The 144,179-nt window shown below is 44.8% G+C and overlaps 2 protein-coding genes across 7 annotated transcripts in view; both read left to right on the top strand.

Annotated features, from left to right (window-relative positions):
• The window catches only part of ATP5MC2 (ATP synthase membrane subunit c locus 2), a 14,761-nt gene extending 12,011 nt beyond the window's left edge, over positions 1–2,750 (top strand). For both annotated transcript variants that reach the window (XM_073546236.1, XM_073546237.1), the window contains exons 4-5: positions 1–25; positions 2,510–2,750. The exon at positions 1–25 is cut by the window's left edge and continues 136 nt beyond it. In XM_073546236.1, coding sequence (XP_073402337.1) covers positions 1–25; positions 2,510–2,624 — 140 coding nt within the window. In that variant the 3' untranslated portion in view covers positions 2,625–2,750. The remainder of the gene's footprint in view (positions 26–2,509) is intronic.
• A 25,617-nt stretch (positions 2,751–28,367) lies between these two features.
• Positions 28,368–138,806, top strand: LOC141049628 (cyclic AMP-dependent transcription factor ATF-7-like). Of its 5 annotated transcripts, XM_073546235.1 has the most exons (14): positions 28,582–31,456; positions 40,225–40,377; positions 89,282–89,337; positions 114,342–114,438; positions 115,501–115,622; positions 117,277–117,396; positions 119,083–119,237; positions 120,071–120,170; positions 121,534–121,650; positions 122,694–122,825; positions 126,438–126,635; positions 126,724–126,832; positions 126,976–127,002; positions 129,914–138,806. In XM_073546235.1, the coding sequence occupies exons 3-14, from the start codon at positions 89,290–89,292 to the stop codon at positions 130,129–130,131; spliced, it is 1,443 nt and encodes a 480-aa protein (XP_073402336.1). In that variant the 5' UTR covers positions 28,582–31,456; positions 40,225–40,377; positions 89,282–89,289; the 3' UTR covers positions 130,132–138,806. The 5 variants fall into 5 exon arrangements, with proteins under 5 accessions (XP_073402333.1, XP_073402332.1, XP_073402331.1 ...); XM_073546232.1 differs by lacking the exons at positions 28,582–31,456; positions 40,225–40,377 and adding an exon at positions 28,368–28,552; XM_073546230.1 differs by lacking the exon at positions 40,225–40,377 and having other exon boundaries at positions 28,579–31,456.
• Positions 138,807–144,179: the final 5,373 nt, after the last annotated feature.

The raw sequence follows: 144,179 nt of genomic DNA, 5'->3' as shown, positions 1-144,179 counted from the left end.
GCAGCCTCATTATTGGATATGCCAGGTAAAGGAATTTTAAGCCATTTCTTTTTGGATTATCTATACCATATCCTCACACACTAAATGCGTCACAGTAGTAGTAAAACTTCATCCTAAAGTCATAAGTTGAACTGTTTCCAGTTTCAGAAACTGCAGGTTTCAACCAAGTGTAACTGTCTGAAGGCCTCTAACGATGACAAAACCTATTGGGCCTTATTTAGACTGACATTGCACTGGAGGAAGATGCTCCAAATTCATTACAAGGTCTTTGATCAATGTGGCACATCTTACAACTGGTGTGCGCCTCCTCCAGAAATGTTACTCTAGTCATGGGCTGGCTTACATCTCTCGTATAGCTTAGGCCACTTTTGTAGCACAAAATTTGTATTTGATGGAGCGGCTTTTGCAAAACTTTTGGCGTTTCATGGAGTTCTGCTCAAGAATTCTGGCTAAGACTCCCTGAGCCTCTCTTATGACTCTGAAGCCTGAGCTGTCACTCAAAGAGGTGGGGGTGAAGATAGAGGGAAAACAAGCAGGTGGGAAGGTGTATCTAAATGATTGTCCCCTCCACGGAGCACCGAGCAGAGGAACCAAGTTTGAACAGTCATTTTGTGCTGTCAATCCCTTTTTAAAGGGAATCTGTTGTCTGATTTCATGCTGCCCAACCCACGAGCAGGATGAATTGGCTTTGTTCATGACGGCATCCAGCTGGAGATAAGACTAGTCTGGTGCCGCGCTCGGCCAACTTCTCTGTGTTGAAGCAGGTGACTGATGGGTCTCTTCCATAGCGTAAAGGGCATGTCACACTAAGAGATATCGCTAGCAATATCGCTATAACTTGTGACGTTATAGCGATATTGCTAGCGATATCGCTGTGTGTGATACTTACCTACAACCCGCTCCCCCGCTGCTGATCGCGTGAGAACAGGCTGGACTGTTTCTCGTCGTCAGCTTCCTGCGGTGCTTCCTGCTGTGACGAGGAGCGACGCGTGGAGTCGGGCGGGAGGACGCAGGATCGCCTGGTGTGAGAGGTAAGTAGCGACCCCCGTCCCCAGCGATGTCGCTGGTGAGATCTGCCTGTGTGGCAGCTCACTAGCGACCACTTAGCGATGTACCAGCGATCCTGACCGCATCATATCGCTGGTCGGGATCGCTGGTACATCGCTAAGTGTGACAGTACCTTAAGGCCTGACGATTATCTCTGCTCCAGCTACGGTCCCTGGTGCTTCAGAGAAACGCGGCTGTGATTCATGCTGCCTGCCATTTTGGACAGTGTGAATCAGATGACTGGTTCCCTTTAATGTCATGTTAGGCTTATAAGCTGGAGTCCTACTAGAGTCTCGCTTGCATAAGTCGTCTTGGCGTAATGGTGGCACTATCAAAAGAGACATTTTATGCCTAGTATCTAAAGGTTGATGCTTCCATTGCTTTCACAACTGGGATATTTAAACCCCCATCCCTCTGCTTTACTAGGCTAGTTGGACCCTTGGCTAGCTACTTCTTTTAGCCCATTATTTTAACATTTCCATTGTGCATGAACATAAATAAGAAAACTGCCAGTAATGTAAATTATATGTAGAATGGCAGCATGGTCAGCATCACCAGTTCACAAACATCAGTCTATAGCCGGCTTTGTAGTGTCTGAATAGATAAAGGCCTGTGGTTTTCAGATGAGCCCTAAGCAAAAACACAAAGGTCTCTGTTGATCAAGACTAATGAGAACAATACCTCTTAAAGAATTTAGTCCAGCTGTATAGTGGCGTTTGTGTTCATGCACCTCACCACAAATCTAAATCTTACTCCAGTCAGGTACGCCACAGCTCATCTTTAATTAGACCAGCTGCGATGTTGTGCCCCCATCCCGCCTCATTTTGGCAAAGTTGAGATTAGCATGAAACATCTAAAGTTACAAAATTTGCAATTACCCCAACCCCCCAAAAAAAAAAAAATATTTGGTAAGCTTATGTTTTGGAACGTGACCTAAAAGAGCCACAATAAAATCTTTTCTTTGCAGATTTCAGTCACTTTTTATAGGTTGATGTCAAGAATCTGTTGCTGACTTTAGACGTTGTGTAAAATCTCTGTATGGTGACATTGAACCATACTTTGCTGTGGCTTTCTGGTACATTTTCCAATGTTTAAATCCATATCTAGGCTCTAAAAGGTTTTCCCTCTACTGGATAATGCCAACCTAATTGATTCAGGACTCCAATTAAAATAAAAACTGTATTCACTTACCTCCTGCATCGGCGCCACTCCAGCACTGACGTGACCGGACTTTGTCACATGTCAGCTGCAGCCAGTGAACGACCGTAGAACGACACCACGGTAGGAAGTGAGCATACACCGAATTGCGATCCTGAATCAATGGGGTTCTCGAGTAGGTGACTTTTTTTTTTTTTTTTTCCTTCAGTCAGATTTCTTAAATAACTTTCTCTAGGATATTTGTTTTGCAATTTGTTTTTTGTTTTGTTTTTAAAAATCTATTTTTCTTCTCCCTCCTCTATAGGAACCCATCTCTTAAGCAGCAGTTGTTCTCCTACGCCATCTTGGGCTTTGCCCTGTCTGAAGCTATGGGGCTGTTCTGTCTCATGGTTGCTTTCCTCATCCTGTTTGCCATGTGAAGTATCTCCTGTTCTTCAGGTTCCTGTATATCTACCAGTGGCCGATGGCTCTGTTTTGGGGGGTGGTTCCCCTGGCGCACGACCTGCTGTTGAAGTCTGGGAAATAAATTTAACAAAAAAAAAAAGGTTCTGTGTTGGTTTTCATCTTTCTTCCGTTAATACTATAAGGAGCTGCAGATCTCCTACATACTGCCCAAGACCAGCCCCTCACAGTGAAGTAAATGACACCTGGCAGAGAGTCCAGGATTGTAATCTGCAGTTTTCATCCACTCGTAATGGAAAGATCGGAAATGGGTAGAGTTGATGGACTTTACACCACGTAATCTGCACAGTCTGAATATGGAGTTCTTATTGTCCCTTTATTCTTTTTCACCTTGCAGTATTGGGAATGGCCATCTGCAAAGTGAGCGGTGCCTAGAAATGCACCATTTACATCAGTGCAGTGTTAGGTGTCATGCCTGCAGTAAGGTGGGGAAACACTAGCTGCCCACGAAGTGTCTGTATGTCAGATCTGTGGGCTCTCTCTGATGCATGGTGCCACATTGAGGACCTGTGTGACAATATGTGGTGGAGTATGTCAGGGGAATCGGGGAGTATGTCTCATTTGGTAAAAAAAAAAAAAAAAATGCATAATATTTCTGTAATTGATTTTTTTTCTGAATATTTCTGATGCAGATGTCAAGAATGCTCCACAGGTCAATTCCCTCAGCATGTAAGAAACAGATTAACAAATGTCATCCACTTTACTGGAGCTGTAATACACAGGCTTACGCTCAATAAAATAGCCAACAACAAAAAAAAACAAACCAAATACTCCCAGTAAGGAGTTAAAAGGGTCCCCCTTAAATGCTTTGGTCACACATTTAAAATAATAAAGATAATTCCCACGCCAGCACCGTTTAAGCAATGGTGGTGCCGTTGTGACATTGGCTGCAGCGCTTATGTGGCATAATCGGCAGCCACTAATGGGCTGCAGCACTCCCTCATCCTGCGGAGATAACTCTGATGTCGGGAAGATGCAAGTGGCCCATGTGAGCGCTGGACTGCCCGGCACAGACATTGTAACTTTGCCAATGTTTTTTTTTATTTTTTCCCTATTAAAACGGTACTATAGCAATTAACCCTTACAACTGCCAATACGAACTTAAACTGAGTGCTAGGGAGCATTATTCCCTTATCGCCTTTTTAAAACTCAACTGGGAATAAGGGTATTGCGCCCTCCAGAGGCCGAAAATCTCTGGTGTCTCTGCTATCGTGTGTAAATGAGGCTCTGGAGAACACAAACAATCGGGGCCGGAGCTTACGGTTCCCAATCGTGATCACCATTATTCAATGATCATCATGTAAAACAAGTATGCCCACTATTAAAATAATTTTCTCTTTTGACATGATATACATGTCAGTGGAGAGAGAAATTGTCCCCAAGCTCCCCCGGTACCTCCCCCATCCCCTGGTCCCTCCTCTGCCTCCTCTTTATGAAATAAAAAATGGTGGGCATATGCGCATTGTGCCCGCTAAAATCAGCCGGTACCCGACAACAGCGAGTATTTTTCCTATTGGTTCTTTTGATCACCGTGATAAGACCCCCCCATCACAGTGAACATAAGCCAATAATTAAATCATCCCCTTAGATTTTATTTTTTTAATCATTTATTCTTTGGTAGGGTATGGGATAGTTTTCTCAAAAGTGAAAAAATGCCAATATGACTAGTGTTGAGCACAAGTGCTCGCTACTCGAGTTTGCATCGGGGTGATCAGGTATGCACAGATTATATTGCAGAGGCTCGAGTCTCCGGCCCTGGGCAAAAGTGGGGCCCCAAATGCTCACATATTGCACCATCACACAAACATTTCGGTTGTATTTACCATGTGCGGAGTTTTAAATGAGCAAGTGATCGACAATATTGAAGTCGTTCGATGCTTATTTCCAAGTTTCTTTACAGCGGCTGAAGAATGATAGGGACAGATAGTCCTCGATACAGTATAATGCAGGTCACATATAGTATAATGTATACACACAATACTCACCACCTTGTTCCCCGCTCTGCTCCGGTCTCATCGGCTCCACGGCTGGCACAGTGTGGCGCACGAAGTGATGTCATCGCGCACCTGCTGAGTCACAAGCAGAGGGGGAGTGATGGGAGAGGGAGTGTCATCTGACTCCTCTCTCCTCCATCATTGCTTTCAACTGTATTGGCATCTATGATGCTAAGTGGGATGGGGCGGCGCCGGGAACCTTTTACTCATTGGCACTATATCGGCCGTGTGGGGTGCTGCTAATAGTGGCACACCACAGACTGGGGGCCCCTGGAGGAGTGGGGTCCTAGGCAGCTGCCTGATCTGCCTGCCCCTAACGATGGCCCTGCTCCACCCCATACGTTTTGCAGCTGTTGGGCAAAAAACATGCACTTCCGATGCAAACTAGCGAGCACTTGCGCTCAACGCTAATGACATTCAATATGATGACCTAATATCAAATTCTGTGTGGTACCGTTGGGTTTAAAATCCTCGCTCTAACCCTGTATAAAATCCTTGAGGGGTGTAGTTTCCAAAATGGTGTCAGTTGTGGGGGCTTCTGCTGTTTGAGCACCTTGGGGGGGCCCTGCAATTGTGGCTGAAATCAATGTGGGTGACATGTCAATTTGTGTTCCAAAATTCAAATATCTCCTTCCATTCCAAGCCCGGCCGTTTATCCAAAACACCTTTTGACTGTGGGGTTATCTCTTGCAAAAGTGAGCAATTTGGGGCTTAAGCAAGATTTTAAAGTAAAATTTTTATTTTTTTTCATTTCACTTTGCATTAATTCCTGTGTAGCAACTAAAAGGTTAAATTTCCTGACAGCATGACCTTACATTTATCCATGTAACCAGACATTTTCATCCAATGAGAGGCAAAACGCCATGAGGCCCGACTCACATTGCTCAGTACCGGAAAAAAATTCCTTTCCAACTCCAAATGTGACAGTCATGCTAGTTCTCTGACTGAACTCCTGTCCAAAATTCATTGTCCTGGTCATAAGTAGCCAAATGTTGATTTCGAGTTACGTGATAGAAAAAGGACGCGCAAGCTCCTGCATCCTATGAAACGTCTTAGAAAAGGCCTTCCTCTTATCTTAACCAGAGTTCCTATGACCAATTCAGTTTCACTATATATATATTTTCTTATCTTTGAGAATATATCTCACACAGAACACATTTCAGTACAATTTTTGCATTGGTACTGTAAATTTAGTCATTAGTAATAATTAAGTACACACACACCTTGAATGATTTTATGTATGGAGAGATAGCTATAATAGTTATACTAAAATCTGATCCTTACAAGATCTTCAAATTAGGTAAATATAACGAGAGATGAACAAAAAACACTTGACAATTACACTTAACTCATTATTTAAGAAAGCCTAGGTCAAAATTCAAAAGCAATGTGAGAAATTAAGTACAGCTGACTGCTGCCAGAGGTATTAATAGGGTAAGTAGCAGCCAGACGTTCCAAATCAAATTACCTTAATTGTTCATCAGCAAGTATGACAACCTATATAAAAGCAGAGGTTTTCTCAGTTTGCTGGTTTGGTGTATTTAGACTTGTTAACTAAATTCCAAGGAGGAAAAACACAGGACCTTAGAGAAGCAATTGTTAAAGCCAATCAATCTGGGATGTGTCATAGGGCCATTTTCAAACAATTTAGAAGCCATTATTCTACAGTGAGAAAGATTCATAATGGGAAACCATTCAAGACAGTTGTCAATCTTCCCAGGAGTGGATTTCCCAGCAAATTCACCTGGAGGTCAGACCGTGCAGTTATCAGAAATTACAAAAACAAGAGCTACTGCTCAGATGCTCAAGGCCTCAATATGATAAATGCTCATGACAGTATAATTAGAAAAAGACTGAACAAGTTTGCAATGGTTGCCAGAATAAAGCCTTTTCTTTTAAGAATGACATAGCAGAATGGCTAAAGTTTTCAATGCTGCATCTGAAAGATCCACGAGACTTGAAACTGTGACCTTTTAGATGAAAGATGCCAAAGGGAAGATGTGGTGAAACATAAGCACAGCATAATGGCACAAACCCCTTATACACGTGTTTGCTGTGGGCTGGAACTGAGTTCTCGTTGCCCTGCAGCCCTTCTGCTAAACGGATGTCTGGGTGGAGTGTGTGTGGTGTGGTGGAATACGTTCTTTACTCACTTTTGCTTTGGGAGCCCTTGTTACCTCCCCGTCCATGGGACCAGTTCTGTCTAAAAACAAGACAGAAGACCTTGGCTCCAGGTTAACAGGTCTGACTGTACTGTGCAATTCATTTACAGATGGCTGAAACATGCAGATTAAGACAAAGTCTCTTTTTTTGTGATGTTCCTTTGGTTTTGTGCTCCATCAGTCCTTGTCCCAGTACTGTCCTGACACCCACTATCTTCACTTCACTCTGCAACCCAGTTGACATCTTCCTCATCAGGGAGACTAAGGCATAGCTCTATACCTTTTCTGGAACTTGGCCCAAGATTATGCCCTCATTCTTTTAGGAACTGATACTGACCTTGTTGTGAATTTTCTGGCTCGGACTTCTGAGCCGAAGTGCCCTCTGGTGGTTATTGAGAGTAGTGGAGCTGGCCAGGTTGATGGAAGTTCCAAACCTGACGACGATAATTGGGAACCTGGGATTACTGGCTGGGAGCATATAATTGAGCTGGCTGCTTTTGGTTGCTGATTTCCTCCCTGTGCATTTGGAGTTCTTTTGTCCCTTGCCTGATCTGCATGGTTCAGTTAAGTGATTCTTTTGCTAATCCTTTGCATCTAATCTGGTTGTGCCTTTTTTTTTTTTTTTGCTTTCTGCATTGTTGCTAGGGTTCAGCGTACTCCCTGCTGGGGGCAGCGCTGGGCCCTGCTCCATATGTTACAGCTTGTGTCAGTTTGTTCAGTCACCTGTTATGTTAGTACCTTTTGCTTTGCTTCCAGTTTATACCAGAGTGCTGATCTAGCGGGGGAGATGTCGTGTGGCCTCTGACTTTTTGTATATCAGAAGTGTTGGATTTTTTTAGGGTTTTGTGCGTGATTGCAGACAGTATCTTTTCTGTCCTGTCCTGTCTAGACAGCTTGGGCCCCACCGTTTGCTCAGTCTGTTTTCCGCCTGTGTTTGTGTCTCATCTTGCCTCACTGACAATATATGTTTGGGGCTGTCTTCCTTTGGGGATCTGCTCCATGGCAGTTTAGATTTCACCTTTCTGGCTTTAGGCTTAGTTAGTTCTCCGGCTGTGACGAAGCATCTAGGGCATCGTAGGAACGCTCCACGGCTACTGCTAGTTGTGTTGATAGGATCAGGGGTGTGCAATCCGCTTAGTTACCAACCTCTCTGGTTTTCTAGTGGCTTAGCCTGTTCCTGCCATCCTCCTCGGTGACCCATTCATAACACTTTCTTCTCTGCTTCACCTTTACTGCACTGCAGCCTACTAACTCTGTTAATCCTTGCTCTCTGCTCCACACAGAACTTGAACTTGTCTGAGTCCTGGACTCTGACTGCCTGTAACCCGGAAAACATTTTTGTAGTTGTCATTCAGAGGGTGTCAGGATAATATGAATATGCTCATATTCTAAGTACACTTTGAGAACTTTCTACTGCATTTACTGGGACACACACACACTTCCCTTCCCCCATTAGGTTTTTGTAAAGTCCACATGCTGCAGCAACGATACCCCTTACAGTCCCACCCCCCGCCCATGCTGCAGCCCACCTTCGCTATCTGCCTGCGTGTAATTCTATCTCCCTCTCTCCCCCCTCCCTCGGGAATGTGTGTGTGTGTGATTCCTCTCACCCCTCCCTCCTGCATACAGCTGGGAAACGAATTAAAAAGTAGGAGCACACTACTTCAGATCTCATTGTTCCTTTAAACTGGTATATGATCACACAGATTAGGCCTGGAAGTAGGACAAATACACTTTTGGCATGTGCATAATAATAATAATAATAATAATCTTTATATAGCGCCAACATATTCCGCAGCGCTTTACAGTTTAACAGTTTCAAAACACAAGTCATAAGTAACAACGCTAACAATACAATAATTAAAGCAAAATAAGATGAAATAAGACGACCCTGCTCGTGAGAGCGTACAATCTACAATGAGGTGAGGGAGATACAGAGTACAGGTGTGTATTTACAATGGTGTATTTACAATGAAGGTCCAGCCATCTTGCAGGAGTGAAGGATGGATGGAGATAGTGAATGGGCTACGCACGCACACTTACACAGAGAATGACTTTGATTAGTGAATGTGATAGGCCGCTCTGAACAGGTTTGTTTTGAGGGAGCGCCTAAAACTATGCAAATTGTGGATAGTCCTGATTTCTTGGGGGAGAGCATTCCAGAGGATAGGAGCAGCACGGGAGAAGTCTTGGAGTTGGGAGTGGGAGGTACGGATTAGTGCAGAGGTTAGTCGAAAGTCATTTGCAGAGCGCAGCGATCGGCTAGGCCGATAGACAGAAATGAGAGAAGAGATGTAAGGGGGTGCCGCACTGTGGAGAGCTTTGTGGGTGAGAACAAGTACTTTGAATTGGATCCTATAATGAATGGGCAGCCAATGTAAGGACTGGCGAAGAGCGGACGCGTCCGAGTACCGATTACCCAGATGGACGATCCTGGCTGCTGCATTAAGTATGGACTGGAGAGGGGATAGTCGAGTAACGGGGAGGCCAATTAATAGAGCGTTGCAGTAATCCAGGCGAGAGTGGATCAATGCAACAGTGAGGGTTTTTGTTGTTTCCATAGTGAGAAAAGGGCGGATTCTAGAGATGTTCTTTAGGTGTAAGCGGCAAGAGCGGGCAAGGGATTGTATATGGGATGTAAAGGAGAGATTGGTGTCAAACATAACACCCAGACACCGCACCTGCTGCCGGGGTGTTATTGTGGTACCACCCATGGAGAAGGAAATGTCAGATTTAGGGAGGTTAGTAGACGGCGGGAGCAGAAGAAGTTCAGTTTTGGAGAGGTTGAGTTTCAGATAGAGAGCGGACATGATATTGGAGACTGCGGACAGACAGTCACTGGCGTTCTGTAGTACAGCGGGGGTAAGGTCGGGGGAAGACGTGTATAGTTGTGTCATCAGCATAAAGATGGTACTGAAAGCCAAATCTGCTGATGGTCTGTCCAATTGGGGCCGTGTAGAGAGAGAAAAGAAGGGGGCCAAGGACTGAGCCCTGAGGTACCCCGACAGCAAGAGGAAGAGGAGATGACGTGGAGCCAGAGAACAAAACACTGAAGGAGCGGTCAGAGAGATAGGAAGAGAACCAGGAGAGTGCAGTGTCCTTAATGCCTAGTGACTGGAGCCTAGAGAGTAGGAGATGGTGGTCAACAGTATCGAAAGCTGCAGATAGGTCAAGAAGAATGAGCAGAGAGTGGTCACCGTTACGTTTTGCTGTCAGAAGATCATTGGTCACTTTGATGAGTGCAGTTTCAGTCGAATGTAGGGGGCGGAAGCCGGACTGTGAAGGGTCTAGAAGGGAGTGAATGGAGAGGTAACGGGTAAGGCGGGAGTAAACTAGGCGTTCCAAAAGTTTAGAGATGAAGGGGAGATTGGAGACTGGTCTGTAGTTGTTTGTGCAGGATGGGTCGAGAGCAGGTTTCTTTAGTAGTGGAGTAACGATGGCGTGTTTGAAGGAGGATGGGAAAATGCCCGAGGAGAGGGAGAGATTAAAGATTGTAGTTAGGTGGGTTGTGACGACTGGAGAGAGAGACTGGAGGAGATGTGAGGGAATGGGGTCGGTAGTGCATGTAGTCGGACGAGAAGAAGAGAGGAGTCTGGAGACTTCTTCTGTTATGGGATCAAATGTGGAGAGTGAGCCAGGGGAGGTGTAGGAAGGGATGGGAGTCACAGCACTTTGTGGTTGGGAGCAGATTTCTTGACGGATATTATCTATTTTTTCTGTAAAATGGGAGGCCAGGTCATCAGCACAAATGTCTGTGATAGGGGCTTGTGCTTTTGGCCTGAGGAGGGAGTGAAAAGTGTCAAAAAGTTTCTTGGGGTTGTTGGCTAGTGAGGAGATCAGGGTGGTGAAGTAGGTCTGTTTGGCAAGGTGAAGGGCAGCGTTATAGGTTCTTAACATAAATTTGAAGTGGATGAAGTCTTCTGGTGTGCGGGTTTTTCTCCATAGGCGTTCAGCACTCCTGGAGCATCGCTGGAGAAGTTGAGTTTGCGATGTGAGCCAGGGCTCTTTTACTCTGTGTTTGGAGGTTCTGAGGGTGAGGGGAGCTACTTGGTCAAGGGTGCTTCTAAGAGTGTCATTGTAGTGATGAACAGCCAGATTAGGACAGGAAAGAGAGGAGATCGGGGACAGAGATGAGTGTAGGGAATCTGAAAGTGTCTGAGGGTTAATAGCTTGTAGATTTCTGACTGTGTGGTAGGTAGGAATGAGCTGGGGTGGGCGAGGATTTGTGAGCGTGAAGGAGAGAATGTTGTGGTCAGAGAGTGGAAGCGGTGAGTTGTTTAGGTGGGAGATTGAACAGAGCCGGCAGAAGACCAGATCAAGGGTGTTACCGTCCTTATGTGTCTCAGAGGTTGAAAGCTGTGAGAGGCCTAGAGAGGTGGTTAGTGATAGAAGCTGGGATGCAGATGTGGAATTAGGGCTGTTAATGGGGATGTTGAAGTCTCCCAGGATGAGGGTTGGTAGTTCTGAGGACATGAAGTGTGGCAGCCAGGCTGAAAAGTGGTCAAGGGAGAGGGTGGGTGAGCCTGGGGGCCGGTATATGACCGCTACCCTGAGGGAGAGGGGACGGAAGAGCCTGATGGTGTGGACCTCAAAAGAAGGGAATAAGAGTGATGGGACTGGGGGGATGACCTGGAAAGTGCATTGTGGGGACAGGAGTATGCCAACTCCACCACCAGGTCTGTTTGTGGGTCTCGGGGAGTGAGAGAATTGTAAGCCACCGTAGGAAATGGCAGCAGGAGAGACAGTGTCAGAATCCTGAATCCAGGTTTCAGTGAGGGCCAACAGATTAAGAGAGTTGTTCAGAAAGTAGTTGTGTAGGAAAGGAAGCTTGTTACAAGCAGACCGTGGATTCCAGAGGGCACAATTAAAAGATTGAGATGAGGGAGTGCAAGTAATGTTAATCAGACTATTGTGGTTTCGATATGAGGTAGGGTAGGGGTTGAGGTTGGGGGATGGTGGACCAGGGTTGGGGGAGATGTCCCCTGAAATCAGTAGGAGAAGGAAGATAAAGAGCCAATAGTTGTTGGAATTGTAAGTAGTTTTTTTCTGCGATGTGTTTGGGCAAGATGGGCTGAGGTTTCTCAGGAAGGTGAGGAGTGTGTGGGAGCTGTACATGGGAGAGGGAAGTATAGAGGGGATGATGTGTATGAGTCGTGATGGAGGGGGATAGGGTGATGAATGTGGATGGCAAGGGAACACAGGAGGATAAAAATAAAGCACATGGTTAAAGGGGAAGGCAAGGTGTGGGTTACCTGACTCCTGCCCTGACTAACTGCCATGTATAACTGCCATTTTGCTGGATGCTTATCTTCTGTGATGCTTTGCTTATGGGATGCTTGCGTGCTGTACCCCACACTGCATGCTTCCCCTTAGCAACTACTACATATATAGGCCACACTACAGGGTCAGGAGAGAGGGATTGTGGGAGATGGTTGGGTATAATTTGGCAGCTGGGGCCAGCACACCAGGGGATGGTTAGATGATCAAAGGCACTAGACCAAGATGTGGAAAAATGCTATAGCACCTTCCACCTGATAAGATCTAGAAAGGCCCCAGTCACAGATCTAAAGCAGTAAGTATTACATATAGTGCAACAAATGAATTATACCAAAGCTTTAGCAAGCACATTTAAATATGCAGCAAAATGGTCAAGCAGCAGAAGTATGGAGTTGTACCATTTGGATATATTACAGCAGAGAAATAGAGGCAGCAGAGGTGGGAAGTTGTATCATTCAGGCTGCTTGCTGGCAGTGAATGGAGTAAATACATGCAGGGTGGCTCAGTTGATTACCATTTGGATATATTACAGCAGAGAAATAGAGGCAGCAGAGGTGGGAAGTTGTATCATTCAGGCTGCTTGCTGGCAGTGAATGGAGTAAATACATGCAGGGTGGCTCAGTTGATTACCATTTGGATATATTACAGCAGAGAAATAGAGGCAGCAGAGGTGGGAAGTTGTATCATTCAGGCTGCTTGCTGGCAGTGAATGGAGTAAATACATGCAGGGTGGCTCAGTTGATTACCATTTGGATATATTACAGCAGAGAAATAGAGGCAGCAGAGGTGGGAAGTTGTATCATTCAGGCTGCTTGCTGGCAGTGAATGGAGTAAATACATGCAGGGTGGCTCAGTTGATTACCATTTGGATATATTACAGCAGAGAAATAGAGGCAGCAGAGGTGGGAAGTTGTATCATTCAGGCTGCTTGCTGGCAGTGAATGGAGTAAATACATGCAGGGTGGCTCAGTTGATTACCATTTGGATATATTACAGCAGAGAAATAGAGGCAGCAGAGGTGGGAAGTTGTATCATTCAGGCTGCTTGCTGGCAGTGAATGGAGTAAATACATGCAGGGTGGCTCAGTTGATTACCATTTGGATATATTACAGCAGAGAAATAGAGGCAGCAGAGGTGGGAAGTTGTATCATTCAGGCTGCTTGCTGGCATTGAATGGAGTAAATACATGCAGGGTGGCTCAGTTGATTACCATTTGGATATATTACAGCAGAGAAATAGAGGCAGCAGAGGTGGGAAGTTGTATCATTCAGGCTGCTTGCTGGCATTGAATGGAGTAAATACATGCAGGGTGGCTCAGTTGATTACCATTTGGATATATTACAGCAGAGAAATAGAGGCAGCAGAGGTGGGAAGTTGTATCATTCAGGCTGCTTGCTGGCAGTGAATGGAGTAAATACATGCAGGGTGGCTCAGTGGTGTGCATCGGTAGAACCACACACCAGTGAGTTTTTTTAAGCTCCGGCACCACCATAATCCGAGAAATGGATTTCTACTTAACCATGTCATACAGCCCTTCATGTTTAGACTTAAAAGAATGCCAAATTCATACTCAGAAAAATTGATTCTGCCGCCACTCTACGAGCTTTGCAGCCCGAGTTATGACGGTTATGAGTTTTAATAACTGTTGGACAAGGGAAGTACATTCCATAGCTCCACCCACTCAGTGAGGTCATGAGCAGCGGGTGTAAGATTATGAAGCCCAATGAGGAGGGTGTCTTTTGCCTGGGGATCCAGCTATGAGAGGCTGTGCATTGTGACCTGATGAATTGGGATGGTTCCCCTCCCCCACCAACCATCTCCACATGGCGTGCCAGTAACTGAAACATGTAAGCTCATCTTTAATCCATCTTTGTTTTGTAATTGCCTGTACATACTGTAATTGTCTCGTTTGTAACATCTTTTATATAATTTTTGTAAACACTGCCTATTTCTTTTTAGAGTAAAAGCTATAATATTTACTAGTTTTGTTTTCCTTGCTCTAATAACTTATTGCTAAGTCCTCCGAACTAAATCATTGCTACTGATTGGGTTGGCTCCTGACCTGATATTAATCATAAGAACTAGGAGCTGGTGGCAGCAAAGTGTTCTGGGCTTTTGGGGAGACTGGCAGTGACGGACAGAAATTTATAAGTATATTTCCCGCCTGAGACTGGGAGTAACTATATCGCCCCCACTTCAGCAAGTACACAGCAAGGCAGCCTTCCTGGTGACTACTTATCCTAAGTGTAGCTCCCTGACTGACCTGAGGGTAAGTGGGCTCCAGAGAGCTGCAAGTTCCAAACCGGAACTGGAAAGTGGAATATAATACAACCCCTGACGAACTGGGGGCAACTAAACACTCCCAGTTCATTACAGAGGGCACCAATATAACTTGGCGGTCATGGATTATGCAAAATGGTACCTGGAGGCAGTACCACTGAGAAACTCCTCCGCCAGGAGTATAGCTGGAGAACTGATCCACATTTTTCTCAGATGAACCTGCCAAATCAGATTCTGATAGACCAAGGAACTCCTCTTTCATGTCCAGAGTGATTAGAGAGTTGTTTAAGGCCCTGCAGCTTATGCAACTTAGGACATCGGTGTACCATCTGTAGACAGATGGCCTGGTGGACAGGTTCAACAAAACCATGAAGTCAATGCTCAAGCAGGTCATGGAGAAGGAAGGCTGAAATTGGGATTGCCTACTCCCATATCTAAACTCAAAGAAGTGCGCCATGGGGAAGGAGGAGGCGAGACATGTAAGCTATATCATGGGGAGGGGCGAAATAAAGCTGCAAGTAAACAAAGTAGAGGCAATCCAAAATTGTACACAACCGATCTTGAAGAAACAGGTTAGGGCATTTCTCGGAATTGTGGGATACTATCGGCAGTTTATTCCGAATTTCGTCATGACAGCTGCACCCCTGACCTTAAGGGCACAAAGATGTCAATGGCCAAGTGGTCTTTTGAAGCGGAGATGGTATTCCAAGAGTTGAAACTTTCTCTGTGTAAACAGATGGTCTTCGTCCACCTGACTTCAGTAAGAAGTTCATGGTCCAGGCAGTTGCTTAAGACGTCGGGTTTGGTTGTACTGTTCCAGGAAATAAATGGAGAGGAACATCCAATCATATACCTATGTAGGAAACTTTTCTCCTGTGAAAAGAATTTTGCTACAAATACTTGGCCATCAAATGGGCAGTTTACACTCTGAGGTACTTTCTTGCTAGGCCGGAGGTTCAGGCTAGTGTCAGACCATGAGATGTATGAGGTAAAGGAAGGGGAAGAATGTCCGGGTTTCTAGGTGGTTTCTAGCACTCGAGGAATCAGCTTCCATGTGGAGCGTACTCCCGGGAAACTACAAGGTAACGCAGATGCCCTGTCAAGGCTTCCCTGTCTAGAGACTGATGGTGTGAAAATCCCGGCTTTGGGCAGAGGGGGTGATGTGTGAGAAGGTCACTGATAAAATACTGGAGGAGACATACGAGTGTGTGTCATTGAAGGGGGTTAGCCTCAGTTACAGTGGGGGAAAAAAATAGTCAGCCACCAATTGTGCAAGTTCTCCCACTTAAAAAGATGAGAGAGGCCTGTAGTTGACATCATAGGTAGACCACAACTATGAGCATCAAAATGAGAAAACAGATCCATTGTGTTGGTTGTTTCACTTTACGACGGGTAAAACAAGAGGGGGACGGCTACATGACTTGTTTCACACCATTGCAATGGTGACAAAACGTCTAATTCTGCAACACTGGCTAGCTAAAACACTCCCAGGGATAAAAGAGATCAAGGAAGGTTTAACATCAGTCTTATTTTTGGAAAAAAGAGAAACAGAAAGAAATAAAGATAAAATGACGAAAATTTTTTTTTAAAAAATGGAGAGTGTTTATAGAAATGTCACTGACCACCAGAGAAATTCAAGACTTAATGAGCGCCTTTGTGGATTCGGATTGGTATCTATTAGAGGATTTGAGTGGTAATCTGGGTAAACTGAAATGTGTTATATGAGCTACTAGATTATGGCCCGATGCTATCGCATCGGGAGGATGCGATAGCATCACACCTCTTGCCATGTTAACCCTCAACACACACACTCCTCAACACACACTCCTCTCACCTTTCACCATCTCCACTCACTCTTTCACTCCACATACGACCCCTTCTCTCACTCCGTCTCTCATACTCACGCCGTCATCGCCGCTGCTCCACGATCCCCGACATCATCTTCCACCGGTGCCATCCTGGATCCAGACGTTCTCCACGCCGGCGACATGTTCTTGCGGCGACGCCATCTTGAGTATCAGCATAGAAGAAAAAGTGGCCGACAGCAACTCCTTGATCAAAGAGAGGCACGTTCAAAGTCCAAAGACCCAGTTGGACACAGAATCCAAAAGATGAAGAAGAACAGCATCTCATCCGGGTGAAAGATATATAAACATTTATTGTGCCATGACAAAATGCGACGTTTCGACCATCACATGGTCTTTTTCAAGCATAACATACAGCAAGATATGGCGGTCTTAAATAGGCCAATATGGCCAATCAATAACAAGTATCCGCCCACTTTATATGAAATAGCATAAAAAATACAAATAAAACATATAAATTACATTATACATACATAGTAATATAGTGCAAATACAATCATATAACATTTAACAGAAATTGTACAACCTTGCTAGCACATGGTGATAATAAACAAACAAACGGCAGCCAAAGGGATGTTTGCATTCCTATATCGCCTAGCAACCCCCCACCAATGAACAACATTCATACATAAGGTGTCAACAACCAACCACCTCAGCCAATGATTATATTTTTTTATCAGGCGCCAAAAATCAATAACCTATCAGAATTATCAGCACAAACCTGAGTGCTGAACTTCCCTTCACTGGCGTTCCATACCATCACCCTCAGAGTAATCAGATGACGTCACCCGTTGTCGCACAGGAAATGATACAACTCTCTCTCGCGATATCGCAACAGGGGATCGCACATGCGCACTGGAGCTCCATATTATGGATCCCATATTGGCCTATTTAAGACCGCCATATCTTGCTGTATGTTATGCTTGAAAAAGACCATGTGATGGTCGAAACGTCGCATTTTGTCATGGCACAATAAATGTTTATATATCTTTCACCCGGATGAGATGCTGTTCTTCTTCATCTTTTGCCATCTTGAGTATCGTGAAATCCCGCGATAGTCAAGATGGCGTCGCCGGAAGAACATGTCGCCGGCGTGGACGATGTCGGTATCCAAAATGGCGTCGGCGAAATCTCGCGAGTTTTCGCCGACGCCATTTTGGATCCCGACGTCGTCCTCGCCGGCGACATGTTCTTGCGGCGACGCCATCTTGACTATCGCGGGATTTCGCCGATCCAAAATGGCGTCGCCGCAAGAACATGTCGCCGGCGTGGAGGACGTCTGGATCCAGGATGGCGCCGGCGGAAGAAGATGTCGGGGATCGTGGATCAGCGGCGATGACGGCGTGAGTATGAGAGACGGAGTGAGAGAAAGGGTCGTATGTGGAGTGAAAGAGTGAGTGGACGTGAGTGGATATGGTGAAAGGTGAGTGGAGTGTGTGTGTTGAGGGTTAACATGGAAAGAGGTGTGCGGTGACGTCACCGGTTACAACTGGACGGAAGTTGTTACAACCGGAAGTTGCTTAGGGCATTTATTATTATAGATATGGAGGATAAGGTGGAGCTGGAGATAAGGTGTCTGATTTCAGTCAATGTAATCTATGAAAATAGGGACGTATGGGGGTTTGATAATTTTGTATTTGTTACGTGTATTTTTGCTTCTATTCAGGCTTAGGTGATAAGCATGTTTAAATATGTTCTTTGTAACAATTCAATGCAACGTTTATAACTTGTAATATGCAACTTCATTACAAAATCAATAAAAATGATTTTTCAAAAAAAAAAAAAATGAGAAAACAAATCCAGAAAATCACCTTGTCTGATGTGGCAAGATTTTTTTTACAAATTATGGTGGAAAATAAGTATTTGGTCACCTAAAAACAAGCAAGATTTCTGGCTCAGACTTGTAACTTCTTTAAGAGGCTCCTCTGTCCTCCACTCATTACCTGTAATAATAACACTTATTTGAACTTGTCATCAGTATAAAAGACTCCTGTCCACAACCTCAAACAGTCACACTCCAAACTCCATTATGGTGAAGACCAAAGAGCTGTCAAAGGGCGCCAGAAACAAAATTGTAGCCCTGCACGAGGCTGGGAAGTCTGAATCTGCAATAGGCAAGCAGCTTGGTGTGATGAAATCAACTGTGGGAGCAATAATAAGAAAATGGAAGACATACAAGACCACTGATAACCTCCCTCGATCTGTGGCTCCACGCAAGATCTCACCCCGTGGGGTCAAAATGATCACAAGAACGGTGAGCAAAAATCCCAGAACCACACGGGGGTACCTAGTAAATGATCTGCATAGAGCTGGGACCTCCGTAACAAAGGCTACCATCAGTAACACACTGCACCACCAGGGACTAAGATCCTGCAGTGCCAGACGTGTCCCCCTGCTTAAGCCAGTACATGTCCCAGGCCTGTCTGAAGTTTGCTAGAGAGCATTTGGACTATCCAAAAGAGTATTGGGAGAATGTCATATGGTCTGATGAAACCAAAGTAGAACTGTTTGGTAGAAACAAAACTTGTCGTGTTTGGAGGAGAAAGAATGCTGAGTTGCATCCAAAGAACACCATACCTACTGTACTGTGAAGCATGGGGTGGCAACATCATGATTTGGGGCTGTTTCTCTGCAAAGGGACCAGGACGACTGATTTGTGTACATTAAAGAATTAATGGGGCCACGTATTGTGAGATTTTGAGTGCAAACTTCCTTCCATCAGCAAGGGCATTGAAGATGAAACGTGGATGGATCTTTCAGCATGATAATGATCCCAAGTACACCGCCAGGGCAATGGAGTGGCTTCCTAAGAAGCATATGAAGATCCTGAGTGGCATAGCCAGTCTCCAAATCTCAACCCCATAGAAAACCTTTGGAGGGATTTGAAAGTCTGTGTTGCCCAGCGACAGGTCCAAAACATCACTGCTCTAGAGGAGATGTGCATGGAGGAATGGGCCAACATACCACCAACAGTATGTACATCAACCAAGAAGACAGTGTTTAGACTGACTCCTAATGAAGAGAACCATAAATGGATAACAAATAATTTTATTTAGCCTATTAAAATACATAAAATGCTACCTGTATTTATTACAAACAAACATACCCCAGGGGAATGGCACAATACAGGAACACAAAAACCTCAAAAGATGTTCATAAAGTTCCCTTGAGCACACCATATATAAAATGGAATAATAAACAGGTCAATTTACATATGGAGAGAGGGCCCAAAAAGTCTTATTATTACTTGCCAACGGCATTAAATTACTAAAGTGCCCTTTGTTCCTATAATTGACCATATGTAATAAAGTTATACCGCAATAAATATATTGCAAATCGCATAAGTGCCAATGATTTAAGAGAGGTGTACTTACTAAAGGGAAAAGAGGTGATTGCAGCCCGCAGTGCTGACCCCGCGCCCCAACGCGCGTTTCGCCAGCTTGCTTCTTCCGGGGGCGTGTTGCCCAGCGACAGGTCCAAAACATCACTGCTCTAGAGGAGATGTGCATAGAGGAATGGGCCAACATACCACCAACAGTGTGTGCCAACCTTGTGAAGACTTACAGAAAACATGTGACCTCTGTCTTTGCCAACAAAGGATATACAACAAAATATTGAGATGAACTTTTGCTAATGACCAAATACTTATTTTCCACCTTAATTTGAAAAATTAAATCTTGCCCAATCAGACAAGGTGATTTTCTGGATTTGTTTTCTCATTTTGACTCTCATAGTTGTCATTGTTGAAAGTCCTAAAATGGACTATTAGGAGAAGCTTTATCCCATAAAACAGGGTTCCCCAACTCCAGTCCTCAAGGCCCACCAACAGGTCATGTTTTCAGGATTTCCTTAATATTGCACAGGTGATAATTGCATCACCTGTACAATACAAGGGAAATCCTGAAAACGTGACCTGTTGGTGGGCCTTGAGGATTGAAGTTGGGGAACCCAGTCATAAAGTATGGGTATGATCAGTGCCCTGAAAAGTACACTTGTTAAACTCGCCCTATGCAAGCTCATAGAGCCCTGTGTCCAGTCCTGGAATTTAGGGCTCGACCAGAACCATTAAATTTCCCAAAGTGTTTGATCCTGTTGGGATCATCAGGGGATGATGGTAGATAGTAAAGCTATCGCTGAGCATGCGGCACAGTAGAAAGACCCTGAAATGGTTCCCATTTTGACTGATGCACTTGAAAACATTCACAATTAATAATGGTATGTTTCGTACCATTTAAAATTGATAGGTTATTTTGTGATAAGTGTGCCTACCTATAAGGTCAGTAAGGGTTCCAATGGATTGTGATGAATAAGAAAATGCTCACACAAGAATTGAATTTACTAAATTGATTTACTTAATAAATAAGATTAAATAATAAACAGTATAAAACTATAAATACATATGCATTAATCAGAAACAAGCATTATTCATACGTTACATTATTCAGATAGACGTCGACCAGTCATCTTCCAAGAGCAAAGAGTGCCAGAGAACATGTGTCCTGGTTCTTTTTAAATGTCCAGCTAAAAAGTTGTGTCCAGCCCCACCATGTGGGGAATGATGTCACAAGTCTATTGTCCATTGGCTATAAACACATCCCCTCAATACCTGTTTTAACCAGTATATAATACAAGAAGCTGGAGGAGGGGGCATCCTGTGTGCCACATAGCAAAAATACAGCAAGCTGGAGGAGGGGCTTTGGAGCACAAGATAACCTAATTATGGCAATGAAGGTCCTTTGTTGGTAGATAAGTGTAAGCCAGTTATTTGCTCTGCTTGGACAATTTGACCATCTCGTTGAAACAAGTTTCAATGACCTTCTAGGAAGGTTCAAAGAGCTGATTATAACTGATTGAAACTATATCAATAGTTGGTATTAATTAATTGGAGTGTTGAAACCATATAAAAATAACTCATAGTATACAGGTGCCCATACAGGTAGAGTGCTTTTTGTTTTGTTTTTTTCTCATCAATTGCTGTGAATTTCAAGTACAGTTGTGGCCAAAAGTATTGACACCCCTGCAATTTTGTCAGATAATACTCAGTTTCTTCCTGAAAATGATTGCAATCACAAATTCTTTGGTATTATTATCTTCATTTAATTTGTCTTAAATGAAAAAACACAAAAGATAATGAAGCAAAAAGCAAAACATTGATCATTTCACACAAAACTCCAAAAATGGGCCAGACAAAAGTATTGGCACCCTCAGCCTAATACATGGTTGCACAACCTTTAGCCAAAATAACTGCGACCAACCGCTTCCGGCAACCATCAATGAGTTTCTTACAATGCTCTGCTGGAATTTTAGACCATTCTTGTTTGGCAAACTGCTCCAGGTCCCTGATATTAGAAGGGTGCCTTCTCCAAACTGCCATTTTTAGATCTCTCCACAGGTGTTCTATGCGATTCAGGTCTGGACTCATTGCTGGCCACCTTAGAAGTCTCCAGTGCTTTCTCTCAAACCATTTTCTAGTGCTTTTTGAAGTGTGATTTGGGTCATTGTCCTGCTGGAAGACCCATGACCTCTGAGGGAGACCCAGCTTTCTCACACTGGGCCCTACATTATGCTGCAAAATTTGTTGGTAGTCTTCAGACTTCATAATGCCATGCACACGGTCAAGCAGTCCAGTGCCAGAGGCAGCAAAGCAACCCCAAAACATCAGGGAACCTCCGCCATGTTTGACTGTAGGGACCGTGTTTTTTCTTTGAATGCCTCTTTTTTTCTCCTGTAAACTCTATGTTGATGCCTTTGCCCAAAAAGCTCTACTTTTGTCTCATCTGACCAGAGAATATTCTTCCAAAACGTTTTAGGCTTTTTCAGGTAAGTTTTGGCAAACTCCAGCCTGGCTTTTTTATGTCTCGGGGTAAGAAGTGGCGTCTTCCTGGGTCTCCTACCATACAGTCCCTTTTCATTCAGACGCCGATGGATAGTACAGGTTGACACTGTTGTACCCTCGGACTGCAGGGCAGCTTGAGCTTGTTTGGATGTTAGTCGAGGTTCTTTATCCAACATCCGCACAATCTTGCATTGAAATCTCTTGTCAATTTTTCTTTTCCGTCCACATCTAGGGAGGTTAGCCACAGTGCCATGGGCTTTAAACTTCTTGATGACACTGCGCACGGTAGACACAGGAACATTCTGGTCTTTGGAGATGGACTTGTAGCCTTGAGATTGCTCATGCTTCCTCACAATTTGGTTTCTCAAGTCCTCAGACAGTTCTTTGGTCTTCTTTCTTTTCTCCATGCTCAATGTGGTACACACAAGGACACAGGACAGAGGTTGCGTCAACTTTAATCCATGTCAACTGGCTGCAAGTGTGATTTAGTTATTGCCAACACCTGTTAGGTGCCACAGGTAAGTTACAGGTGCTGTTAATTACACAAATTAGAGAAGCATCACATGATTTTTCGAACAGTGCCAATACTTTTGTCTACCCTCTTTGTTATGTTTGGTGTGGAATTATATCCAATTTGGCTTTAGGACAATTCTTTTTGTGTTTTTTCATTTAAGACAAATTAAATGAAGATAATAATACCAAAGAATTTGTGTTTGCAATCATTTTCAGGAAGAAACTGAGTATTATCTGACAGAATTGCAGGGGTGTCAATACTTTCGGCCACAACTGTACATGGCTTTATCTTGTTCATCTGTACTTGCCATTGGGTCGAAAACTGTGCTGCACGTTGTAGAACTGTGGTAATTTGCTGTAGAACTACTAGCATGTTAAAAACAAATGCAGTTGCTGCAGATCTGTATAGCACGTTGCTGCTGTATCATGGTGTGCAATGGTTAATCCTCGCGCTGTGAGCGCTCCGTAACAGCTGCTGCCGCTTGCTGCCAAGTTGCCTTCTTGTTGTTGCCATGTTGTTGGCAGATGTGCTGTTTATTACAGTTGTTCCTGTGTTTTGGAAACGCTGCATTTTCTACGAGGCAGAGCGGACGCGTGGGAAATCGGTGTCGTGCACGATGGTTATTTTTAGGAACGATTCATTTTTAAATATCAATCGCTGCTGCCAGACTGGATGCCACAATGGCTGAAGTGCGGGCGGCAGACGACAGGAGTTTGATTTGCGCTGTCGTTAGAGAAGCAATGTTCACATTGTCATAACTCCTCTGATTTGGATGCAAACATTAGTAAAGTATGTCTGTGACGCGCACCCTCGATCTGGAGCGTTCATCGCGCAGCTTCTCCATTTCCACTATTGCAACCCCTAGAAATGCTCACACTGCCCCTGTGTGCCCAGGCAACGTGGGCGGCCACACGTCCACTGGAGTCTCAGCCACTTCTTTCAATGTAGTTTGCACATGGCCACAAGTTTGCAAATCACATATGTGGGGTCATTTGGATGCCCACTCGCTTTGCGGACACAGGGGATTCGTGACATTGCACACTGTCACAATTCAGCAGCCTGCAGTCACTGTACACTTTTCTATTCCCTTAAAATAGTAAGGAGTACCCCTCAAACAGGAAAAAAAAAGTTACCCTTAAAGCCTATGTACAACACCTTTGGCACAAATCTTTTTTTTTTTTAATGTTCATTTGCTTTCTAAAAGTAAAATAAACTTTCCAAATTGTTTTAATCCTAAGTTTTCTACAATTTTCTTGTTGTAACTGAGCTCCTGGTCTGCACTCTTTGCTCCCTTCCTTCAATAACTGTTAAGGCCCCGTCTCACTAAGCGATCTCGGTAGTGAGATCACTGCTGAGTCACAACTTTTGTGACATAACAGCGATCTCACCAGCGAGATCGCTGTGTGTGACAGCGATCAGCGAGCGGCCCCCCTGCCGGTATCGCTGATCGCTGGAAGAAACCTCTGGACATTTCTTTGGTCGCTGGTCTCCCGCTGGCCAGCACGCATCGCTGTGTGTGACAGGCGGGAGACCAGCGATCAGCTGTAAAAAATAATAAAAAAAATAAAAAATATTGTTATTCTCACCTTCCGACGTCCCATTCAGCCATCCCGCCTCTCTCCACGCTCCGGTCCCAGTGATCCTTTGCACGAATGACCACGAGACTTTGTTATCCCTCAAGACCGTGACATCTCGCCGTCATTCTCGCAAAGGCTCACTGGGACCGGAGCGTGGAGAGAGGCGGGATGGCTGAACGGGACGTCGGAAGGTGAGAATAACTATATTTTTTATTTTGATTCTATTTTTTACAGGGATGGCCAGCGATGCCGGGCGCTCGGCATCGCTGTGCTGATCGCTGGTGAAGCTGTCTGTGTGACAGCTCACCAGCGATCACATAGCGACTTACTAGCGATCCTGACACCTTGATATCGGTGTCGGGATCGCTGGTAAGTCACTTAGTGTGACGGGGCCTTTAGCGATAGGAGCAGCAGGGGGAAGGTTGTAAATAAATCTGCTGTGGAGAGGGGAGAAAGTGTCTACCATTTTATGGGCTCACTGAGATGTCTGTGTTTCATGTACGAGGTCTAGCTGCGGGGACATGTATGGACAATAAAGGCATTACAAAGTAGCACATAGTTCACCAGATGCAGACGTGTACAGGAGTGAGGACCCTACTCGCAATCTACAATCTATAAGGGAGTAGGGGGGACACAATAGGTAAGAAACGCTTGTCATGTATGGTCCAGCCATCATTACAATAAACGGGGCATTTCAAACAAGCTGCATGATCTAATCGCCAGCCTGTATCTGTCCGAGTGCAGTTACCAAGTGCTATTGGTTGCATGGAGGATGTGGAGACAGATGGATAGGAGGGAGCAGATTATGATTAACATTTAGAAGGACGGTGCAGGGGGGAGTTAGAATTATAGAATCGTAGCATTGGAAGGGACCTCCTGGGCCATCCGGTCCAACCCCCTGCTCAAAGCAGGATTCGCTAAATCATCCCAGTCAAATGTCTGTCCAGCCTCTGTTTGAAGACTTCCATTGAAGGAGAACTCACCACTTCTCGTGGCAGCCTGTTCCACTCATTGATCACTCTAACTGTCAAAAAGTTTTTTCGAATATCTAATCTGTGTCTCCTCCCATTCAGTTTCATCCCATTGCTTCTAGTCTTTCCTTGTGCAAATGAGAATAAAGTTGATCCTTCTACAATGTGACAGCCCTTTAGATATTTGTAGACAGCTATTAAGTCTCCTCTCAGTCTTCTCTTCTGCAAGCTAAACATTCCCAAATCCTGCAACCTTTCCTCATAAGACAGGGTTTGCAGACCGGTCACCATTCTGGTTGCTCTTTTCTGAACTTGCTCCAGTTTGTTGATGTCTTTTTTAAAATGTGGTGCCCAAAACAGGACACAGTATTCCAGATGAGGTCTGACCAAAGAGGAGTAGAGGGAAATAATGACTTCACGTGATCTAGACTGTATGCTTCTGTTAATACATCCTAGAATTGCATTTGCCTTTTTTGCTGCTGCATCACACTGTTGACTCATATTCAGTCTGTGATCTATTAGTATACCCAAGTCTTTTTCACATGTGCTGTCGCTTAGCCCTATTCCTCCCATTCTGTATATGCTTTTTTCATTTTTATTGCCCAGATGTAGTACTTTGCATTTTTCCCTTTTAAAAAACATTTTTAGTTGCTGCCCACTGCTCTAGTTTATTTATATCTTTTTGAATCCTCTCTCTCTCTTCTCTAGTATTAGCTATCCCTCCTAGCTTTGTGTCATCAGCAAATTTAATCAGTTTACTCTCAATTCCTTCATCTAAATCGTTGATAAAGATGTTGAACAATACAGGGCCCAGGACAGAGCCCTGTGGTACCCCACTTGAGACATTCTTCCAACTGGATGTGCAGCCATTTACGACCATTCTTTGGGTCCGATCACACAGTTATGAATCCACCTAACAGTTGCCTTGTCCATTCCATACTTAGTCATTTTTTCAATAAGGATTGTGTGAGATACTTTGTCAAATGCTTTGCTGAAGTCAAGATATACTATATCTACAGCATTTCCCTGATCCATCCAGACAGATAGTCCTGTCTAAAGAAACGTGTTTTTAAAATATACTTAAAAATGGGTGGACTAGGCATTAATTTCATCATCTGGGGAAGTGCATTTCAGAAAACTGGTGCAGCACGAGAGAAGTCTGGAAGCATAAATTAACCAAATACTGATAAAAATCTTATCCAAAACACTGATGGAAAATTGAAAGAAATGTCCAGCTAGAGGAGCTCCATAGAAAATAAAACTTCACATTTATTGGATGCAATTAAAACTCCAAGGGATTGATGAATGGAACATGTTTCGGCGTCTAGCTTTATTCATGGTAATACCATACTGAAACATGTAGGTCCCCTTTGCTGCCCCGCTATTAATACCAGGCACAGTAAGGGGAGGTTTCTATTCTGTGACAACCTGTGAATTCTGCTGATTTCTTAAAGGACAACGGTGATGAGCCAGCATTTCCTGCTGCCTCCCCATTGCCCCAGTGTATTACGTTCATATCCTGCCTTATTTCCCTCTCCCACAGTACAACACAGTTGTCAATTATCTGCTGACTCTGACCCAGTCTACACTGCAAAGCTGATAAATAATCTGCAGAGAAGAGGTGAACACAAGCATCGGCATACTCTGGCTGCACGGTGGGCCTGTGTGGACTGTGTGTGGCCCACTGTGGGCTGTGTGTGGTCTGTGTGGGGTCTGTGTGTGGGCCACTGTGGTCTGTGTGTGGGATGTGTGTGGGCCACTGTGGGCTGTGTGTGGGCCTCTGTGGGCTGTGTAGGCCAATGTGGTCTGTGTGTTGTCTGTGTGTGGGTTACTGTGGTCTGTGTGTGGGCCAATGTGGTCTGTGTGTGGGTCATTGTGTGGGCTGTGTGTGGGCCATTGTGGGGCCTGTGTGTGGTCCAGTGTGGTCTGTGTGTGGTCTGTGTGTGGGCCACTGTAGTCTGTGTGTGGGCCCGTGTGGGCCACTGTGGGCTGTGTGGGGGCCAGTGTGAGCTGTGGGTGGGCTGTGTGGGGGCCAGTGTGAGCTGTGGGTGGGCTATGTGTGGGTCAGTGTGGACTGTGGGTGGTCTGTGTGTGGGCCACTGTGGGCTGTGTGTGGGCCACTGTAGGCGGGCCAGTGTGAGCTGTGTGTGGGCCACTGTGGGCTATGTGTGGACCAGTGTGGGCTGTGGGTGGGCCACTGTGGGCTGTATGGGGGCCAGTGTGAGCTGTGGGTGGGCTGTGTGTGGGTGGTCTGTGTGTGGGCCACTGTGGGCGGGCCAGTGTGAGCTGTGGGTGGTCTGTGTGTGGGCCAGTTTGGTCTGTGTGTGGGCCAGTTTGGTCTGTGTGTGGGCCAATGTGGGCTGTGTGTGGGCCTGTGTGGACCAGTGTGGGCTGTGTGGGGTCTGTGTGTGGGCCACTGTGGTCTGTGTGTGGGCTGTGTGGGGGCCAGTGTGGGCTGTGTGGGGGCCAGTGTGGGCTGTGTGGGGGCCAGTGTGAGCTGTGGGTGGGCTGTGTGTGGGCCACTGTGGGCGGGCCAGTGTGAGCTGTGGGTGGGCTGTGTGTGGGTGGTCTGTGTGTGGGCCACTGTGGGCGGGCCACTGTGGGCTGTGTGGGGGCCAGTGTGAGCTGTGGGTGGGCTGTGTGTGGGCCACTGTGGGCGGGCCAGTGTGAGCTGTGGGTGGTCTGTGTGTGGGCCAGTGTGGTCTGTGATGTGTTGATTAAAACATGTTGTCGTGACTTATATTACAACTTGCGGCTCTGTAAGAAATCATAGAAGCACAAGACTTGAAATGGTGGAAAAAAATAAAAACAGGAATTTATCCCAATTTCAGCTGCATGTGTTCCCTCAGGAGTCAGTGGAGCACAAGGAACAGCTCCCTGCTCCAAGTGAGAAGGAGCTCCAGGTCATGTGACAGTCTTACATCAGATGACTGAGGAGCAGGCTGCAGGTATGAGCCTCATCCTGTGGGGGCGCACTCCACAGCCGGAGCCCCTCTCCTGGCTCACAGTTGCGGGCTCCTAGTCTGTCGTCTCAGCAGTTGAACTCCAATACTGTACACATAACATACATGTAGTAATATCACATGACCAGCAGAGGGCGCTCTGCATCTATTGACGCCAAGATTCCGATACACAGCCCGCACACATACCACTGCCTCCGCTGTCAGTCAGGACTCTGGCTCCACCCACTCGCATTCCTGTCAGTCATCATAGCTCCGCCCCTGAGATGTCAGTGTCTGGCACCTCCCCATCCCCTGACAGTCAGCTGGAAGCGCTGCACGTCACGAGGCCGGAGCCTGCCCCGCCCATGTTGTTCTCGCGAGAGTCGAGGATCGGGGCGCCCGCGCTGCTGTAGGTTGCTGGCGGAGGAGAACGGGGCCGGGACTCGGAGGGAACAGAAACTTGACAGGTGAGACAGCGCTGCTGAGAGCTGAGGCGTCCGTAGCCCACACGCTGCATGTCACCGACGGATTCTCCGACACAACGCCCCAAATACCCCAGAGGTTCAGAGAGGCCCAGACCGGGGAGACGCCCCCGTCCTGAGGGCTGCAGAGCACAGCCAATAGGAGGCGTAGTATGAACAAGTGACAGGTAGGACACCCAATAGGAAGCAGCAGGAGGCGGGATCAGAATCAGGCTCGGGACAGAGTGTTCTCGGCAGACTACATGTCTGCGCTGCCGGCCAAGTGTCTGCGACCCCCAGCCTCTGTCTGCTCCCCGCCAGGGGCCGGCTCCGGGGGTCCACTGCCCACACGACGCCTAATGTCTGCTCCCCGCCAGATGCCGGCTCCGGGGGTCCACTGCCCACACGACCCCTAATGTCTGCTCCCCGCCAGGGGCCGGCTCCGGGGGTCCACTGCCCACACGACCCCTAATGTCTGCTCCCCGCCAGGGGCCGGCTCCGGGGGTCCACTGCCCACACGACCCCTAATGTCTGCTCCCCGCCAGGGGCCGGCTCCGGGGGTCCACTGCCCACACGACCCCTAATGTCTGCTCCCTGCCAGGGGCCGGCTCCGGGGGTCCACTGCCCACACGGCCCCTAATGTCTGCTCCCCGCCAGGGGCCGGCTCCGGGGGTCCACTGCCCACACGGCCCCTAATGTCTGCTCCCCGCCAGGGGCCGGCTCCGGGGGTCCACTGCCCACACGACCCCTAATGTCTGCTCCCCGCCAGATGCCGGCCCCGGGGGTCCACTGCCCACACGACCCCTAATGTCTGCTCCCCGCCAGATGCCGGCTGCGGGGGTCCACTGCATACACGACCCCTAATGTCTGCTCCCCGCCAGGGGCCGGCTCCGGGGGTCCACTGCCCACACGACCCCTAATGTCTGCTCCCCGCCAGGGGCCGGCTCCAGGGGTCCACTTCCCACACGACCCCTAATGTCTGCTCCCTGCCAGGGGCCGGCTCCGGGGGTCCACTGCCCACACGGCCCCTAATGTCTGCTCCCTGCCAGGGGCCGGCTCCGGGGGTCCACTGCCCACACGGCCCCTAATGTCTGCTCCCTGCCAGGGGCCGGCTCCGGGGGTCCACTGCCCACACGGCCCCTAATGTCTGCTCCCCGCCAGGGGCCGGCTCCGGGGGTCCACTGCCCACACGGCCCCTAATGTCTGCTCCCCGCCAGGGGCCGGCTCCGGGGGTCCACTGCCCACACGACCCCTAATGTCTGCTCCCCGCCAGATGCCGGCCCCGGGGGTCCACTGCCCACACGACCCCTAATGTCTGCTCCCCGCCAGAGGCCGGCCCCGGGGGTCCACTGTCCCTGCAACCCCAAGTGTCTGCTCCCTGCCAGGTGCCGGCCACGGGGGTCTACCGCACACACGACGCCTAGGGTCTGCTCCCAGCCAGGGACCGTCCACGGGGGTTTACCGCACACACGACGCCTAGGGTCTGCTCCCAGCCAGGGACCGTCCACGGGGGGTCTACCGCACACACGACCCCTAGTGCCTGCTCCCCGCCAGATGCCGGCCCCGGGGGTCCACTGTCCCTGCAACCTCGAGGGTCTGCTCCCTGCCAGGGGCCGGCCACGGGGGCCTACCGCACACACGACGCCTAGGGTCTGCTCCCCGCCAGGGACAGTCCACGGGGGTCTACCGCACACACGACCCCTAATGTCTGCTCCCCGCCAGAGCCCAGCCCCGGGGGTCCACTGTCCCTGCAACCCCGAGTGTCTGCTCCCTGCCAGGTGCCGGCCACGGGGGTCTACCGCATACACAACGCCTAGTGTCTGCTCCCCACCAGGGGCCGGCCCCGGGGGGTCCACTGCATACACGACCCCTAATGTCTTCTCCCCGCCAGATGCCGGCCCCGGGTGTCCACTGTCCCTGCAACCCCGAGTGTCTGCTCCCCGCCAGGGGCCGGCCATGGGGGTCTATCGCACACACGACCTCTAGTGTCTGCTCCCTGCCAGAGGCCGGCCCTGGGGTCCACTGTCCCTGCAACCCCGAGTGTCTGCTCCCTGCCAGGTGCCGGCCACGGGGGTCTACCGCACACACGACGCCTAGGGTCTGCTCCCAGCCAGGGACCGTCCACGGGGGTCTACCGCACACACGACGCCTAGGGTCTGCTCCCAGCCTGGGACCGTCCACGGGGGGTCTACCGCACACACGACCCCTAGTGTCTGCTCCCCGCCAGAGGCCGGCCCCGGGGGTCCACTGTCCCTGCAACCCCGAGTGTCTGCTCCCCGCCAGGGGCCGGCCATGGGGGTCTATCGCACACATGACCTCTAGTGTCTGCTCCCTGCCAGGGGCTGGCCACGGGGGTCTACTTCACACACGACCCCTAGTGGCTGTACCCCCCCCCCCAATATCCCGAGTGTCTGTTTCTTGCCAGGGGCTGGCCACTGGGGTCTGCTCCTACCATCAACAACAGTGTCTGCTCCCCACCAGTAGCCAGCCCTGGAGGTCTGCTGTCCCGCAACCCCGAGTGTCTGCTCCCTGCCAGGGTCGGCTATGGGGGTCTACTGCTCACACAACCCAGAATGTCTGCTTTCCGCTAAGGGCTGGCCCCGTGGGTCTACTACCTCCACAACCCCAAATGTCTGCTTCCCTCTAGTGGCTAGCCTCGGGGGGGGGGGTCTACTGCCCCGCTGCCCACGAGTGTCTTCCCCATGCCAGGGTCGGTCCACGAGTGTCTGCTGACACCGAGTGTCTGTCTGGATTCTGGGAGTCTATTGCCCCCTTGTCTCCGAATGTCTGCTCCCCACTACGAGCCGGCCCTGAGTTTCTTCTTCCCTTGTGACCTGCCCAACCCACTGTGGGTCGGTCCCAAAGTCTGCTCACCACCAGCACCTGGCCCAGGGGTCTGCTCTCGCTCAGGTGTGCCCATTGTTGAGTATCTTGTGCCAGACATCTGTTGCCCACTTCTGAGTGTGTTGTGCCCTCCTGCGCAGTGTTGTAGTTCTGCTCACTACCACGCTCGTGGTGTCCGTTCATTTTTCCCACTGTCTGGCAGATTATGTGGTGTTCCTAACAGTCTGGTGTATGGATGTTTTGAGGTTTAGTAACTTCTGCGTTTTTATGGGCCTGTGAGATCATGAGAGGCTCATGACATTATATGTTTCAGCGGAGGGAATATGAGCCCATCCTTGGGAAACGCCATCAGTATCCGATCAGGAGGGTCTGACTTTGGTTTCCTCTGCCAATGAGGTGTCTGAAATGGATGCAGTGCCGGTGTAAGCCCCTTTATACAGTTTATAAACAGCAGATTGGTGGGGGTCCTCAGTTTCCTACAATGATCTATTTATATAATTGCCTTGTAATGTTGTCATTTCCTTTTTTGTCCAGATGTCACCGTATCCCAGAATTCCAAGCGGAGGAAGTTCACCGACCGCCATATTGGGACACCCAAGTGATGATGGGTGTCTCAATATTGAAACTGCTGCTGGTACCAACCTATTGCGCGGTACCACCAGCGGAACACCGTCACACCACACACACACACTATACGCCGTATGCACCACACACACACACTCACATTCACACTCATAGTCACACACACTCAGGCCGGGTTCACACTGCCGTGTATGATGCGAGCAACTCGCACAAGTTTCTCGCATTAACACCCGGCGCTACCGCCAGCACTTGGGACCAGAGCTGTTGCTGCATAGAAATATATGCAACCGCAGCTCCGTCCCGAGTGCCCACGGCAGTGTCGGGGGTTGATGCGAGAAACTTGTGCGAGTTTCTCACATCACACACGGTAGTGTGATCCCGGCCTCACACACACTCTCACACGGTACCACCAGCGGAACACAGTCGCACTGCACCTGCTTGAATTCCGCGTAGGCGCAGTGAATCACTCGGCTGATCCCGGCGGTAGATGCGCGACGTGTCTATAGGCAGAGGAAGCCGGTCACATTAAGGCTGTGTGCCCACAATGCGATTTTTAAGCGTTTTTGCCGCGATTTTCGACGTGAAAACGTTTAAAAATCGTGTACAGAACGCCCCCCATGCACTCCTATGGCATTCCGCACATGCTGTGCTAATGCTGTGCTTTTTTCCGCGGCGGAATCGCATCGCGGAAAAAATCGCAGCATGATCATTCTTTTGTGCGGAATCGCAAAGAATTGCCGCGATTCCGCACCCATAGGAATGCATGAGAATCGCTTACTTCTTGCATGTGGCTATGCCCACCATGCGCGAAGTTAAGCGTCTCATGTGCGGATGGTACCCACGGTGTGGAGGAGAGGAGACTGTCCTCCAGGCCCTGGGTACCATACCCCTGTAAAAAAAAAAGAAGAAAAAATAAAAAATCGGGGTATATTTACCTTCCGACATCCCGCACTGCATTCCTGGCCTCAGCGTTCCCAGTAATGCATTGCGGCAAGGTCCTGTAATGACGTAGTCTCGCGAGATCGCTATAGTAACGCGAGACCAACGTCATCACAGGTCTCGAAAGGCATTACTGGGAACGCTGAGGCCCGGGATGGCAGCGCGGGACGTTGCAAGGTAAATATACCCCGATTTTTTTAATCATTTTTAACATTTTATCTTTTACTATTGAGGCCGCATAGGCGGCCTCAATAGTAAAAGCTGCTCACACTCGTCAAACACTATGTTTGAATGTTTGACGAGTGTGACCAACCTGTCAATCACTTTCCAAGCGATGCTTCAAATTGCTTGGAAAGTGCTTGAGAAAAGATTTGCGGTGAAATCGCGCGGAAAAAACCGCGCAATTTCTGGGAAGGAGTCCGGTTTTCAGTGTGCGTTTTAACACGCAATGTGGGCACATAGCCTAAAGGGGTTTTCCCACAAACAAGTTCATTTTAAAAATTGTCTGTCTGACCGTGTATGGAGCATACCACAGCTCCTGGGCAGGGGAGGAAGCAAAAGACAATACTGACATTACAGCAGGAGATCGCAGAGTAGACATTTTGTGAGGTAATATATTTCACTGACTGTTTTTAATCAATATATTACCTCACAAAATGTCTACTCTGCGATCTCCTGCTGTAATGTCAGTATTGTCTTTGGCTTCCTCCCCTGCCCAGGAGCTGTGGTATGCTCCATACACTGTCAGAGCACAGGGGGGAGACATCTCAAACGGGACAGCACATGAGGGGAGAACACAGCACAGGAAGGAGAGAGACCGCAGACAAGGGGGACAGCACATGGGGTAGACAGGTCAAAGAACGGAGCACAGACGGGAGAAGTCAGTACATGGGGAAAGAGCGAGTGGATGGGGTGAGCACATGGGGGGGGGGATTCTCAACGCTGCAAAGCCTGCCCCCATCACGACATTACCGCCCTCGCATCGGGCCTCCATCTAATCCCATAGTAATGGTCTATTCTACTAAAAACCATCAATGTCTTGAGCCGTTACCCTTATAACATTTGCTTTTATATTTTGCCCTTTTGTATTTGGAAACCTCATGAGGTGCTTTCCGTTCTCCTCCCATGTTGTATTAAATACTTTTATTTTTCCATTAAAGGGAATTTGTCACTAGGTTTTGGCCACCTAAACTCAGAGCAGATAATATAGACAGAGTGATAACTGAGATGTGACAGTTACTGGGTTGCTTGCTGCAGTTTTGATAAAACTACTGTTTTATCAGCAGGCGATTATCAAACTACAGCAAGCAGCCCAGCAAGTGACTCCTCGCTGGATTCAGGGTCTCTGTCTTTACATTAAGCTGCTGTCAGATTAGGTGGAAAAAACCTTGTTACAGATTCCCTTTTATTGATGTTGTCCCTTCTCAGAAAAACCTAAACTACTTTACTCACCTCACGGAGTTTCCACCAGTGTGTCTGATCCTGGCTACGGTGCCGATGTCACGTCAGCAGTGCGGCAGCCAATCAGTGAGCTCGGTCGCCCATGCTGTCTGTGTGGCCAGAGTCTCTGAGCTCAGTGATTGGCTGTTTATGTGATGTCAGCAATGCAGCCAATAGCAGACTTCTAGGACAGCAGCAGAGACTCGGCGCTGAACCCGGAGGAGGTGAGTAAAGCGCAGTTTGATTCTTTTCTTGGGCAGTTTGTTGTTCTGGTCTTTTAGTTTTATTCTTTGAAAAGTCTGAATAAATTGACAACTGGGAGTCGTCATGTACAGTCCGAAACTGTCAGCACTGATTGTCCAATGTCAGAGTGTGCGGATGCACCCCCAGCTGGTAACGCCCAAGTGTCAATGTATTCTTATATTTCCAGGGCGTAACAGAGGAACGGCACAATGCAGAGTCATGAGAAGAGTTTACTCTGAATGACTGTACAATAGGACATACCATCGCTGTCAGAGGAGCTGGCCTTTGTGCTCCTCAGGGCTATGTGTGAGTGACGCCTCCTGTGGCCGCTCCTCATTGTGATCTATGACTTTTGGTACCTAAAGTGACTCCACGAGCCGGGCTTGGTGTGACAATTCTGTTGGGTTGGGGGTCCTGAAAGTGAACTCTGCAGTATTTGACAAGGGGACACCTGAACGAAGGTAGTAAATAAAGACCCTGCTGTAGTGACCGAAGGGGGCTGCTCATCATGGCTTGGTCTGGATGTAGTGGTTAGAAGGTTTATGTTGTAGCCCAGCTGTGGTGGTCCATGATTTGCTGCAAGCAAGAACCTTTGCAGGTCTGCTTAGTAGTGAGGGGTCTTCTTTCCATGACTTCCAGATTCTCGGTATATCCATACTCAAAAAAAGAAAAAATCCGTAGTCTTTTCTGCAGATTTCATTCCATTCATTGCACACTTTTGAATGACTGCGTGTCATTTCCATGCAGATTTTTTTTTTTCTGCAGCGTGTGGATGAGGTTTGCAATATGCTATGGACTTTTTGACTGCATGTCTGGATGAAAAGTAAGTACCCTGCCGGATTCTATCTGCCCCGTGTGATGTGAACATAGTGTTGCGGTACATTTACAGTGCGTTGTTATAGGGAGGGAGCATTCAGTGCAATCCTCGATATTCGGCCAGTAAATACAGGCTGCCTATCACTTAACAATTGAGCACACTGATTGTTCGTTAGGCCTCTTTCACACTTCCGTTTTTTACAATCAGTCACAATCCGCCTGGTTTTGAAAAAAAACGGATCCTCAATTTTTTTTTGAGGATCCGCTTTTTTCCCATTGACTTGCATTAATGGCGGATTGTGACGGATTGCTGTCCGTTGCATCCGTTTTTTGTGAGGATCCGCCAAAAGTTGCTATCCGTCACCATCCTCAAAAATTTCAAAGCGGAGCTTGTAACGTTTTTTTCTCTGGCGGATCCTGCAAACACTGATTTAACCCGAATTTCTTTCTGGGTGCCGGACAAAAAAAAAAAAAAATATTCTCTCTCTCTCTCTCTCTCTCTCTCTCTCTCTCTCTCTCTCTCTCTCTCTCTCTCTCTCTCTCTCTCTCTCTCTCTCTCGCCAGCGATTCCTTTAAATTTCTTCATTTTCAGGATCCGTCTGAAAACGGATCCTGTGCCATCCGTTCACATCAGTTTAGAACGGATCCGCTTGTCCGCCTTTTTGGCGGATTATAACTGATGCAAAAAACTGAAGTGTGAAAGAGGCCTTAGGTGAAATGATCTTTTGGCTTAATTAAAAATAAATCGTTCTCCGCAGCATAACGCCCTGTGTAATCAGGACATTAGCAGTCTATGCTTTTGATATAGAGTCTGTGTGGCTTAAGGGGGTTGTTGCCTTTCAGTAAATGTGGTCCCCAGCTGCAGGCTATTATTATTATTTATTAAGAAACATCCGCGCTGTACTCTCCTTCCCAGGTCCACCGGCGAGTCTCCACAGCTGCACCCGGTGTCTGACATTGGCTGTGGTGCTGACGTCGCGTGAAAAGTAAAAAAAATATTAGCATTTGTCTTTTTTTTTTAAAAAAAGAGAAATTATCTGATATTGCATGTTTGTTAGTGACAAAAGTATGTGAAAATGAGATATAAAACTTATGCAGAAATACTGAAAATTCTGAAGGGTTCACAAACTTTCTTCTACAAGTGTGCATAGTCTGTTTATATGGAAACAAAACAGTTGGTTGACTTCATATCATACAGATTTTAAATTGGCTGCACATTGTGGGGAAACTCATCTCAGATTATTTTTATTGTATAATATAGGGGAGTTTGTAGCAGTTAATGGGGATCTGTCACCAATTTTTTCCACCAAGTCTAGGAGCAGCATAATGTAGGAGCAGAGACACTGATTCCAGCGATGTCACTTACTGGGCTGCTTGCTGCAGTTTTAATAAAATCCCTGTTTGATCATCAGGAGATTATCACTAGAGGACTAGTTAACCTGCTTCCAGGTAGTCCTTCATATTCATGAGCTCTGTATAACCTCGCCCCCCCCAACCTCTAGCAGATTTCTGCCTATACACAGTGTACAGTATGAACTGAGAAGATCACCAGCATAGAAAAAAGTGATTTAATACAAATAGCAGCAAGCAGCTCAGTAAGTGATACACTGCTGGAAGCAGAGTCTCGGTCTCTACATCATGCTCCTCTCAGATGGGGTAGGAAAAACTTGGGTGACAGATTCCCTTAAACTGAACTACAAATTTGGGCACAAGATTGCACGGATTCCCCTCCGGCCCCCAGCTGTCTCATGTCTGTCCACACAGCGGCAACATTTCCTGTGGCCACTGAAGTTCAATGTTACATCAGTGCATGTGGAGATGCAGCGAAGGCGCTGGGCTATTGGTGAGGCAAGTATATAGATTTTGCAATTTTAGGCCAATTTTATTTTTTTGAAGCTTTTCCAGCTCCCACTGATAAATGATGGTTATCTAGAATAGGAGCTTATCTCGCATTGCTCCCTCTTCACTTGCCAACACACCTTTTAAGATTTTACTTTGGGAAACAGAAGTTTTTGTATGTTTTCTGTTGCTATGCATGGCGTTCATTATCGGGTCCTGTAGTGGTAAATGACTGGTGAAGTCTCCAGGATTCTGGCGATCTCCACCCCGAAGTCCAGAGATACTGGGATGTGACCACGTGCTGGTTTCCCTGGATCTCCTGTTCTATATTCTGACTTATTGTGTGGATGCATTAATTTGTTCCCCGTAATTTCTAGAGGGTTTTTATACATTGGCGTCTTAGATCTTTACCTTGCCTTATATGACTACTCGTGTCCCATGCCTGCAGTCTGTCACTTCTGAGGTCCTTCATTGTTGCCGCGCAGAAGTGAAGAACAAGCCGGCTCTACTGGTTGCTCCGAGTCCGCTGTTCTCCAAGAGCATTCAGCTCTGACAAAGATGCTTTGAAGCCAACTTCAATAATGGGGTATTCAGGGCTGCGGCTGGTAATCCCTGCTTTTGTGTGGCATGGGAGTACATTTTCTTCCCAGTTGTTGGGTTCATTTTTTGATGATGGGTAAAAACTGGCTGTAGATGTAACTATTGTCATCAGTCGCCCAACCGTTCATGGCTCTAAAACAACATCATTCTACAAAACACCGGTCACAACAGAGAGCCGACCTGCCCAAGCTTTTCCTGGATGGAAAATGGACCACCATAACGGCCGAGAAATCTGTAAAATGATGAATGGGATCTATTAGGGTACGTTCACAGGTGGCTTTTTCGGCATGTCTTTTTCTGCATGAGTGTTTTCACGAAAAACGCTGCATGTATTATGCTATATTTTATATATATATATATATATATATATATATATATATATATATTATTTATATATATATTATTTATATATATATATTATTTATTACTTTTTCTATATATTATTGATTTTAATGGATAAAAAATGCTGCAAAAACACTTAAAGAAGTGACATGCTGCATTTTGAAACACACACCACTGGTTAAAAACTGCAAGAATAAAACTACATGCTTGAGGTTATAACAAATCTTATACATGCTGCTTTAAAGTGCAACATTGGGCACAAGGGGGAAAAAGCAAAGCCTCTACGTGCGATCATGCCCTTACTATATGCAGTGTCGTGCTTCTTAAAGGTGTTCAGAATTAGAAAAGCGTGACTGCTTACTTCCAAAAGAAATTGTCGCATCGGACTACGGTTTGATTCTGATTTTCACTTCGATGCAACTCGGCTGCAATACTGCTGCATTTACAGGTGTGGCGCTGTTACTGAAAGAGAAGTCATGTTTATATCAGGGCTGTGGAGTCGGTAAGCCAAACCTGCGACTCCGACTCCTCAATTTCCCTTACACCGACTCCGACTCCCACATATATTGCTTATATTTAAGTGAAAAATGTATTGTAGTACAATGTGAACATCAGACATTTAATCATTTCTATGATACAATAATCAAGACATTTAGATAGCACATAACATATTTATTAGAATACAATTTTAAAACACAAAAAACTAATAAATTGTAAATATGTAATACACTATGTAATGTCAAATATATATATATATATATATATATATATATATATATATATATATATATATAAAACTATGTAATAAACTATGTAAGTGGCAAAAAAACAGTTTTCAACAAAAACATACTAAATAACATTTGTGCAGTCTATGAATTTGTTCTAAGAAATAGAATTGCCTCCTTCATAGATTAGGCCTCTTTCACACTTCAGTTTTTTACAATCAGTCACAATCCGCCAGGTTTTGAAAAAAACGGATCCTCAATTTTCTTTTGAGGATCCGTTTTTTTTCCCCATTGACTTGCATTAATGGCGGATTGTGACGGATTGCTGTCCGTTGCATCCGTTTTTTGTGAGGATCCGCCAAAAGTTGCTGTCCGTCACCATCCTCAAAGATTTCAAAACGGAGCTTGCAGCGTGTTTTTTCTGTGGCGGATCCTCCAGACACTTATTTAACCCGAAATTCTTTCTGGGTGCCGGACAAAATCTCAATCTCTCTCTCTCTCTCTCTCTCTCTCTCTCTCTCTCTCTCTCTCTCTCTCTCTCTCTCTCTCTCTCTCTCTCTCTCTCTCTCTCTCTCTCTCTCTCTCTCTCTCTCTCGGATTTCAACTGATGCTAAAAAACTGAAGTGTGAAAGAGGCCTTACCTCAAATCTGACCTAATAATTTTAAGGCCAGAGAACAACCTCTCTACACTAACTTGGGTTGGAGGCAAAGCCGTAACCACATGGGAACATCTCTAACAATCTCCGGGTATAAAGGAATTGCCTCATGCACAGTCAGTTTTGATTAACGGTTGAATTTTTCTATTTCTTTGAGAGCAAGTGAAACATTTTGCTGAAATATGGTCAGTCTGCTTGCTATAGGAGATGGAGTGAAATCTTTTTCCTTGTGGCAACACTTTGCCTGCTCGATATCATCCAAATACTTGTCAAAGTCAAACTCCTCATCTGATGAGGATGAAGATATGGCAGCAGTAGCACTGTCAAGACCCGAGTCCTCTTGCGCCTGGCAGTCCTCCTGTAGGCCACTCATCCTAACTGCTACCTCAGTCAGAGCTTCTTTTCCTTTAGTAAGCTGTTGATCATCAAGCATTTTATACCGACTCCACAGCCCTGATTTATATGATGCGGGCCTTTACCTCTAGGGGGTCCATGGCTGTAGGCCTTTTCCCTGCATATCCCCCCATAATGGCAAATACTGTTGTAGGCTTTTGGGAAAATTGCGTGTGCACAGGATTATGTGAATCGTCCTTAACTACTCGCCCTATAATATTTAACAATTTTTTTTTTCTTTATTTTCACAAATCCGCAGCAAATACAGTGATCTTACCTTGAGGATGGATTCACACATCCTTGTTTTGCTGTCCGAGCACTGACCATGATGCACAGAGCGGACACATCTCCTGGCCTGAACTAGACGGCCTCCTTTATGTCTGACCCGAAGTCGACAGCCTCATACTCCTAAGTGAGTCTGCAAAGTTCAGATCGGGACACCCATGACTATTCCGTGCGTTGTGGACTACACACGGCCTTAGATTATCGCAAAAATCCTAATATTTTGTACAGCATGTAGGAGGTCGGCACTTGATAACTGAACATAGCAACCCTCAAGGATGGGCTGTGGTAAGAAGCCCAATAATGCCAAAGAAGTGCAAAATGTAATTGAAATACATTTCTTTATTAAAATAAAATTAAAAACAATAAAAGTTCAAAAAACGGCGCTGAAATGGAGGGACAATGTAACAGGACAGCCAAGTTATATGAAAATATCAATGCACTCGCCTCCTAGGACTGCAGACTTTTTAGGGTACAGATTTGTATTGAGCATATAATGCTAATGTAAAGCAATACTTTAGTAAATCCTGCCACCACAGAAAGAGAAAGTAATGTGTTTGGCTGAAAGACGTTCTGCTATATGTTGTTAAGAGGATTCTGCATTGACCTATAATTTCCTCTAATTTAAGAAAGAAATTATACAGTGCTGAAAACAGCTCTACAAAGTGCACTGCTTGTAAAGTGCAGGATTAATAGTGCTAGAATACCAAATCCTGTCTTACTGTTTTTATGCAAGAGCTGTGTATTCTCCTTTCCTATAATAACTGCAATAACAGGATATTATAATTATTTAAGGTGATTTGATGCAAAGCACTTAAGCACTATTAAGAGTGACTCCATTTAAGCCTATAAAGTGCATTGTGCCAAGGGCTCTTAGTTGGGTTATATGTAAACTGTGAATTCGGTTAACACTTGAGATGCAGTGTATTAAGGGCTCTATTTTATATTACATACAAGCTGTATGACAAAGGCACAAAATTCTATTATGGGTCAACAAGGGCTCAGATTTATTTGCATGTGCCATGCAGCTTACTGAGGGCTTTGAGCTATCTTCCTTATGAGCAGGATTATATACAGCCACATGTATACTGCAGTATGTAGGTGCCTTGTGTTTCTGACAAAGTATTCACCTAGTGAGGAATTCCAATGTATGAAAGGAAAGAGATGACATATAATGTTATAAGGAATAAAAGTAGGTATATACCGAAAAAGCTGGGTGAAACGCGCGTCGGTGCAGAGGGATGCTACTCCTCTCCACTTCCAAACAGTATCAGGACAAGTGCCAGCTATTGTAAGCTAATACGTAAACTGGTGGCCAAGTGATGGGCTTGCCGTGGCTCCTGCCATAGGAAGCGAGGCACTAGTGCACAGAGTCAATCTGGAGAATAAAGCCGAGCTCCACTCCTTCTGCGTGCAGTATCGCTATACATACTGCAGCATTATTTCTCTGTATAGGCATGTTGGGGAAGGGTTCCCACCGATGCTCCAGCTCAGTGGTTATTCGCTGACTGTTGTGTTCGGTTTGGCAGCTTCTCTGAATCAAACAAAAGATTGGGCATCATGAAATCTAAGATGCCCCATCCATTTCCTCCACGCTCATATGCATATAAGATTGTCCGCTGATCTCACCAATAACTGTTATTTTGGGCAAAATTTTATTGTATATATACGGCCCACCTTTTATTATAACTCCAAAAAAGGGCTCATTACCAGCAGTGAAGTGGTGAGGGCAAAAAAATTCCGCCATTGTTATTTAGAATTTCAGTTTTACTGCATGAGGTGTCATGTAGCACGTCTTACCTGTGTGTGAATTGTATTGATCCGACTGTGCGCATCCTGCAGTGAGGGCCGGGCTGGAGTTGCAACTGATAGTAACGGCTATTAGGTTATGTGCACAGGTTGCGGATTTCGGTGTGGATCCACAGCGTTTTTGGACTCGCGGAGTTGCTGCGTGCAGATTTGCAGCGTTTTTTTTTCCGCAGCATGTCAATTCTTTTTGCGGATCCGCAGCAGCGGTTTTAGTCTGGTTTGTGTCTTTCTGTCTCTCTCTCGCTCTCCCAGATGCACAAGGGAGAAAGCTCACAGACCAGATCCATTCCCAGTACCACCAAACAAATCCGCACAGCAAAAACGCATTAAAATCCACATGAAAACCGCAAGCATTTTTCCCTGCGTTTTCTGCCAAGAGACGTGGATTCTCTGCATAAAATTCCGCAGGCTAATCTGCAACGTGTGCACATACCCTTAGTGATATGTTAAGTAATTGTGTTTTTTGTCCTTGCCCTAGATTGAAAGACATACCATTGCTGGGTTATCACTTTTTAATGATCTCAAAATTATATATATATATTTTTTCTCAATGTGCATTTAATTTAAGAAGAAATTGCCTATTTCCTCAGTGAGAAGTCCGATGAAAGACTGTATTTTTGTTATTTTTTCTCTGACGTTGTCCACCAATCCCAGAGCAGTTCGCTCTATACACGGCGTGATAACATTCCTTGGTGATCCCCCGAGTGTACTTTTGAGTTTGAGGAGTAAAATGTTGACTTCCACATACTTGTTTCATTCTTGAAGTAAAAAGTTGATATGGAAAAGTGTGTTTTTGTGATTTATGCAGTGCCACATGTTACTGTTCTTTATAGCTGCTTTTATCCTAAACGGGCACTGTTCTTTTAGACAATTTTCACATGAAGTAGAGTCAAGTCTCACTGCTTCCCTGTCTGTCAAACTGTTTGCTGGGAAGTGAGGGAAAAGGTAGTTCCAGTACCTACAGTGCAGGGGGAATGCTGAAGAGGGACTGGCCACTAAAAAAGAAAAAAAAATTACAAAGTGGGAGAACTCTCCCTTTACAGCAAGCCACTTAGCAGCTGAATTTGTTAAACCATTAACATGTCCTAAAAAAGGTAGAAATTGGTTATATTCAACAATGTTTTAGGCTAAAACTTAGAGTTTGCTAACTTGGCTATACTATATATCCATACAGTAGCAAACACGAGCAGTGTAGCGATAGGTAGTCCTCTGGTATCACGTGACACTCATTCAAGTATATGAGCTGATTTAATTTAGTCGCTTTTTGCTGTGGTCCTTCACTCTATTTAAAGGGGTTTTCTACTACTCCATACTATCTCTTCTCAGTCACCATATTCCAGCACATTATTAAAAAAAAACAAAAAAAAAACAACCTGTACTCACTTCTGGTGCCAGAAACTCGGCACCGGGGCTAGCGTGACGGTATGTCATGTGAGCCCTGCAGCCAATCAGCGGCTGCTTCACTGTCTCTTCGCGTGAATCATCTGCTGCCACTTCCTCCACATGTTGGTTATGTCTGAAGGAGGGAAGAGTGAAGAAGCCACTGATTGGCAGCTATGTCATGGCAGACCTAACGCTGTTGTTGCTGGAACAGCAGCGGAGGCGAGTACAGGCTGTTACAATTATACCGGGGAAAATATGGTGATTGAAAAGTTGTCTGAGTAGTGGAAAACCCCTTAAACAATCAGGTAACCGAACAGCCAAGGCCATCATGTCAATCTGTAGAACTGTACCGACTGCAACTTTGGCTTCAGAAAAAAAAAATCTTATTATTTTATGTTGATGAAATGCCTGATATTACCAAATTCAACATTACATTTATTACTAATTGTTATATCGAATTGAAACCGACGTGAATAAATGTTGAGTGGGAAGTGTGGCTTCCCATGCAACATTTAGGACTTGTCTGAAATATTGGCCAAAGACCGGAGTGGTGCAGTCTCGGGAGGAGGGAGCATTTTGATAATCTCTTATAATTTTTTTTTTTCCCTGATTTTAGGTTTGATCTCCGTTTTAGGCTATGTGCACGCGTTGTGGATTTGTTGCGTTTCCGCAGGGGTTTTTCCATGCGGAAATGCTCCAAAAACGCAATGGATTACTTAAGTAATGTTAATCAATGGCATTCCTGAATTGTTGTGCACATGCTGCGGAAATTTCCGTCCTTATTTTCCGCAGCATGTAAATTCTTTTTGCGGATCTGCAATGTTTTTCACTCATTGACTTACAATTGAGCCAGTCAAATCTGTAGCAAAAACGCAGGTAATAATAAATAATAATAATAAATTTTATTTTTATAGCGCCGACATATTCCGCAGCACTTTACATTTCAGAGGGGATTTGTACAGACAATAGACATTACAGCATAACAATAATCACATACAGTAGATTATAACAAATACCAAGAGGAAAGAGGGCCCTGCTCACAAGCTTACAGTCTATGAGGAAAGAGGTAGACACGAAAGGTGGGTGGTAACAGTTGCCCTGATTGTAAGGACCAGCCATAATGTTAAGTGTGTAACAGTACAGACACAGAGGGCTAATGGATGCATAAAGCATGTGGGAACATGATGCGGAAAATCTGGTTATGGTAAAACTTTTGGCTGTGCCACACAGGGATAGATTAGGTTAATGTGTTGAGGCGATAGGCCAGTCTGAATAAATGTGTTTTCAGGACACGCTTGAAATTGTGGGGATTGGGGACTAATCGTATTGACCTGGGAAGTGCATTCCAAAGAATTGGCACGGCACGTGTAAAGTCTTGGAGACGGGAGTGGGAGGTTCTGACTATTGAGGATACTAACCTCAGGTCATCAGCAGAACGGAGAGCACGGGTAGGGTGGCATACTGAAACAAGGGAGGAGATGTAGGGTGGTGCTGAGCCATGGAGGGCTTTGTGGGTGAGGGTAATAAGTTTATACTGAATTCTGGAGTGGATGGGTAGCCAGTGTAATGACTGGCACAAGGTAGAGGCATCGGTGTAACGATTGGTGAGGAATATGATCCTGGCTGCAGCATTCAAGACAGATTGGAGAGGGGAGAGTTTGGTAAGAGGGAGACCAATTAGAAGAGAGTTACAGTAGTCGAGACGAGAATGAATAAGAGAAACAGTAAGAGTTTTTGCAGAGTCAAAAGTAAGAAAAGGTCGAATTCTAGAAATGTTTTTGAGATGCAGATAACAAGAGCGAGCCAGTGATCGAATGTGGGGGGCAAAGGAAAGCTCGGAATCAAGTATGACCCCAAGACAGCGGGCCTGTTTCTGGGGAGTAATAGTGGAACCACACACAGAAATAGCAATGTTGGGTATAGGTACATTAGTAGCGGGAGGAGACACCAGAAGTTCAGTCTTTGACAGGTTCAGTTTCAGATATAGTGAGGACATGATATTAGACACAGCGTTTAGACAATCGCCGGTGTTTTCTAGAAAGGCTGGCGTGATGTCAGGAGAAGAAGCGTATAATTGGGTGTCATCAGCATAGAGATGGTACTGGAAACCAAATCTACTGATTGTTTGACCAATAGGGGCAGTGTACAAGGAGAAGAGGAGGGGGCCTAGAACCGATCCTTGGTGGACCCCAACAGTAAGGGGAAGGTGAGAGGAGGAGGAACCGGCAAAAGATACAGTAAAGGAGCGGTCAGAGAGATAGGAGGAGAACCAGGAGAGAACGGTGTCCTTGAGGCCAATGGAACGGAGCATAGTGAAGAGGAGCTGATGATCCACAGTGTCGAATGCTGCAGAGAGATCTGGTGTATAAAGGTTTGCAGATTTGCTGCCAAAAACGCTGCAGGATTGTCAAAAGACAAAGGAAATAATGTCAGAAGGCGGAAGAGTGCGTGAGCGGAGAATATGTGCATGTCTGTCTGTGGGTGGGTGTACCCATGCGACAAACAACCCATAGTTATTGTACTTAGGCGTAGTCTGATGGGACTACTACTCCCACCCGGCAAGATCTGCTGTCACATATAACAGAGACAGCATGAGCCGATGATGGGAGAATAGTCTCATCATCCAGTGACTAAAGCCCCCGTTACACACAGCGATATCGCTAGCAATATCGCTGTAAAGTCACCGATTTTGTGACGTAACAGCGATATTGCTAGCGATATCGCTACATGTGATACTTACCTCCGACCGGCTCCCCCGCTGGTCGCGCGAGAAGGTCCTGGATCATTTCTCGTCGTCAGCTTCCTGCTCTGACGACGAGCGACGCGTGGACGCGGGCGGGAGGACGTCAGGATCGCCGCATCTGACAGGTAAGTAGCGACCCCCGACCCCTGCGATGTCGCTGGTGAGATCTGCCTGTGTGGCAGCTCACTAGCGACCACTTAGCGATGCACCAGCGATCCATATCATTGTCGGGATCGCTGGTGCATCGCTATGTTTAACGGTACCCTAAGTTCAATTGTAAAAAAAAATCAAAACATTGACATACAGTGCATTGCGAAAGTATTCGGCCCCCTGGAACTTTTCAACCTTTTCCCACATGTCATGCTTCAAACATAAAGATACCCAATGTAAATGTTTGGTGAAGAATCAACAACAAGTGGGACACAATTGTGAAGTTGAACAAAATTTATTGGTTATTTTAAATTTGGGTTAAGTCTCTATCAGTTTTGTACATCGAGAGGCTGAAATTCTTGCCCATTCTTCCTTGGCAAACAGCTCGAGCTCAGTGAGGTTTGATGGAGATCGTTTGTGAACAGCAATTTTCAGCTCTTTCCACAGATTCTCGATTGGATTCAGGTCTGGACTTTGACTTGGCCATTCTAACACCTGGATACGTTTGTTTGTGAACCATTCCATTGTAGATTTTGCTTTATGTTTGGGATCATTGCCTTGTTGGAAGACAAATCTCTGTCCCAGTCTCAGGTCTTTTGCAGACTCCAACAGGTTTTCTTCAAGAATGGGTCCTGTATTTGACTCCATCCATCTTTCCATCAATTTTAACTATCTTCCCTGTCCCTGCTGAAGAAAAGCAGGCCCAAACCATGATGCTGCCACCACCATGTTTGACAGTGGGGATGGTGTGTTTAGGGTGATGAGCTGTGTTGACTTTACGCCAGACATATCGTTTGGCATTGTTGCCAAAAAGTTCGATTTTGGTTTCATCTGACCAGAGCACCTTCTTCCACATGTTTGGTGTGTCCCAGGTGGCTTGTTGCAAACTTTAAGCGACACTTTTTATGGATATCTTTTTGAGAAATGGCTTTCTTCTTGCCACTCTTCCGTAAAGGCCAGATTTGTGCAGAGTAGGACTGATTGTTGTCCTATGGACAGACTGTCCCACCTCAGATGTAGATCTCTGCAGTTCATCCAGAGTGATCATGGGCCTCTTGACTGTATCTCTGATCAGTCTTCTCCTTGTTTGAGATGAAAGTTTAGAGGGACCGCCGGGTCTTGGTAGATTTGCAGTGGTATGATACTCCTTCCATTTCAATATGATCGCTTGCACAGTGCTCCTTGGGATGTTTACAGTTTTGGAAATCATTTTTATTCAAATCCGGCTTTAAACTTCTCCACAACAGTATCACGGACCTGCCCGTTGTGTTCCTTGGGAGCTAAATACTTTAGCAATGCACTGTACATATTCACGTACAATATACATACTCGCCAAACACCTAATCCCCAACGCCCGCGTCTCCTGCAAGCAATCAAAACTAATAAACCAACATATACTCCTTGTCCGCCGTAGTCCATTTAATACCAAGTGTCCCACGTCGATGTCACCCGGCCGCTGACGATACACTGACAAGACGTAATTGCTCCATCAGTGTATCACTGCGCTGTCGTGAGAGTTCACCTGAGTACATCAACTGATCAGCTCTGGTGCTCTCACAGCACCGCTGCGTGAGAAAGTTCTCACGCAGTGGTAGTGCCATATGTGAGAGCAGCAGAACTGATGAACTCCGGTGAACTCACGGCAGCGCATTGATACACTGACGGGAGGTAATCGATCCCGCAATGTATTGCTGGAGTCCGGGTAGAGAGGTCACATCTCCCGATGTGACTGTTCTACACGTGTGATCACCGTGGGACACTCGGTTTTAGATGGACTACATCGGACACGATAGTATTATATGTTGGTTTATTATTTTATTTTCATTGCAGGAGACGAGGGCGTCCGTCTGGGATTAGGCGTTCAGTAAGTATTGTTAATTATGATTTAATAAAGGAGGCTGTGTGATTATATCAAAGGACTTTATTCTGGGTGTCTGTGTTTTATACAATGTGATGTGAAACGTAGCACAGCCGTGCAAAGTGGTGCGCAAGTAGGTTCCAAGGCCAGTGAATATACGAATAAAACTTGGCATTTAACTTAACAAGAGAATCCAAAGAAGATTTTTATTGCAGTCTGCCCAAAAATTGACAAGAGACGTTTCGGTCCCACATGGACCTTCGTCAGTCTATGTCATATAAAAGAAAATAACAAAGTAAATACCAAAAATATAAAACAACATAATGTCACAAAGAAAATATATAACAGGGATCAAAACAATAAGGTCATCCTCATATCAAAGGCAAGAAGCCATGTCGGGGGTGGAAATATAGGGTAAGGGGGGATGAGGAAAAAGGTACCTACCCGACTGCATAAGACGAGGGTGAAAGAAAGGCAAGAACGGTTGGATCTGCAAGTCTGTAATGTATAGCAGAGAATAAGGGTATAATGGCCCATATACATAGGGATAGAAACATGAGTAGATCATACCTGTAAAGGTAACCACTATGTATCGTTCAGCATAGGCCCAATATAGGTCCTTCAAAAGAACTGTAAGACACGGAGGGGAAAAAAACAGAATGATCTGTATGGATGTCCCAAAAGAATACGAAAAATAGAGGAACAGGAGGTATAGTATAAACAAACCAGGTAGATATAAAAATCATAAGTGTCCCATAAACTGTAGGTAACTATGGGTGTAGCATACCCTTCGTGTATTTCAATATGGTGTCAGTGGGGAAGAGTCAGATACATACAGTCATATGTTAAAGTTTGGGCACCCCTATTAATGTTAACCTTTTTTCTTAATAACAATTTTGGTTTTTGCAACAGCTATTTCAGTTTCATATATCTAATAACTGATGGACTCAGTTATATTTCTGGATTCAAATGAGGTTTATTGTACTAACAGAAAATGTGCAATCTGCATTTAAACAAAATTTGACCGGTGCAAAAGTATGGGCACCTCAACATAAAAGTGACATTAATATTTTGTAGATCCTCCTTTTGCAAAAATAACAGCCTCTAGTCTCTTCCTGTAGCTATTAATGAGTTCCTGCATCCTGGATGAAGGTATTTGTGACCATTCCTGCATACAAAACAATTCCAGTTCAGTTAAGTTTGATGGTCGCCGTGCATGGACAGCCCGCTTCAAATCATCCCACAGATGTTCAATGATATTCAGGTCTGGGGACTGGGATGGCCATTCCAGAACATTGTAATTGTTCCTCTGCATGCATGCCTGAGTAGAATTGGAGCAGTGTTTTGGATCATTGTCTTACTGAAATATCCATCCCCTGCGTAACTTCAACTTCGTCACTGATTCTTGCACATTATTGTCAAGAATCTGCTGATACTGAGTTGAATCTATGCGACCCTCAACTTTAACAAGATTCCCGGTGCTGGCATTGGCCACACAGCCCCAAAGCATGATGGAACCTCCACCAAATTTTACTGTGGGTAGCAAGTGTTTTTCTTGGAATGCTGTGTTTTTTAGCCTCCATGCATAACGCCTTTTTGTATGACCAAACAACTCAATCTTTGTTTCATCAGTCCACAGGACCTTCTTCCAAAATGTAACTGGCTTGTCCAAATGTGCTTTTGCATACCTCAGGCGACTCTTTGTGGCGTGCTTGCAGAAACGGCTTCTTTCGCATCACTCTCCCATACAGCTTCTCCTTGTGCAAAGTGCGCTATATTGTTGACCGATGCACAGTGACACCATCTGCAGCAAGATGATGCTGCAGGTCTTTGGAGGTGGTCTGTGGATTGTCCTTGACTGTTCTCACCATTCTTCTTCTCTGCCTTTCTGATATTTTTCTTGGCCTGCCACTTCTGGACTTAACAAGAACTGTACCTGTGTTCTTCCATTTCCTTACTATGTTCCTCACAGTGGAAACTGACAGGTTAAATCTGATACAACTTTTTGTATCCTTCCCCTGAAAAGCTGTGTTGAATAATCTTTGTTTTCAGATCATTTGAGAGTTGTTTTGAGGAGCCCATGATGCCACTCTTCATAGGAGAATCAAATAGGAGAACTACTTGCAAGTGGCCACCATAAATACCTTTTCTCATGACTTGATACACCTGGCTATGAAGTTCAAAGCTCAATGAGGTTACAAAACCAATTTAGTGCTTCAGGAAGTCAGTAAAAAGTAGTTAGGAGTGTTCAAATCAAGAAAATAAGGGTGCCCATACTTTTGCTTCGGTCAAATTTTGTTTAAATGCAGATTGCACATTTTCTGTTAGTACAATAAACCTCATTTGAATCCAGAAATATAACTGAATCCATCAGTTATTAGATATATGAAACTGAAATAGCTGTTGCAAAAACCAAAATTGTTATAAAGAAAAAAGGTTAACATTAATAGGGGTGCCCAAACTTTAACATATGACTGTATGTAGTGATGATAGTATACATATTCTATGGGTGAAGTGGAGTCCATATTACATTGATAGCAGTGGAAAAGGCCGCCGGGGAGCAAAAAATACATTGGTGGCAGTGGAAAAGTACTCACTTTAGTATGCACTGGGGTCCTGCTTGCACCAACGCTGTTTTATACAATATAACTATGGGATTAGTAATGGCTTGGCTGTCTTATAGACACCTCTCCATTACCAACCTGTGGGCTTGATGTCACCTGACAATACAAAGGTGACATCAACCCCCACAAATATGAACCCCACTTGCAACTGGAGCAGCTGAGACCTGATGTAAAGCCTGGGGGTGCCAATATACAGTACAGACCAATAGTTTGGACACACCTCATTCAAAGAGTTTTCTTTATTTTCATGACTATGAAAATTGTAGATTCACTCTGAAGGCATCAAAACTATGAATTAACACATGTGGAATTATAGAATTAACAAAAAAGTGTGAAACAACTGAACATACTGTATGTCTTATATTCTAGGTTCTTCAAAGTAGCCACCTTTTGCTTTGATTACTGCTTTGCACACTCTTGGCATTCTCTTGATGAGCTTCAAGAGGTAGTCACCGGAAATGGTTTTCACTTCACAGGTGTGCCCTGTCAGGTTTAATAAGTGGGATTTCCTGCCTTATAAATGGGGTTGGGACCATCAGTTGTGTTGTGCAGAAGTCTGGTGGATACACAGCTGATAGTCCTACTGAATAGACTGTTAGAATTTGTATAATGGCAAGAAAAAAGCAGCTGAGTAAAGAAAAATGAGTGTCCATAATTACTTTATGAAATGAAGGTCACAGTCTGAAAAATTGGGAAAACTTTGAAAGTGTCCCCAAGGGCAGTGGCAAAAACCATCAAGCGCAACAAAGAAACTGGCTCACATGAGGACTGCCCCAGGAAAGGAAGACCAAGAGTCACCTCTGCTGCGGAGGATAAGTTCATTCGAGTCACCAGCCTCAGAAATCGCTGGTTAACAGCAGCTCAGATTAGAGACCAGGTCAATCCCACACAGAGTTCTAGCAGCAGACATATCTCTACACCAACTGTTAAGAGGAGACTTTGTGCAGCAGGCCTTCATGGTAAAATAGCTGCTAGGAAACCACTGCTAAGGACAGGCAACAAGCAGAAGAGACTTGTTTGGGCTAAAGAACACAAAGAATGGACATTAGACCAGTGGAAATCTGCTTTGGTCTGATGAGTCCAAATTTGAGATCTTGGTTCCAACCACCGTGTCTTTGTGCGACGCAGAAAAGGTGAACGGATGGACTCTACATGCCTGTTTCCCACCGTGGAGCATGGAGGAGGAGGTGTGATGGTGTGGGGGTGCTTTGCTGGTGACACTGTTGGGGATTTATTCAAAATTGAAGGCATACTGAACCAGCATGGCTACCACAGCATCGTGCAGCGGCATGCTATTCCATCCGGTTTGCGTTTAGTTGGACCATCATTTATTTTTCAACAGGGCAATGACCCCAAACACACCTCCAGGCTGTGTAAGGGCTATTTGACCAAAAAGGAGAGTGATGGGGTGCTACGCCAGATGACCTGGCCTCCACAGTCCCCAGACCTGAACCCAATCGAGATGGTTTGGGGTGAGCTGGACCGCAGAGTGAAGGCAAAAGGGCCAACAAGTGCTAAGCATCTCTGGGAACTCCTTCAAGACTGTTGGAAGACCATTTCCGGTGACTACCTCTTGAAGCTCATCAAGAGAATGCCAAGAGTGTGCAAAGCAGTAATCAAAGCAAAAGGTGGCTACTTTGAAAAACCTAGAATATAAGACATATTTTCAGTTGCTTCACACTTTTTGTTAATTATATAATTCCACATGTGTTAATAGTTTTGATGCCTTCAGAGTGAATCTACAATTTTCATAGTCATGAAAATAAAGAAAACTTTTTGAATGAGGTGTGTCCAAACTTTTGCTCTGTACTGTGTATGCATGTGTGTGTGTGTGTATATATATATATATTTCAGACCAATTTTTTGGGCTGAAAATCTCGACTTATATTCGAGTATATGCGGTACGTGAAATAAAATATATTTTAATTGGTCTGAAAGTCCCCCTCTCGTCTTATATTCGAGTCATATACAAAGGGGGTCGGAGGGGGCGGGGGTGTCAGGTCATACTTACCCGTCCTGACGCTGTGTCTTGAGCCCCCAGCTTCTCCCCGTGCTCTCTTCCTGCCTTCAGCGGTCACGTGGTGCCGCTCATTAAAACTCATGAATATGCACATATTCATGAGTTTTAATGAGCGGTACCACGTGACCGCTGAAGGCAGGAAGAGAGAGCGCGGAGAAGCTGGGGGCTCAAGACAGCGTCAGGACGGGTAAGTATAGCGATACTCACCTGTCCTGCGTCCATGGCTGCTTGCTGCTGTCTGTTATCGGTCAGTGACTTCAGACAGCAGAGGGCGCGGTGACGTGGTTAGTGCGCGCCGCGCCCCCTGCAGTCTGAACGTCACTGACTGATGACGTGGCAGATAGCGGGGAGCAGCCATGGACGCAGGACAGGTGAGAATCTGACACCCAGCGACGGAGAGGTGAGTATGTCATTTTTTTTATTTTTACATGCAGCAGCATGGGGGCAGCATATGGGGGAACAATCTATGGAGCTTCTTATGGGGGCAGCATATGGGGGAATAATCTATGGAGCTTCTTATGGGGGCAGCATATGGGGGAATAATCTATGGAGCTTCTTCTGGGGACACCATATGGGGGAATAATCTATGGAGCATTTCCCACCCTAGACTTATACTCGAGTCAATAAGTTCTCCCTGTTTTTTGTGGCAAAATTAGGGGGGTCGACTTATACTCGGATTGACTTATACTCGAGTATATACAGTATATTTGTTTTATGTGTATGAACATAAATTTGAAAATATTATGTACTGTTATGGTCTTCAATGGAGAATGAAAGAGGTTGAACAAGGAAATGACATCACAATTCTTGTTTTTTTTTTTTAATAATATATCTTTATTTAGATCTATGGATTTAGAAAAACGCATACAAAACCTCATGAAAATCCACATGAAAAACCATAAGAAATGCATACAAACGTGCATATATTCCACTGCATTTTCTGCCAAGAGATGCCGAAACTACACAGAAATTTCCACAAGCAAATCCGCAACGTGCGCACATAGCCTTAGAATTCCCCTTTTCTTTTTGCTCTAAAATTTGTAGAGTCTGGAACCTGGATTTAACGTTGTTCAATGCTGCTAATCACACAGCTTGTTTTTTTTTTTAAATTATTATTTTGTTTTATTTCTACTTTGTTAATATATACGCACAACAGTCCATAAATTAACAGCAAACAAAAATGTACAAAAAAAAAATCTGTTTTTATTTAACAGGGGGTATTATAATTGATAAGAGGTGACAGAGTAGTATGCAACCCCTTATATCATCTCCTTTGTTGGTTCCTATTCTGTCTGCTGTTGCAATTAAATATTTTAAATATTAAAAATATATATATGCCATGTTTTTTGTCCTCAATCTTTTTTGGTTGAAGGACAATTGGCTGCAGCAGGAGCCTCTCCCTTTTGTTCTGTCTGCAGTGGGACACAAAGATATAATCAAGCTCCTATGATAAATTGCATGTTTTTGTCATGTAAATAAATATCATACAAAGAAGAATCCATTCAGAGCTTTTTCTACCTTAAATGTCATCCATAATCTGTGCAAATTTTTTGGGAAACAAATCATTTTGAGGGGATAAATTAAAATAACAAAACTAAGATGTGATTACAAAAGTACTGTGAACACCCTTTTATAATTGATCAATTCTGAACAAAATCATCCCCAGTCATATTAAAATTAAAGGGGTTGTCCGGGCTTTTCACATAATCTCAGTGCATATCTGGGCTGCAGAATGCTGACAATAAGTAATTTACCTTCTGTGGCCAGTTTGCAGGGTTTGCTAGATATCATTTTGTGCTTGTAAGATAAACGTCCGGGGGGGGGGGGGGGGGCGGTGTTCTGGTATTGAAATGAGAACTGGTCGTTTCCTCCTCACTAGTTTCACTTTCCATAGATCACTGTTCAGCGTGTGTCTGGGGGAGGAGCAGCTGGTGGTTCTGCTCTCTGCACTGAGGCTGATAGAGGGGGAGGATTTGTTACTGTGTGATGAGGGCTTCTTCATGTGGTCGGGGAGGGTCTGTTGCTATGGAGGGTGGGGTTGTTGCTATAGAGGGCATGTTTTTAGTAGAGTAGGAGGAAACGACCAGTTCTCATTTCAATGCCAGAACACACCCCCCTTGGACGTTTTCTTACAAGCAAGAGATGGTATCTTGGAAACATTGCAAACTGGCCACAGAAGGTAAATTACTTATTGTCAGCATTCTGCAGCCCAGATATGCACTGAGATTATGTGAAAAGCCCGGACAACCCCTTTAGTGTTGCATAGCAGTCAATGCACAGCTGCCATCATTTACAATGATTCTGATTAACCCATATAATGTTTAGCTGTTCTAGTAGGATTTTCCTGACATTTTCTTAGTTGCATTCTGGAGTAAAAGCCGTTGGGCCAGAATCATCAAACCTTTCAAGCTGGAATTGTGGTGTAAAAGCTTTGAAAAGCTGCAATATTTAGACGTAACTCGGAATAGCGCCAAAATTTGGCAACTTTTTGTGTTTTCACACCATTTTCTCCAAGCTCTGACAAAATGGGCTCTGCGGGACTCCACATCTTGTCTAACTCATGACGAACTGTGGCATTCCTTCTTACTTAGAAATGGACGACCCCTAAAAATTGATGAAAAGACCAGAAGAAAATTTGTCTAAAAGGCTACCGAAAGACCTACAGAAACATTAAAGGAGCTAGCAAGTACTTGTTGTGTACTGCATGTGACAACAATCCCCCCATATTCTTCATATGTCTGGCCTGTGGGGAAGGGTGGCAAGACAGAATTAATTTCTTACTAAGAAAAACATCTGAGCCAGGCCATATTTTGCCAACACCCTCATCAAGTCTGTCAAAAGCATGTGGGAAATCTGGTTATGGTCTGATGAGACCAAGGTTCAACTTTTTGTCCATAATTCCAAAAGATATGTTTGGTGCAAACACAAAACTGTGCATTACTAAAAGAACATCATACCCAAAGTGAAGCATGGTGTGAGCAGCATTTTGATTTGGGACTGCTTTTTGATCTTTAGTCAAAGTGGAAGGAATTTTGAACAGTTCCAAATATCTGTCAATTTTTCAAGAAACCATCAGGCTATGCTAAAACGGTGAAGAAAAATGTAATCTTTAAGCACAATGACCCTCAGCATACCTCCAAATCAACAAAGGAATGGCTTCGCTAGAAGAAAATACAATTTTTGGAAAAGCCCAGCCAGAATTAATCCAATTTAAAAATCTGTAATATGACCTGAAGGAGGGCACTGTACACAGGAGATGCCCTCACAATCAGGTGGATTGGAGCTATAGCAAGGAGGAAGTGTGGCAACGATTGCAAATTTTACATGTGTCATGCTGATGAACCCCTACCCAAAAAGATTGAATGCTATAAATATTTTCATTTTTTTTTTTTTATTTTACTCACTTTTCTTTTACTCTACATTGAACTTCTGTGGAAGCGCCGACTAGTCTCTGCTACTGTGCAGTGACTCACCGTGCCTGCGCAGAAAATCAATGCAGGCACTGCCATAGGAGGGCGGACAGGGTTCGCGTAACCACGTGTGTGCATAGCGCATGTGTGGGATTACAGCGCCGAAGAGGTCAGTGTAACACTGAAGGGAGGGGGGTACTTTATAAGGAAGTCAGGAGGCAGGCACTACTTCCAGGCACCGCACGCCCTGGTGCCTGGAAGAAATCATTAGCATATAACATTATGAATGAATTTCTCAAGATCTACACTACAGCTATGAGGCATACAGGTAAAACTGGTTTAACCATACTATTACCTGTATGCCCATAGTGATAGGTAAAAATAATCCAAGAAGTGACAGATTTCCTTTAAATATATATTGTGATAGAATCATAGAATGTTAGTGTTGGAAGGGACCTCAAGGGTCATTGTGTCCAACCCCCTGCTCAATGCAGGATTCATTAAACCATCTCAGACAGATGTCTGTCCAGCCTCTGTTTGAAAACTTCCATTGAAGGAGAACTCATCACCTCTCGTGGCAGCCTGTTCCACTCATTGATCACTCTTAACTGTCAAAAATGTTTTTCTAATATTTAATCTGTATCTTCTCCCTTTCAGTTTCATTCAATTGCTTCTCTTGTTTTCATGTGCAAATGAGAATAAGGATGATCCCTCTACACTGTGACAGCCCTTCAGATATTTGTAGACAGCTATTAAGTCTCTTCTTAGCCGCCTTTTTTGCAAGCTAAACATTCCCAGATCCTTTAACCGTTCCTCATAGGACATACTTTGCAGTCCACTCACCATCCTAGTAGCTCTTCTCTGAACTTGCTCCAGTTTTTCAAAGTCTTTTTTATAATGTGGTGCCCAGAATTGGACACAGTATTCCAGATGAGGCCTGACCAAGGAAGAGTAGAGGGGGATAATTAGTTCACGTCCTCTAGTCTCTATTCTTCTCTTAATAGATCCTAGAACTGTTTGGCTTTTTTGCTGCTGCATCACACTTTTGACTCGTGCAGTCTGTGATCTATACCCAAGTCTTTTTCACCTGTGCTGTTGCTTAGTTCTATCCCTCCCATTCTATAGATGTAATTTTCATGTTTCTTGCCCAGATGTAGAATCTTGCATTTCTTCCTGTTAAATATCATTTAGTTAGTCCCTGCCTTTTAGGACATATGCATGTCGTAGAGGAGAGGGTTGTCCATTAACCGCCCATGAAGAAACCCCCATTCAGGACCCCCACTTTTTAGCCAGAACAGCTGTAATTTGGGCTACGGAGGACCACATATGTTGCAGAATGCAGACAGCCCATGGTTTTCAGGGAGCCCTGTGTAATACTTCCTTCCCCTAAAGTGGTGCTGCAGGGAACTTGTACTCCTGTTGCTTGATTACTGCACAGATTAGTGCTGATTGCAGCAGGGCGCCTGCTACCATCATATTGTCTATGTAGCTTCACCATGTTTCAGTACATTTATAGTAATACAGTAGGTTCTAAGTAAAAGTTACATTAAAATGGTAAAATGTTCGTAAGTTGGAATGGTCAGTCTGTTTAGCGGCCGGTCCCATCTTCACTGTTGTGCCCCCCAGGACACGCTTGCATTTCTGGCCATCGCCTCCCCAGTATTCATGGTGGCTATCATACCAAGAGTAGAGCTGTTAGAAACACAACGGCCCCTGTTGTATTGTGTTGTAAGACGAGGTTTTCCTGAGGATGTGTTTAATGCTGACAGAAAATAGCTGAGTTGTAGGAACAGTTGTGGGAATTCTATTTTCAGCGCACCGGTCTGGATATAAAAGTGTGGAGGAGGGAACAAAGCTGATGGGATTTACCATGTGTCCACAGCCATCAATGCGCACTGTGAATAGCCAGCAGAGGGGGGAAAATGGGACTATTGAAAATGTGCCACCATGGAAATAGCCGGGAATAGCACTAATTATGGCGGATGTAGTGCTGTCTTATGTCAGCATATGTATCCGTTACATATTGTTATTGACTTTGTCTAGCAACGGCTGTTTTTCATTCATAACCCGGTAACCCTATAGGATTAGGTTATTTGAGAGGAAATGCTTGGGTCATGTCTGCTAAATTACACCGATATTACAGCCGGCCGACATGATAAACATAGGGTCTTCTTACACCTTCATGTCTGAGGACCGCACTCAGTCATTGGGCAACTTGGAGTTCATCCAGTCCGATCCTGTTAGTTACCCCCAAAATAGGTGGCACTGGCACCATCCCTCACTTTCCAAGGAAACTGGTATTTCTGAATTGCAAAATTGAAATAGACTTAATGACAACCTAAGTGTCACGGGCGTGTCTGACAACAAGTGTGTTGACTGTTCCCAGTGGCAACTGGTAGACTCATGACTAAGACCTCTTTCATATGTCCGATTTTTAGACTTCTGAGAAAAATTGACCAGTTTTCCTGATCAGAGTGTGGTCCAAGTGTTACCCGATTTTCTTGTACCTGGAGGGAAAAACCAAAAACATTGTCTCCACCTCCATCCTGATAGTCTACAAACTGAACTGCATTCTGATTGATACATGAATTTTTTCATAGACTTGCATTGCTGATTCTGATCTGACCGTCGGATCAGAATTGGACATGTCTCCACTATTTTTTGAAAAATCACGGACTTTTGCATGGCCCATAGACTATCACAAGTACCGTCTGTGAAAATCACAGGGCGGGACTCCTACACAAAAATCAGTCGTGTGAATGAGGCTTCAGGCTTTAGACTGCTCATTCACGTACGAGTGGTCCATGCAACATCGCGGAGACATGTCCAATATTGATCCTAGTGTCAGATCAATATCTGCAATGCAAGTCTATGGGTCCGTGGAAAAAATCTGTCAGCAATTGGTCAGTTTTTCACTTGGCTAAAAAACCCTGACATCTGAATGAGGCCTTGGGTTGTGTTCATCACAGTGCCGTTCCCGATACTTCACCTGACCTACCCCACTTGTTTATACTGTACTCTTTTGTCCGGTGTTTGCAACCTGACGGAGTTGTGAGCCGTGGCACAGATGTGAGCACAGCCAAATCTGTCTGATGAATAATATTGGACCTTTCCCACGCAGTGGACTATGCTTGTTGTGGTATGACATGTAAAATGTAATTTCTACAAAACTGACGCACAAATACACGTACAGCGGGTACGGAAAGTATTCAGACCCCTTTACATTTTTCACTCTTTATTCATTGCAGCCATTTGGTAAATTCAAAAAAGTTCATTTTTTTTTCTCATTAATGTACACTCTGCACCCCATCTTGACTTTAAAAAACACAGAAATGTAGAACTTTTGCAAGTTTATTAAAAAAGAAAATCTGAAATATATCACATGGTCATAAGTATTCAGTCCCTTTGCTCAGACGCTTTTCTCGCTGTCACCCACTGTAAGTGACAGCGAGGGCAGCATAATGCACATGACAGGTCACCTCTGAAGGGTTTTTCCCATCTCATAATGGTGGAATATATTAGGATATAAAGTCGGTGTCAATGAATGTCCGTTTTCAGGGACCACCAGTGATCTTGAGAATGAAACGGGTGCAGCGCTCTGTGTCACTCTAGTTCCTCCATATTCACTAACACTCCTGGCCTCCCGGCTCTACAGGGAACTGCATCTCGCTCCATTCGCTTAGTTTAGGCCGCCTACCTTGCCCTGCCCTGCCTGTCGGCTGTGCGACAGATGTGAATGTGACCGTAATAGCCCGGTTTTATGACTGCTCGCTTCCCACCTTGATATGTGCCTGTTTATAACAGTGACTCAGGGTGACTGTCCGTGTAGCGGGAAGAGTATGTGCGTCACAAAGTTTGCTGGAAAGTGAAAGTTTACCATTTGTTTTTGTTTTTTTCTTCCTCCCTCTAAACCTGTCTGTTTCTTGTCATAGCATGCGTCTAATAGCAGCAACATTGAGGTTTTCTAATAGCCCCTTACTCTTACAGTAATCTGCCTTAAACACTAGAGATTTTGGACATTGACGAGTCCGATTCGGATATTCAAAAATTGACACCTTTTCCTACTTGGTGGCTCAGTGGTTAGCAGTGCTGCTTGGCAGCGCTGGAGTCCTGGGTTCAAGGCCAACCAATGATAACTTCTGCAGGAAGTTTGTATGTTCTCCCCGTGTTTGCGTGGGTTTCCTCCGGGTTCTCCAGTTTCCTCCCACGTTCCAATTGTGAACCCAAATGGGGTCAGTGATGTCGTCTATACAGCGCTGTGGAATATGATGGCGCTATAGAAGCCAAGCATAGTAAATAATACCATGAGCAAGTCTGACCCATGGTTGTTATCTGTCACAAGGTAGATCTGCGGTGTTGGAGGTTCTCTGGTCGTCCTCGAGTGCTGTAGTTGTATCCAAGACAACGTCACAAGATCAATTGTGTTTTTTGTGTTGTTTTTTCCTATACTGTCATTTATGCCTTATTTGATCTTGGGCATTACAAAGTACGCAATCCACAATGAAGTCTGCATGAAAAAAATGATTCTTTAGATGCTGTGGATTTTAAAATCTGTACAGCAAGTCCATTCATGCGTGGAAAATGTTTGCAGAAATAGACGCAATGACAACCCATCTGTCAGGGACGTGTCCGACAACAAGTTTGTTGCCAGTTTCCAGTGACATCCGGCAGAGTTGAGATTAAAGCTCTGGACTGGGTCTCAATTCAGTTCCCGACCCATCACCTGGCAGACCCCATTGACCTTTTTATGAAGTCTTTGATTCCATTCTGACGGAGTTGTGAACGGAGGATCCTCCGAGTATCGCCACAGACGTGAGCACGGCCAAATCTGACTACATTGCAGTTTTCCTGCGCAGCAGACTCTGGTTGTTGTGGTCTGAAGTGTGAGATGTGATTTCTACAAAACTGCAGATGTTCTGTACGCATAAGTAAATTTAGTGTCATTTTCTCGGCTGGTACAATATTCTGCTTTGTTTTTTCTGCATATCCTCATTGTGTGCATTTACCCTCACGCCTCGGTCACACGTGCACCGATCACATAACTTGCAGGCTCCATTAATGTGTTGTCGTTTTTTTTACTTTTTAATGGGTAGAGGTAGATGATGGGCAGATGATAGATGTAAAAAAAATAGACACGTGACAGGAAAATGACTGAAAATCGGATCCATCACATTGATTTAAGGCCTCTTTCACACATCAGTTTTTTCCAGTCAGTCGCAGTCCGTCAAAGTGTGACAAAACGGATCCTGCGCAGATTTGGAAAAACTGATGTGACGGATCTTTTCTTTTTTTACGGAACCGTTGCAGCAGCTGTAGCCTGAGGTAAACTTTGTCCCTTGTGCCTCTAGAGAGAGAGATTTTTTTTTATGTGCAGAATGGAAAAAGCATCTCTAGGGGTTAAATTAAGGGAAAATAAATTATTCCGAGCATGCTCAGTTTTAAAAAACAGAATCGGTCACCTGATTCCGTCTTTTGACGGACAGCAACGGATCCTGCGCCCATAGGCTTCCATTATAGCCAACGACGGATGGTGCTGGATCCGTCACTGTCCGATTTTTTTGACGTACACAAAAAACGTTCCTATATTTGTTGTCGCCGTCCGATGGACAAATAATTTCCGACGGATCCACTGAACGACGGATGAAACGTGCTGCCATCCGTCGCTAATACAAGTCTATGAGAAAAAACGGATCCCGCAGCGTCAGTCGCTGGATCTGTTTTTTTAAAAAAAAAACGACGAATTGTGACTGATGGCAAAATACTGATGTGTGGAAGAGGCCTAAAATGATCTATTTTTTTTTTTCTTCATTGCAAAAACAGAAAAGGTTTGAATGAAGCGGTAGCCTCTCCAGTCCGTAGTGTGCGGCACGGCTGGCCGTGAGCTCTTCCCCATATCGGGACGGCTCCTACTCCTGTAATAATGCCGTCACAATTCTCCATGAGGAGGAATACTCGTCTGACTACGCTCTGTGCACTTTCAGGAACATACCTTGTGATCGTCACTGCCGTCGTGATTCTCCCTCCCTCCCACACACAAAGTCTAGCCAAGGCAGCGCATAACTGAGTGGGCAGCAGCCCTACAAATCTCTCCTCCGCACATGTGGGGGGGAGGCGCCGAAAATAACATGAACTGTACGAGTCTGTCCATTGACAGCAGGTAAGAAATTATTTCAGCCGGACGGGTTATTACTATGTGTTATGTCTGAAACAAATGGGAACCATCTCTCCTACATATGCTTCAGAAAAGCAGCGTACAGGAGGCGAAATGCTTCGTGTGTCCTGGTCAACTCGATCATAGATGTATGGAAACTTGGCTTCATGCTGCAACATCTGCACAGGAAAAGGAAGAACGTTACCCGGGGTGAGTACAATGTATACGGCAGCGACTGCTGGGCATGGCGTTTGCTGCAGCCCGTGGCTTTCTGGTGGTCCTCTCGGGGTGGTTGCATGGCACAATAGTTGACGAGTTGGGCTTTGCAGGCCTCTCCAACGAGGAGGAGGACACAGAATGATTGGTCATTTCTTCTGATCACAACGTTTTTTTGTTTGCAAGACCGAACTTCTAGAATTTGAAATGAAGGAAATCCAAGCTCGGCCCCAGAAGTCTGTGGTGGTTTTTTTTCCCCTCTCGCATTCCACAGTTGACTTTGCCTCTCCCCAGCAGGCAGCACGCCAAGCCGGTGGGACTCTGTTGTTTTAAGAGCAGCCTCAGAATAGGAAATGTGAAAAAGAATGATTGGTCTGTGCCAGCGCTTCAGCTTTGTATGGATGTGCAGGCATCACCTTTGTGTCTTCATAGCAAGGTCTGTGCTGTCACCTCGGGGCTGGATCCCGGCCGCTGTGCGCGCTGGAGCAGGTTTATAGCTTTATTTTGCACGTTGGTGGTCAAATGGCCGCAGTCTTTTTTTTTTTTTTTTTTTATGGAGAAATGTATTATTGCACTCGCAGCATAAATGGTACAGCAGACCATTACCGGGCCTGCGAGACTCGTGTAGAGGCCCACACAACTTCCAAGTAGACTTCTTGCATCGGTTCCTCATCGATCTGTAAAGTAGGGATGCCTAGCTTCACACTTTTTTTTTCTTCATAGGTCCTTCAGCAGATCTTTATAGTTACTTGTGATTTTTAGATTGTGCAGTCCATATGCCAGAGAGAGCCTCATATAGGCATCTTACTTGAGTTTTCAGGGTGTTTTCCCCTGTTTTTGCTCTTACTGTACTCCTCTCGCTCAGTTTTTCACACACCTTTTCAAACCCATGTAAAGGAGTGGTTTTTTACCATGCATTTTTCAAGTGTTTTTGAGCGCTATTACTAGTGGTGTATTGTTTACGCATTTTCTTCCAGTGTTTTGGGGGCGCTAGTGTTCCACACATTTTTTAAACTCTGTTCAACAAAGAACAAGTCACTAGCTATTTTTTTTTTTTAAGCTTACAAAATCCTCAAAAAGACGGCATCTGTTGAGGATTCTTTACTTATATTGTAAACTATAAAGCATCTTCGTAGTGAAAAACGCCTGGAGACTTGTCAGGTCTCTTTTAAAACCACGTGGCATCTTCAACCCTTTCCTGACCAAGCAATTTTTCTTTTTTGTGCGTTATTTTTTTTTTTCCTCCCCTTCTTCCAAGAGCCAGAACTTTTTCTCCCTTGGAAGGCAGGAAGAAAAGTACCAAGTATAGCGAAAAAAAGTGCAATTGCAGAATTATTTCTTTGATTTTTATTTACAGCATTTACTATACAGTCAACTTGAAATATATAATTGTGAGTTGTTGTTTTTTTTTTTTTTCTTAAGTGGTGAAAAAAATAAAAAAAGATAGTATTTTACTTGAGTCTCCATTTTCTGGGGCTTGTAACAACTTCAACTTCCAGGTGCGGGAGCTGGGTTCAAGGCCTGTTTTTTACTCCTTGAGCTGATTTTTTATTGATACCATTTTGGGGTAGCTTCCATGTTTTGATCACCTCCTATTTTTTGTGATGTTGCAGCAGTTGGAATAAAAACACAATTTTAGCTTTTTTGTCCCTCCCCCCATGTCGCACCCCTTTGGTATGACAGTTACTGATCAAGTTAATTCATTTTATATTTTGAGAGCTTGGATTTTTACAAACGTAGAGAAACCACGTGTGTATTTTTTATTTCAGGTTTTATAGGAGTAAGGAGGGGAGTGATTTTTAACTTTTATGTATTTTTATAGTCGACATGCTGTAAATGCCACTGTCACAGATTAATAATAATACATTTTATTTCTATAGCGCTGACATATTCCGCAGCACTTTACATTTCGGAGGGGATTTGTACAGACAATAGACATTACAGCATAACAATAATCACATAGATTGTAACAAATACCAAGAGGAATGAGGGCCCTGCTGCTCGCAAGCTTACAATCTATGAGGAATAAAAGGTAGACATGAAAGCTGGGTGGTAACAGTTGTCCTGATTGTATGGACCAGCCATAATGTTAAGTGTGTATCAGTACAGACACAGAGGGCTAATGGATGCATAAAGCATGTGGGAACATGATGCGGGGAACCTGGTTATGGTAAAACTTTTGGCTGTGCCACACAGGGATAGATTAGGTTAATATATTGAGGCGATAGGCCAGTCTGAATAAATGCGTTTTCAGGGCACGCTTAAAATTGTGGGGATTGGGGACTAATCGTATTGCCCTGGGAAGTGCATTCGAAAGAATTGGCACAGCACGTGTAAAGTCTTGGAGACGGGAGTGGGAGGTTCTGATTATTGAGGATGCTAACCTCAGGTCATCAGCAGAACGGAGGGCGCGGGTAGGGTGGTATACTGAAACAAGGGAGGAGATGTAGGGTGGTGCTGAGCCATGGAGGGCTTTGTGGGTGAGGGTAATAAGTTTATACTGAATTCTGGAGTGGATGGGTAGCCAGTATAATGACTGGCACAAAGTAGAGGCATCGGTGTAACGATTGGTGAGGAATATGATCCTGGCTGCAGCATTCAAGACAGATTGGAGAGGGGAGAGTTTCATAAGAGGGAGACCGATTAGAAGAGAGTTACAATAGTCGAGACGAGAATGAATAAGAGAAACAGTAAGAGTTTTTGCAGACTCAAAAGTAAGAAAAGGTCGAATTCTAGAAATGTTTTTGAGGTGCAGATGACAAGAGCGAGCCAGTGATCGAATGTGGGGGGCAAAGGAAAGCTCGGAATCAAATATGACCCTAAGACAGTGGGCATGTTGCTGGGGAGTAATAGTGGAGCCACACACAGAAATGGCAATGTCGGGTATAGGTACATTAGTAGAGGGAGGAAACACAAGGAGTTCAGTCTTTGACAGGTACAGTTTCAGATATAGTGAGGACATGAGGACACAGCGTTTAGACAATCACCGGTATTTTCTAGAAAGGCTGGTGTGATGTCAGGAGAAGCGTTTAATTGAGTGTAATCAGCATAGAGATGGTACTGGAAACCAAATCTACTGATTGTTTGACCAATAGGGGTGCAGTGTACAAGGAGAAGAGGAGGGGGCCTAGGACTGATCCTTGAGGAACCCCAACAGTAAGGGGAAAGTGAGAGGAGGAGGAATCGGCAAAAGATACAGTAAAGGAGCGGTCAGAGAGATAGGAGGAGAACCAGGAGAGAACGGTGTCCTTGAGGCCAATGGAACGGAGCATAGTGAGGAGTAGCTGATGATCCACAGTGTCGAATGCTGCAGAGAGATCCAAGAGAATTAGCATGGAGTAATGACCATTAGATTTAGCTGTTAGTAGATCATTAGAGACTTTAGTGAGGGCAGTTTCAGTAGAGTGTAAGGAGCGGAAGCCGGATTGGAGAGGGTCGAGAAGAGAGTTATCAGAGAGATAGCGGATAAGACGGGAGTGGACCAGGCGTTCCAGGAGTTTAGAGATGAAGGGAAGATTAGAGACAGGTCTATAGCTAGCGGCACAGTTTTGGTCGAGGGATGGTTTTTTAAGTAGTGGATGTATGATGGCATGCTTAAATGAGGAGGGAAAGATACCAGGAGAGAGAGAGAGAGAGGTTAAATATTTTAGTTAGGTGAGTGGTGACAGCAGGGGAAAGGGACTGGAGGAGATGTGACGGAAATGGGTCACTGATGAAAGTGGTTGGGCGAGGAGATGCAAGGAGCCTGCTTACTTCTTCTGTGACTGGTTCAAAATCAGAGAGTGAGCTAGATGCAGTGGGGGAGGGAGGACAGTGCATGGTATGAGGTGATTGGGAGATAATTTCCTGTCGGATCTGGTCAATTTTTTCTTTGAAGTAATTGGCCAGATCGTCCGCTCGGAACTCCGTGGTTGGGGCCTGTACTCTTGGGTTGAGTAGAGAATGAAAAGTGTCAGAGACATTTCGGGTTATTGGACAGTGAGGTGATGAGGGTGTTGAAATAGGTTTGTTTGGAGAGGTGAAGGGCAGTGTTGTATGTTCGAAGCATAAACTTATAATGGATGGAATCTTCGTGTAGATTGGATTTTCTCCACAGACGTTTGGCGCACCTGGAGCACCGCTGCAGGAAACGTGTTTGCAGGGTGTGCCAGGGTTGTCGCCGTCTGTGTTGTGGTGTTCTATTTATAGTGGGTGCAAATTCATCCAGGGCACTTTGAAGTGTTTCATTGTAATGCTTCAGTGCAGAATCAGGACATGAGAGGGAGGAGATAGGGGCCAATGGAGACTGCAAGTTCTTTGTAAGTTTCTGGGTGTTAATGGCCTGTATGTTTCTATAAGTATGGACAGTGGGGGTGACCTGAGCAGCCTGGCAGTTCTTGATAGAGAATGAAAGAAGATTGTGGTCAGAGAGCGGGAGAGGGGAGTTTGCGAAATCATCCACTGCACAAAGCCGAGAGAAGACCAAGTCGAGGGAGTTTCCATCTTCATGCGTTGGAGAATTAGTAAACTGCAAAAGGCCAAACGAGGAGGTTAAGGCCCCGTCTCACTAAGCGACTCACCAGCGATCCCGACACCGATATCAAGGTGTCAGGATCGCTAGTAAGTCGCTATGTGATCGCTGGTGAGCTGTCACACAGACAGCTTCACCAGCGATCAGCACAGCGATGCCGAGCGCCCGGCATCGCTGGCTATCGCTGTAGAAAATAGTATCAAAATAAAAAATATAGTTATTCTCACCTTCCGACGTCCCGTTCAGCCATCCTGCCTCTCTCCACACTCCGGTCCCAGTGATCCTTTGCACGAATGACCACGAGATGTCACGGTCTCGCGGGATAACAAAGTCTCGCGGTCATTCATGCAAAGGATCACTGGGACCGGAGCGTGGAGAGAGGCAGGATGGCTGAACGGGACGTCGGAAGGTGAGAATAACTATATTTTTTATTTTTTTTAATTATTTTTTTTACACCTGATCACTGGTCTCCCGCTGTCACACACAGCGATGCGTGCTGGCCAGCGGGAGACCAGCGACCAAAGAAATGTCCAGAGGTTTCTTCCAGCGATCAGCGATACCGGCAGGGGGGCCGCTTGCTGATCGCTGTCACACACAGCGATCTCGCTGGTGAGATCGCTGTTACGTCACAAAAGTTGTGACTCAGCAGCGATCTCGCTACCGAGATTGCTTAGTGAGACACGGGGCCTTTAGAGATAAAAGATGAGAAGCAGATGGGGAGTGGGGAAGAGCAATGGGGATGTTGAAATCTCCCATGATGAGGGTAGGGATGTCACAGGAGAGAAAATGTGGAAGCCAAGTGGCAAAATGAGCCAGGAACTGATGGGAGGGGCCGGGAGGACAATACACCACCGCCACTCGCATGGAGAAGGGGGTGTAGAGTCTTGACGGCATGGACCTCAAAAGAAGAGAAGACTAGTGAGGGTAGTTCAGGGATAACCTGAAATGTACATTTTGGTGATAGAAGCAGACCAACGCCACTACCTGCTCTATTGTCTGATCTTGGGGTATGAGAGTAGTGTAGTCCACCATATGAAAGAGCAGCAGCAGCGGTAGTGTCTGACTGCTTGATCCAGGTTTCAGTAAGCCAGGAGGATAAGAGAATTAGAAAGGAAAAAGTCATGAATGAAGGAGAGTTTGTTACACACTGAGCGAGAATTCCAAAGTGCACAATTGAGAGACAGATGGCATGCAGGGAATATTAATAAGATTAGAGGGGTTTCTGAGTGTAGCAGTTGGGGGGGTTTGACTTTCTATAACATGGGGGACCAGGGTTGAGAGCAATGTCTCCTGCGACTAGGAGAAGGAGGATGGAAAGAGTGAGCAGATGGTTAAGTGATTTGTGAGAGCGTCTCTTATGTTGATTGGGGGGACTGACTGGATCTGTGCAATTTAACAATGTGAAAAGAGCGTGAGTGCTATACATAGGAGAGGAAAGAAGCGAGGGGCCGATATGGATGGAGTGTAGAGAGTTAATGCCAGGGCGGTGGATGTGTGTGAATGCAGCGGCCAGGACATAAATTACACAAATGCATATGGTATTTATTTGTTGTACTCCAAATGTACAGGGAGTAGATGTATATAAATGTCTTACCTGTCTCCTGCCCTGTCTAACTGCCATGTTATAACTGCCAGTACTTTGATAAACTGTACTTCGATAAAGTGTGCATAAATGCCCGCTGCATAAATGCTTTCCCCAAACTATGTCTGAATACAGTGGGGAAAAAAAGTATTTAGTCAGTCAGCAATAGTGCAAGTTCCACCACTTAAAAAGATGAGAGGCGTCTGTAATTTACATCATAGGTAGACCTCAACTATGGGAGACAAACTGAGAAAAAAAAAATCCAGAAAATCACATTTTCTGTTTTTTTTTTCATTTTATTTGCATATTATGGTGGAAAATAAGTATTTGGTCAGAAACAAAATTTCATCTCAATACTTTGTGGTATATCCTTTGTTGGCAATGACAGAGGTCAAACGTTTTCTGTAAGTCTTCACAAGGTTGCCACACACTGTTGTTGGTATGTTGGCCCATTCCTCCATGCAGATCTCCTCTAGAGCAGTGATGTTTTTGGCTTTTCGCTTGGCAACACGGACTTTCAACTCCCTCCAAAGGTTTTCTATAGGGTTGAGATCTGGAGACTGGCTAGGCCACTACAGGACCTTGAAATGCTTCTTACGAAGCCACTCCTTCGTTGCCCTGGCGGTGTGCTTTGGATCATTGTCATGTTGAAAGACCCAGCCACGTTTCATCTTCAATGCCCTTGCTGATGGAAGGGGGTTTGCACTCAAAATCTCACGATACATGGCCCCATTCATTCTTTCATGTACCTGGATCAGTCGTCCTGGCCCCTTTGCAGAGAAACAGCCCCAAAGCATGATGTTTCCACCACCATGCTTTACAGTAGGTATGGTGTTTGATGGATGCAACTCAGTATTCTTTTTCCTCCAAACACGACAAGTTGTGTTTCTACCAAACAGTTCCAGTTTGGTTTCATCAGACCATAGGACATTCTCCCAAAACTCCTCTGGATCATCCAAATGCTCTCTAGCAAACTTCAGGCGGGCCCGGACATGTACAGGCTTAAGCAGTGGGACACGTCTGGCACTGCAGGATCTGAGTCCATGGTGGCGTAGTGTGTTACTTATGGTAGGCCTTGTTACATTGGTCCCAGCTCTCTGCAGTTCATTCACTAGGTCCCCCCGCGTGGTTCTGGGATTTTTGCTCACCGTTCTTGTGATCATTCTGACCCCACGGGGTGGGATTTTGCGTGGAGCACCAGATCGAGGGAGATTATCAGTGGTCTTGTATGTCTTCCATTTTCTAATTATTGCTCCCACAGTTGATTTCTTCACTCCAAGCTGGTTGGCTATTGCAGATTCAGTCTTCCCAGCCTGGTGCAGGGCTACAATTTTGTTTCTGGTGTCCTTTGACAGCTCTTTGGTCTTCACCATAGTGGAGTTTGGAGTCAGACTGTTTGAGGGTGTGCACAGGTGTCTTTTTATACTGATAACAAGTTTAAACAGGTGCCATTACTACAGGTAATGAGTGGAGGAAAGAGGAGACTCTTAAAGAAGAAGTTACAGGTCTGTGAGAGCCAGAAATCTTGATTGCTTGTTTCTGACCAAATACTTATTTTCCACCATAATATGCAAATAAAATGAAAAAAAAACAGACAATGTGATTTTCTGGATTTTTTTTTCTCAGTTTGTCTCCCATAGTTGAGGTCTACCTATGATGTAAATTACAGACGCCTCTCATCTTTTTAAGTGGTGGAACTTGCACTATTGCTGACTGACTAAATACTTTTTTTCCCCACTGTATATAGGAGGCTAAGGATTGGTTTATCAATCAAACTAAATTGAGACAGCAGGGCCCAATAAAATGTTGTGGTCAAATTGACCCGGTATTTAGCAGGTTAACAGCCGCAGGCGGAGCATCGCAGTCCTCATCTGCCAGTAAACATGCAGGCTCAGGTCCTGAGCCCCGTATCTATGTCAGGGAGCCGGCATATGATGTAACTGTACGTCACCTGTCGGTAGGGGGTTAAAAATCTGAATCCATTAAGAGACACTCAAGCAGATGAACATGTGAACAGTAAGATGTTTTTACATAGAAGTTAGTTTATTCTTTTGAGCATATTGTTAGCACCTAAGAAAAACTTTGCGTTAACATAGACTCTTATTGATAGATAAGCTAGTACTGTACTACTTCCAATAGATGAATTGTGCTCAGAAGAAATGACTAGTGCCGTGTAGTATCAGAGGTTAGCGTCTGCACCAAATATTATCCAGTAGGGTATATTGGAGCAAGTGATGCTTTATTCGGTAAATCCTATAGGTGTATGTGTACTGGTATAAATTTGACGTTTCAACATAACTCTCTTTGTCAAGATTATCTGTATGTGAGGAGGTAAATATATGGGGGCACAGGGGATCTAGCTTCGCCGTGTTAAAGGGTTTCAGTCAATGTTTTATGAAATGGCATTAGATCACGAGTTCACTTTATTTTAGTTGTTTGACTGAAGATCTATTCCAGCATAGTATGTGGGTAGGTCTACCAGCCAAAACGGTACAAAAAAAATCTTGGTTACATTCTTTGTTGGTTGCAATCTTTGATAGCCCATTTGTGTGTGGTTTCCTATTATTCCAATAGGCGGGGTTTTCTTTGCTGCCCGCTCTTCCATGATTCACATTCTACCTGGTGGCAAGTTTGGTTCTGGCTGTGCTGATCGGGTGTCATCCGCAAGGCGATCATGACTAGTCAGTGACCCAGCACCACCCTGATGATTGTTGAGGGCCGTAGCTCCATCCTAGTTAAAGCAGAACGCTCTACAGAGAGACATCTATGAGCCCAGTAGGGTCCTGGAAGTGGCTTCTTTACAACTTTGCTGACCAGTTCTCTTTGGAAAATCAGCATTGTTACTTTGATGACAGATCTGCTTTGGTAGGATCTGTTAACTGATGCTATGATCAGTTGACATAGACCAAGTCTAAAGGAGATGGACTTCTCTCCAGGCATTTAGATTTAATGAGAAACTTGAGCAGGACAAGGACCGCAGTAGACTTACGGTGGCCAGGCTGATGTTCTCTGGATATGGTAGCCATAATTTATTAGATATCACAGCTCAACATTGAGACCCAAAACTCAAATCACCTTTAAACGTCTTCACAATCGGAGAATCATTCTTATTCTCTACTGCATTTAATTCCTGAAATCGGCAGATGGGGAATCTTCATGTGGGTCTGACCTTTCTTGCCTGAATGTAAAATCACATGTATCATTAACTTTTACATCTAATTCCTGAAAGCATTACTGATTGAAAGGAGGTACTTATTACACCACAAACTGAGCTCTGACCCCGGTACTTCATAGTAAGAAATTCTTGGGGTGCAATGACTTCAGAACCTTTGTAGGATGGTACATGTTTAGATGGTTATTTGATTTGGACTGTCTTAGGTAATATTTTGAGCACTCTCAGATTAACTGATTAAAAGGGGTTTCTTTAGGGCCGTCCCTCAACAAGTCAGCTTATTGTATTCAGTTGAAGCCTATAGCCTTCCCAAGGTGCCGTACATATTGCAATTTCGGCAGCCTCCAAGTTAGTGTTCTTGAAAAGCACAAAATAGATTACAGAACGTACTATTTGGCTGAGCCATAGTCAAGCTAAACCTAATTATACCTGTCTTGGTAGACCAGAGCTGGTCAAACGTCAGCCTAGTTTGACTATTGGAGTATACGACTCTACTGAAAGGTACCTTTTTGGGTAAATTTTTTTTTATGGTTTCTAAACAAAATTCTTCAGCGATGATGAAATTGTGAGAATGAAAGCCGCCAAGCCAAGGGTCTTACCGCTGTTTTCAGAGTTAAATTAGCTTAGCTAATAGTATTTTTTCATTGAGTTTGTAACTCAGGAAGGTGTCCGTCCTCGCCTCCAACATCATCACCTTTTGGGGTGATACTGAGTTGCACGTTGCCAGTTTTCCCAGGCCCACTGGGAGGCCGATGTGGAAATGAGCAGATGTCGTATTAAACTACTTTCTAAGCATAACACTAATTCTGATTTCCAGTCTGTTTGCAGTGCACCCCGGCTAAAAAGCTTCCCAAATATACAGTATAGAGAAAAACCTTCTGCCTAAGGCCCGTTGCTGACACAATGGCTTTTCATAGTGTATCACGGCTTCCCAGCAGATCCAGTGAGTGGATTGCTGCCGACTTGGACCATGTCCCAGGCTCCTAGCTGCCGCAGAGTGGAATTGCTTTTTCCCTTCACGCTTCATTTCTAAATAATAATAATAAAAAGATACACATGCACAGCTTATGGGCTCCGAGTCCTTACTGCGGCCACCAGTCTTTCCCAGGAAATGCTGGGGGACCAAAGCTTGTAAGACAAGACCATTACTAAATTCTTTTATGAAAATGTGCAGAACTCCTGTTGGCTGCTGTGCATATGTGTCTTTCCTGCCGTTCTACTGATGAGATGGGATGAGTACATGCTACAGCTAATATCCGGGAATTACAGCATAGCAAGATTTACAAAGGGACCTCACTAATTTTGTTGTGCGTGACAAACATGGCCCGATGCCTAGACTACCACTACGCTCCCTTGTACTACATCATTTGTTTTCGGATTCGGTGGTTTAGGAGTTTGTGATCATATTCCTGATAAAAGCACTGGTGGCGTAGGGCTTACCACCTAAAATGCCGATTAGTCTAGGATGGTTAGAAGTTACTTGTAAGAAGCTCTGGTGTTGCTTTCAGTTAAATGGGTTGTTTAAACCTTGAAATTACGGTACTTATATATTACTCACTGATTCCCTAACGTGCCTTTTTTAATGATCGGTTCTTCACATTTATACAGTGCAGAAACCTGGATGTATTGGATGTACATGTCTTGATTGTAAAAAACAATGTTCTGGTGTACACTATTCAACGTTGATATTGCAAGACCAAGATAGAAAAGTCATGCAATTCCTAGAATTCACAGGATGGATGAACATGGTTATGATGTGGAAATGATCAAGATCATTAACCTTCTGATTTATCCTATATCCAGAAATTCCCCCCCCCCCACTTACACACCTTTTCTGCCATCAGTTAGGTTATTAATGGTTGGGTTGTGTGAGGAATGTGTGTGGGTGACAGGAGATAAGTCCACAGATGCTGTAGGCCATGGTAGCACATTTAGGCCACGCAGGTTGCTAACAATAGCACGAGCAACATACATCCTGGTGTTGTCGTGTTGAAAAACTGGTCCTGAAACACTGAGAAGTGACTGAACCACTGATTTCTCGAGAAAGTAAATGTAACGCCAAACTGCTAGGTTACCTGGAAAGAAGAGTCGAGGGCTCCGACTATTGTACATTATACAAGAATAATGATAATATCACCACGCTATTAGTTCTGAGAGTAGTGGAGATATACTTACTCCTAAAACGGTGGTGTAGTGGGTAGGACCAGAATGCTTGGTAGGTGGAAGAAAGCAGGTTCACTGAGACTGTATAGTGAACTAGATAGAAAAAAATGTATGTATTGTACATTATGCCACTCCACACCATAATTCCTGGAGTAGGATTAGTGTGAGATTACCTTGTGATGGCCTCCTCACGACATTGCTAATGTGCTCTCCAGACCAAACTTTGGCTACCATTGTGTCCAAGACAAAAGCGGGACTCATTGCTTAGGAGAATCAACCTCAATTCTAGCCACTGGTTGCAGGCCCAGGGCAATGACATAAAGAGGCCTTCACGAGAGAAGGTCACACCTGACCTACTCCTGGGATTATGATGTGGGGTGGCATAATGTATTGGTGGTCAGACCCCTCTAGTCCTCATTCCAAGTGCACTGAATGCTCAGCCTTACTTTGGTTTGATAGTGGAATCAGTGGTACGATCATTTCTCCAAAGTGTCTCAGGAGCCATTTTTCAATATAACACGAGGTTGCATGTTGTTTGCGTTACTGTGAGCAGACTGCGTGGCCTTAACCCTTTCACGACCTTTGATGCCACATAGGCGTCATGAAAAGTCGTGCCAAAACGACCCATGACGCCTATGTAGTGTCATGACTTTAAAGCCCCCCTGCGGGTGGGGTGACTGGGGTCACTGAAAGGTCACCCGACCCGCAGATACAGGGGGCTTTGTTCTTCACCACAGGGGGCGTGGCTTCGCCCCCACGTGGCTACGATCGCTCTGATTGGTCGTTTCACTTTCAACAGCCAATCAGAGCTTAGTAATATTTCATCAATGAAAATTGATGAAATATTACAATCCAGCCATGGCCGATGCTGCACTAGCATCGGACATGGCTGGAGACCGTGATCTGACCCCCCCCATGACTCACGGGGGCCGATCGGCTCCCCCGATACCGACTGACGGCGGCAATGTGCCGCCGCCGTCATCATCTGCTCCCCTCCACTTCATCTGCTCCCCTCCCCCTTCTCTAGGCTCCCTCCCTCTCACCCCCCCCGGTACCTCCAATGTCCCTCTCCTGCTCCCGGTGTCCCGCGGTCCTGCTTCATGGGCGCCGCCATCTTGGAAAATGGCGGGCGCATGTGCAGTGCACCCGCCGGCTGCAGATTCATTCATTCTATTTTGATCACTGTGAGAGTTTATCACCGTGATCAAAATAGAATGAAAAGTAAATAAACCCCCCATTTATCACCCTCTTAGGCAGGAACAACTAATAAAATAAAGAAATTATTTTTATTTTTCCATTAGGGGTTAGGGTTGGAAAGAGGGTTAGGGTTGGAAAGAGGGTTAGGGTTGGAAAGAGGGTTAGGGTTGGAAAGAGGGTTAGGGTTGGAAAGAGGGTTAGGGTTGGAAAGAGGGTTAGGGTTGGAATTAGGGTTAGGGTGGAATTAGGGTTAGAGTGGAATTAGGGTTGGAGTTAGGGTTAGAACTAGGTTTTGGTTGGGGTTAGGGTAATGGTTGGGGTTAGGGCTGTGGTTAGGGGTGTGTTGGGGTTAGGGTTAGGGTTGGAGTTAAAATTGAGGTGTTTCCACTGTTTAGGCACATCAGGGGTCTCCAAACGCGACATGGTGCAACCATTGATTCCAGCCAATTTTGCATTCAAAAAGTCAAACGGTGCTCCCTCCCTTCCAAGCCCCGACGTGTGCCCAAACAGTGGTTTACCCCAACATATTGGGTATCAGCGTACTCAGGAAAAATTGCACAACAACTTTGGTGGTCTAATTTCACCTGTTACCCTTGGGAAAATAAAAAATTGGAGGCTAAAAAATTATTTTTGTGGGAAAAAAAAGATTATTTTATTTTCACGTCTCTGCGTTATAAACTTCTGTGAAGCACTTGGGGGTTCAAAGTGCTCACCAGACATCTAGATAAGTTGCAATAAAAAAAGAGAAGAGCCAGCACTGCCAGTGGTCAGAACGCATAACATGAGGTGCATATGCACATATCTTACTGCATTCAAAATGAGACATTTAGCAAAATATTGATCAATATATTGAGCCACCCCTCCACGCCAAGGCAATCTCATATGGGGGGTCCTACTCTACATTTTTATTTATTCACTGTGCCATTGCGGCCTCCTAAATGTTTTAAAAGCAAGACCATATCAAATGCAATCCATACCTGAAGCATATCTTCAGTTCCTTGGAAGGTCTAGTTTCCCAAATGGGGTCACTCGTGGGGGGTTTCCACTGTTTAGGGACATCAGGGGCTCTGCAAACATTACGACGACCGCAGACCTTTCCACCAAAGTCTGCATTTCAAAACGTCACTACTTCCATTCTCAGCCCTTACGTGCGCCCAAACAATGGTCCCCCCCACATATGGGGTATCCGCATACTCAGGACAAACTGTACAACAACTTTTGGGGTCCAATTTCTCCTGTTATCCTTGTGAAAATAAAAATTTGCGAGCTAAAAATCATTTTTTGAGGGAAAAAAATGATTTCTTTTCACAGCTTTGCGTTATAAACTTCTGTGAAGCACTTGGGGGTTCAAATTGCTCACCACACATCTAGATAAGTTCCTTGGGGGGGCTAGTTTCCAAAATGGGGTCACTTGTGGGGGGGTTCCACAGTTTAGGTACATCAGGGGCTCTGCAAATGTAAGATGACGCCCGCAGACCATTCCATCAAAGTCAGCATTTCATAATGTCACTACTTCCCTTCCGAGCCCCGACGTGTTCCCAAACAGTGGTCTCCACCCACATATGGAGTACCAGCGTACTCAGGACAAACTGGACAACAACTTTTGGGGTCCAGTTTCTCCTGGTACCCTTGTGAAAATAAAAAATTGCACACTAAAAAATAATTTTTTGAGGAAAAAAAAATTTTTTTATTTTCACGGCACTGCGTTATAATTTTCTGTGAAGCACTTGGGGGTTCAAAGTGCTCACTATGCATCTAGATGAGTTCCTTAGGGGGTCTAGTTTCCAAAATGGGGTTATTTGTGGGGGTGCTCCAATCTTTAGGCACACAGGGGCTCTCCAAACAGGACTAACGATAGAGGTAATTTTCATTTCAAAAAGTCAAATGGCGCTCCTTCCCTTCTGAGCCCTGCCGTGCCCCAAACATTGGTTCCCCCCCACATATGGGGTATCGGTGTACTCAGAACAAATTGCACAACAACTTTTGTGGTCCAATTTATCCTGTTACCCTTGTGAAAATAAAAAATAGCGTGCTAAAAAATCATTTTTGAGGAAAAAAAATGATTTTTTATTTTCACTGCTCTGCGTTATAAACTTCTGTGAAGCACCTGGGGGTTCAAAGTGCTCACTACACATCTAGACAAGTTCCATAAGGGACAACCACGAGAGCAAAAAGAATTTGACCCTAAAAATTAACTTTTATTCCAATATTAAAAACCTGGATGATACCAATATAGGGAGCAGGGTAAATATTTTGATCATACAAAATGTGCAATATATCAGGGCACTACACTTGCCCTAATAGGCCCTAGTGCGTCCCTTCCTTGCCGCGGAGGTTGGCACCCTAATATATGCGATATGGCGCCCCCGCTCAACGTCGGTGACCCTAATAGCACCCTGTACAACCCTAGTCAACGAAGAGGATACACAAAAAACACAAACACACACAAATCCCGAAAAAATGACCCCTAGTGGAGAGACCATGTACTGTCTCTAGGAGTACACCTAATCTTAACACAGAGTGGAGGGTATATATCCACCCTAATATCTCGTAGTAAAAAATGCTTATGGTTGCAGCTCAATTAGAACCTTATCTCGTAGGAAAAAATGCCAAATGCTGCATAGATGACAGACTGTAGCTTTCTAAAAAAGCGTTTACACATAGCAATAATGCATAGATTAAATCCAACAGGAGTTCATCAGGAAAACATATTTGCTGATCTAGCGTGTCCAAGGGACATAATAGTCCTCAAAAATCACAATAGACACAATAATCTCTTTTATAAACAAGTATGGCAAAAAGCACCATTAAATTCATTCATGGGATGACCCAATTACCCAATAAACAAATTGCCATCCATCAGTCTGTCAGCATAAAAAAAAAATCTGCATTGATCATTCGGCTGGGGTGATGAGACCCCTTGCGCTCTTTTGCCCCTGATGAACCCTCAACATCTAAGAGGGGGAAACGCGTCGGGCTGGGCTCGTTATCATCTGATGGCTGATAAGTATTTTCTGATTTTTTTTTATGCTGACAGACTGATGGATGGCAATTTGTTTATTGGGTAATTGGGTCATCCCATGAATGAATTTAATGGTGCTTTTTGCCATACTCGGTGTACTCAGGAGAAATTGCCCAACAAATTTTAGGATCCATTTTATCCTGTTACCCATGTGAAAATGAAAAAATTGATGCTAAAAGAAAATTTTTGTTGTAAAAATTTTTTTCTTTCCACGTTGCTTTAGTTCCTGTGAAACACCTGAAGGGTTAATAATCTTCTTGAATGTAGTTTTGAGTAGCTTAAGGGGTGCAGTTTTTAGAATGGTGTCACTTTTGGGTATTTTCTGCCATATAGACCCCTCAAAGTGACTTAAAATGTGAGGTGGTCCCTAAAAAAAATGGTTTCGTAAATTTTGTAGTAAAAATGAGAAATCACTGGTCAACTTTTAACGCTTATAACTTACTAACAAAAAAAAAATTTGTTTCTAAAATTGTGCTGATGTAAAGTAGACATGTGTGAAATGTTATTTAGTAACCACTTTGTGTCACATAACTCTCTGGTTTAACAGAATAAAAATTCAAAATTTGAAAATTGTGAAATTTTCTAAATTTTTGCCAAATTTCTGATTTTTTCACAAATAAACGCAAAAATTATCGACCTAAATTTACCACTAACATGAAGCCCAATATGTCACGAAAAAACAATCTCAGAATCGCTAGGATGCGTTGAAGCGTTTGAGTTTATTATCATAAAGGGACACTGGTCAGAATTGCAAAAAATGGCCTGGTCATTAAGGTCAAAATAGGCTGGGTCATGAAGGGGTTAAAGTTGTTGTCCACTACTTTATCATTGCTGATTTATCCTTGTATGTGCGGGAACTTCTGCATGTGGTTCTCATACCTGATGCTGAATAGATTGAGATGTTTAAAACATTTTGTTTCCATTTTTTGATAACTTACATATAATTAACATGATTTTATAATTTCCATAATTCTCCAACGTTTCCTTCTTGGTGATGCAATTTCAATGTTGTGGAAAGTATTTGGCATTGTGCCCAAGATATAGTCAGTCAAAATATTTTTCCAGGACGTCCACCTGACAGCACCATGGAGGACATCCTCCTCCTCCTTACCGGGACAGGAAGCACACGAAAGGTTAAAGGTCACGTCCCACCCCCTCTCCCTCAGTGTTTTTCCTGTCCCTGCACGGAGGGACACACGAGAAGCTTACTGGAGGGGCTCAGGGGATCGTACGGCTAGTCCAAGCCTTCCCCTGTCAAGAGGTCCCGGGGCCGAAACTCCCCAGTGGGGAGTCCCTCTGCCCCAAAGGCCAGGAGCAGGACGACGCTCCTGGAGGGAGCCGTTCCTCCCTATGGGAGGCTCTCGGCTCCAAAAACTCACCGCCACGGCAGGTGATGGTCGGCTCCCCGCAGGCGGTTGGCCGGGCGGGCACCGACGGACGACTGGCGCAGCCGGCGCTGGGAGGCAGGAATGAGGCCTCCGCAGTCCGCCATAGCAGGCGAAGAGGCCGGAGTGGCAGTCCGTCGCAGATGGATGGGGGTTGGCTCCCAACGGCGGCTGGCCGGAGGAGGCCGCCATAGTCGCGCGCAGAGCAGGAAGTGGAGGAGGCGGCCTAGCGCGAGAGGCAGTGCGTCACATCCGGTGACGTCAGACGCCGGCCTTTGAATCCCAGCGCGCGCTTCTGAAGCCACATAGCGCTCGCTGCTGAGGCCAGACAGCGCTTGCTACGGAAGCCACAGCGCTCGCCACTGAAGCCACACAGCGCTCGCCTCTGGGGTCCACAGCGCGCGCTTCTGGAGATCCAGGGAGCACGCTTCGGAGGTCCATAGCGCCCTGCGGACCGCGCCAGGATGGAAGGGGTCGCTCCAGCAGGCGGAGGGGTAAGTGCGCATAGCGCAGACCACCCTCTCCCACCCATTACCCCAACCCAGATCTGAGTAGGTGCCCCTTCTGTATTATTAGGAGAAGGGAGCCCCGACAGAATCCCCCTCGGGGGCGAAGGACCCGGCAAAGGCCACCTCCAAATCGGTCAGATGCCCAGTATGCAGGGTAAAGCTGCCAGACGCATATAACAAGACCCTATGCGGACCCTGTACCTCAAGGGTCGTAGGCGAGGAACAGCCATCCCTCCTAGCCGAAATGAGATTGCTGATAAGGGAGGAAGTTCGGGCCTCTACATCCAGCCTCGCACGGCGTCAGTCCCCCAGCCCAGGGCCGAGTCGCAAACGTCCAAGGTGGGAAGCGGACCCAGAGTCGGAAGAAAGCCCTAGTGAGGAGTCCGAATTCCGGGGTTCGGATCAGGAAGAAGAAGGCGAGATCCGGGGGGATAGACAAGATCAGAGCAGGAAATACCTATTCAGACTGGAGGACACGGACGAGTTGGTCCAAGCAGTCAGAAATACTATGCAGATAGAGGAGGTCCCTAAACCACAGTCCAGGCAGGACTTAATGTTCGGAGGACTGGTGGCCCGGAGACAGGTAGTGTTTCCTGTAAGTGAACACATCAAAACGATGGTCCAGGAGGAGTGGAAGGAGGCAGAGCGTCGACTGACACTCTCCCGAGACTTTAGAAGCAGACTGCCTTTTGATCCTGAGGAAACCCGGGCATGGGAGGAAATTCCTAAAATAGATGTCCCAGTCGCTACAGTTACCAAAAAGACGGCTATCCCATTCGAGGACTCATCAGGTCTTCGAGACCCGATGGATAGGAAGGCAGACGTCTTATTAAAAAGAGCATGGGAGACGTCGGCGGCTCTTATTAGGGCCAACATAGCAGCCACCTCGGTGGCCAGGTCTATGTTTTTGTGGATGGGTCAGTTGGAAGAACACCTAACCAACAAGACCCCTAGATCAGACATCCTAGCATCCCTTCCGCTCATGAAATTGGCTACGGCGTTCCTATCAGATACGTCGGCCGAATCGGTAAGATTTGCAGCCAGAAACAGCTCCCTCTCCAACGCGGCCCGACGAGCAGTCTGGCTCAAATCCTGGTCGGGGGACAACGCTTCAAAAACTAAGCTATGCGCCATCCCTTTCTCGGGCCTGAGGGTATTCGGGCCAGCCCTAGACAACATTATAGAGCTGGTGTCCGATAAAAAGAAGGGATTCCCGGAGGAAAAACCCAGACGACCCCAGTCCTTTCGGAGAGGCTCCTTTTCTAGGTGGCAGACCGAGTTCAGGGGTCGGGCAAGGTCCAGTAGAGGCTCCTATAAGGGCTCCTTCAGCCAGACCGGGAGGGACAGAGGTCCTCCATTGACATCAACCTCTAGATCGAGGAGGCAATGACGCCATAGGTATTGGGGGGAGACTTCGCCACTTCGCAGCAAACTGGTCCCGAGTCACCCACAATCAGTGGGTCCTCAGAACCATCGCGGAGGGCTACAATATAGAGCTTTATTCACCTCCCCCTGAAAGATATATTACCCCCACTGTCGTCCTGGAGGACTCCGCAATGTGGACGGATCTACAGGACATGGTAAAATCAAAGGTCATAGTACCAGTTCCCCCGTCAGAAAGAGGGAAAGGGCACTATTCGTCCCTGTTCTCGATCACAAAACCGTCTGGCGAGGCCCGTACCATCATAAACCTGAAACCACTAAATGCCTGGGTCAAGTACAAGAGATTCCGGATGGAATCGGTCCGATCCGCAACCCTCCTGATAGATCGGGACGCCGTCATGTGCACCCTAGACCTAAAGAAGGCCTACTACCAGGTCCCTATCCATCCCTCATCCCAGAGACTGCTAAGGTTTGCGGTCAGTTTACCAGCCCGGACCTGCCACTTCCAGTTCCAGTGTCTTCCATTCGGGTTGGCCTCAGCTCCCAGAATCATTACAAAGCTGGTGGGAGAAGTAGTGGCCTACCTGAGAGATCAGGGTATCGTGATCATACCCTATTTAGACGACTTCCTACTGGTGGCAAGATCCAGGGAAGCGCTCGTTCGCGACAGAAACCGAGCAACTGCGGTAATGGAGTTCCTTGGATGGGTGATCAATTGGGAGAAGTCGAACATCAGGCCAGAAACCAGGAAAATATTTCTCGGGGTCCTCCTAGACTCAACCGACAGAATATCCTGGCTACCCGAACAGAAGCAGAGGACTATTCAGACCAGAACCAGAGACCTGTTGAGACGTCAGTGCTCCATAAGAGAGGCAATGGAGGTCCTGGGCCTCATGACGGCCTGCATCCAGTGCGTCCGATGGGCCCAATTCCACTCAAGATCACTGCAGAAAGAGATCCTTGCGACGTGGGACAGAAGTCAGGCGTCGCTAGACAGACCCCTAAGGCTGCCAGAACGAGTAAGAGAGTCCCTTCGGTGGTGGACACGGTCCAGAAACCTTCAGGTGGGCGTATTTTGGACAGCCTCTCCATACGTGGTCGTCACCACAGACGCCAGTGTGTGGGGTTGGGGAGCCCACATAGAAGGGAAAATCTTCCAGGGGAGATGGCCAGTAGACATCAAGACCAGATCCTCCAATTTCAGAGAACTCTACGCGGTCTGGGAAGCGCTACGGCGGAACCAGTCGATACTAGAGAATCGTCATGTCCGTATACTATCCGACAATATGACGACAGTGGCATTCCTGAAGCACCAGGGAGGGCCCAGACATCAACCACTACAGGACCTAGCAGGAAAAATATTCGCTTGGGCAGAAAGAACAGTTCGATCTGTGACCCCAGTACACTTAGAGGGTTCCCAGAACGAAGTAGCAGACTACTTGAGCAGACAACGGATCCGCCCGACAGAATGGGAACTGAACGAAGAGATCTTCAACCATCTCTGTCAGCGTTGGGGGACCAGTATAGATCTCTTTGCAAGCCGAAAGAATTCGAAGGTCCCCAGATTCTATTCCCTGAATCCGACGGACCACCCAGAAGGCGTGGATGCCCTGAGTCAGACCTGGGGAGAATCCTTCTCCTACGCATTCCCGCCACTGGCCCTTATACCGGCAGTGCTCAGGAAAATACGCGAGGACCACGCACGAGTGATGTTGATCGCTCCATACTGGCCGAAGAGAAGCTGGTTTCCCCTTCTAGGAGCCATGGCAGTCGGAAATCCAGTCGAGCTACCCCTGTGGAAGGACATCATCCACCAGGGCCCGATCTACCATCCAAACCCAGCAAGACTTCATCTATCGGCCTGGATCCTGAGAGGGACATCCTGAAGACAAAGGGATTGTCGGACCAGGTCATATCCACCCTACTGGCCAGTAGGAAACCGGTGACATCCGCAATCTATAGGAAGATATGGAAAAGATTCTGTCTGGAGGGTGGCAGGTCCGATCTCGTGGCAGGCACCCCTGACCTCCCTAGCATACTAAGTTTTTTGCAGGCAGGTTTTAATAAAGGCCTTAAGCCTAGCACGCTAAAGGTCCAGATTTCAGCCTTAAGCGCCTTCTTCGATTACCAGCTAGCTGCTCATCCCTGGGTAATAAGATTTATAAAGGCCACGCAGCGCCTGCGTCCCATGATTAGGCAGATCACCCCGCCGTGGGATCTGGGTCTGGTACTCAGGTCCCTCTGTTACAGACCACTATGCTCTAGGGGAGAAAATAACCATCTCTGCCCTCACCCGTAAAACGGCCTTCCTAGTAGCCATTACCACGGCCAAAAGGATAGGGGAGATCCAGGCCCTGTCCACTAAGGACCCATATCTACAGATAAGAGGGGATAGTATAATCCTAAGGTTAGACCCGGCATTTACCCCAAAGGTAGTCTCCTCAAAGAATCTAAACCAGGAGGTAGTGTTACCATCGTTCTGCGACAATCCCCGTAATAAAAAAGAACAGCTTCTTCACTCGCTGGATGTGAGGCGCGCGGTGCTAGACTATCTAGAAGCCACCAATAGCTGGCGCATTGACCCAAACTTGTTCATCCTTTTTGGGGGTAAAAATAAGGGGAAGAAAGTCTCTGACGCCTACCAAGCCGAAGGCGTTAGCCCGCCAGGGTCCATAAAAGCCCACTCTACGAGGGCGGTATCAGCCTCATGGGCCGAACGGGCGGGGGCCTCGGTTGACCAAATCTGTAGAGCAGCAACCTGGGCCAATCTGAATACATTCTGCAAGCACTACAAGCTTGACGTGTTGGCTGGTCAGCAGACCGCATTCGGGAGAAAAGTTCTCCAGGCGGTAATCCCACCCTGAGGAGGTGCTTTGGTGCTCTCCATGGTGCTGTCAGGTGGACGTCCTGGAAAATAGGTATTGGACCTACCGGTAATGATGTTTCCAGGAGTCCATCCTGACAGCACGGGTACTTCCCTCCCTGTTATGTTATGATATGTTGTATTTTGATATGTCATATGCTGTAATATGATTGTTTCATTAAACTGTTACTAGCATCATCCACCTTGCGGTACTTGTTAAATCACTGAGGGAGAGGGGGTGGGACGTGACCTTTAACCTCTCGTGTGCTTCCTGTCTCGGTAAGGAGGAGGAGGACGTCCTCCATGGTGCTGTCAGGATGGACTCCTGGAAACATCATTACCGGTAGGTCTAATACCTATTTTTTTTTCTTAAATGTTTTGTCAAGTTTGCGTCATTTTGCAGCTTTTTTTGGGCATTCAAAAAAAAAAAAAAACCCCGTATGCAGTAGAGAAAAATTGTAAAATCCATAAAGACCTCTCCGGAGAAGGGACATACTGCCCTCATTTGTACCATGCCTTGTGAAGAGTCCTAAGAAGACTCAAAAGCCTGCTTTGTAACCTCCTTTATTTCATTTTTGTTAGCCATTAAGGCTGAGTTCACACATGGCGTTTTTTTCACGTTTCCCCTGCTGTTTTAACCGTGCGATTTTGCCGCGAAAAATAAGCATCCCATGCATTCCTATGGGATTCCGTAATGCTGTTCTAATGCTGCGGTTTTTACCACTGCGGAATCGCTTCGCGGTAAAAAAACGTAGCATGCTCATTAATTTTGCGGAATTGCGGCGATCCCGCACCCATAGGAATGCATTGTTATGCTTACTTCCCGTATGTGGCTGTGCACACCATGCGAAAAGTAAGCAGAACAATTGCAGATGGTACCCACGGTCTGGAGGAGAGGAGACTGTCCTCCGGGTTTTGGGTACTATATCCCTGTAAAAAATAGAATTTAAAATAAAAAATATTGTTATTCTCACCTTCCGACGTCCCGCGCAGCCTTCCCGCTTCTCTCCACGCTCCCGTTCCCAGTAATCCTTTGCGAAAATGCCCGCGATGACGTCCGTTCTCGCGGGATCGCGAAGTCTCGCGGTCATTCGTGCGACGTCATCGCGAATTACCGCGAGACGTCACAATCCCGCGAGAACGTACGTCATTGCGGGCATTTTCGCAAAGGATTACTGGGAACGGCAGCGTGGAGAGAGGCGGAAAGGCTGCGCGGGACATCGGAAGGTAAGAATAACACCATTTTTTTATTATTTTTTTACATTTTATCTTTTACTACTGATGCTGCATAGGCAGCCTCAGTAGTAAAAAGTTGGTCACACTTGTCAAACACTATGTTTGACGAGTGTGACCAACCTGTCAATCAGTTCTCCAAGCGATGCTACAGATCGCTTGGAAAATGCTAGCATTTTGCAAGCTAATTACACTTGCAAAATGCTAGTTTTTCCGCGGGAATTTAAAATGCGATTTTCCCGCGGAATGGAATTCCGGAACTCTCGCGGTAATTTCCGCAAGAGTTCCGCTACGTGTGAACTTAGCCTAAAAGGTATAACTACAAGATTATTTTGTTTTTCCCACTGAGAGCATTCTTTTTTCAACTAGCTAACGCTGTATCGAACCTTTTTTTCTTTTATGTAATATATATACAGTCTCAATGTATCCTGTGTGATGTATATACAGCAGTCTGTGTATCCTTAATGTTGTACAGATAGCAGTCTCATTGCATCCTATGTAATGTATTCATCGCATTCTGTGTCCTATGTAATGTATTCATCGCATTCTGTGTCCTATGTGATGTATATACCGCAGTCTGTGTCTCCTATATGATGTATATACCAGTCTCAGCGCATCATATGTGATATATGTACAGCAGTCTCAGTGCATTTTATGTGATGTATATACCATATCTAAGCGCATCCTATGTGATGTATATACAGCAATCACAGCACATCCTATGTGATGTACATACAGCAGTCTCCGTATATGTGTTACCTCAGGCAGGGAAATGTTACCTCCAAAAGCCGCAGCTTAGAGCCCATGATGCTTTGTCTGTATTCTTATCATAACTGACTTGCGTATCCCTTCCTGACCTGAGCATTTTTACTTTTAACACATCCAATTGTGCAGCTTATTGTTCTAAAATCTATTAATTAAAATGTCCTTTGTTCATGAGATGACCTCTTTAATTCCGTAGAGACTTGTGTGCCACCATACAAATGCTTTATCAGGTGCCATACATACTGAGCTATTCTCAGTCTCTGCACCTGTTTCACCCAGCACCAGTAATACTTGGAGGAGAATGGTTACGTACTTACAGCATTCAATTTCTTTTCATTAGGAATCTAAATGAAATAAAACTCCGTATGAAGTCAGTGGTATACAGTATGGAGAATGTTATAAAGGCCTAAATGGATATATTTTTTTTATCTGAAGTCATACACTGTTTACTCGTTAGCTATTCTCCATTTTGCTTTCAATGTGATTATAGAAAAACCCATGATGTAATGCCATAGAGAAATAAAGATAACATTAAAGCGTCTACATGATTACTTACAGGGTTATTAACCAAAGTATCTAGTCATCTCCTTTCCATTTTGACCCCTAGCGATCTGAGAATGGGGCTGTGCAGCCCCTTGTTCGATGCAGTGGAGGTGCGCATGCTCTGCCTCCTGCCCATTCATTCTCTATGGGACTGCAGGGAATGGCCGAAAGCTCTGTTTTTCTGGAAGTCGAGCTTGTGGTCTTCTGATCAATTCAGGATGGGCTTCTTCATAGTCTGTTCTCGGTATCTTTGGTGTCTCAGCGGTTAAATTGTCTGTTGTTCAAAAGTGGAATCTCCTGCGTGGCTGCTTTGGGGTAAGTGAGATCTGAGAGCTCTGTGTCAGAAACCACCTGCAGATTATCAGGATTTCTGTATGGTCAGATGTTCGATTTTAAGGGGTTGTCCGGTCTCAGAAGAAAAGTCTGCAGACAGCTGAATCGTGGTAGTGTGCAAATGTGTACACTGTCATGATTCCTCTATTCACGGCATGGGTGGGCAGGCACAGGACACTGGGAAGGCAGGGAATCATGACTGTACGCTTTGCACACTGTCATGATTCTGCAGTCACATAGAGAGCCTGCAGACTTTTCTCCTGAGATCGGAAAACCCTATTAAGAAGTTAATTTGATTTCCTGCTGTCAACGATTGTTCCTTGGAGAAGATCACTAGATGGAAGACGGGAAGAATGAGTTAGGAGCTGATTGGGTTGCATTTAGTGGCAACAGTGAGGATGGTGAAATGAATGGTAAGCAACTTCCAACTCTTGCACCTGTTTGACCCCAAACAAGGTTGACTGGGCAGATATCCTGAGTGGCTGTACAGCGCTTATCACTGTGAGCAATTGGACCTTAGCCGAAGAGACGTCTGAACCCACATGCCCCTTTGTGAAATGAGACGCCAGATAGCAAAAGCTTGAATAAGACGCGTACATGCTGCGGCCATTTGTCTCCTGCAGCATGTGTTGTACTATCCTGCTGTGTTTGTGTACTCTCTGTGTTTGGACGGGTGGTATTCGAATCTTTCGTTTGCATGGCACAATCCACGCCATTGATCAGCCGCCGATCTGCTGCATACAAGGTGGTAGACTGCCTAGAGGAAAGTTCTTGCGTTTAGGATGACGTGCTGCTGATAGCTATGATTTTATTTTAAGCCTGCATTAAAGTCATCGCAGCTGATGAACGAGCTTTTTGCTCCTCCAGTTGTTTGCCGGTCAAATTTAGAGAAACTGAAAGTTGGGAATGATCGGTCTAACAAACACTTGTTTCCCAATTATTGGCTGATCTAATGGGTTATAACTGTGACGGTCTGGTTGTAAAACTAACTTGTTCTTCAACTCTCAGTTGCTGAGTTTACCACTGATCGGCTCCATACAAGCCAATCGTCGGCCGTCTGCTGGCCAGCAGTTTCGTCAGGTTGACCAGAATTATATCTGCAATGATCGATGGTTAATACGATCATTCTTTTGCTCGTAGAATATCATGTTATCAGCAGAACATTAAACACCATTTTTAATCATCGTACCCAACAGACTAAGGCTATGTGCTCACGTTGCGGAAATGCTATGGAATTGTCTGCAGCATTTTCGCAACTCCCTGCCGCGGGTAAAACGCATGCGGAATTCACATGAAACATCGCTTGGAAAAGTGATTGACAGGTTGGTCACACTTGTCAAGCATAGTGCTTGACAAGTGTGACCAACTTTTTACTATTATATATTATTATTGTTTACTATTATATTATTATACATATGCAGCATCAATAGTAAAAGATAGAATGTTAAAAATGATATGCGTTTTACCCGCGGCAGGGAGTTGCGGAAATGCTACGGACATTTCCGCAGCATTTCTGCAACGTGGGCGCATAGCCTTAAGGTTTCCCTAGAGATTCTTGATCCCCAATAATCAGCCTGGTTTAATTGGACCTTAGTATGATTATGTGTGGGCGATCGTTTGAGCTAGACATTTTTGTTTTTTGCTGCTGCAGATGTATCAGCAAAGCTTCATTATCAAATGAAAGTTGATCAATTATAGGTAAAAAAAAAAAAATGTATCCCTTTTCATGTAACAAGCATCCTGCCATGGACATTGTCACTAATAAACCAATCACTGGGCTCAACCAATATATAAAATGTAATCCAAAAGAGAGCGAACATCCCATTTAATAGGCTTCCCTACTATTATGAATTGTGTTTTGTTATTAGATTACCAGCTCCCTGCTGGATTTGAGCCTTGAGTTGAGGCTCTCTTGTCTCTGCACAGGCAGCGCTCTTTATGGAAAGTGATACTTTATTTTACGCACTGTAGTTAACTATTTTCTTTTTTTTTCCTTTGTTTCCTCTGTAGAGAAAGTAATGGGAGACGACCGTCCTTTTGTGTGCAGCGCCCCTGGCTGCGGACAGGTAAGAGACACTGTTCACTTTGCTTATTTGTAGTTCTTGTTTGTGACTGATGGAGAGATTCATTATCTGTTCTGCCTCCCACAAGCTTTGTAACCATTCACAAAGCTCAGAAATTATGAACTGGACCTCTCACCTGGTCAAACTGGCCAGTTTTTGATCTTATCCCATTCCCACCATATGATGCCATAGTTATGAACCTTAACCCCTCCCGCTGAGTCATGTGAGCCACACCCACTTGGTAAAGACCATCAAATTAGCACTAAATAATTACCATATCTCTAGTAGGCAGATTTATTTTAAAAAAATAAACCTGAATACTGTTGGGAGTGGTGGGAATAAAATAAGCGCAAAATCAGCCCCCTGTTGACCTAGTGACAGGTGCACTTTAATAAGGGGACAGTATTATCAGTATTGTAAAAATAGGTCCGTCATGTCCAGCCGTTCATCACTTTTCCATGCTGCCGCAGTAACCGTAGGTTCTCTTCACATCGCCGTAGTTCATTGCTATTATTCTCTTTTATAATCGAAGTCCATGACGGAGCATCCATTGTTTTATCAGATGATGGTGACATTTGTAAAGATTATTTTTAATCTTGGACATGATCTTGACCTCAGATGATCTTCCATTGATTTTTTTTTTTTTAGCTATTTCTGGACTGTCCATAAACTATAATCGTCCAGGCGCAGTCCACTCTTTACTCTGTACTGACACACTAAAACCTTGGCGCAGTCGACACAGACTGTCAGACACAGCCAGACTCCTCCACAGGGAGAACAAACAATGTTTACCATAATTACCTTCTCAATCTTTGTATACAAAGCACTGACCTAGCGCTTGTATGTACAGAAGCTTTCTGGACTCTGCTGGAGTTTTTTTTACGAGGCCTGGTTAGCTCTGCTATGGAACCAGGAAGCTGAATTTCCCCTGTAACTGGATATAATATACCTACCTTCCTGTTCTGCCCTGTGACCATCTGTCCCAGTTCACAGTCGTCACTGACAACTCCTACCGGTGATTCTCCTGCTTCCTATGAAGACATGTCAACAGCAGTTTCCTTTCCTCTGCTCTTCTGTGTCATAACGAACAGCATGCTGACTGACAGCCGTCTCAATGCTGGCTAACTGCAAGGAGCTTGCTGTCAATCAGCATGACGTCAGCAGAGCGGAAGTGATAGAGCTGCTCTTTTGATGAGCATTCAAAGGAAGTGAGGGAATCACCAGCAGGAGCCATCCGTGACCTAATGGCACTGGAAGAATCGTCGTAGGGACACGTAGGTAGTTAGCAACCAACTGCGTTCTTAGTCCCATAGCCAAAAAAAACCCAACGTCCCAGATAACCCCTTTTAAGTAACTTTTAGCATTGAGCTTCTTAATGTCTATCTACATTTTCAACTTAAAAATGTTACTGGTTGGCCATACCAGCCATAATGAGTGACCAGACCTTTCTCTTGTGTGATTGATGTGGGTCACTTTTAGTAGTCCTACGGGGCCGGCTGATGTAGGAGCAGCCCCAGGAGGCTGTGTGGAGATGAGCAGTACTACAGCAGCGGCTAATTTCTTTTCATTGCATCAGTGATATGTGTATTCAGTCTCCTGGGATTAGCAATGGAATTTCTCATTTTCACTTGAACAAAGCCATGGTGCAGCTCCCGGGGCCCACCATTGTTGTGCAGGAGACCTGTTGAAGGGACCTCAGTGCTATTGTTTTCAGGATATGTTTGGGTCCCTGTGGTTGGATTCCATCCTGTCAGAAAGCTATGACGTATTCTAGAAATATGATGGGGATAGTCCTTTACAGTGTCTGTATTGATTACCTGGCTAGTTTTTGTAGCGCTGTTGGAAATTATACTTAATATGACAGTAGAATTTTGATTTATACTGTACAAGGTTTTCATTATCTTAGTCAGTAAATGTCCTATATTATATAAAGAGAATCTGTCACCAGCTTTTTCCTTCCCCATCTCAGATCCGCCTCGAGTAGGGGTAGAGATCCCAGTTCTAATGTTGGGTCACTTATTGATCTTATTTCTGTAGTTTTGATAAAACACTTTTCTGCTGCAGCTCCACTAGTCCTTTTAGTGATAAGATAAGTAGTTCTTGGTATTCATGAACTGCTTCTATTCCTGCCCCGCCTTATCTGATTGGCAGTTTTCTGCACATGCATAGTATAAGCAGACAGCTGTCAATCAATGGTGGGGGCAAGGTTAGACAGAGCTCAACACTGAGAGGACTAGCAGCGCTGCAGCAGGTAAATCAGTGATGTGATTTTTATCAAAAGTGTAACAAGCCCAGTAGATGATGGACCACCAAAATCGGAGTCTCTGTCCCTATTTTATGATATCCTCAGGTTCAGAAGCATGTGACAGAAATAAGTTAAATCTGACAATAGTAATAATATGTAAAAAATCTATGAAAATGAACAAATGAAAGTCAGACATTGCTTTTCAACCATGCTTCCACAGAATTTAAAAAATTAAAAAAAATAAAACTCATGAAATAGGCCTGGACTGAAATAATGGTACCCTTAACTTAATATTTTGTTGCACAACCTTTTGAGGCAATCACTGCAATCAAACGATTCCTGTAACTGTCATTGAGACTTCTGCACCCTCTCGACAGGTATTTTGGCCCTCTCCTCAAGAGCAAACTGCTCCAGTTGTCTCGTGTTTGAAGGTTGCCTTTTCCAGACAGCATGTTTTAGCTCTTTCCAAAGATGCTCAATAGGATTTAGGTCAGGGCTCATAAAAGGCCACTTCAGAATAGTCCACTGTTTTCCTCTTAGCCATTCTTGGGTGATTTTAGCTGTATGTTTTGGGTCATTATCCTGTTGCAAGACCCATGACCTGCGACTGAAACCAAGCTTTCTGACATTGGGCAGCACATTTCTCTCTAGAATCCCTTGATAGTCTTGAGATTTCATTGTACCCTGCACAGATTCTAGACACCCTGTGCCAGATGCAGCAAAGCAGCCCCAGAACATAACAGAGCCTCCTACATGTTTCACAGTAGGGACAGTGTTCTTTTCTTGATATGCTTCATTTTTCCGTCTGTGAACATAGAGCTGATGTGCCTTGCCAAAAAGTTCCATTTTTGTCTCATCTGTCTATAGGACATTCTCCCAGAAGCTTTGTGGCTTGTCAACATGTAGTTTGGCAAATTCCAGACTGTATTTTTTTTTTTTTTTTTTCAACAATGGTGTCATCCTTGGTCGTCTCCCATGAAGTCCACTTTGGCTCATACGACGGATGGTGCGATCTGACACTGATGTTCCTTGAGCTTGAAGTTCACCTTTAATCTGTTTAGAAGTTTTTCTGGGCTCTTTTGTTAGCATTCGTATTATCCGTCTCTTTGATTTGTCATCAATTTTTCTCCTGTGACCACGTCCAGGGAGGTTGGCTACAGTCCCAAGGAGCTTATAATTCTGAATATGTGCAACTGTAGTCACAGGAGCATCAATCTGCTTGGAGATGGTCTTATATCTTTTACCTTTAACATGTTTGTCTATAATTTCCTTTCTAATCTCCTGAGACAACTCTTTCCTTCGCTTTCTCTGGTCAATGTTGAGTGTGATACACACCATGTCACCAAACAGCACAGTGAGTATCTGTAGCCCTCTATACAGGCCACTCACTGATTCCAAGATTGTAGACACCAGTGATGCTAATTAGTGGACACACCGTGATTTATCATGTCTCTTTTGTCACATTATTTTCAGGGGCACCATCATTTCTGTCCAGGCCTATTTCATGAGTTTTTTTGTTTTGTTTTTAAATTCTGTGGCAGCATGGTTGAAAAGCAATGTCTGACTTTCATTTGTTCATTTTCATAGATCTTTGATTTATTATTACTTTTGTCAGATTCAAGTTATTTCTGTGACCATTGTGGGTTTTTCTGTCATTAAACGAGGGGTACCAACAATTTTGACCACGTGTGTATATATATTTGATACCATTTTGGTTGTGCCCAGAACGATGTAATTCTTCAGGATCCCACCAGGTCTCCTCTAGTATACAGTGGATATAACCTCTGTTGTATACAGATTAGTGATGGCTATTAATACTCCATTGTATACATTGGGTGTTTTTTTTAAATTAGAAAACAATACATTTTTGTTGGGTTTATACAGGTTGTGCTGCAGGATATAGTGTAGGTAAATCCAAGAAACTATATCTACGGGTGCAGGCACTGAAGATGGGTGACAATTTTGGAATTTTCGGTATCTCCCGTCTGGCTCATCCCAGAACATTCTGATCATTTGTCCCTTGAGGAGGGCAGTGTTGAATAGAGATATAAACATCTTATGGTTGCTAGGTCTCTCCTTGCTGTTATTTTTGGACTTGGCTCTCTGATCACCAGCAAATTCACAGCTGAGAACTGAAAAGCAATCCTACCTCAGTCAACCCTTGTCTACAACATCCCTTCGTCCCCTCCTGTGTGTCCTATATCAGCATTTCCAACATAATCATATATATTTGTACAATGTATAAATGTTCATGAATGTCCCTAATTAGATTTGTAGTCCTCCAAAGTGAGACTAAATGCAATCTTTGCATTCCCTAGAACAGTGATAGTGAGCATTTTAAAGACGGAGTGCCCAAACTGCAATCCAAAACCCACTTATTTGTCGCAAAGTGCCCTGAATAATGAGGTTTTAGATTTAGAAACTACTCAAATCCACAAGTGTGAACATGGACGTATCATCAATGTCCAGTGCACAACTCAAGAACCAAAACAACAATTAAGTTCGTTAAAAAGTCATATTTATTAATATATTTTAAAGTAAATGAACCAATTTCTTATACAATTACATATAAGGTGCCTCACAATAATGGAAAAAAGTCACCGAAGCACAGAAAAATTAATAAAAATCAAGGAAAATATGCCTTTTTAGCCCACTGATAACTTTGCAATGTGTCTGCTATCGCAATCATTTAGCATATATGTGAGAAAAAGTTTCTAGTCTAATACGACATATACACACAAATCCCATATGACTATCTATTAGATATATATAACTCACAAAGATGAAATATATTGCACATTACCTATGTTAAGATCAAATTCACAGTGGTACACAGGGGCCAATGCAGTGCTGGTAGCATTTCTCCCACCCCAACGCACGTTTTGTTACTCCGAATAAAGAAACGTGCGTTGGGGTGGGAGAAACGCTACCAGCACTGCAGCACTTCATTGGACCCCTGTGTACCACTGTGAATTCTTGATCCTAACATAGGTAATGTGCAATATATTTCATCTTTGTGAGTTATATATATCTAATAGATAGTCATATGGGATTTGTGATTATGGTATTTATACCTCCTTCCCTGTGTATATGTCGTATTAGATTAGAAACTTTTTCTCATATATATGCTAAATGATTGCGATAGCAGACACATTGCAAAGTTATCAGTGGGCTAAAAAGGGATATTTTCCTTGATTTTTATTAATTTTTCCGTGCTTCGGTGGCTTTTTTCCATTATTGTGAGGCACCTTATATGTAATTGTATATGAAATTGGTTCATTTATTCTAAAATATATTAATAAATATGACTTTCTAACAAACGGTAATTGTTTTTGTTCTTGAGTTGTGCACTGGACATTGGTGATATGTCCATGTTCACACTTGTGGATTTGAGTACTTTGAATTGAACCTTGTGATTCTTGGACTTTGCTCATGTTGATATTTAGATTTAGAAAGTCAACTCGTACATTAGCGCACTATATAATCAATATCAAAGAGCTTGTAAGCGCTGCACTCCCAAGCCTAAGACCCTACCCAACAATTGTAGTGAAGGTCTGTTCTTAAGAGTGGAGAGGATTTTTAATCAAAACTAATATTACAAAGTTGTTTGTTTTTACAACCTCTTTACAACTGTAACCCTTTATAATGATGATGACAAACTCTTTAAGGCAGGGATATCAAACTCAAATACACAGAGGGCAAAAGTTAAAAGCTTGCAGAAAGTTGCAGGCCAACCTTGTTAACTTTTTCAAAAAATGTCTACAATTGAGGAAGTTTTTCCTTATCAAACAAAACAATTAACTTTTGGAATTATTGTGGAATAGTATGTTATGTACCAGCAGTAAAAAGCATATGGCCTAATTTAAATATGTAATAACAAAGGTTAAAAAACCTTGAATAAAACAGATAATAAAGTATGATGCAAACAAAAGTGCTCCCAAACACAGTATGATACTCCCACAGTGAACTCCTCCACACACAGTATGATGACCCTACTGTACCCCTCTCCCTCAGTTCCCCCAACAAATAATGGTGACCCCATCACAGTATTATTCTCCAACTGTAATCACCACACAGCCCCTCCATACAGTATAACGAGCACATAAAGTCCTCCATACAGTACAATGGCTCCACATAGATCTCCATAAAGTATAATGGCCCCACTCGATGCCTCATATTATAAAATGGCCCCACGTAGTGCTCCATACTGTATAATAGCATCACATAGTGATCCACACAGTATAATGGCCCCATACAGTGCTCCATACTGTATAATGGCCCCATACAATGCACCATACAGTATAGTGGCCCCACACAATGCTCCATACTGTATAATGAGCCCACATAGTGCTCCATACAGTATAATGGCATCACGTTAAAAACAAATTACTGTATATACTCATGTATAAGCCGACCCAAGTATAAGCCGGGTATGCATTGTCCCCTAATCCTTATTCTGGTATGCATGGCTCCTTATCCCCATCCTTGTATGCATGGCCCCATTGAGAAAAGCATAAAAAAAAAAATCCTACTTGCCTTCCCTGCACGCCCTCGCCGCATCTTGTACCTGTGCCAGCAGCATCTACGGCCGAGCGATCACATGTCCCTGCTCATTAAGGTAATGAATGTTCACCTCTCTCCACGCCTAAACAAGCACCTGTGATAGCCCTGCAGTTGCTGGAAGCCGGCGAATGCTGCTGACACTGTACGCGCTATAAGAGAAATGAATATTCATTGCCAGTGCAGTGAAAATTAATTTCTCTTTAACAGTGGCCACAGGCTTTAGCTGCAGCCGTCAGCTCGTACCTTCCATGCCCCTCTGGTCTGCCGCTCCCCCTCCCCAGCTAGTCCTGAGGAGATGACGTACGTGCCCACCGGGAGGGCTCTGCGTGCCCCCTCTGGCACATGTGCCATAGGTTCGCCGCCACTGTCCTAGAATGTAATCTGTACATTATACACTGCTCAAAAAAATAAAGGGAACACTCAAATATCACATCCTAGATCTGATCGACTGAAATATTCTCATTGAGTACTTTGTTCTGTACAAAGTTGAATGTGCTGACAACAAAATCACACAAAAATCATCAATGGAAATCAAATTTATTAACCAATGGAGGCCTGGATTTGGAGTCACAAACAAACTTAAAGTGGAATGTAATGTCCTTAAAACAAGTCAAAATGAGGCTCAGTATTGTGTGTGGACCCCACGTGCCTGTATGACCTCCCTACTGTATAAAGCCTTGGCATGCTCCTAATGAGGCGGCAGATGGTCTCCTGAGGGATCTCCTCCCAGACCTGGACTTAAAGCATCTGCCAACTCCTGGACAGTCGGTGGTGCAACGTGACGTTGGTGGATGGAGCGAGACATGATGTCCCAGATGTGCTCAATCGGATTCAGATCTGGGGAACGGGCGGGCCAGTCCATAGCTTCAATGCCGTCATCTTGCAGGAACTGCTGACACACTCCAGCCACATGAGGTCTGGCATTGTCCTGCATTCGGAGGAACCCAGGACCAACCGCACCAGCATATGGTCTCACAAGGGGTCTGAGGATCTCATCTCGGTACCTAATGGCAGTCAGGCTACCTCTGGCGAGCACATGGAGGGCTGTGCGGCCCTCCAATGAAATGCCACCCCACACCATTACTGACCCACTGCCAAACCGGTCATGCTGAAGGATGTTGCAGGCAACAGATCACTCTCCATGGCGTCTCCAGACTCTGTCACATCTGTCAACATGTGCTCAGTGTGAACCTGCTTTCATCCGTGAAGAGCACAGGGCGCCAGTGGCGAATTTGCCAATTCTGGTGTTCTGTGGCAAATTCCAAGCGTCCTGCACGGTGTTGGGCTGTGAGCACAACCCCCATCTGTGGACGTCAGGCACTCAGACCATCCTCATGGAGTCTGCTTCTAACCGTTTGTGCAGACACACGTACATTTGCTGCCTGCTGGAGGTCATTTTGCAAGGCTCTGGCAGTGCTCCTCTTGTTCCTCCTTGCGCAAAGGCTGAGGTGGCGGTCCTGCTGCTGGGTTGTTGCCCTCCTATGGCCCCCTCCACGTCTACTGGTGTACTGGCCTGTCTCCTGGTAGCCCCTCCAGCTTCTGGACACTACGCTGACAGACACAGCAAACCTTCTTGCCACAGCTCGCATTGATGTGCCATCCTGGATGAGCTGCACTACCTGAGCCACTTGTGTGGATTATAGAGTCCGTCTCATGCTACCATGAGTGTGAAAGCACATCCAACATTCAAAAGTGACCAAAACATCAGCCAGAAAGCATTGATACTGAGATGTGGTCTGAGGTCCCCACCTGCAGAACCACTCCTTTATTGAGGGTTTCTTGATGATTGCCAATAATTTCCATCTGTCGTCTATTCCATTTGCACAACAACATGTGAAATTGATTGTCAATCAGTGTTGCGTCCTAAGTGGACAGTTTGATTTCACAGAAGTTTGATTTACTTGGAGTTATATTCTGTTGTTTAAGTGTTCACTTTATTTTTTGAGCAGTGTATAACAAAAAGAAGGGTGGGGTTCCTTACAAACCCTAATGCAAAAATTGCAAAGTATAATTATAAAAAAAACTCTTAGGCTGTGTGCACACGCTGTGGATTAGATGCGGATTCATCCGCGCGGATTTTGTAAAATCCGCAGGTCAAAATTCCTGCGGATTGCTCTGCGGTTTTGCCCTGCGGTTTTTCATCTCCTCAGTGGAGGAGATGGCAAACCGCAGCAGAATCCGCAGAAAAGAATGACATGTCAATTCTTTCTGCGGATTGAAAACCGCAGATAATCCGCGCGGAAAATTCCGCACCGTCTGCATTGCGTTTTTTGATTCCCATAGGGAATCATGGTACTGTACACCGCAGCAAAATCCGCAGCGTGTGCACACAGCCTTAGGCTATGTGCACACGCTGCGGTTTTTGCTGCAGTTCTGCTGCGGTTTTGGCCGCAGCAGAACTGCAGCAGTTCTGCAGACAATGTACAGTAGCATGTTATCCTATGGGATTTACATTCTGCTGTGCACATGCTGCGGATTTCTAACTGCGGAAAAGCTGCGGTTTTGAATCCGCAGAAAGAAATGACATGTCATTCTTTTCTGCGGATTCTGCTGCGGTTTACCATCTCCTCCATTGTAGAGGTGATAAACCGCAGGGAAAACCGCAGGCCAATCCGCAGGTCATTTTACCTGCGGTTCCACAGATAAAAAATCCGCAGACCAATCCGCAGCGTGTGCACATAGCCTTAAGCTCTTGCCATTATGAATGTGTTAATGAAACTACATAAGATTGCAAAATTATTTCTTTAAAATCAGGGTTTGCATGCTGTGAAATGAACCGGACACAACCACGTCTTATGAACGGTGCAATACACAGGATTTTGTTTTCTTTTTATTTAACTTGGTATTATGTCTTCCAAGCATAACTGCAGTTTAATGGACTGTATGGCACCAAAGTGACTAGACAGCGTCAGGCAATTGCCAGGATTTTCACCTCCATCATCGATGACCTCAATGAGTTTCGTGTTTTCTGAAATGTGCTTTGTTTTTTTTTTAAGGCACGAAAAGGAAAATTGGTTTTAAAAAAAGAAATCCTCCTGGTGCTTAAAGGGAATCTGTCATTAGGGTATTGCCACCTAATCTGAACGCTGCATATTGTAGAGACACAGACCCTGATTTCAGCGATGTATCACTTACTGGGCTACTTGCTGCACTTTTGTTACCAATACTGTTTTATCTGCTGCAGATCTATCAGTTCTCTGAACGCTGAGCCCTATATAACCCCGACCACACCATTGATTGTCTGCTTTCTGCCTATGCACAGTGTACACAGAAGGCTGCCAATTAGTAGTATGAGCGGGGTTATACAGAGCTCAGCATTCAGAGACCTGGAAGATCTGCAGCAGAGAAAACGGTGCACAACTGCAGTAAGCAGCCCAGTAAGTGACACATTGTTGAAAGCTGGGTCTCTGAGGCTCTTACATCATATTGCTCTCAGATTACATAGCAAAAACTTGCTAACAGAGATTTCCCTTTAACAACCTCTAGGTCAGTTTATATAATTTATCACCTTTATATATAATGTATCACCTTTTAGAGCGCACCCTAGTTATAGGTGTCTGTAGTCTCTTCATAGAGCATGTCTCTTCACCTGCCAATGTGCGGAGCAGTTCTGATTGCACGTTATATATGAGAATTATAAACATTTCTGTTATGTAATCTTTATATATCTAGCTATTATTTTTTAATCATGCATGGTAGACTTTTTTCAATCATGATCGAAAAAAGCCATTCTTTCCATTCTGGTTACAGGTATATAGACTAGTCCACAAATATCTTCTGAGAGCGGGTGGAGCGACATAGAAGCTAGTTATTGATCTCAATAGGAGACGCCTGCAGAAAAGTGCCCCTAGTGGCGGCTACTAAGATTGACACTTCTTGTATGTAGTTTTTAGCCATTTGAGCCACATATAAAGGAGGGAGATCCAGAGGATCCTCTTCTAAGGATTCTGCTGAGATCATGCAAAAATTGTCCAAATGCCGTGTTTGTGCTGAAAGCAATAGTGAATAGTTCTAGCCCTTGTTTCTCCATCGCTTAGTCTTTGTTTCCTCGCTTGCAGCAGTGTTATGCCAGTGTGACCGCTCGAGCCGATCGCTGACCTCGGTGGTCTTGTATCGTGCATCCCGGAGGCAGCTGATTGGCTGCAGCAGTCATGTGTGTTGCTGCAGGGGATATAATGTTGGTTTGTTTTTTGTTTAGTTGCATTGTCTGCCTTTTGCCAAATGTTTGATAATCTCTGGACCACCTGTAAATAGTTACCAATTGCTGCCACCACTCAATATATACAAGGACCCAAAGTGGCTACCTTTTTCTTTTATGGCCACTTTCCAACTCCAAAGCATCTATTTTGCCTATTTTGATTAATGTTGTCCCCATGTGACATCCAAAGGCTTTGATCATGTGGTTTGTTTTTTTTTTTCATGAGTGCAGAAGTCTACACATAGGATGGAGGAATGACTTTCATCAGTCATTTTCTACTTTGCTAGCATAAAATATCCTTTCTAATGTTGGGCTGGTCACAGCGACCTCCACAGGAGAGCCAATATTGATGGGAACATGAACGGTAAACCTTGAATGAGATAGGTACTACCTGTACGAATAACTGGAGAGAACAGAGCCTGTAACCCGTTACTGCTTAGAGGAGCCACCTTGGATAAATCCAATCTCTGCGCTGTAAAACCTCTGGGGGAGCCTAATAATTCCACCACATTACCAGAGACATGGGAAGTTTCGACTTCTAAGAAACACTATTAAATCTTTCTAACTTTTTCACCTTGTGCTCCGAAGAACACCCCTAACATGGTCCCTTGTGCTAATATCCGCTCTTCTGGACGAAACTAATCAGTGAGATCATAACTCATGGGAATTGCCATTAACTTGTTTTCACCAGACAACCCCTTTATCACCTATCCAAAAGATTGGGGATTACTTGTTAATGGGTGGGAGTCTGACCGCTGAGGCCCGCACCGATCAGCAGCAGGGGCGGCTTTTATCCTCATTAGAAGAGAGTCGGTGCACATGCCCGGCCCCTGCTCCCTTCAGTGAAGTACTGCCCTCGACTCTTCCAGCAGCACCTAGAGAATGAATGGAGCGGCCATCAGGCTTCTGACCGGCTGCAGTATTTAGCAACGGGGATAAAAGTTCTCTGGTCCCAGCAGTCACACTCACCGATCTGTAAGTTCTCACTTAGGCTGTGGAAATTGGCAAAAAAAGGCATATATCACCAGACTTGTGCAAAGGAAAGTTGAGTATGTGTGTATGGCAGTCAATCAAGTTGTAATTTTTAAATACTACTATAAATAATGACTGAAGCACTAAAATACACTTTATTTTTTTTCCATTGTTTCATCATTCATCTAAAAAGGGTTGGAAGCAGAGAGAAAAAAAGTCAGGTAAATGAGAGCTGGTGTGAATTGTTCCTCTGTGCTGGATCACAGACACTGTGCCGTCACCTAGGGCATGACACGTCATAGATTGTACTGTGTGGTGTCACGTCCCCCAGGCTGAAAACTCACTGATCATCCCCGACAGGACACTTCAGAATAAGATGAGCAAGAAAAGTTTACATGCTCTTACCAGGCAACAGACTCTTCACTTCATGGCTGGCGACATTGACATCATTGTTGTATGAGGCAGGTTTAGTTGTCTCTAGTCTGGAGAGGTCTTGCCGGGCCCCAAGCATTTCCAGCCCCCAGGATTTCTCCAGGAAAGGTGGGCACAACCCTTTTTCAAGCTGTGTTGCTATGTAATAGTGATTAAATGTTGAAAATATCTGTCATTACTTTGATTTTTGGGGGTCTCATCTCTGGGACCTCACCCAAATTGAGAATAAAAGGGCAATTGATCTAATCCAGCACTGCGCCCCTTCTTGGTTATTCCCCACTCAGTGGTGCCCACCTATCCACTGTCCATGGGGAACTGCAACAGAACTCTATGCAGGTGATCGGGGTCCGCCACAGTGCCCCGCACAGCAGAGGGGTCAGGGATGTGGCTGTGCAGGGAAAAATTAGGTGAGTGGGGTTGGGGCTTCCCCACTATCATTAGTAGCCGTGTACTGATATTTTTGGAGAGGATACCCTGTTAAAGGGGTAGTCCCACAATTGAAAGTTATTCATTTTCCATACGAAAGGAGATAACTTGCTATTCACCTGCTGCGACCTCCAGTGATCCAGATATCTGGGTTGTACAGAGGAGCGCATGCTCGACCTCCACTCTGCTTGTTGATTTTGGGACTGCCAGTGAAAGCTGAATACCCCCTTTAAAGGGAATGTGTTAGCAGATTTTTGCTATGTAATCTGAAGACAGCAGGAGATAGAGGCTTAGACACCGAATTCAAGGATGTCACTTGTCACAGTGCCTGCTGTTGTTTACTAACTGTGAAGGATTTATCATCACTAAGAGATTATTATTGTGGGACTACACTAGCCCAGCGACACCCCCTCCCATGATAAGAAGCTCCCTGTCTATTGACTATGTATACAGAGAGGCTGGTGGTGGGCGGGGTTAGCTGTGTGGTGGGGGCGGGGTTAGCTTTCTCAGCTCTGCTTCATTTTAAATGTAAAAGCTTGTGTCAGAACGGCTGCAACCAGTAATCTTAGTGATACATAGTTGAAATCAGGTTCTGTTTGCCTACATTATGCTGCTCTCCGATGAGGACAAACCTGGGGACAGATTCCCTTTAAGGCAATGTCTAATTGTAAAGTTTAGCAAGTACAAAAATACAAAATTTTTAGAATGGGTGTTTCATTTACAAGTCAAGAATGTGTTAGCGCAAAAGCTGCAGAATGGACATATTGTACATATCTCAGATTCCTTCTCTTACAAACCCTCTACACTTGCACTTTTTTTATTCTGGCGTCTGTCACATTACGAGTTTCACACATACACGTTATGTGACTTTTGCTAGCATCCCGGGGGCTGTAGGAAGCACAGCAATGTCACTACATACAGTGGAGAATTCGGCCTGGGTCTAGATTCGCTATCAAACTGACGAGCGGCTCGTTGTGTATATTCCTCCGCTCCCCCAACATGTCGCTTGTAGGAGGAGACATCCCCGTGCTCTGTCCGTCATGCGTCTGCTCTGCGCCCCTCTCTTTTAACAGGTTGAGGTGACAATATTCTTAGCATGTGTATGTTTTATCAGCGCCACCGGTATCTGACCTTTTCCTCTACATCTCAGGTTACACTGTCTGTTGATTCTGCTCAAAGATCACAAAAAGGGAATTAGAATTTGTTGTCTCTGACAAAATTCCAATGGGGGGAAAAGAGTGATCATTGGTGCACTTGCTCCCGCACGGAGATTGCCCGTGTACCCTAACCACTTACTGCTTGTATCTGTAGTGTTCTTACTGGTGGGCCACCACTCACAGTGGTCATTTTAGAATAAAACAATCATTTTCTCCTTAGGCCTCAGATGAGTGTTGTTTCGGTCCATGTTCTGTCCGTGTGGACGTTAGGCCGTACATGGACCAAATGTAACCTACGTTCCACTGCACACAATGATTTTACAGACATGTAGAAAAAAATTTCAGCATGAACTGGTCTGGTCTGTCCAATGAAAGACCAACCGTGTCACACTTAGGGCTCATACTCACTTGCGAGAGACTCGCAGGAAAACCTGGCACTGCCACCAGCACTCGGACTGGAGGGTCGGTATGGGAGCGTTGACTGATCTGGACACCTCTGTGTTATGTACTTGCAGCCTGTGGGATTTTCTAATGTGGTTTCTGTGACTCTGATATGGGATCATGTTTAGAAACATCATGGTGGCGGTTTAGGGGCAAAAACAATGCTGACTGGTTCCCTTTAAAGTCACTTTATTCAATTAAAATCATAATTTTCAGACTAAACATCCTAACCCTTTAGCGCTACATCAGGTACATGTACATTATGGAGCAGGTCAGTGTGTGTAGAGCGGGTTCAGGATCTGAGCCCACCCCACACAAGGCAGATGCCGCCTGTGTTACACAGCCAGCATTCACCTCTAACAGCAGCGACGGGGCTAGCACTGAGCTGCCCACTCCCACCTGGGCTTCTCTCCTGGGCTCCCAGCAGTCCCACAGTGATGCCATTGCAGGATAAGGGTTTGTTACCAGCATGCTACTGTTGCTGCCGTGTTGGCTGGGCTTCATTGACTGTGTTTTTTTTTTTTTTTGTTTTTTTTACTGTACACTGATATATGTATTCCTCAATGAAAAATAATTAAATAAACATATTTGGTAGAACCATGGTCCTAAATGCCCAATGTAACAAAGTATGAAGTTGTTTTAAGGGAGCCTGTAAACAGAGAAAATGCTACTAACATAGTTATTAACGTGCCCGATGCCTGCACTTGGCTGAAATTTTGGGGAGAAAATGAACTTTATTCCCCACCAGCAGCATTCAGGTTTCCGTTACGTGGATGGCGCTGGTGCAGGATCGGTCTCCGTTCTCTGTGTGAGTCTACAGAGTGATGGCTGTAACCGTGCCCCTGGCCCTGACTGACCCTCACCCTACATTAGGGCCGACTGTCCGTCAGGGCCGGTGGCACGGTTTCAGTCACCGGTGACTGAATCGGCAGCGCCCCCATAACTAAAACCGGAGCACAGCCGAGAGGAATAAAGTTAATTTTCTCACGCAGCGGGGCTCAAAGTGCAGGCATTGGGCAGGTTGATAACTCTCTTAACCCCATATCTGCAGGTTAATATTATTTTTTTTCCCTTTGGTAACAGGTTCCCTTTCAAGTCTATAGAAAAGAAGAAAAAAAAAAATCAAAACTCCAAAATGGTGCGGGGTTTTTGATCACTAGAACTCACAAAAAATGCAGTAATATACACTGAAAACCTTGTATTTACCCCAAAATGGCACCAGTAAAAACTACAGCTCATCAAGCAAAAAAGACAAGCCCTCGCATGGCAACATCAATGGAAGAAAAAAAAATTTGCAGGTCTCAGAAAATAGTGATAGAAACCAATTTTTTGGTATTGCCGTAATCATACTCTCCTGAAGAATCCTGATCCCTGGTCATTTTTTACTGCCCAATTTGCACCATAAAAACCAAAAAAAAATGGAGGACTAGTATTTTATACTTCACCATTTTACCTCACCTTTTATATTTTTCCCTACATTACATGGTACCGTGAATGGAGTCTTTCAAAACTATGCCTTGTCCCGTGAAAAACAAGCCGTCGTACGTCTGTGTCAACGAAAAGATAAAGTTACAGCTATTTGAGAAAGGGGAGGAAATAATGGAAACACAAAAACGAAAATTGCCTGTTTCTTTAAGGGATTAGGACACTTTTCCTATGTAACCTTCATCTGCAACATCGGGGAGCGATCCTCATGTAGTAAGGCTCTTCTGCGGTACATTCTCTGTTGGACGAATGATCCTTTGTGTTTGATGAATAGAAATCCTGACTTTAATCTCATCGCTGCTGCATGAGATGTTGGACAAGCCTCGTCAGATCCTGGGCACCTTTCATCTGATCCAAAGCCAGGTAGATGCTGATCCCTCCCCATAGACCGCAGCAAGCGGATAACAAACAGGTTTTGCAGAGAGTGAGAACATTTCTGTACTCCTGGGGATTAGCTGCATGTGTATGTGTGCTGGAGTCAGTGACCTGTAAACCATGGCGCGGTGTAGAGAACATCCTGCCTATCTCCTCCCATGTAGTGTAGGTTTTTCGATACATTTGTCAATCCTGACGACCCAATTTCTAGCATGTGTTTATTTGCTATGGTAACACCCTGGCTAACAAGCCCCCTGTACACAGTGTAAGTGGGAGAATGTTAAAAATCCATTTTCAGTACTTTCAGACTAGTCGAGAGAGGGCTTTGGTTTCTCCCAGACTAGTCGTCCCAGTAATCATGTTACTGCAATTCTGTGGATGGAAGAACATGAATTACAACAGCAGTGTCACCGCTAGTTGTCTTCAAGTCTCTCCAATCCAGTGGTTCCTCGCCACCGCTGCTCCTAGGTTCCGTTATTGTCTGCAGCGGCTGAGGTCTCGTCAGCACCGCTGCAGCCAGTAACTGTGCTCTGCATGAGTTGACAGCACGAGTTGTTCATGAGCTCACTAATTAACTGAAAGCTGTCCAAATGATGTTGGCCTGCAGTAAGAGATCGCGTGGACACTCACCGCCGGACCTGGGGAGGATGAGTAACACAAGGTTTGTTTATTTTTTTTTTATTTTTTTTAAAAAGCAAATTCTAGCTGGGGGAAAGTGGTTTTCTAAATCTGGAAAGCCCCATTCCAGGTTGTGGCCATATCTAGTAGCAGAGTCACAAAATAATGCAGATTGTACTTGTGTGACAGATCCTCTTTAAAGCCAAAGCTATAAAGGGGTCCCCTCTTCGGGATCCTTATCTCTTGGCCAGAGTTGAGAGCGGTTACAGAGAGCCTATCTCACCTTGAAGGACTTGTCCTTTTCTTCAAGACACAGGCAACTTGTTGATTTCAATAGTTGCATTGTTTTGTGGCTCTGCTACTAGATATGGCCAGAAACTTGAACGGAGTTTTCCAGATAACAGGTCCGGTCACTTGCTCCACCAGTAGTAGCCATTTTGAGTACAGGAGCGCTGTGTAGTCTGTGAGGAAGGCGGCACAGACAAGGAGCAGAACCTGTAATACTTATATAAGCAAGTGCCACAAAATCATGAAACCCCACCCCCAACACATTAGTTAAAATAAAGAAAAAGTGCACCACCCCATTGTGGCGCTGGAAGGAAATTGCCAAGATTACGTAAAGACTAGCCAACTCGTTGGTCCTAGCAGGAGGATGCCGGAGACCAAGTTTATCAAACAGTTTCAACTTTATGGGGATTAATTTAACCCAAAACTGTATAAAAGTGTTCAAAAGTTTCAGTGTTGGCACCATGCTCTCCAAAAGTTTTACAACTGAAAATGTCACAAATTTTGTTGCCCGTCTGCTTCTCCACGTGTGAGGTGTAGTCAGTCTCTTTTCTGACTTTGTCGAAAACTGCACCCAACTGTGTGCGCCTCTTTATAAAGAATGTGGCAGACATCACTCTAACTTTAAAATGTAGTATAAAATATTATGAAAGATTTGGATTTTATTGATGTGCAAATTAGGTCTGAAAGTGCGATGATGGGCACTTGCAGTCCATTGCTGCTTTTTGCTTCTCCCGCTTGTGATACTTTCACCCCTTGATTGAAAACGGGCACACACACGAGCTGCTGCGTTATGTCATTACTGCTCACTGCCGTCTATCACGAAGCTATAAGTCATAGACTTCAAGTGCACTGATAGGTGCACTGGCACTTGCAGCAAATTTCAGCTTTTATTGATAGGTGAATTAGATCACCCAGGATGAATAGGTATCTCAGTGTCTTCCACTGCCTCTCTGCTCTGGAGCAGTGTTATTGATAGCTTATGTTTAGCAGTGCAAGCAAAGTGGATGTGATGTCATGAAAATGCATGTCCATTTTGCATTGAATTTTTTATTTTTTTAATCTGTGCGTTTCTTGGTGCATCGCCCCCTCCCTGTGGCAAGGCTGAAGACCATGCATGTAAAAAAAAAAAAAAAACAGCAGTATCTGGCACGTCTATGTACACAGGGTGATGTGCTGCCCATCATTTTTATGCCGATATAACCAATCCGATCACCCGACAGATGAGCGCTGCTTCACTCCGCCGACAGATTGCGGACACCGTTGGATAATTGGGGGTGACTATTCCCATAAAATAATTGTCCGCTGGTGAAGATGCACCATTAGTCTCAAGGCTCCCTTCTTCCAAGTAGGGACTTCCCACAGCCGTCTTGTGCTTTAGCTATTGTGCACATACTCCGCAGCCCCACATGTGTAATGACTCATCACAAATGGCAAGAATCGTCATGTCAGTCCATACCTACATACTGTGCTTGTAGAATACTTTTTTTTTTTCTTTTTTTAAACAGTTGGTTTAAGTTAAACTACAGATACGTTTGCCAAGATGTTTATGGAACACAATGAAATTCTGCATACTTCCAGTCAATTATGTGATTTGTTGTGGCACGATGTGACGAGTACTATACTCCAGCGTTATATAAGCCTGGTCTATTGTACAGGGGCGCGCTCGACGCCACTTCTCTAAAGAGGATCGTTATTCTTATTTAGGCAAATTATCTCGTCTGACTGCGTGGGACTAGAAGTGCCGGGGGATACAGTTCACAGACTAGATGAGTCACAGTTATCCTTTTGGTGGCCATGTCTCGGTTACGCCGGTAGTCCTCTGATTCATACCCACTGATGCACAGAGTCTTTCCTTTTTATAACATGCCCCCTGCTGTCACCAAATAAGTGTAACCAGACTACACACAAGTGTGCCTCCCCGCAACAAGGAATTGTAAGGCCTCGTTCTCACGCTCAGTATTTGGTCAGTATCTTGCATCAGTTTTTTAAATCCAAACCAGGAGGGGTGAAAAATGCAGAAATGGAGCACATGTTTCTATTATACTGTTCCTCTAATTGTTCCACTCCTGAATTTGGATTACAAATGCTGAGTGTGTGAACGTGGCCTATCTGTCATTTCAGGTAACTTTTCGTGATACGCGGTCATGTGCTTACATGAGGAATAGCACCATTTCTGGCTATTATGACTTGTATTCTGCATTTATCACCAGCTTTCTCCTCTGCAAGCTCTATCTTTCACTTTGAGATTCCTGTTGGGTGGAGATTAGCTGCTGTGATGTCTCTTAATAATAATCTTTATTTTTATATAGCGCCAACTTATTCCGCAACGCTTTACAGTCTCTTATGCTCAGTACACAGAAACAGATTCCTGATTTTATTTCTATTTTAGGGACACGTTCAGAAGTAAGAGAAACAACATGCATGTCATTTATACAGCGGTACTGAGTGGTGTGGATGTGAATCCAGCTCTGCTATGCTAAATCACTCACTGTACTGCCGCCTCTTGTTTACCCACTCTGCTCCTCTCTCCTCCTTCCCCACCCCAGAGTGTAAAAGACCCTGTAACCTGGCACCTCACTGCGCTGACAGCCCACGTCTTGCTTTCGTCAAAGCAGATTGGAAATTTTTTTTTTTATAGTGGGTGTAAGGGGAGTTCAAAAATGGGGGAGGGAAAGAAGTGGCATTTATGTGGAGACAGGAGGAGTTTTTTCTAATAAGACATTTTATTTACAGTGTTTCTTAGATTCAGCAGAACTACTGATTTATGCAAAGTGTGTTAATGGGACGGTAGTGACCATTTAAAGAGCGTTGAATCTTCCCTTAGAAGGGCTAAGCCCCAGTAAGGTGGTGTTTCTCATTTTATCACAAGTTAATGTAATTGACATGGCGTGATAGTCAATGTTCAGTGTCCCCATAGCAGTAACTACTCATGTACAAAACTAGCAAGAAATACGATAGTAATACAATTTATACCCTAAAAATGAAGCCTAAAGTGAGTAAAACGTGCCAAAATCAACATGTCTCACAAGCGAATGGATGTGAAAATATTAGGATGCCAAGAGGAAAAGAAACATTCCTGTGGTCCTTAGGTCCAAACTTGTCCTTTTCCTTAGGGGGTTAAGCCCCTCCACCCCGCAATTCCTCATTTGGTGATCGCCTGCGCCTTGCATTAGGCTCCTCTCCTAATTCTCATTGTATAATGGATGATGATCACATATAATGTCCTATCAGGCATTTTTCCTCGTTTCCCCAGCTGCCTCCCCCCTCGCTGCACACATATGCTCGCTCTCCTTCAGCCGAGAGGAAGTGGAGGAACATGGTTGTGTGATTGTATGTGCGCAGTAATCCCATAGCTCTCATGTTTCCGCAGGCTGTGCGTGCCAGGCTTGGACACAGCTTCCAGGGGCCTATTTTTCCTGAGGTTGTTTTGGCACTAAAAGCACGGGACTAGAGGGGGTGCGGTGCCCTTTATTCACTTTTTCTGGCTGCTGGAATGCATTTCTCAGCTGTTAGAAGAACTCCCCATAATTTCTTTTTTTTTTTTTTTTTTTTACAATCCCCCTCCCAACTTATCAGTGTGACTCAGCTGTGCAACTTTGCTTCTTCTATCTGTTTTTAGCATTCCATATTTAAGTTAAAGGTGGTCACATCATTCGTCCAGCTGACCGATCACAAAAGATCTGTAGAATTGTTGAGCAAATTTTCCTTTCCTCCCTTCAACAGATTTGTAATATTTATCTGCAGCCGCACACTGCCCAGTTTCGCAGCCATTCATCTCCAGTTGGTACATTCACTGGATGTTTTAGGGACAGAATTGCATCTCATTTTTCACTTGAGTTTGAGGACCAAAAGTCCAAGTGGAGCCCATTAGTAGCAAAGTGGATGAGATCTGAATGAACCTAATCCACATTCTGCAGATATTGAACTGATCCCCAGCATGTCAAATTCTGCTGCAGCAATAGGAAGGATATGTTCACACTGGGCGTTTTTGCTGTGTTTTTTTCTGCAGGAAAACCTCATTTCTTGGCAAGAAAGAAGCTGCGGCAAAAACATATGTTTAGGTGCGTTTTTGGTGTATTTTTGGCTTGATAAAGACGGGTCACCGTTGAAACGTTGCCACTTGAGGATCAGTAAAGTATCCACTTTTTTTCACATTTAATTTGAGTGCTGCCTATTTTTTTACTTTTGTTAATTTGGCTGTTTGGACACTGCTGAATAGGTTTTGCACCAACTATTTAATTTTGGTAGTGCTGTCCTTTTTTTGATATATATATATATATATATATATATCATAGAAGAAAAGCTGGCAATTCACATGCCGCATAGTGTAAAATCACTGCAGGAGCCGACAGGATAGAAGAGATGGATTACATACAGTGAATACATATCGTATAGGTAGATATACAGATGTCTGTGACAAATAGAAATATTACAGTGTGTGCAAATTACTATACATGTATTTAATTAATGAAAGATTTTTCTGAAAAAAATGGTGTGGGCTCCCGCATAATTTTCTTAACCAGCAGAGGGAAAGCCGACGGCTGGGGGCAGATGTTTATAGCCTGGGAAGGAGATAATACCCATGGAGCTTCCCAGGCTATTAATATCAGCTCACAACTGTATGCTTTAGCCTTTACTGGTTATTAAAATGGGGGACCCTCCCCCCCAAAAGTGATGTAGGATCCCCCTATATTTAATAACCAGCAAAGGCTATGCAGACAGCTGCAGGCTGATGTTAATAGCCAAAGAAGGGGCCATGTATACTGCCCCTCCAGGCAAAAAACATCAGCTCTCAGCCGCCCCAGAAAAGGCACATTCTGGCACTTAGCGTCGCTCTTCCAACTTGCCCTGTAGCAGTGGCAAGTGGGGTTCATATTTGTTGGGTTGATGTCACCTTTGTATTGTCAGGTGACATCAAGCCCCGAGGTTAGTGATGGAGAGGCGTCAATAAGACACCCCCATTACTAACCCCATAGTCACATTGTATAAAAACACATACCAAAAATAAAATCCTTAAATTGAAAAAATGACAGACTCCTTTAATGATCTTAATTAAACCATACTTACGACCTTGCCTAATTCCACTGAAGCCCTCGTTCTCCTGTAATAAACCAAAAATAATGAAACAACAATATCCCTCACCTCTCCGTCGTCCTGTCCCACGCTGTAATCCATGTCTGGGGGAGAAATAATTTTCAACCTGAACGGTGCCAAGATGCGACCGTCCCAGCTGAGAACCCCCTGGTGAATGAGGTTGCGTTCCCAGCCAGGCTGAACTGCGGTGACCTCGGTGAGATCCCCACTAGCACCGTGAGAAAGTCGCACGGTGCAGAGGCGAGATCAGCGGGAGAATTTCACTGCGGTGAATTTCAACTGCAGCTTGTTCACATATTACATTTTTATCGTCAGGGGAAAAAAACACGCAGTGTTTTATTGTGCCAGCAAAGTGAATGAACTTTTTGAAATCTCATGCCTATGTTGCTCATTTTTTTCCTTACAGATTTAAACCTTCAGGCTACGTGACCACGTATGCAGGAAAAAAACGCACTTCTTCCCAGGAAAAACGTGCGTTTTTTTTGCGGCTTTTTGTGCGATTTTTGGACGTTTTCCCCGTGATTTTCGCGTGCGAAATTCAAGCACTTTTCAAGCGATTTAAAGCATCGCTTGGAGAACGGATTGACAGGTTGGTCACACTCGTCAAACATAGTATTTGACTAGTGTGACCAACTTTTTACTATTGAGGCTGCCTATGTGGCATCAGTAGTAAAAAGATCTAATGTTAAAAATAATTTAAAAAAAATAAAAAATCGGGTTATATTCACCTTCTTTGCGTCCCGCGCAGCCTTCCCAGGCCCCAGCGATGCTCCCGTTCCCAGTAATGCCTTGCGAGGCCTTTGATGACGTCGCGGTCTCGCGATGCTGTAGCGGTCTTGCGAGGAATAGGGACCGCTACATTATTGCGAGACCGCAACGTCATCAAAGGTCTCGCAAGGCATTACTGGGAACGGGAGCATCACTGACGCCCGGGAAGGCTGCGCGGGACGCCGGAAGGTGAATATAACCCAATTTTTTTAGTTCTTTTTTTTTACAGGGATATGGTACCCAGGGCCTGGAGGACAGTCTCCTCTCCTCCAGGCTGTGGGTACCATCCGCACATGAGCCGCTCACTTTGCGCATGGTGGGCATAGCCACATGCGAGAAGTAAGCGGATCTCATGCATTCCTATGGGTGTGGAATCGCGGCAATTCTTTTCAGAATTGCGGCAATTCCGCAAAAAGAATGAGCGTGCTGCGTTTTTTTCCGCGATGTGATTCCGCCGCGGAAAAAATCGCAGCATTAGCACAGCATGTGCGGAATGCCATAGGAATGCATGGAGTGTGTTCTGTATGTGTTTTTTAAAACGTTTTCGCAGCGAAAATCGTGGCAAAAACACTTAAAAATCGCAACGTGTGCACACAGCCTCAGTGTTTTTTCACAAGTGCTCCATGTCATTACTTCCAAGGTTTTGGCAGCATTTGTCACCACTTGAATGGGGAAAAAGTGTATGCAAATAACGCAAGTATTTTACGCAGCTTTTTTCCTACCAACACACTGTTTCAAATATGAAATGTAATGTGTGCATATAGTCTTAGGGCTTGCTCATACACTCCTCCATATTTGTCCTGTTTTTCTCAGCACGTTTTTGCCGCTGGAAAAAAATGCAGCGTTTTACAGCACCAGCAAATTGAATATTTCTGAGATCTCATGCATGTGCTACTTATTTTTTCCTTACATATTTGGACAAAATCTTTTTTTGTTTTTTTTAAATCTGCTGCGGTTTTACATTTTTTTTTCCGTCCCATTCAAAAGAAAGGGGGAAAAAAACACAAGACGTGTCTGCAGACAAATCTGGGATGAATACTCTACATGTGCACATATTGTTAGAGTAGCGGAGCAATTACCCACACCAAATCTGCCCCTGGCCCTACAGGCGCATTTACATTGCACGCTGCCAACTTGCAGCATGTGTGCCGCTTAGCAGTTGTTTTATAGCCTGTTTACACAGGTAGACCGCACTTCAGATGCATACAAAGAAGAGTAGTCTTATAGATCGCTCAGTGCACATAGGCAGCCATTGTTCACCGCATCTCGAGTCCTACGTACACAGTGGAATGTGCTGTCAAGAACGATGATCTATTAGGCAACCCAAAAAAATCATTTCACCCGACGAACAAGCATTTTTGCTTGTTCGTCAGGTGATCAGCAGCCTATTTACATGGCCTGATTATTGGGAAGCCAGCATTTCTCGATGAGCATTCAGTGTAAATGCGCCTGAAGGCTCCTCTTCCCTGTAATGCTAATAGAAGTGTCCTAATTGCACTCGAGGAGTCGCCCGTATGATGTAACCTTGTGTTCAGTGGTAGCTGCGGTGGGCGCTGTGTGAATCCTTCAGTAGACTCGTAACCCACGCGCTATCCAATCTGTGTGTCTCATTGCATAGCGAAGATTGTGGTTTTTTTCCTGAGGAAGGAGTTCTGTGAAACTCTGAAACGCGTAGAATAAAGACCACTGTATTAATAATCCGAGTTCTTAGTGATTCGCAGCGCGGATTGTCTGACCATATTTTCCCTATTCTGAATCTTCATTGCATAGCGAGACGCCTCAAGTCCATATTGCAGAGATACAGAAGCTACAGATATGGCCTCAGTCCATAGAGTGGCGTGTTTTGTGGCATAGGTTGGATAGCCAAGTTTTACGGGGTTTTTTTTAGCTTTCTTTTATGTATGGGTTCATTATTAGTATTAAAATCTTCTTCCATTTATTCTAGCGCTTCACAAATGAAGACCATTTGGCTGTACACAAACACAAGCATGAGATGACCCTGAAGTTTGGGCCTGCAAGGACCGACTCGGTCATCATCCAAGGTAATGTCGTGCCCCCTCTGGCAGATAATTTGGATAAAGATGAAGGGCCTGGTCACTACTGAGCATGTACATAAAGTGCAGCACAGATTCATCTCCATGACCACACAGCACTGAGCATGTAGATAAAGTGCAGCCCAGATCCCTCGATCATGAACAAAACAGACATTTATAGGACATTTCATAACTTTCCCAAATTCTTAAGAAAGTTACAGCACATCCTGCCTTGTACTCCTGTACCCAATGTATTATATATTTTAGGAGTTGGTCCATTTTATACCAATTCCGACTCCACCAAATTGGACACCGACTCCACAGCCTTGGTAAAGGGGAATGAAGTAATACATTGTGAGATGTAACTCCAGTGTACGGGATAGATTTGATGTAAATGGGTTGATCGAGTAGGTAATTGACATCAGATCAGTGGGGATCCGAGAGCAGACCCCACACACAGTATTAGGCTATGTGCACACGTAGATTTAGGTCCTGCGGATTTTTCCCCGTGGATTTGGACATATCCGCAGGTAAATTCTCAGGTCAAAAGTCCTGCAGTTTACCTGCGGTTTTGCCCTGCGGTTTCACACCTCTACAATGGAGCAGCGGAATCCGCACAAAGAATTGACATGCTGCGGATTTGAACCCACAGCAAATCCGCGTGGAGAAATCCGTAGCATTTGCACAGCATTTTTCAGTTTACCATTGAAAACAATGGTACTGTACAACACACCTAAATCTGCGGACCCGCAGAGCCTGAAACGCTGCGGATCCGCAGCAGAATCCGCACCGTGTGCACATGGCCTTACTGAGCTGCGAAGTTCTCACTCCATACACCGTCAACACCCAACATCAGCAGCAGCTGCAAACAACTGATCTTTCATTATGCCGATTTTGGGACCCCCAACAATCTGATATTGATGAGATGACCTAGTCAAAGGATAGGTCATCAGTATATTAGTCCTGGGCAACGCCCTTAAAATATTTAAGTATTTATTGCAATGCATTTAGTTTTTAATGACTGTTATACCTGCCGAATGTTTGATATGGAATATTCTCTCTTCTTCATAGATCAGACTCCCACTCCTACACGCTTTCTGAAGAATTGTGAGGAGGTCGGTTTATTTAATGAGTTAGCCAGTTCTTTTGAACATGAGTTCAAGAAAGGCACCGAAGAGGAGGATGACAAAAAGGTGATGGCTTCCATTAACTAACTACTACTTGTTGTTGTTGAACCTCCTGGTTTTATGCGTGTTTAAAAAGTGAAAAAGTACAAGTGATCTACTCTTTGTATATCCGGTTCCTGACCACCTGTAGACTTTAGACGTCCGGGCGGTCAGCACTTTACCCTGCGCTGATGTTCTGAAACATGTTTATGCAGCTGCCAGGAGTGGGGAGCCGTCTGTCAGACACAGCTGGACTCCTTAGAGAAGACAGCCATGGTTTAATATTATCTCTGCCTTCTTTTTATATACACAACGCTGAGCAAGTGCTGTGTATATAGATTAGGAAGCACTGACAGTGCTTTGTCCTCTGGACCCAGCAGTCAAGTGATGTTAGGATATAACCCGAAAATGGACCTAGTCAGGAAGTCTTGACGAGGTAACCGGTCCTGAACTTGTTAAAGAATATATAGAATAATAATAAGCCTTATGTATTAAAAACTGTTCCAGAGAAAGTCTTGTTAGCCATATCAACCAATCAGAACTCTGCTTTCATGTCTTAAACGCTTGTGGCAGAACGAAAGCTGCACTGTGACTGGTTGCTCTGGGCCACAATGGCTGATTTCCTGTTAGCCAGTTGTGATGCCTAAAGGCCCCGTCTCACTAAGCGATCTCGGTAGCGAGATCGCTGCTGAGTCACAACTTTTGTGAGATGTCACGGTCTCGAGGGATAACAAAGTCTCGCGGTCATTCATGCAAAGGATCACTGGGACCGGAGCGTGGAGAGAGGCCGGATGGCTGAACAGGACGTCGGAAGGTGAGAATAACTATATTTTTTATTTTTTTTATTATTTTTTACAGCGATGGCCAGCGATGCCGCACGCTCGGCATCGCTGTGCTGATCGCTGGTGAAGCTGTCTGTGTGACAGCTCACCAGCGATCACATAGCGACTTACCAGCGATCCTGACACCTTGATATCGGTGTCGGGATCGCTGGTAAGTCGCTTAGTGTGACGGGGCCTTTAGACTCAGTGCAGCAGATTTATCAATGTATTTACACCATATTGTGCCATAATACATTTAAAATATGTTCAAAACCAAACCCTTATTTTTTTATTTTTTATTTTTTTTTTAATTAATCTTTTGCACCCTTTTTTTTTTTTTTTTTCCAAATGCACTCACATGTCTTGGCTAAAGTGGCTCGTGCCTCAGTCGACCTAACTAATTTTTGAAGATTTTCCTCTAAAATCCTACTTATAAATGTGGCAGAACACAAGTATGGGTCCAGCTTGGCATTACTTTTAGCCCCATGTGTCCTGTTGGTAAATGTATTGCACATTTTGTGGGGCGAGATATTTCTGCTACCAGTATTACAAAATCACTCCCATTGCCACAGGAATTATAGGAAAAAATATTTTTACTGTAGGAGCAATTTTTGGAACAGGGGGCTCAGTGTTTACATTTCTTTTTTTGGGAGGTCTTGAACTTTTGATGGGTAACACGTTATTTGCATCTAACACAAATTATTGATCGGGATCGCCAGGTACTAAAACTATAGCTCATAGAGAGTTTCATTTTGTGGGTTTTCAGTTTTGATGTGTTTCTAATAAAAAATGAAGAACTGTCTGTAGATGAAGTTTGTGTGAGGCGTCCGATGTTGATTCCTTATTCTTGTCTTCTGCAGAGTGCGGGACCACTGGACATGTCTTTACCTTCAACACCCGATATTAAAATCAAAGAGGAAGACCCGGTAGATGTGGATTCCTCCCCTCCTGATAGTCCTAGTTCATTAGAAGAGGAAAAGGTAGTGATGCCCAAGGAAAGCATTCCGATAAAACTGTATTTCATACTTTTGAAATACACTTTTTAATTGAAGCAAATAGATTATTACTCCATGGAAGCCTGTGAAGAGGTATATGGAGCCATAGGGGCTTTATGCGCCTCTATATCAGACATCGGTAAAGTGCGTGGGGGGCTGTAGTAGTTACCAGGTGCCATAAGGGTTGGTGGAAAGATGACCATTTTCACTGTTGGGGTGTTATATGCTCGTATGATTTACCCGTCAAAGAACATCTCAGACTAGTGTTTGGATGCAACCAAAGAGGTATCGTTGCTCGGAAAAAGTCCGATTCATTAAAGCCTCTGTTATGCCCTGTCAACCCTCACCCACTGTTAGATATTGTGCCACAGCTAAAATGTGCGTTCACATTGCTGAACCATCAGCTAATAATAATAATCTTTTATTTTTATATAGCGCTATCAAATTCCGCAGCTCTTTACAGTTTTCACACATTATCATCACTGTCCCCATTGGGGCTCACAATCTAATGAACACACACTTCTTATCAAGTTTTGAAGGAAGCAAACTGCACTCATCTGCATTTTTTCTGCTTTTGTGGCCCCTGTTGTTTTTGTGGCCAGTGCAGGAGCCCTTTGCATATAGCGCATACACTGCATGGTAAAGTATTTTTGGCGGTAGCCCTCTCTCTGCCCACAGTCTGCTGCACAAGACTTTACAGGTAAAGAAACACTAGGTAGATACTTAACGTATAATACAACCAGTCCCCCATAAATAAATGAAGGGCACAAGAAGAGATCCCACAGTATTAGTCAATGTATAACATATAAATTGTATTGAAGAATATCTAAAAACAGAGTAAAAGAAGCAAGATTGCCATGATAAGGGGACACCAGGCCAAAAAAACTAAATAATATATAGCACAATACAATACGTCTAATGATATCACAATCAGTGTGCAGGAAAACCCTAAATAGAGTGATCCCATCGCAAAGTGAATAATATAAATCGACTAAATTAGCAAAAATCACCTGGAAAAACACAATATTGGATAAAAATAACCGCACAATGAGAATATGAGCAGAGCTCTAAGATGATACAATCAATGAATTCTCATGCAAAATGGATGTGCAAAGGATGCCCTAAACAAGTATTGGCACCACAGGCTGATAAATATACAGACAGGATAAATCGATAGTCATTTAAATAACATAATGAATGAATCCTCATTGTATGGATAGGTTGTAATCACCCCAAAAATAAGTCCTAAGATAAATACTTAAGAATAGGTAACCTATCTAAATCAGAAGATGGACCTTAGTAAGGACTATCACCCACCAATAAATTGTCCAGTGCAAATGGGAGCTACACAATGATATTACCTGTGGAAAAGAATCTCCTGGCGTCCCCTCACCCCGACTCGTGTTTTGCCGCCAGCTTCTTCCGGGGGCGAAAGACATTAGGCTCCTGAATGGGGGGCCTATGGGAACGTAAAACTTACCTTCTTTTTAGCTGATGTGTGTGGGATCGCAGTCCTCAGGAGCAGTCGGGGTTCTGCATATTTTATCCAATCTGAATGTGCAATCGTAATGAGAAAATGTTGCAGGTGCTTTGTATCCGTCTCATGCAGGTTGACTTTGCTCGTTGTTCAGTCCTTTGAGTGCTGATTATTACTCTGTCACTCCGGTTAAGGTTCCAGCGAAGCCTCAGGTCAGCTCTACACCCACTCCAACAATAGTACGGCCTGGTTCACTGCCCCTCCATTTGGGATACGATCCTTTGCACCCCACACTGCCTTCACCTACATCTGTCATCACTCAGGCCCCTCCGTCCAACAGACAGCTAGGGTAAGGAAGCAGTAGCTACACTGTCTGCAAATGTCTGCTCGTGGTGTTCGCCTAAACCCCCTAACTCCTCTCTACTCTCTCCCTGTCCACAATTGTCATGTTTTGTTGTTTTGTTAATGACAGCCTTCCATACTACATTCTGCTTGTTGTAATCTAATCTCAGATCATTATTCTTCCTGTTTTCTTGAAAAATATCATTCTTCATCAGCCTTTAGCAATCATTCTTACGACCTTGTTGTTATCGGGGTATTCCCATCTTCCATTGCTAGGATATGCCATCAGTCTGTGATTATTTCAGGTCTGACTTGGTGCAGCCAGCAAACCTTAGAATGACTGGACCACAGCTCTGGTAACGAGCCATGTCCGCTATATCTGACCATACCACTTTTATCCAAGCAGCTTTGCAGAACGCTGCAGCCGGCACCGCTCACTTGCCTAAGGCTGAACCGCAATTACCTGCACCACCGGGTGACTGGAGTGACGCTGTGCAAAATGAGCAAAGTATCCCATTTATTTAGTCCCAGAGGTTGGACCCCAACTAATAGGTAATGGCATATCCTAACGAGAAAGCGTAACTGTATAGATAGGAATACCCCTTTAAGACATGCTGTTATGAGTGGAAGTGTTGCATTTATTGCCTCGATTAACCAATCCATCAGTATCAATGAAATCTCTATCTGCTTGTCGCTGTCTGCACAGTGACTAGTAAGTGTGATGAATGCAGTTGAACACCAGTTGCACAATGTTTAAGCTTTGTTTTCTTGCCATTCAACTATTTGCCCTTAATTATCCTTTTTTTCATCCTTCTGACTGTTTTCTTCTCTACATTTCAGTTCCCCGGGCAGCTCTCTTTCCCTTATGATGCATCTGGGCAATGGTCCGCCTGTTCCTTTCCTCCCGGGTCCTCATGTACAGATGCCATCGGTTATATCGGTATGGACATCTCTCTGCGCGGTGGTTTAATACGAGGGGCTGCTGATAAGTCTTTGGCTTTACCCAGAAAGAAGCGAGATGGGAAGATGAAAGTTTACAGTTATTCCACATACTCTCCACTGATGTCAACACACTTCTTACATCGGTATTTCAAGTTCTGTAAGCCTTGCTAAAAGAAGGATTTCAGTTGTGCCTCAAACCAGGCATCCATAACAGCCATGGCATCAGAAATGGTGTGAAATTTGGTACCATTGAGGTATTTCTTCAGGTTTGGAAACAGATGATAGTCAGAGGGAGCTAGATCTGGTGAAAAAGGTGGGTGGTCAACCACTGGAAGCCAAGCTCCACCAGTTTTGCCTTGGTTGCTTGTGCAGTGTGAGCAAAGGCGTTGTCTTCGAGTAACAAGCTTCCTTTGGACAGCTTGCCGCACCTTTTGGCCTTCAGAGCTGCCTTCAATTGGTCCAGAAGTTCAGTGTCATACCTTGCATTGATGGTGGAACCCTTTTGAAGGTAGTCCACTAGCAGCACGCCCTCCTTATCCCAGAACACAGATGCCATCACCTTAGTGGCTGATTTTTGCACCCTGAACTTCTTTGGACGAGGCGATCTACTGTGCCTCCACTCTTTTGACTGCTCCTTGGTTTCAGAGTCATACAAATCCAGGTCTCGTCCATAGTGACCTGTCGATCCAGGAAGTTCTTATCAGTCTGGAAATGCTGACAAATGGAACAGGAAGCTTTCACTCACGTGCTTTTCTGATCTGTTGTCAAACATTTGAGGACCAATTTGCAGATAGTTTCTTCATATCCAAGTGTTCATGGATATTTACACAAACACGTTCACGGGAAATCTCCATGATGTCTGCTGTTGCTTTAGCTGAAATTTGCCTATTCTCCAGTATGAGGTTGTGCACAGCATCGACCATCTCCAGAACAACAACCACTCTCGGTCGTTCAGGATGTTCCGTTGGTGCTGAAGTGGCCTTCTTAAATTTGGCAACCCAGTTCATAACTGTAGAATATGAAGGGCATTGATCCCCCAATGTCTGCGACATATCACCATGAATATCCTTTGCGGTCTTTCCTTGCAGAAACAAGAATTGTATCACTCCTCTGCTCTCATTTGCTATGAATATCACATTAGACTCCACCATTTTGTTTTCCCGCGTGCGTAGAACACTGTTGCCATAAGCTAAAACACAACATTTTGAAAACCTTTGTTAGACACATAAGGCTTTCATGTGATGTAACATTCATTACCATAGAAACAAAAAAAAATCACAAAGCCAAAGACTTATCAGCAGCCCCTCGTATCATGGGGGAAAATTCTGTGGACCACTGACAACTTTGTGCTCTTTGTTTAGTTGGCAAGACCTATGCACATGGTGCCCAATATTCCAGGGATACCCGGGCCCCCGATTATTGGCGGTGCAGGACATATATCTCCTTCTGGACTTTCAGCACATGCAGAAGCGAAATTGGTGAGTTTCTGACTAGTAATCAGTGTAAATTGTGGGAATAGTAATTTCCCGGTTGTATTGTGAAAAAATTTCAGTTTGATGTAAATGTACATTTTTTAATTAATGCACAAAAAACTTGTTTATAAAAGTTATAATAAAGGCCCCCAAATCTGCAAATCTTGTATTTTAAAGAAATTCCAGATTTTTACTATGCAATCTGACAGCAGCATGATGTAGGGGCTCAGGCCCTGATTCCAGCGATATGTCAGTTGCTGATCTGCATGCTGTTATTTTGATACAAACCCAATTTTCTCTGTTTCTAGCAGTTCTCTAAATGCTGAGCTCTGTATAACCCGCCCACATCACTGATTGGCATCTCTGTGTACACTGTGCATAGGCAAATCAGTGTTGGGGAAGGGGGTTACTAGGAGGCACGAGACAGCTTGTCCTGTAGTTATAATCTCCTGCTGATAAAACACTGATTTCTAGTGAAACAGCAAGACACAGTCTAATAAGTGACACATTGCTAGAATCAGGGTCTCAGACCCTACATCAGGCTGCTCGCAGATTACATAGCAAAGACCTGCTGACATATTCGCTTTATGTCCTCCAGTGATCCTACTGGTCACAATAAGAATACAAAATTGAGGAATTTATTTTTTTCTTCCATAACACTTGGAGGGGTGAATCTTTCAATTCATTATATAGTAGGTATAAGGGGAACCTGTCGGGGGCCCCCCCAGAACCAACAGTGCAGAAGACGTCTGATCATGCACAGTACGGCTCTGTGAAGCGTTAGTGATTACCTCAGTGCTTGTTAGTCATCATGCCCACAGGGGTGTGATAAATACAAGTGGGCCGACTAGTCTGGGGACACTCGTAATTCCCATTCAAATGAATGGAGAGAGCCATACATGTGTCTGGGATTACTGACCACCTCTCCTATGATGACCACATGCATTAGGACCCCACTCTCAAATCCGATGCTTTTTTTTTCCACTATGTAGTTAAATATGTGACCTTCGTTGTAAATCGTATTTCTGTTTTTCATGTACTCCCCCCAGAGACTTAAAGCCTCCCTTACTCAGCAAGTTCCATCCTCGCTGAATGGAGGGATGGCTATGGTAGCATCACGACCAGAACAGAGTCAGATATTGGTTCAACACCCAGATGCACCATCGCCTGCACAGCCCCAGGTGAGTGTCCCGGTAAAAGATAAGGCGATTTTCGCCAACAATTAGATTTTGGCACATATATCATGTAATAAGAATGAATGGTTATTATATGTCCACGCCCCCAACCCCCCCCCCCCCCCCGCTGGATATCGCCGATCGCGCGAGATCGTCCTGGTCCATTTCTCTTTGTCGGCTTAATGCTGGCGCCGACTAGCGACTCATGGACGCGGGCGGAAGTCGTCATCATCGCTGCATGTGACAGGTAAGTAACGACCACCGAGCATCGCTGCATCGCTGGTGACCATTTAGCGATACACCAGCGATCCTGATCGGGTCATATCGTTGTCAGGATCGCTGGTGCATCGCTAAATGTAACGGGACCTTAATGCTGTAGATAAACCCCCGTTGTAACCTGAAAGATAAGAAAAACAAGTTATATTATACTCACCCCGGGGTCCGATGGGTGTCGCGGTCCGGCGCTTCCCATCTTCATGCGATGACGTCCTCCTCCTTACTTCTGCCGCGGCTCCTGTGCAGGCGTACTTTATCTGCCCTATTGAGGGCAGAGTAGAGTACTGCAGTGCACAGGCGCCGGGAAAGGTCAGAGAGGTCCGGCGCCTGCGCACTGCAGTACTTTACTCTGCCCTCAATAGGGCAGATAAAGTACGCCTGCACAGGAGCCGCGGCAGAAGTAAGGAGGAGGACGTCATCGCATGAAGATGGGAGGCATCGGACTGGACCGGACCCCGGGGTGAGTATAATATAAAGGGGGCTTTACATGATTTTGTGATGCAGCAGAGATATCACTACATGTGATACTTACCTCCGACCGGCTCTCCCGCTGGCTATCGCTGATCATGCGAGATCGTCCACGTCCGACAAGCGAGCTATGGACGCGGGCGGAAGACGGCGGTCATCGCTTCGTCTGAAAGGTAAGTACGACCGCCGAGCATCGCTACATCGCTGGTGAGATCTGCCTGTGTGGCAGCTCACTAGCGACCATTTAGCGATGCACCAGCGATCCTAACCGGGTCGTATCGTGGTCGGGATCGCTGGTGCATCGCTAAATGTAAAGGGGCCTTAACTCGTTTTTCTTATCTTTCAGGTTTCATCGGGGGCTTATCTACAGCATTACAGAATGCTGTAGATAAGCCCCTGATGATGGTGGCTGCAGCTCATACAGCAAAAATGGGGTGACAGATTCCCTTTAAGCACTAAATATATCGGCTGATGAGTGTGCTTCTTTCACTTCAAGTGATACCTCACATTTATAGTATTAAAGTCCTCTTCTGAGTGGTGCTTCCACTTGGAGTAATGGGCAAGAAGAATAGAAATGGAGCACTCACCCTGTCTTTCTTGTTGAATTCCTTTAATCCATATTCGATGACATTAACATCTCAATAAAGTGCATGGTGCGGTGTGCAGGAGACAGGGGAGCGAGCAGGTGAATAAGCCTGACGGACGACAGCAGTTTCGCGCTGTTGCTGCGCTTCTACGGGTCCAGTAAAAGTGCAGCAACAGTTCGAAACGGCCATCAGGCTAATTCACCTGCTCACTCCCCTGTCTCCTACACACCGCACCATGCACTTTATTGAGATGTTAATGTCATCGAATATGGATTAACCCCTTAACGTCCAATGACGGGCAGTGTCAGTCATTGGACGCTTCCCCCTGTTTTGAGCCCGCACCTTTTCCGGCACATGAAAGCTGATCTGATCAGCTGACATGTGCCCCTAACAGCCGCAGGTGGAATCATGTTAAATGCAGCTGTCACACTCTGACAACGGCATTTAGCATGCACGCGCAGGAAGCGCGTCATTGCCTCCTCCCATCGGCGCCAGTGTCACAAGACCGCAGGTCGCTTATGGGTTGGCATGGTAAACCGGGGTTAGCAGCAGACCCCTGTGGTTTTCATAGCCGAATAGCTATGAGCGCCATCCAGCGGTCAGCGCTCATAGTTAGTGAGCATATCGGTACATAGATCAGTGCTGCAACCCTACTCTATGTAGCACAAGTGATCGGATGATCGCAGCTTCTAGTCTTCCATGAGGACTATTGAAGCAAATAAGTAAGAAAATGTTTTTAAAAATATTAAAAAAAAAATAAATAAAAGTTCAAATCACCCCACTTTCGCCCCATTCAAAATAAAACAATGAAAAAAAATGAAAAATACACATTTGGTATCGCCACGTTCAGAATCGCCCCAAGGTATCAATATATAAAAAGAATTGATCTAATCGGTAAACGGCGTAGCGAGAAAAAAATCAAAACGCCAGAATTAGTTTTTTGGTCGCTGCAACATTGCTAGAAAAAATGCAATAACGGGTGATCAAAAGATTGTATCCTTACCAAAATGGTATAAATAAAAATGTCAGATTGGCACGCAAAAATTAAGCTCTCACCCGGCCCCAAATCCCGAAAAATGGAGACGCTACGGGTCTCGGAAAATGGCAACTTTTTTTTTTTTACAAACTTTGTAATTTTTTTTAACCACTTAAATAAAAATGAACCTAGACATGTTTTGTGTCTGTGAACTCGTAATGACCTGGAGAATCATAATGGTAGGTCAGTTTCAGCATTTGGTGAACATGGTAAAAAAAAAAATAAAAAAAAAAAAATCCAAAAAGCAATTGTCGAATTGCACTTTTTTGAAATTTCACTGCATTTGGATTTTTTTTCCCGGTTTTCCAGTGCATGATATGGTAAAATCAATGGTGCCATTCAATAGTACAACTCGTCCCACAAAAATCAAGCCCTCTAATGGCTATATTGACAGAAAAATAAAAAAGTTATGGCCGTGGGAAGAAGGGGAGCAAAAAATGGAAATGCAAAAACGGAAACACTTAAGGAGGTTAAAGAAATTTACCAAGAAAGACCCGAGTGAGTGCTCCATTTCTCCTCTTCTTGTGTGTGAATGGTAGTTATGTCTGCTGTGGAATTAACGCCTCACAACCCTATTTTTGTCGGTGCAGAGATGACACACATTTGCTACGTGACCATTTTCAGAAATTGTCCCAGGTGATGGACGCCAGTACAGCAATTTATTTGTCAAAGGGATATTTCCATCTCCTGTAATTGTGGCCACAGGGATATGCCCTACATGTCAGATGGTGGCAGTGCCATGCATTTACTAAACCAAAACCTGTCGGACATCATCCAGGAAAGGAAAGTTGTCCACAGGTGTGCGACATCCTCCATTCTTTCATATAGAAGTTCTGAGAATTGCTGAGCAATTTGCCGTCATCTCTGTTAGTCATCGGTGAATTAAGGCTTTGTTCACACGTTAAGGATTTGGTGCAGATATCTCTACATCTCTTGGCAGGTTAGCACTGCGTATTATAGGCTTTTTTGATGCATTTTGTACATGCGTTCTGCTGCAGATTTTCCCCCGCTCATGAGAACGAGTGAAATGTGCAGCAAAATCGCTGAAAGAACTGACTCCAAACAGATTTACAAAAGCACTAAAGTCACAAATAAGCGACGTGTGTATGAGAACCTGGAATCTGTCACTTTGCTGGCATCTGGAAACCCTTCAGGTTTTGTAGCAAATCTGTGCAGAAAAAATGCACCAAATCTGCAGCGTGTGTACGGGCCCTTGTTGCTTACTTTTCCGATTGCACTTTTTATTTGAAGGTTTCTCCTGCTCAGCCCACTCCGAGCACTGGGGGTAGGAGGCGGAGGGCAACAGACGAGGATCCAGACGAACGTCGCCAGCGCTTCCTCGAGAGAAACCGAGCTGCCGCCTCGCGTTGTCGTCAGAAGCGGAAGGTTTGGGTCTGCTCTCTGGAGAAAAAGGCAGAAGAACTGACCACTCATAATGTGCAGCTTAGTGTAAGTGACGGGGTCCAGTAGACGTGAACGAGAGTCCGCACCCAGACGACTCGGCTCACAATGCTTTTGTCTGAATCTCCACCTGTAGAATGAGGTTACTCTTCTGAGAAATGAAGTAGCCCAACTAAAGCAGTTGTTACTGGCTCACAAAGACTGTCCTGTCACTGCCCTGCAAAAGAAAAGCCAGGTCTATCTAGGTGAGTAGTGCTGTGTAACGGCCGTCCGCTGCCTGTCTTGCCTAGAATATTAATGTGCCGCTCACTTTGTCAGTGTCGTTAGGGCATCTCTCATTAGATTTGTTGTGTGGCCTGTCCCAGTGACTGATCATTTGTATCTCTAGGGAACCCACGGGGAAAACTCCATCTAGGTAAGCTAGATCCACTCCTTACTGTACGTTCTAGAATTGTGTTATTTGCAGATGTATCAAAACTAACCTTAAGGGATTTTTCCCAAGATAGCACATTATCCCCCTTCATATAGGGTAGGGGATAACTTACTAATAATGGCCGGAGGTGGGGTCAGAACACTGGGACCTTCATTGAACCCCTAAATGGCACTCCCAAACACAAGAGCAGGGGGTTTGCAGTCCAGTCTGCAATGGAGTAGAAGTGCACATGCCCGACCTGCCCCTCTTTTCATGGTCTGTGGTCTATAGGACTGGTGGAAATAGTGGAGTGCTGTGTTCAGCTTTCTCCAGCCCTACTATAGACAATGAATGGAGTAGAGGAGGAGTACAGTATGTTCGGCCTGCCCTCTGTTCATGGTCTATGGGTCTGGTGGAAAAAGTGGAATGCGGTGTTCAGCTTTCTCCAGCACTACCATAGACAATGAATGGAGTGGAGAGGGAGTACAGTATGTTCGGCCTGCCCTCTGTTCATGGTCTATGGGTCTGGTGGAAAAAGCGGAATGCGGTGTTCAGCTTTCTCCAGCACTACCATAGACAATGAATGGAGTGGAGAGGGAGTATGCTCAACCTGCCCTCTGTTCATGGTCTTCGAGTCTGACGGAATGCGGTGTTCAGCTTTTTCCAATAATACCATAGACAATGAATGGAGTGGAGCATGTGCACCTCTACTCCATTCAAGGAAGGACTGCAGAACCTGGTTCCTGGATTACAGAGCCCCATTCATATGGGATTGCAGGAGGTCCCCAGCAGTTGGACCCCCAGTGATCAATGTGTTATCTCCTAAGCTATGGATTAGGGTAAATTTACAGTCTTGGGAATAACACTTTGAAATGCAGATATACCTTCACCAGCTGTCAGCCTCCAGCTATTCTCCCAGTCTCTCCTGTACACATGCCTCCTTGGGTTGGACACGTGTTCATGTTTTTTATGTGGGGAGAGGGGAAATAATCAGCTGCCAGGCACCTTTATTTCTGGCTGTGCAGCCCATGGTGATATATTGGTTCCAGCTGTAAACCACTGTGGAGGCACAGCATTTCCCTGTAGCTACCACTAGAGGGAGCTCTGTATAAAGATTTTCACAGCTTCCATTGAGTTCAATGGTAGAAGTAAAAGTTCAAGTGCATCAGGCTCCCCCTGGTGGTGACTGAATGCAGCAGTGTTTTCTCACATACTGTATGAAGGGTAGACAAGGATTTAGCTCTGTATAAGGAGAATTTTGCCAGTTGCTGATGAAAAAAACACTTAGGCTATGTGCCCACGATCAGGAAATAGCAGCGTTTTGGACGCAGTGTATTTTGCTGCATCCAAAACGCTGCGTTCTAATCATGCTAGTTAGATCCACATGTGTCCCGTGAACCATGCAGATTTACCGCATCTAATGAATGGCTATGGGTGAGACTGGCGTCTCCGCTGCAGATGATTAACCCGCTGTGGCTCATGAACCTGCACCGCAGGTGAGTATATGCAGTGTTAAATAGAAGCGCTATGGGCACGGGATTTCTATAAATCCATTTTCTGTGCTGCTAATGTAGAGCACAGCGTTTTGGACTCTGTACAGATACGCTGCATCCAAAACGCTGCTCCTCTTGATCGTGGGCCCGTAGCCTTGATTGTGGGCTGTTCAGAATGAGATGGTGAGACTCAAGCTTAGCGCAAAGTGCTGTTTGTTTAAAAAAAAAAAATAATCCTTTTCTGCTTTGAAAAGATCCACCCTGGCACATTCATTCCCTGTTGTTGAGTCTATTACATCCCTTGCAGGGTAGAGGTGGTGGCACACCACACACTCACTGAGGAGTGGGCACATGCGAAGTTTTGCTATGAAGCCCTATGGATTTTGTGAACGCCCCCACCCAAACACATGAGGGCTGGCCACTTTATAAGGATTTCTGTAGTATTATATATTGAAATAAAGATTAAACATTGTGTAAGTAAATGATGAAACCTAGTCCAATGGTAGCACGCAGAGATCTTGAAGCAATTACATTGAAATATTGTTACTTTTTCGAATTGATTTATTGACCGAAATGAGAAATGTAGCCCATGGCAAGGACATAAAGCCTAAAAATTGGCATCGCCTTGTGAGCACATCCTGCGGGTAGCCCACACCTAGTTAGTGACAGGTGAGGCTCCATACTGGGTCTGCTCAGCTCCCACTCAGTTAGGGCCCTTTCACACTGCACTTTGTCTCACACGGTCGTTGGTCCCATCCAGGCTTACATCCGGACCCCTTCACCCTGCAAAACGGGATTCTGGCATGTGCACCAACAGGGCCTAATGGTGACGGCAGAGCGAATGTCACGCATGATTGTCAGGCATGTACACCGACTGGAGACGGACACTCAGACGCAGTCTACTACACCTGGGGTCCGGTGTAGACCGTTACACCCGAAAATGATGCACGTCAGCACACGTTGACTCTGTCGCCATTATTAAAGTCTATGGCTGCGTCAGCACACTCTCCTGTGTCCCGTTTTGTGGGGTGGTCCGGACGTAAGCCCCAACGGGACCCGTGAACGTGGTCAGAAATGCGTGTGGAAGGAGCCTAATATGTTGGGCACGTCCCGCATGTATGATGGCAGATGCACATTATTCTTTTGATTCTGAATACTATGAAACCAAAGTCTGACCGTTTCTTACACTATTCCTTTTATCCTGGTGTCTGTAAAACACATGTGGGACTCGCTGTAACAACGCGATGACTGAAGGAGGTTCTGAATGGAGAAATGTCTCAGGTGTGGGATTGCATGGATGCGGCCGGCTTTCATCTGACAGTTGTGACAGAATGATTGCCCCAGCGGTCAGAGATTGGGTGCTTTCCTTTTGTGTGTCCTGGACTTCATTTTCTTTTTCTCTATTTCTTTCTTTTGTGCAGAAAACCTCAAAGACAGCTGTGATAGCAGAGGCTCTCCAGCCCCTGTCTCCCAGCACAGCTCACTATCCTCTGCCTCCCCCAATGGCCTCCGCTCACCAGCCGAACACATGGCCACTTCAGTGCTCACGCAGATGGCCAGCCAAAGGACAGACGGCCATAGCCAGATTCTACAGTCACACGTCATCATGTCCCCACAGTCTCAAGCAGCCAGTAGATGATGTATCTACTCCATGTATACCTAGAACTAACCCACGGGATGCCTCAGCCCCAAAGACTGAGCAGAATAACTAAGCCCCAGCACAGAACGGGCGGATACGGATAATAAAAAATATATATACCTATATATATTTGTTTTTAAAGTTCGGTAAAGGGTGTTTAGGGACTTTTTTTTTTCTAGTACACGGACATCAAGTGGCTAAAGCACTAATGTTCAGATCCCATCAGGTCAAATCAACAACCTCAACACAAAACGTGTAAGGGCTTCAAGCACTAACAGACATGTCCATGGTCACGCACCCTGCCGCTCACTGTGTGGTGTATATAGAAGACAGTTTGCAGGTTTACCATTTCAGTGCCAGCAGGGTGGGTTTTTTTCCCTGGTGCTCCTTGTCTGAGCATTATCCCTGTCCTGCTCCATTTGTGTAACCGAATATTACTGAGGAACCCTTTCCATATTTTACTACTACGATTTTTACTTCTTTGGAAAAGGCAGTGCCATCCATACTTTACCTGTCCTTGGCATTTCAGTGTTGCTCGATAATTCATTACAGATGAGGCCTTATTGCGCGGTTGCCTTTCTGCATTACGTGGAGACCATAGAGGAACGTTCTCTGATCCTGGAGCCCAGCCTGGTGCTGGATGGACACCAGAGGAAAAACTATGAGCAGTCCCACGCCATGAGAAGGAGACCAAGGAACAATCGCTTTTAACTTACCAAGAGGGAAAGTTTTACAGCCAAGTGATCAAAGTGATGTCCACTTGTAATGCTTCATGGAAAATCTGCAAGTCTTCCTCTCCTCCAGTAATGCTCCTGAGATTTTCTTCCTCAACTTGAAGATTGGTCTCTCTGCAGCGACATTAACACTAAATATAACCATCGGTGCAGCCTCTTCATAGTCTTCCAATAGTCCATGCCTGGGGTGACTTGGAATTTAGTGTGCAATGAGGTGGCATCTTGTTTGATAGACTTGTGTGAATCAGACATGACCACAGAGGAGAAGGAGTCCATACTATAGGAGAGACTTCTTCTGCCATGTACTGTAGGTACGGCACTAGCTTATTCTCATTGCCCCATGAAACCGCAACCAGAGGCTTCTCCGTGTCGATTAGAGGGCTAGCTTCATGTGCCTCTTACATTGTCCTTTATGGAAAAAGTGAAGTTTTTGCACCTAATATATAGTACTATGATTGCTTCTAGCTCTTTCAGGTATTGTTCTATGCAGTCACGTGGGCTTTTCATAGAGGCATCTTGCTAAACTTTGCTATAGTTTTACTTGCAGGTTCACAAGGTAACATTAACAGTTCATCATCTAAGCATTTTCCTTAGATGAGAAGTTTACAACATAACATGCAGAGCATAAGATGAGTAATATGCATGCCGCCTGCGGTCTGGTGTGAACGGCCCGCCGCCTGCGGTCAGGTGTGCACGCCACCGCCTGCGGTCTCAGCCAGTTTGTCTTTTTAAAAGAAGAGATTGCAGATTCCTGTAGCTGTCTCATTATCGTGGTAATGTCACCAGTGTCGTTGCTGAGACAGGCACACAGTCCCTTCTCCCTCCTGGGATACACTACATTGTCTTTATTAGGCGTTTTACAGTCTTCAAGGGACATTTCATTGTTGAAACCCCGATGTCCTTTGCAGCAAACCGCTTTGTGTTGATGGTTGATATGCAGATTTTATATATTGGGAAATACTAGTTATTTGAGTAGCAGAAACAAGGTAAGTGATGTCGGATTGCAGTTGCGCTGCATGTTCACACTATTGTGCAGTTGTGTAGACAGGACTGACTACACTAGGAATCCTCCTAGCCCAGAAACTAGGAGCTAGTAATGCAGAGAAATGTCTCATTATAGTTTTAAATTGTATATTAAGTCCTTGATTACTTTATCTGCAGAACTAAATATTTTTATATTCAGCATTTTACGCCCCACTATTTTGTCCTGTCCATATTCAGATCTCAGGAAGGATCCCGCAATGCGCACCTTCCCTATTGGTCCGAGCAGATTACCTAAGGACTTTATCTGGTTGTATTCTGAAATTGGGCTTATTCTGGTGTCTCAGCATTAAGTGTAGCATTCAGGGGCTTAAGTCCCGCTTCCATGGGCCGATAATCTGGGAAAGAGTGCTGGTAGGAGGGAACGCTCGTGCCCTGGTTATAAACCTGTCTAATCAGGCCGTCAAAAACACCCAACAAACCAGCAAAATGCTCATTCATTGGATGCAATGATTTTTAAGCCGGCTTAAAAATCGTCGTTTTCAGAAGCCCATTGTACTCTGTAAACCGCTCATGTCCTGCTATAATTACGACACAGAATGATCGTTCTGTGTGCGAAAAGTGTGGTCTGCCTGTCTGAATAGGGCGAATCGGACCATGTGATCCCGGCCTTACTAGTGTGTGTTCGAGGAGAGCTAGTATGTAGATCCCTATGAAGTGGAGCACTTTGACCCTGTATGTGTGGGTTCACACACGGCTGGGTTTTCTGTAGTGTAAGGCTCTAGGCTGTAGCTCATTACCTACTTTACATGACTTTATTGCACTTTCAGCTGCTATTGCTGGCTACCCATAACCACAACTAGAGGGGGTTGAGATGGTTTCCACATGTTAAAGGATTTCTGGGACTTTTGGATTATTATCCTAACAGCAGGCAATGTGATAAAATCCCGATTGCTCACCTGTTGCATGGACCCACCAGTCTAGTCCTGCAGCGATGCACGCACATCCACATGGACACAGTGGGGTCGTGCTTTAAATGTAGCAGTCATAGCTAAGATCAACACCCAAGTGGTGGAGGAATTTAACACATGAGCAATAGTTGTTGTTTTTTTTTTTGTTTTTTTTTTTATTTCATCATATTGTCTTCTGTGGAAATAGTTTTAGAGAATTCCAGACAACCACATTAATCTCTAGACCTTTTGCAAAGAGTCTGAATGCTGAGTCCCCAATGATTAACATTATGATGGTCCCAAAACCTGCGTGTGTATCGGGCCGGGCAGTGTAGAATTGAGCAAAAGATGCCCGGGACCCTGTCTGTGGCCACCAGACTAGACCCCTACAAACGTCCAACTACCTGCCAGCATACCCAGTGCCTCTTCTTCTTATCCGGGACATCATCGGACTACTGATGTGGGCACTGGGCAGAGATCCTGCAAACCTTTATGCTCGGCTATACAATGGATTCATTCACAGTCTATGGGAGCTGCGATCATACCCGCACCTCACCGGTCCCATAGACCCACAGAGGTGAATGGAGCAATGCTTACTACCTGTTCATTCACACAGTTGACTATGGGACCCTCGTTCTTGTTATCAGTGGGGTCTGTGACTAGCTAAATGATGTTTGGGGCATAACCCTTTAATCAAGCCACATCTGTACTGGGGATCGTGAGCCCCGTATCGTAGAAAAATGACGGTTAATTGACATTAAAATATATTTATTAGTGATGAAAAAATTGATTTGCTGCCAATCTTCAGAGGTCCAGCGCTCGCCAAATACCGGCCCGGCGGTTGGCCCATTGTCCGGCAAATTGATTCTTTCATATCTAACATTTGGCATTTACCCAGTACAGAGTTTTAAACCTAAAATCATGGTGTTAAAAGTTGGACATTTCTTAAAATTAGATTAAAAATTTTAAATGACAGAAAACATTTTGCCATTAGACACCGTGAGAGGTTTTCAAAAGCTGCTAATGAGATGACGAGTCATTCAGCCATACTTGTTCTGGTTGGAAAATATCATTTGTCGTAACTAGCAGATTTTAATCATAGCACTTAAATGCCAGTGTATCATGCTGGGGTCGGACATAGCGGTTATGTCACGGTTTTAGATTTGCTCCTGAGTCTAAGGCTGCATTCACACATCCCTTTCCAGTTTGTGATCTGGTTTTTCCCATGTTCCCCCCCCCCCCCCCCCCCCCCCCGTTTTCACGCTGCAACGAATCAGTGGAAAACTGATGTTTAAAAAAAAAATGAATGTGTGAACGGTTCCATTAAACTGAATGGATTAATGTGCTGTCCATAGTAAAAATGGACAACACAGAATGAGGAAAACGGATGTGTGAATGGAGCCCGACGGGTGGAATAAACGTACGAGCTGGTGCCTTACGGAATAGGCCGGTTTACGTCTGCACGTCAATCAGGTTACACAGGAAGACTGTGGTCCCATTAGGAAATCACTTGGTCAGAATTTTCACATCTGCAACCGTAAAATTCAGGAGAATGTATAAGGAAAAGTGTCAAAACATTTAAAATTGACCTTATTTTACTAAGCATTTCAATGATCGAGTGTTCCGATAATACAGAACCCTAGCACATTCTTACTTGGGTTATCAGGCCTCTCCTCTGCATCCTTCATGTTTACAGACTGTATGTAGAATTTATTTTTCATTAGTTCTACCAAAGACGGTGTAGATAATTTTTTTTTCTCGGTATGAGTCCCGATGTGTTTAAAGAGAATTTGTCAAGATAATTATACAACTCAAACTGGTGGTGTGGCTGTATAGGGTCTAGTATAACCATGAAAACGATGCCCGTCTTGTAGTAATCCGATGTGCCAGCGCTGAGAAATGAAGCTTGGAAGCCAAATGCAGATTAGCATTGAGGAGCATTGGGGCGTGTCTATGCACTCTGCCCCCTAAAGCACTTCCAGGTTAATTTGCGTATGGCTCCAAAGCTTGATTTTCCCGCGCTGGCACATTGGCTTACTACAAGACAGGCGTCGTTTTCATAGTTGTACTAGACCCTATACAGCCATACCACCAGTTTCTTTCGAAAAAATTTTCCTGGCAGGTTCCCTTTTAATTGTGAGTTGTTACCTTATCGCAGAGGAGTATATCAAACAGCGTAAGGGATAAAAATCCTCGGGCTCAAAATGCAGGATTTTTGGTGGACAAGGTGGACAATTTTGCAAACATTCACCGCAAACTTTGATTTCAGTGTGTGAATCCATCCCAATGAGATGCAAGTTCTTGCATTGACCTCAGAATAAATTCCCTACACATCCTTAAATATTACACCTGTCTTTTAGGAAATCTCTGACCGTAAAAATTAGGACTGCCTCTTCTGTACCAAATTAGTGCCTTCTGTTGTATAAGGCCTTATGTAGGAAAACTGGTGCCCATTGCAGCCAATCAAAACTCAACTTTATTTATTTTATTTTTTTTAAGTAGGTTTGAAAGGAAAGCGAGCAATGGCAGCTGTGGGCTACTCGGCACTCGTTTTCAGACATGAGGCCCATTGTTTCTTAGTAATTATTTTATTGGTTCTTTTACATTTTACCAAGTGAAGATTGAGACCATTCATTTAATATTTAGTGCCTTTCAGTATGTGTTCTAGAATACTTAAGTAGGGTTGGTCTCTATTAATGCTGATCTTGCAATTTTATTCCAAAAACAGCACCACTCTTGCCTTTTGGTGATCTCTGGTATTACAACTTGCCCCTATTCACTTGCATGCGAGGGTGGATTTTGATACCCCGCTGCCCATGTGCTGCAAAAACAAGCAGGCTTTCTGATGGTGCCGAAATTTCCTCTAAGCCAAATTGTCTACATGGGTGCCCCTGCATGGGTGCCATTATTTTATTCTATTTCTAGTTATTCTGTACATCCTTTGTGATATATCTATTTCTACTCTGGATGTCATGTTTAGAGATCAGTTAGATTCTATGTAGAGAATACATGTTCACCTCCAGTACATGGAGACATGCAGGCAACGTTGTGGTGTTATGTCCTGTAATTTTTGGACTTGGTTTTTTATTACCTTTTCTTTTCAAGGTAGTAAGTATTTAAAGGGGAAACCCAGGAAGAAACTAATCTTCAGAAAAGTCATATGTTAATGTGCGAAGATCACATTGCTGAAATGTTGTGTTCATGGATCACATCTGATAAGATTATAGAGAGACGAAAACCACTTTACTATTCAGAGATTTTCCTACTGAAAATTGTCAAAAATGTTCAAAGCAAATTCACTGATCTGAATGCACAGAATGCCATTTTTATTTTAAGAAATGGAAACTTCTTTGCAATAGATTCTTCGTTTGTAGCACCCTTCCCTTTTGGATATCAAGGCCTCGATCACTTCACACTCATGCAGATGTATCTTCTGAAGATTACTTTGACTGTGTTTCCTCTTTAAAGGGAATCTGTCATCTGTGTCATGCTGGCGGGCAGGCTTCCTAGTTACAGAGGTCAGACCGCTAATGCGTGGACTGGTCGTCGCTCTCCCAACTCGAGCGTGGCAGTTTCATGTATTTCTGTGTCCATCTTGTGTTGGGAGAGCTGCAGCCAGTCCATACATTAGTCTCTGAATGAGCCTCACCACGTCATATAATTTTGGCTTTATAGATAAACTTCTCACTATTCGTGTACAGGATGACCCTGTAATGAGACCCCGGCCAGCAGAGAGCTGCCCAGACTACTTCCTCCGTGGCCAAAAATGTTTCCTATAAAGCACTGCTCTGTCATGTCGCCATGTGTTTCCCTTCGGGATATTACAATAAGGTGATGTACGATATATGCAGTGACTTGTACACTACAATGCTGAAGAGCTGTAATTACCGGCCATAGAATATCGTCATCCAACAAGGACACGTTCAGACCCTACAATGGGAAGTTACAGGTCGATGTTTTGCAGTGTGGGTTTTTTTTTCTCTGAATAACTTTTCCTGTATTACAAAAATCTTCAGATGTGTAGGTAAACGCGTCATATTGAGCAAAACTATGTAAACCATGGAATAAATGATTGAGAGATTGGTCAGGACCTCGTGAATAAAGCTGATATATATTCTGTGTTTTCTGTATAGCACCACTGTCCTATAGGGGTTCAGCCTTTTTTCTAGTATATAGAGAATGAATATTTCTTGGATCATTATAAATACAGCTCTGCTGAATTTAGTGTTGCCGTATGTCATGCCCATGTATACCAGTTTCCTGCCTTATAGGACAGCGGTGTTGCCGTATGTCATGCCCATGTATACCAGTTTCCTGCCTTGTAGGATGGCGGTGTTGCTGTATGTCATCCCCATGTATACCAGTTTCCTGCCTTATAGGACAGCGGTGTTGCCGTATATCATGCCCATATACCAGTTTCCTGCCTTGTAGGATGGCGGTGTTGCTGTATGTCATGCCCATGTATACCAGTTTCCTGCCTTGTAGGACGGCGGTGTTGCCGCATGTCATGCCCATGTATACCAGTTTCCTGCCTTGTAGGACTGCGGTGTTGCCGTGTATCATGCCCATATACCAGTTTCCTGCCTTGTAGGACAGCGGTGTTGCCGTATATCATGCCCATATACCAGTTTCCTGCCTTGTAGGACAGCGGTGTTGCCGTATATCATGCCCATATACCAGTTTCCTGCCTTGTAGGATGGCAGTGTTGCTGTATGTCATGCCCATATACCAGTTTTCTGCCTTGTAGGACGGCTGTGTTGCCATATGTCATGCCCATGTATACCAGTTTTCTGCCTTGTAGGATGGCGGTGTTGCTGTATGTCATGCCCATATACCAGTTTCCTGCCTTGTAGGACAGCGGTGTTGCCGTATGTCATGCCCATATATACCAGTTTCCTGCCTTGTAGGATGGCGGTGTTGCCGTATGTCATGCCCATATATACCAGTTTCCTGCCTTGTAGGATGGCGGTGTTGCCGTATGTCATGCCCATATATACCAGTTTCCTGCCTTGTAGGATGGCGGTGTCGCCGTATGTCATGCCCATGTATACCAGTTTCCTGCCTTGTAGGACAGCGGTGTTGCCGTATGTCATGCCCATATACCAGTTTCCTGCCTTGTAGGATGGCGGTGTTGCCGTATGTCATGCCCATGTATACCAGTTTCCTGCCTTGTAGGACGGCGGTGTTGCCGTATGTCATGCCCATATATACCAGTTTCCTGCCTTGTAGGATGGCGGTGTCGCCGTATGTCATGCCCATATACCAGTTTCCTGCCTTGTAGAACGGTGGTGTTGCCGTATGTCTGTATAGATTCTGCATTTAGCATAGTGACAGCACTTATAGGAAGCGTACGCTGCAAAATAAACATTTTTCATGGTCTGATGTGAGTGATAAAAGCCATGTGCTTCATTCTTTGCAGTGTGAGAGATGATGGTAAATTACTGTAGAAAACTAGCATCCCACAGATGGGTCCTCTGGTCCAGACACGCTCACGGTTTTCTTTATGGACATTGTGGTCAACCCTTACTTTAAACAGATGACTTTGGATATAAAAGTGCAAAGCGAATCAGTGCAGTGTTCAGATTGTGTGCCAAGGAGACCCGGGCCAGCTACTGAATGCTAAGGAAATGGACCTCCATGTCTGCATGCCGTCATAAGTGACGTAAACTATTGTCGCTATACTGCCATGGCTTCAGGAACTGCAATGAGCTACGAATGACAAACAAATGTTATAATGAGAAGCCTAAGATCAGTCCTTGCTCAGTTACTCAGGTACATTTTGTGCATTAAGCTCTAGACCTGAACACTTAATATGCCGTAAGGTCCCCTGGAGCCGGGGGCCGCTGGTGTCTCTTCACCATTTCACCCGCCTACCAGAGAACTGCAGAGCAAACCACTCTGGAAGCGGGTGACTTCAAGGCCTTCTCCCTTTCACCATTGTTGACACCAAATTAATGTTATGTGCCTTTTATTTTGTTATTCATGTAACAATAAACTCTGTTACCAAGTACCTGGAGACTGGTTATTGTCTGTATCTCGGGGGTCTGTAATGGTGGGGTTGTTACACTGCATGACCAAGGTCAACAGATCATGATGAACCCGAAGTGTTGCATACCTCTCCTGGTTCCGAGTTCTCCTCCCTTCACCTCAGTCCGGTGCTCTCTATTGTGCTCCACGTTGGACTTTGCAGGTTGCTCGGCGTGTGACATCTCCCTAGGCTTTTTAAGCCTCAAGACTTTAGTTTGTCAGTCTCCTCCTGTGAACACTGTGTTACTGGCTTCTATCCCTGCTGACTTCGCTACAACCATCTCGCTGTTTCCCATGATTGAGGGTGCCTCGTCCTTGCTTTCCACGTGTCATCATGCACCAACGGACAGGGCCTGTGTGCCCACCGGGACCTAGGGTTTAATAGGTTCAATTCACCAGGTGAGCCGTAGTAGGAAGATTAGTGAATACAGATGGGCAAACCCCTGGGTGTTTGGGCCTGGTGGATTTGGGCGAACAGTTTTATAAAAAATAAAAAGGGTTTGAGTTCCAGAACAGTACCCAGAGCCAAACCCCATTGACTTGAATGGGGCCCTTGAACATCCAGTGTTTGCTCTGCTGTCAAGTGCATGACAGTGCCGCAACCATTGTCTCTGATCAGCGGTAAACATCACTGGTCAGAGTGCCGCGGTTCCCATGCTGTCAAATGACAACGTAAGCCTGCAGCTGTGATCAGAGGTGTAAAGGTTACCTCCAGTCATTGGCATTGGCTGATGGGACTAGTACTCCCATTAGCCCACACCTGCTGCTTCTAATAACCACCAGAACAGGCAGCGACTGATTAATACTCCCATCAGCCGACGCCTACTATCGCTGTTATTAGCAGCAGCAGGCGTGGGCTGATGGGAGTAGTAGTCCCATTAGCCGACGCTAATGACTGGAGGTAACCTTTATACCTCTGATCACAGCTGCAGGCTCACGTCATTTGACAGCGTGGGAACTGCGGCTCTCTGACCTGCGGTAATGATTTTACCGCCAATCAGTCAGTGTTTGCCACTCTGTCATTCAAATGACAGCGCAACAAACACCCGGTGTTCGGGAGGGCCGAACCGGACGAGTAGCACTGACTTCCTGGTGAAGTCCATGTTCGGCGTTCATGCCAGAGCAATAGAATGTTCGGTACGGACGCTGAACTTTACTGTTTGATTTCGTCTCTTTATTTTTGAATGGTGGTCAATAGATATTGATGTTGGGCCACTATGCTTTAATGTGGAAATTGACTCATCACTAGCCTTTCTTGTATAATATTCAGAGATGAGTCCTGTAAGATCTTGTCCAGCGCTTTTATCCAGAGTGCCCCACACCCTCCGTGGTGGCGAATATACATGCTATGGAAAGGTATAACTAATTTGCAGTTTTCTAATTGTGGCTGCTGACACTACAATGGGGACATAAAGTATACAGTATATTGCAGAATCCTTCATCATCTACATGTATAGTTATTGCTGTAGGTAAAAGGTGGTGGCCATACATTCTGGATAAGTTGTCAGACCAAAGCTTGAGAACCTAAAGCTAATCCAATTCTTGGTCAAGCTGCGATTTAATATGGAAAGTGTCGTAATCTTCTGCTATACTCAGGATGGGACCACCTTCTACCAGATCATTGGCATGTTAATTCCCACATGTCTGAGCCTCCTTTCACTTAATGTCTACCTTTAGGAATTATTGGGAGTCCCCGTAAATAGCATTAGTCAGCGGATCTGGGATAACCTCTGAGTTTGGCTGACATTGATGTGTATGGGAAAAAGTAGATTGTCTATTACAAAAGGTCACTCGTACCTTGAGCGCATCATACAGGCCCCGATTCATCAAAGCAATTTCAGCAAAATTCTGGCAAAAAATGTTTTGAAAAGTTGCTAAATTTTGGCGCAACTTTAACGCTTTCACACTGGTTTCTCCCAACTGCGCCAAAATGGGAATACTGGGGGCATGACGCCATCGCTGATCTAATTCATGACGAAGTGTGGCATTTCCTTACTCAAGTCGGAGACCGGAATAAGATTTGTGGCGCATGGCGGTGCCCTGCACTCGTCAGACAGTCCTGATTCAGTACCACCTTTATCAAGATTCAGTATTCTGCTACAAATATTAAAAATGGCAAATGCAAAAAAAAGACTATTCTATTTTTATTTTATTTTTTTTAAATCCGATACACTGCTCTAACTTAATTGATAACACAGAGAGAAGTAATGCACACTTCATTTTAAAAAGCAGGAAATAAAAAGTGCCCCTCCAAGTTAGATGCAGTTCACACTTTGTCCACTTGGTGGCTCTCACTGATTACAAGAACTTGCCTATTTTTTTTATTTTTATTTTTTTTTAAAGCAAGTCTGGGTCCAAACAATGAAGCCCGCGGAGTATTCTGCGGAATGTTAATGGCAGTCTAGCACTGCATACTCTGATAAATGCAGATTTGATGAAATCATCTTGATTTTCTGAAACTGCGTCCTTGGTAACTTTTGGCAAAGGCAGAATTAAACATTTCATATGAGTGATTAGAAATGAACATTGATGCTGTCCTCACTATATAAATTATTATAAACCATTGTAAGCCATAGCTGCCATATTACCTGGACTGGGTCCCCACAGTATTCCTATACAGAGCATGGCGGCCATTTATTGCCCAAGCAATGCCTGCGAGCAACAGCCGCATAGTTCCACCATGCAATGCCCTTTTTATCCAGTAAGGTATTCTGAGTCATGTCAGATATTGAGAAAAACACATGTGTCTTTTTATAATAGTGTATGTAAACTTCTGGTTCCAACTGTATGTATCCAGAAAATCATCCATACCTCCTTGTACTTTTGTAGTGAATCAAGTGCTATAACCTCACGTGGCAGAAAGTCAGAGTGCTGCTTCACTTCCGAGCCCTGCCGAGCGCACAGTAGTTTTCCATCCACACACGGCGGATCTGCATACTCTGGGGACAAATGGCACAGCAAATTTTGGTGTACAAAATTTTCTGTTACCCTTGTGAAAATAAAAAACTTGAGGCTAAAGTAACATTTTTATGAAAAAAAGTAAATGTGTTTTTTTCCTTCCATATTGCGTTAATTTCTGTGAAGCGCCTGAAGAGGTAATAAACTTCTCGAATGTTGTTTTGAGGGGTGTAGTTTTAATAATGGTGTCACTTTTTGATATTTTCTGTCATAGGGGCCCCACAGTCACTTCAAATGTGCTGTGGTCCCTAAAAATAATGTGTGACAACAGCGCATTTAATCTTAATCATCCACATGTCTACTTTCTGTAAGCCAGGAGGCATAGACTGTTAACTTTATGTTGACTTTTGAATTTGTTTTTGTTCCTTGGTTGGTCAAGAAACACAGACTATTGTTTATACTAGCCTGAATATGAATCTGGAGTTGTTTGCTGCCATCTCATTGTCTGTTCTTAAGGGGGCTTTACACATAGCGATATTGCTAGCGATATCGCTAAAGCGTCACTGATTTTGTGACGCAGCAGCGATATCGCTAGCGATATCTCTACATGTGACACTTACCTATGACCAGCCTCCCCCGCTGTCTGTCGCTGATCGCGCAAGATCGGCTTGGTCCATTTCTTGTCGTCGGCTTCCTGCTGGCGCTGACGAGCGAGCTATGGACGCAGGCGGAAGACGGCGGTCATCGCTTCGTCTGAAAGGTAAGTACGACCGCAGAGCTTCGCTACATCGCTGGTGAGATCTGCCTGTGTGGCAGCTCACTAGCGACCATTTAGCGATGCACGAGCGATCCTGACCGGGTCATATCGTGGTCGGGATCGCTGGTGCATCGCTAAATGTAAAGGGGCCTTTACACTTTAGCAATAAAACAACAATCTTTATTATAATATACACTACTCAAAAAAAAATAAAGGGAACACTTAAACAACAGAATATAACGCCAAGTAAATCAAACTGTGAAATCAAACTGTCCACTTAGGAAGCAACACTGATTGACAATCAATTTCACATGCTGTTGTGCAAATAGAACAGACAACAGATGGAAATTATTGGCAATTATCAAGAAACCCTCAATAAAGGAGTGGTTCTGCAGGTGGGGACCACAGACCACATCTCAGTACCAATGCTTTCTGGCTGATGTTTTGGTCACTTTTGAATGTTGGTTGTGCTTTCACACTCGTGGTAACATGAGACGGACGCTACAACCCACACAAGTGGCTCAGGTAGTGCAGCTCATCCAGGATGGCACATCAATTCGAGCTGTGGCAAGAAGGTTTGCTGTGTCTGTCAGCGTAGTGTCCAGAGGCTGGAGGCGCTACCAGGAGACAGGCCAGTACACCAGGAGACGTGGAGGGGGCTGTAGGAGGGCAACAACCCAGCAGCAGGACCACTACCTCTGCCTTTGTGCAAGGAGGAACAGGAGCAGCACTGCCAGAGCCCTGCAAAATGACCTCCAGCAGGCCAAAATGTTAGAAACCGACTCCATGAGGATGGTCTGAGTGCCTGACGTCCACAGATGAGGGTTTGATTTACTTGGAGTTATATTCTGTTTAAGTGCGCCCTAAATTTTTTTGAGCAGTGTATTTAAAATTGATATAAAAAACACCTCATACCACCACCAGAAAACAGAGATGATCACCATAGGGAGGTGCCTGTCCCTACACTGGCCTGAGCCTCTCTACCTACCAGCGAAGGTTGGCATCCTAAAACCTGCACAGTGGTGCCCCTGCTCCACGACGGCTCTCCCTGCTCATCCTATATGGCCGTTTTGGCAAGGGAGTGAAAAGGTGTTGGGTAGGTGGGATAGAAAGAATGTTTATGTAAGAGTTGTCTAGATTTCTTGAATTGATAGTATCAAATTTGTATATATAAGCATAGACTTCTTTCACTAGATACACCTATGTCAGTACCAATTCTCCTTCCTGACTGATTATCTTCACCTTTGTTCTGTTGTACTTGAACATAGAAATAGAACCATATGATTGGAGTCCCCACTAATTATAAAATCTTTTAATCTTATACCCTATTATCAACAGGAATGTGATAGGATGGCAGATCTTAGTAACCTCTGTTTTTTCATTAAGTCTGAATATCTCTTCAGCACTGTGCTCTGTTTCTGCCCTGAGGGAGTTCTTCCTACAAAATGGCTTCCTCTTAAGATCTTTGACCACCAACTGCCACTTCAAATTTAAAACTTCCCCCCAGGACTTGACTCCTCCCCCTTCTGTGTGACTGTAGAGCTGCAGTCATTGGCTGACTGCCCTGAGGCATTTTTCCAGAACCTTCTGCATATTAACCTCTTTCTGACATCAGACGTTCTATCTCGTCCATGGGACCCGGGACCCTATGCCCATGGACGGGATAGTATGTCTAGCGCGATCAGCTGCTCTCACGGGGGG

This window comes from Dendrobates tinctorius, unplaced genomic scaffold (assembly GCF_039654945.1).
Source record: "Dendrobates tinctorius isolate UK_male_01 unplaced genomic scaffold, ASM3965494v1 ptg000145l, whole genome shotgun sequence".
Lineage (NCBI taxonomy): Eukaryota > Metazoa > Chordata > Amphibia > Anura > Dendrobatidae > Dendrobates > Dendrobates tinctorius.
This window is presented reverse-complemented; position numbering and strand designations above follow the sequence as displayed.

What these genes read in the sequence shown, in the direction of transcription:
- LOC141049628 (XM_073546230.1), top strand. Translation starts at nt 31,249, where the DNA reads ATGCCAGGGTCGGTCCACGAGTGTCTGCTGACACCGAGTGTCTGTCTG. An exon ending in AGATGCCATCGGTTATATCG is followed by an intron (nt 120,171 to 121,533) that starts GTATGGACATCT and finishes CTCTTTGTTTAG; the next exon opens with TTGGCAAGACCTATGCACAT. An exon ending in ACGGGGAAAACTCCATCTAG is followed by an intron (nt 127,003 to 129,913) that starts GTAAGCTAGATC and finishes TCTTTTGTGCAG; the next exon opens with AAAACCTCAAAGACAGCTGT.